This window comes from Salmo salar, chromosome 16 (assembly GCF_965601325.2).
Source record: "Salmo salar chromosome 16, fSalSal1, whole genome shotgun sequence".
In the NCBI taxonomy this organism is placed as follows: Eukaryota; Metazoa; Chordata; class Actinopteri; order Salmoniformes; family Salmonidae; genus Salmo; species Salmo salar.
Genome location: NC_138306.1, coordinates 1751522 through 1873417, shown reverse-complemented (window position 1 = coordinate 1873417; position 121896 = coordinate 1751522). Strand labels below are relative to the sequence as shown.

The 121896-nt window shown below is 42.3% G+C and overlaps 3 protein-coding genes across 7 annotated transcripts; all 3 read left to right on the top strand.

Annotated features, from left to right (window-relative positions):
- Window positions 1-19801: 19801 nt before the first annotated feature.
- On the top strand, window positions 19802-31190 carry LOC145861173 (uncharacterized). Its single transcript, XM_082963239.1, has 3 exons — window positions 19802-19877; window positions 30743-31033; window positions 31140-31190. Exons 1-3 carry the CDS (start codon window positions 19815-19817, stop codon window positions 31188-31190), a joined length of 405 nt encoding a protein of 134 aa, XP_082819365.1. The 5' UTR covers window positions 19802-19814.
- Window positions 31191-31915: 725 nt separating this feature from the next.
- Window positions 31916-35370, top strand: LOC145850467 (pleckstrin homology domain-containing family A member 6). The gene is made up of 5 exons (XM_082962452.1): window positions 31916-32071; window positions 32355-32488; window positions 33082-33218; window positions 33538-33689; window positions 33889-35370. Exons 1-4 carry the CDS (start codon window positions 31937-31939, stop codon window positions 33651-33653), a joined length of 522 nt encoding a protein of 173 aa, XP_082818578.1. The 5' UTR covers window positions 31916-31936; the 3' UTR covers window positions 33654-33689; window positions 33889-35370.
- A 2961-nt stretch (window positions 35371-38331) lies between these two features.
- On the top strand, window positions 38332-90268 carry LOC106573015 (zinc finger protein aebp2). Of its 5 annotated transcripts, XR_006759651.2 has the most exons (10): window positions 38332-39032; window positions 40614-40851; window positions 41130-41237; window positions 41430-41622; window positions 46861-47003; window positions 65695-65762; window positions 82611-82724; window positions 85116-85145; window positions 85247-85403; window positions 86592-90268. XR_006759651.2 is itself a non-coding variant. In XM_045696829.2 (9 exons), exons 1-9 carry the CDS (start codon window positions 38413-38415, stop codon window positions 85251-85253), a joined length of 1503 nt encoding a protein of 500 aa, XP_045552785.1. In that variant the 5' UTR covers window positions 38332-38412; the 3' UTR covers window positions 85254-86456. The 5 variants fall into 5 exon arrangements, 4 of the variants coding, with proteins under 4 accessions (XP_045552785.1, XP_045552783.1, XP_045552786.1 ...); XM_045696829.2 differs by lacking the exon at window positions 86592-90268 and having other exon boundaries at window positions 46879-47003; window positions 85247-86456; XM_045696827.2 differs by lacking the exon at window positions 86592-90268 and having other exon boundaries at window positions 85247-86456.
- Window positions 90269-121896: the final 31628 nt, after the last annotated feature.

Sequence of the window (121896 nt, the reverse complement as noted above, 5' to 3'; positions counted from 1 at the left end):
ATCTGACCGAACAAGAGCCATGGAACGATGATGTCCCATTAGACACCTGGCGCGCGAGTTCATGTTGGGTACCCTCGTTCCAATACGTTATAAAAGAGTATGCATTCGTCCACCTTGAATATTATTCATGTTCTGGTTAAAAAAGGCCCTAATGATTTATGCTATACAACGTTTGACATGTTTGAACGAACGTAAATATATTTTTTCCCCTCGTTCATGACGAGAAGTCCGGCTGGCTTAGATCATGTGCTAACAAGACGGAGATTTTTGGACATAAATGATGAGCTTTTTTGAACAAAACTACATTCGTTATGGACCTGTGATACCTGGAAGTGACATCTGATGAAGAGAATCAAAGGTAATGGATTATTTACATAGTATTTTCGATTTTAGATCTCCCCAACATGACGTCTAGTCTGTATCGCAACGCGTATTTTTCTGGGCGCAGTGCTCAGATTATTGCAAAGTGTGATTTCCCAGTAAGGTTATTTTTAAATCTGGCAAGTTGATTGCGTTCAAGAGATGTAAATCTATAATTCTTTAAATGACAATATAATATTTTACCAATGTTTTCTAATTTTAATTATTTAATTTGTGACGCTGACTTGACTGCCGGTTATTGGAGGGAAACGATTTCCTCAACATCAATGCCATAGTAAAACGCTGTTTTTGGATATAAATATGAACTTGATAGAACTAAAAATGCATGCATTGTCTAACATAATGTCCTAGGAGTGTCATCTGATGGAGATTGTAAAAGGTTAGTGCATCATTTTAGCTGGTTTTATGGTTTTGGTGACCCTGTCTTTGAATTGACAAAACATTACACACAACTCTTGTAAATGTACTGTCCTAACATACTCTAAATTTATGCTTTCGCCGTAAAACCTTTTTGAAATCGTAAAACGTGGTTAGATTAAGGAGATGTTTATCTTTCAAAGGGTGTAAAATAGTTGTATGTTTGAAAAATTTGAATTTTGACATTTATTTGGATTCAAATTTGCCGCTCTTGAAATGCACCTGCTGTTGATGGAGTGCACCACGGGTGGCACGCTAGCGTCCCACCTAGCCCATAGAGGTTAAGAAGTCGATGGACAGGTGCGACCATGGTCGTTGTGGAACGGGGAGGGGCTGTAACTTCCCTCTCGGTAGATGCCTAGGAGCCTTACTCTGGGCACACACCGAACAGGAAGAGACATAGGACCTCACGTCCTTAGCCAAGGTGGGCCACCAGTACTTCCCCGTTAGACCCCGCACTGTCCTCGCCTCACCAGGATGACCCGCAGTAGGTAGCGTGTGCGCCCACCGAATCAAACGATCACGAACACCGAGCGGCACATACATGCGCCCTACGGGCACCTGCGCAGGCGCAGGTTCCAACACCAATGCCCGCTCGATGTCCGCGTCCACCTCCCATACCACTGGTGCCACCAGCCTAGATGCTGGAATGATGGGAGTTGGATCGATGGGCCGGTCCTCCGTGTCATAGAGACGGGACAGCGCGTCGGCCTTAGTATTCAGGGAACCCGGTCTATAGGAGATGGTAAACCTAAACCGGGCGAAGAACATGGCCCACCTCGCCTGACGTGGATTCAGTCTCCTCGCTGCCCGGATGTACTCCAGGTTTCGGTGGTCGGTCCAGATGAGAAAGGGGTGTTTAGCCCCCTCAAGCCAGTGCCGCCACACCCTCAGAGCTTTAACCACCGCTAGCAACTCCCTGTCCCCCACATCATAGTTACGCTCCGCCGAACTGAGCTTCTTCGAAAAGAAAGCGCAGGGGCGGAGTTTCGATGGCGTACCCGAGCGCTGTGATAGCACGGCACCCACCCCAGCCTCGGATGCGTCCACCTCCACTACGAACGCTAAAGACGGGTCCGGGTGCGCCAACACGGGTGCGTCGGTGAACAGCGCCTTCAACCTCTTGAAGGCTCCGTCCGCCTCCGTCGACCATCACAAACGCACCCCCTTCAGCAGTGAGGTAATGGGAGCCGCTACCTGGCCAAAACCCCGGATAAACCTCGGGTAGTAATTGGCAAAGCCTAAGAACCGCTGCACCTCCTTCACCGTGGTTGGAGTCGGCCAATTACGCACGGCCTTAACGCGGTCACACTCCATCACCACCCCCGTGGTGGAAATGCGATAACCCAGAAAGGAGACGGCTCGTTTGGAAAACTCACACTTCTCATCCTTAACGTACAGGTCATGCTCCAGCAGTCTACCAAGCACCTTGCGCACCAGGGACACATGCGCAGAGCGGGTGGCGGAATATATCAGAATGTCATCGATATAGACAATCACGCCCTGCCCGTGCAGGTCCCTGAGAATTTTGTCAACAAAGGATTGAAAGACGGCTGGAGCATTTTTCAACCCATACGGCATGACGAGGTACTCATAATGGCCTGATGTGGTACTAAAAGCGGTTTTCCACTCGTCTCCCTTCTTGATCAGCACCAGATTATACGCGCTCCTGAGATCCAATTTTGTGAAGAACTGTGCTCCGTGAAATGATTCCACCGCCGTAGCGATGAGAGGTAGTGGGTAACTAAATCCCACCGTGATAGCGTTTAGACCTCGGTAATCAATGCACGGACGCAGACCTCCCTCCTTTTTCTTCACAAAAAAGAAACTCGAGGAAGCGGGTGAGATGGAGGGCCGAATGTACCCCTGTCCCAGGGATTCCGTGACATATGTCTCCATAGCCGCCGTCTCCTCCTGTGACAAGGGGTACACGTGACTCCTGGGAAGCGCAGCGTTTACCTGGAGATCTATCGCACAATCCCCCTGTCGATGAGGTGGTAATTTAGTCGCCCTCTTTTTACAAAAAGCGATCGCCAAATCGGCGTATTCAGGGGGAATGCGCACGGTGGACACCTGTTCTGGACTCTCCACCGACGTGGCACCGATGGAAACTCCTAGAAACCTCCCTGAACACTCCTCTGACCACCCCTGGAGAACCCCCTGTTTCCACATAATATGGGGATTGTGACCAGCCAGCCAGGGGACCCCCAGCACCACCGGAAACGCAGGTGAATCAATAAGGAAAAAACGAATGCGTTCCATATGATTCCCCTGCGTTACCATGTCCAGTGGCACCGTAGACTCCCTGACTAGCCCTGACCCTAATGGTCGGCTATCTAGGGAGTGCACGGGGAAAGGGGAATCTATCGGCACCCGCGGAATGCCCAGCTTAATGGCAAGTCCACGGTCCATAAAATTCCCAGCTGCGCCTGAATCGACTAGCGCCCTATGCTGGGAAGAGGGGAAAAATTTAGTAAAAAAAAATTGTAAAAACACGTGACCAACAGGGGGTTCTGGTTGAATCTGGTGCTGACTCACCTGAGGTGACCGAGAAGTGTTCTGCCTGCCATCTCGACTCCCAGACTGGCTCCTCCAGCACCGGTCGGCCGTGTGTCCTCTCCGACCACAGCTGGTGCAAGAGGAGCCACCTCCTCCGGTGCCCCTTGGCACGGCCCCTCCCACCTCGATAGGGGTAGGAGCGGGGGTGCACGGGGGTGGAACGGGCAGGACCCTCTCCGAACGCCCGCGGGCAGCCAGCAAATTGTCCAGACGTATGGACATATCAATCAGCTCGTCCAGGGACAGAGCTGTGTCCCGACAGGCCAGCTCCCTGCGGACGTCCGCTCGGACACTGCAGCGGTAGTGGTCTATGAGGGCCCTGTCGTTCCACCCCGCCCCAGCAGCCAAGGTCCTGAACTCCAGCGCGAAGTCCTGCGCACTCCTCGTCTCCTGCCTGAGGTGGAACAGCCGTTCACCCGCCGCTCTTCCTTCCGGAGGGTGGTCGAACACGGCCCGAAAGCGGCCGGGTAGTGGTCCCTCGCCGAGTCTGGACTGTTCCAGACCGCATTAGCCCACTCCAGAGCTCGGCCCGTCAGGCAGGAAACGAGGGCACTCACGCTCTCCTCCCCCGTGGGAGCAGGTCTGACGGTGGCCAGGTACAGCTCAAGCTGGAGCAAAAACCCCTGGCACCCAGCCGCCGCCCCATTGTACTCCCTCGGGAGCGCCAAACGAAGCGCGCCAGAGCCAGACGTCATGGGAGGCACAGATGGCTGTATCGGGGGAGGTGGAGGTGGAGAGAGGATACCACTTCTCTCCCATCGGTCCATCCTCTCCATCATCTGGTCCATGGCCGATCCGATGCGATGTAGGACTGTCGTGTGGTGGAGCACGCGTTCCTCCATCGAGGGCAGAGGAGTGCTCGCTGCTTCCGCTGATTCCATACCTTTATGGTGGTGCGGTTTTCTGTAACGGCGTTGGTAGTCGTGATTAGGAATGAGGCGCAGGAAGCAACGAGCACAGGGAGTGTTGTTCTTTTAATAACACTTTGAGAAAGAAAATCAAAGTTCCCAAACACAGGGGAATAAATAAAGTGTGACAATGCCAAGCCGAACATGAACAAGACAGTCAGAAACAACAATTAATCCCGCACGAAAAGGAGCGGGCCAGCTAACCTAAATAGCCCTTCTAATGGCTAATTTACCACAGGTGTGTAAAATAAAAAAAAGGGAAAAGCAAAGGGAATCGGTGGCAGCTAATAGACCGGTGACGACGACCGCCGAGCGCCACCCGAGCAGGAGGGGGCGCCACCGTCGGTGGGAATCGTGACAGCTGCGTGGTCCCATGGTGTTTATACTTGCGTACTATTGTTTGGACAGATGAACGTGGTACCTTCAGGCATTTGGAAATTGCTTCCAAAAGATGAACTAGACTTGTGGAGGTCTACAATTCTTTTTCTGAGGTCTTGGCTGATGTCTTTTGATTTTCCCATGATGTCAAGCAAAGAGGCACTGAGTTTGAAGGTAGGCATTGAAATACATCCACAGGTACACCTCCAATTGACTGAAATGATGTCAATTGGCCTATCAGAAGCTTCTAAAATTCTTGCAATCAATAGAATGATAAATATATATATATATATATATATATATATATAATTTTTTACTTTTTTTATATATATATATATATATATATATATATATATATATATATACACTGCTCAAAAAAATAAAGGGAACACTTAAACAACACAATGTAACTCCAAGTCAATCACACTTCTGTGAAATCAAACTGTCCACTTAGGAAGCAACACTGATTGACAATCAATTTCACATGCTGTTGTGCAAATGGAATAGACAACAGGTGGAAATTATAGGCAATTAGCAAGACACCCCCAATAAAGGAGTGGTTCTGCAGGTGGGGACCACAGACCACTTCTCAGTTCCTATGCTTCCTGGCTGATGTTTTGGTCACTTTTGAATGCTGGCGGTGCTTTCACTCTAGTGGTAGCATGAGACGGAATCTACAACCCACACAAGTGGTTCAGGTAGTGCAGCTCATCCAGGATGGCACATCAATGCGATCTGTGGAAAGAAGGTTTGCTGTGTCTGTCAGCGTACTGTCCAGAGCATGGAGGCGCTACCAGGAGACAGGCCAGTACATCAGGAGACGTGGAGGAGGCCGTAGGAGGGCAACAACCCAGCAGCAGGACCGCTACCTCCGCCTTTGTGCAAGGAGGAGCAGAAGGAGCACTGCCAGAGCCCTGCAAAATGACCTCCAGCAGGCCACAAATGTGCATGTGTCTCATCAAACGGTCAGAAACAGACTCCATGAGGGTGGTATGAGGGCCCGACGTCCACAAGTGGGGGTTGTGCTTACAGCCCAACACCGTGCAGGACGTTTGGCATTTGCCAGAGAACACCAAGATTGGCAAATTCGCCACTGGTGCCCTGTGCTCTTCACAGATGAAAGCAGGTTCACACTGAGCACGTGACCGACGTGACAGAGTCTGGAGACGCCGTGGAGAACATTCTGCTGCCTGCAACATCCTCCAGCATGACCGGTTTGGCGGTGGGTCAGTCATGGTGTGGGGTGGCATTTCTTTGGTAGGCCGCACAGCCCTCCATGTGCTCGCCAGAGGTAGCCTGACTGCCATTAGGTACCGAGATGAGATCCTCAGACCTCATGTGGCTGGAGTGTGTCAGCAGTTCCTGCAAGAGGAAGGCATTGATGCTATGGACTGGCCCACCCGTTCCCCAGACCTGAATCCAATTGAGCACATCTGGGACATCATGTCTCGCTCCAGTCTGTTGCACCACAGACTGTCCAGGAGTTGGCGGATGCTTTAGTCCAGGTCTGGGAGGATATCCCTCAGGAGACCATCCGCCACCTCATCAGGAGCATGCCCAGGCCTTGTAGGGAGGTCATACAGGCACGTGGAGGCCACACACACTACTGAGCCTCATTTTCACTTGTTTTAAGGACATTACATCAAAGTTGGATCAGCCTGTAGTGTGGTTTTCCACTTTAATTTTGAGTGTGACTCCAAATCCAGACCTCCATGGGTTGATAAATTGGATTTCTATTGATTATTTTTGTGTGATTTTGTTGTCAGCACATTCAACTATGTAAAGAAAAAAGTATTTAATAAGATTATTTCTTTCATTCAGATCTAGGATGTGTTGTTGAAGTGTTCCCTTTATTTTTTTGAGCAGTATATATATATATATATATATATATATATATATATATATAAAAATTAAAAATAATATATATATATATAAAAAAAGTAACAAAAAATAAATATATATATATTATTATTATATTATTATTATTTTTTATCATTCTATTGGTTTCAAGAATTTTGTATAGTTTAAATTTAAAAAATTGAAGTTTTGAATCCAGTGTCCTTTTGCGTATTTGTTCAAAAACCATGTGCCATGGAATCGGTACGTCGAAAAGCTCTTCCCAACTATTTTGCAATCTATATAGCAGCGCTGTAATTTCTTTGGTCCTTAAATTAAACTGTTGTACTTTTTTATTTATAACAATTTTCTTGAACCAATTTGTCACGTCCTGACCATAGAAAGCTGTTATTTTCTATGGTATAGTAGGTCAGGGCATGACAGGGTTTTTTTCTAGTTTAGATTTTCTATGTTGTTATGTTCTAGTTTTGTATTCGTTTTTTTGGGGGGGGATGATCTCCAATTAGAGGCAGCTGGTCATCGTTGTCTCTAATTGGAGATCATACTTAAGTAGTTGTTTTTCCCACTTGGGTTTGTGGGGGATTTTTTTTGAGTTAGTGTATGTTGCACCTCTTCGTCACGGTTTGTTGTTTTTGTTCTTTAGTTTATTTGTATATCTTGCATAGTTTCACAGTGAAAATAAAATGTGGAACGATACACACGCTGCACTTTGGTCCGCTCCTTCCTTCGACAAACGTGACAGAATCTCCCACCACCAAAGGACCAAGCAGCGTGGTCAAGACCAATGGACCTGGGAGGACATATTGAATGGCAAGGGATCCTCGACGTTGGAGGAGATCCATGCCGGATGGGATCGCCTCCCATGGGAACAGGTGGAAGCATTGAGGGAGGAACAGCAACGAGACCGGGAGTCACGGCAACGACGGAAGCCCGAGAGGCAGCCCCACCAAAAAATTGGGGGTGGGCACACGGGGAGATTGACGGAGTCAGGTTGTAGACCTGAGCCAACTCCCCGTGCTTACCGTAGGGAGCATGTGACCAGTCAGGCACCGAGTTATGCTGTGATGCGCACTATATCACCAGTGCGCATTCATAGCCCGGTGCGATCTGTGCCTGCGCCCCGCATTTGCCGTGCTAGAGTGGGCATTCAGCCAGAACGGATTGTGCTGGCTCAGCACTCCTGGTCTCCAGTATGCCTCCTCGGTCCAGGATATCCTGCGCCAGCTCTACGCACTGTGTCGCCAGTACGCCTTCACAGCCTAGTTCGTCCTGTGCCAGCGCCCCGCACTTGGCGGGCTAAACTGAGCATCCAGCCAGGACGGGTTGTGCCAGCCATACGCTCCAGACCTCCAGTGCGCCTCCACGGCCCAGGATATCCTGTCCCGGCTCCTCGCACTCGCCCTGAAGTGCGTGTCACCAGTCTGGGGCCACCTGTCCCGGTTCCACGCATCAGGCCTCCAGTGCGCATTCCCAGTCCAGAGCTTCCGGCGACAGTTCCCAGTCCGGAACCTCCTGAGACGGCCCGCAGTCCGGGGCCTCCTGAGACGGCCCGCAGTCCGGGGCCTCCTGAGACGGCCCGCATTCCGGGGCCTCCTGAGACGGCCCGCAGCCCGGGGCCTCCTGAGACGGCCCGCAGCCCGGGGCCTCCTGAGACGGCCCGCAGCCCGGGGCCTCCAGCGGCGGCCCGCAGCCCGGGGCCTCCTGAGACGGCCCGCAGCCCGGGGCCTCCTGAGACGGCCCGCAGTCCGGGGCCTCCAACGGCGGTCTGCAGTCCGGAACCTCCGGTGATGATCCGCGGTCCGGGTCCTTTGGTGACGATCCAGGGTCCGGTGACACAAAAGCGGAGGGATCAGCGGGCGGAGCGGGGGTTACGCCCAGAACCGGAGCCGCCTCTTCTGCTGGAGGATCCGCGGGATGAGAAAGTTCTTCGTCCTGCACCAGAGCCGCCACCGACATTAGTCACCCACCCTAACCCTCGCTTTTTTTTGTTTTTTTTGTTGTTTTAGGTTGCGTTCGGAGTCCGCACCTTTGGGGGGGGGGTACTGTCACGTCCTGACCATAGAAAGCTGTTATTTTTTATGGTAGAGTATGTCAGGGCGTGACAGGGGGGTTTTCTAGTTTAGATTTTCTATGTTGTTATGTTCTAGTTTTGTATTTCTATGTTTTGGGGGGGGATGATCTCCATTTAGAGGCAGCTGGTCATCGTTGTCTCGAATTGGAGATCATACTTAAGTAGTTGTTTTTCCCACCTGGGTTTGTTGGGGATTTTTTTTGAGTTAGTGTATGTTGCACCTCTTCGTCACGGTTTGTTGTTTTTGTTCTTTAGTTTATTTGTATATCTTGCATAGTTTCACAGTGAAAATAAAATGTGGAACGATACACACGCTGCACTTTGGTCCGCTCCTTCCTTCGACAAACGTGACAGAATCTCCCACCACCAAAGGACCAAGCAGCGTGGTCAAGACCAATGGACCTGGGAGGACATATTGAATGGCAAGGGATCCTCGACGTTGGAGGAGATCCATGCCGGATGGGATCGCCTCCCATGGGAACAGGTGGAAGCATTGAGGGAGGAACAGCAACGAGACCGGGAGTCACGGCAACGACGGAAGCCCGAGAGGCAGCCCCACCAAAAAATTGGGGGTGGGCACACGGGGAGATTGACGGAGTCAGGTTGTAGACCTGAGCCAACTCCCCGTGCTTACCGTAGGGAGCATGTGACCAGTCAGGCACCGAGTTATGCTGTGATGCGCACTATATCACCAGTGCGCATTCATAGCCCGGTGCGATCTGTGCCTGCGCCCCGCATTTGCCGTGCTAGAGTGGGCATTCAGCCAGAACGGATTGTGCTGGCTCAGCACTCCTGGTCTCCAGTATGCCTCCTCGGTCCAGGATATCCTGCGCCAGCTCTACGCACTGTGTCGCCAGTACGCCTTCACAGCCTAGTTCGTCCTGTGCCAGCGCCCCGCACTTGGCGGGCTAAACTGAGCATCCAGCCAGGACGGGTTGTGCCAGCCATACGCTCCAGACCTCCAGTGCGCCTCCACGGCCCAGGATATCCTGTCCCGGCTCCTCGCACTCGCCCTGAAGTGCGTGTCACCAGTCTGGGGCCACCTGTCCCGGTTCCACGCATCAGGCCTCCAGTGCGCATTCCCAGTCCAGAGCTTCCGGCGACAGTTCCCAGTCCGGAACCTCCTGAGACGGCCCGCAGTCCGGGGCCTCCTGAGACGGCCCGCAGTCCGGGGCCTCCTGAGACGGCCCGCATTCCGGGGCCTCCTGAGACGGCCCGCAGCCCGGGGCCTCCTGAGACGGCCCGCAGCCCGGGGCCTCCTGAGACGGCCCGCAGCCCGGGGCCTCCAGCGGCGGCCCGCAGCCCGGGGCCTCCTGAGACGGCCCGCAGCCCGGGGCCTCCTGAGACGGCCCGCAGTCCGGGGCCTCCAGCGGCGGTCTGCAGTCCGGAACCTCCGGTGATGATCCGCGGTCCGGGTCCTTTGGTGACGATCCAGGGTCCGGTGACACAAAAGCGGAGGGATCAGCGGGCGGAGCGGGGGTTACGCCCAGAACCGGAGCCGCCTCTTCTGCTGGAGGATCCGCGGGATGAGAAAGTTCTTCGTCCTGCACCAGAGCCGCCACCGACATTAGTCACCCACCCTAACCCTCGCTTTTTTTTGTTTTTTTTGTTGTTTTAGGTTGCGTTCGGAGTCCGCACCTTTGGGGGGGGGGTACTGTCACGTCCTGACCATAGAAAGCTGTTATTTTTTATGGTAGAGTATGTCAGGGCGTGACAGGGGGGTTTTCTAGTTTAGATTTTCTATGTTGTTATGTTCTAGTTTTGTATTTCTATGTTTTGGGGGGGGATGATCTCCATTTAGAGGCAGCTGGTCATCGTTGTCTCGAATTGGAGATCATACTTAAGTAGTTGTTTTTCCCACCTGGGTTTGTTGGGGATTGTTTTTGAGTTAGTGTATGTTGCACCTCTTCGTCACGGTTTGTTGTTTTTGTTCTTTCGTTTATTTGTTTATCTTGCATAGTTTCACAGTGAAAATAAAATGTGGAACGATACACACGCTGCACTTTGGTCCGCTCCTTCCTACGACAAACGTGACACAATAATGGTCTTTAACCTCTATGGGACCGGCGGGACGAATTCGTCCCACCTACATAACAGCCACTGCCAGCCTGTGGCGCGATTTTCAAAATCTTAAAAATCCTATTACTTCAATTTCTCAAACATATGACTATTTTACAGCCATTTAAAGATAAGACTCTCGTTAATCTAACCACACTGTCCGATTTCAAAAAGGCTTTACAACGAAAGCAAAACATTAGATTATGTCAGCAGAGTACCAAGCCAGAAATAATCAGACACCCATTTTTCAAGCCAGCATATAATGTCACCAAAACCCAGAAGACAGCTAAATGCAGCACTCACCTTTGATGATCTTCATCAGATGACAACCCTAGGACATTATGTTATACAATACATGCATGTTTTGTTCAATCAAGTTCATATTTATATCAAAAACCAGCTTTTTACATTAGCATGTGACGTTCAGAACTAGCATACCCCCCGCAAACTTCCGGGGAATTCGCTAACATTTTACTAAATTACTCACGATAAACGTTCACAAAAAGCATAACAATTATTTTAAGAATTATAGATACAGACCTCCTCTATGCACTCGATATGTCCGATTTTAAAATAGCTTTTTGGTGAAAGCACATTTTGCAATATTCTAAGTACATAGCCCAGGCATCACGGGCTCGCTATTTAGACACCCGGCAAGTTTAGCACTCACCATAATCATATTTACTATTATAAAAATGTCATTACCTTTTGTTGTCTTCGTCAGAATGCACACCCAGGACAGCTACTTCAATAACAAATGTTGGTTTGGTCCAAAATAATCCATCGTTATATCCGAATAGCGGCGTTTTGTTCGTGCGTTCCAGACACTATCCGAAATAGTAAAGAAGTGTTGCGCGCTTGGCGCAATTCCTGACAATAAAATTCAAAGTATTCCATTGCCGTACGTCGAAGCATGTCAACCGCTGTTTAAAATCAATTTTTACGTCATTTTTCTCGTAGAAAAGCGATAATATTCCGACAGGGAATCTCCTTTTCGGCAAACAGAGGAAAAAATCCCAAAGGCGGGGGCGGTCGGGGTCACGCGCATAAGCTAGTGTCTCTTGATGGGCCACTTGAGAAAGGCGATAATGTGTTTCAGCCTGGGGCTGGAATGACGACATTCTGTTTTTTCCCGGGCTCTGAGAGCCTATGGAAGACGTGGGAAGTGTCACGTTAGAGCAGAGATCCTTAGTAAATGATAGAGATGGCAAAGAAGTTCCAGAAATGGTCAGACAGGCCACTTCCTGTAAAGGAATCTCTCAGGTTTTGACCTGCCATTTGAGTTCTGTTATACTCACAGACACCATTCAAACAGTTTTAGAAAATTTAGGGTGTTTTCTATCCATATGTAATAAGTATATGCATATTCTAGTTACTGAGTAGGAGTGGTAACCAGATTAAATCGGGTATGTTTTTTATCCAGCCGTGTCAATGCTGCCCCCTAGCCCTAACAGGTTAACGCAGGGCCAACAGACAAGTTCCCTACTTTTCCCCCTTTCCACTTTCCTCTTCCGTTTTTGCAGTAATGCTGCAATTAGTTGCTTGTAATTTTGGGTAGAGCAGAAATGTCCATATATTTTTGTTTGCTGCATGTGTAACATAACTCCACCAGTCCTATTATGATATAATTTAGAAAGATTATATCTTAAAAAAAAGTTTTTATATCTATTAGTATTTGAATTTAACCATAATATTTGTTTTATTATTTGTTCTGTTTTTTTTCTCTCAGGTGGATTAAATTGGAATTGCAACCAACTTTCTATGGCTTGTTTAACCTGTTAGGGCTAGGGGGCAGTATTTACACGGCCGGATAAAAAACGTACCCGATTTAATCTGGTTATTACTACTGCCCAGAAACTAGAATATGCATATAATTATTGGCTTTGGATAGAAAACACCCTAAAGTTTCTAAAACTGTTTGAATGGTGTCTGTGAGTATAACAGAACTCATATGGCTGGCAAAAACCTGAGAAGATTCTGTACAGGAAGTGCCCTCTCTGACCATTCCTTGAGCTTCTTGGCTCTGTTTATTGAAAACTGAGGATCTTTGCTGTAACGTGACACTTCCTACGGCTCCCATAGGCTCTCAGAACCCGGGAAAAAGCTGAATCATGTAATTCCAGCCCCAGGCTGAAACACATTAGCGCCTTTGGTAAGTGCTCTATCAGAGAACCATCAGACTGAAGCTCGTGCACGAGGGGATCCCATGTTTTTATTTTCTCTCTCTTTGAACGTAAACACGCTTTCCCGGTCGGAATATTACCGCTTTTTTACGAGAAAAATGGCATAAAAATTTATTTTAAACAGCGGTTGACATGCTTCGAAGTACGGTAATGGAATATTTAGAATTTTTTTGTCACGAAACGCGTCGTGCGCGTCACCCTTCTTTACACTTCGGATAGTGTCTTGAACGCACGAACAAAACAGAGGATATTTGAACATAACTATGGATTATTTTGAACCAAACCAACATTTGTTATTGAAGTAGAAGTCCTGGGAGTGCATTCTGACGAAGAACAGCAAAGGTAATAACATTTTTCTTATAGTAAATCTGACTTTGGTGAGGGCTAAACTTGGTGGGTGTCTAAATAGCTAGCCCTGTGATGCCGGGCTATCTACTCAGAATATTGCAAAATGTGCTTTCACCGAAAAGCTATTTTAAAATCGGACATAGCGAGTGCATAGAGGAGTTCTGTATCTATAATTCTTAAAATAATTGTTATGTTTTTTGTTAACGTTTATCGTGAGTAATTTAGTAAATTCACCGGAAGTGTTCGGTGGGAATGCTAGTTCTGAACGTCACATGCTAATGTAAAAAGCTGGTTTTTGATATAAATATGAACTTGATTGAACAAAACATGCATGTATTGTATAACATAATGTCCTAAGATTGTCATCCGATGAAGATCATCAAAGGTTAGTGCTGCATTTAGCTGTGGTTTGGGTTTATGTGACATTATATGCTAGCTTGAAAAATGGGTGTCTGATTATTTCTGGCTTGGTACTCTGCTGACATAATCTAATGTTTTGCTTTCGTTGTAAAGCCTTTTTGAAATTGGACAGTGTGGTTAAATTAACGAGTGTCTTGTCTTTAACCTCTATGGGCTAGGTGGGACGCTAGCGTGCCACCCGTGGTGCACTCCATCAACAGCAGGTGCATTTCAAGAGCGGCAAATTTGAATCCAAATAAATGTCAAAATTCAAATTTTTCAAACATACAACTATTTTACACCCTTTGAAAGATAAACATCTCCTTAATCTAACCACGTTTTACGATTTCAAAAAGGTTTTACGGCGAAAGCATAAATTTAGAGTATGTTAGGACAGTACATTTACAAGAGTTGTGTGTAATGTTTTGTCAATTCAAAGACAGGGTCACCAAAACCATAAAACCAGCTAAAATGATGCACTAACCTTTTACAATCTCCATCAGATGACACTCCTAGGACATTATGTTAGACAATGCATGCATTTTTAGTTCTATCAAGTTCATATTTATATCCAAAAACAGCGTTTTACTATGGCATTGATGTTGAGGAAATCGTTTCCCTCCAATAACCGGCAGTCAAGTCAGCGTCACAAATTAAATAATTAAAATTAGAAAACATTGGTAAAATATTATATTGTCATTTAAAGAATTATAGATTTACATCTCTTGAACGCAATCAACTTGCCAGATTTAAAAATAACCTTACTGGGAAATCACACTTTGCAATAATCTGAGCACTGCGCCCAGAAAAATACGCGTTGCGATACAGACTAGACGTCATGTTGGGGAGATCTAAAATCGAAAATACTATGTAAATAATCCATTACCTTTGATTCTCTTCATCAGATGTCACTTCCAGGTATCACAGGTCCATAACGAATGTAGTTTTGTTCAAAAAAGCTCATCATTTATGTCCAAAAATCTCCGTCTTGTTAGCACATGATCTAAGCCAGCCGGACTTCTCGTCATGAACGAGGGGAAAAAATATATTTACGTTCGTTCAAACATGTCAAACGTTGTATAGCATAAATCATTAGGGCCTTTTTTAACCAGAACATGAATAATATTCAAGGTGGACGAATGCATACTCTTTTATAACGTATTGGAACGAGGGTACCCAACATGAACTCGCGCGCAAGGTGTCTAATGGGACATCATCGTTCCATGGCTCTTGTTCGGTCAGATCTCCCTCCAGAAGACTCAAAACACTTTGTAAAGGCTGGTGACATCTAGTGGAAGCAATAGGAAGTGCCAAAATATTCCTCAGCCCCTGTGTTTTTCAATGGGATAGGTTTAAAGGTAATACAACACATCAGGTATCCACTTCCTGTCAGAAAATGTCTCAGGGTTTTGCCTGCCAAATGAGTTCTGTTATACTCACAGACACCATTCAAACAGTTTTAGAAACTTTAGAGTGTTTTCTATCCATATATAATAAGTATATGCATATTCTAGTTACTGGGTATGATTAGTAACCAGATTAAATCGGGTACATTTTTTTTATCCAGACGCGCAAATGCTGCCCCCTAGCCCTAACAGGTTAAATTGGTGTAAAATAGTCATATGTTTGAGAACTTGAAGTAATAGCATTTCTAAGGTATTTGAATAACGCGCCACGGGATTCCACTGGCTGTTACGTAGGTGGGACGAAATCGTCCCACTGGCCCCGGAGAAGTTAAAATAGCGATATTTGTGAGATTATTTCCTTTTCAAATAACTGAAAGTGAGAGATTGTAATCTGAATAAAGTGAAAAGGCCATTCTTGAACATGGTGAAACATTCTTATTAGTTTGCTAGAGATCCAGTTCAGATTTAAGTATAACTTTTGTATGACTGAAGCCTTAGAGATCTAATGCTTTAATATTGAATCATTTCTGAACTCCGAATTCATATTCCTTATCCTCTCTAGGGTAAGTGGGAAATCGTCCCACCTACTCAACAGCCAGTGGAATCCCATGGCTATTTGAAGAATCTCAAACATAAAATATATTTAGTTTTTTTTAACACATTTTTTGGTTACTTCCGCTTCACGGAAGACTGGAACCATTTAAACTCTGTTTTGTTTATAGCTACATCTTGTTTGGCCAGCTTTGTGTCAAGTCACTCCGGTACATACTGACCGTGGCGTGTGCAGAAAGTAGCCCATCACTTTTTCCTACAGATCTGTCTATAGTGCCTGCTAAATACAGGTCATCAATGCTGTTGAGGAAAGTAAGAACTTTTATAGTTCGATGGCTAACGTTAAATCTTTCAAAAATGGTATGGTAGAAATGTAATGGGAGTCGGGAAGCAAGGTCAGGGTGTGAATCATTTAATCAATAAATGAAACATAATACAAAACAAGAAACACAAACAACACACAGACATGAAACTGAAACAATAACGCTTAGGGAAGGAACCAAATGGAGTGACATATATATAGGGAAGGTAATCAGGGAGGTGATGGAGTCCAGGTGAGTCTGAATATGCCCTGGTGCGCGTAATGATGGTGACAGGTATGCGCCATAACGAGCAGCCTGGTGACCTAGAGCACTGGCAGGGAGTATATGTGACAGTACCCCCTCCCCAACGTGCGGCTCCAGCCGTAGAATGCCGACCAAAGTGACGATCCCGTGGATCAGGAGTGGATTGGTCACCTCTGCTGAGGCACGTGAACCTGTTGAACTGGCTGAGGCGCGGGAGCCTGGTGACCTAGAGCGCCGGAGAGGGAGTATACGTGACAGTATCCCCTCCCTGGCGCAGGGCTCCAGCCGCAAGACGCCGAGCAAGGGGACGATCCCGAGGATCAGGAGCGGACCGGTTGCCTCTGAGGTGCAGAAACCAGACGAACCGGCTGAGGCGTGAGAGCCTGATGAGGCGGCCAAGGCGTAGGAGCCCAACGAGCCAGCTGATGTGCGAGAGTCTGACGAACCAGCTAAAGCTTGAGAGTCCGACGAGCTGGCTGAAGCGTGAGAGCCCGACGAGCTGAGGACTCCCCGGTAGCTCCGGTACTGACACCCGGACCCGACGTGCCTTCCACCACAACAAAAAAAAAACACTCCCTGATGCTTCCCTTAGGTGAGGCGTTATTCTGTAACGTGTGCGCTGGGAGTCAGGAAGCCAGTTCAGGGAGTGAATAATTTAATCAATAAACGAAATATAATACAGAACAAGAAACACAAACAACGCACTGACATGAAACAGAAACAATAACGCCTGGGGAAGGAACCTAAGAGAGTGACATATATAGGGGAGGTAATCAGGGAGGTGATGGAGTTCAGGTGAGTCTGATGCGCTCGTGCGCGTAACGATGGTGACAGGCATGTGCCATAACGAGCAGCCTGGTGACCTAGAGCGCCGGAGAGGTAGTTTACGTGACAAGAAAGGACTGTCAATACATACTGAACAGCTTACGTTATAGACAGAAGCATGCTACATGGCAGACCAATCCAAACTCCTCCCGGGATGTCCAGCCCATATATTATCTCAGCCAATCATGGCTAGTGGGAAGGTTCCTGGCTTTTTCCATGACTAAACCAACTTGGCTCGTAATTTAACAACTGTATTTCTATTTATGGATGGAATACAGGTTTGTTATTGAGGCACATGTTCCAGAAGGCATTTCTGCCCAAAAAAAGCATTTTGATAAACAAAATGTTTACGTTGCTGCTCCTGTGAAGTAGTGATGTGCGACATACACCTAGTTTCCTTAAACAAGTCACATGTCATTGTTGTTCTGTTTTGATAGCATGAACTATTAGGGCTGACATACATTTGTTATTTTAGACCTCCCTTGCTTGCTCCCTCGAGAGTGTAAAGTGGCCTATGTATTCATACTTTCTAAATTACTAAGCAGGTATGTATTTGCCTGAGAAGCAGTTTTTTTGTGACGATTGTATGACGCTACACACCACTTCTCTGCCACTTTTGTGAACACCTCGGAAAGTGTAAAACTACTGCTGTCTTCCTCTGTCCCCATATGTTGTCGGCATATCAGTAGAGCGGTTGCTGCATATCCACTATCCACACCTGACTGTCAGAGAAATGACCCCCCCCCTCCCAGGCTAAAACTCCCTGTGATTTCAGAGAGCCTGCATGCTGTGTGGAATGTCACCAACATACCACCTGGTCCAGATGCTTTCTTTGTGCTGTGGTGTGGTGCTGACAGAAATGTGTGTGTGTGTGTGTGTGTGTGTGTGTGTGTGTGTGTGTGTGTGTGTGTGTGTGTGTGTGTGTGTGTGTGTGGTGTGTGTGTGTGTGTGTGTGTGTGTGTGTGTGTGTGTGTGTAAGAAAGAGAGAAGGAGAAAGATTGCTGTTTGTCTGGACTGACTTATGTTAATGTATTCTGTAAGGAATGCCCTAGATTGATTTTGCTCAATTTATTGTCAGTACAATAGTTTTTCTTTTAAATTATTTCGAATTTGCTCAATCTATTGGGGTAAAAGCAATTATCAGTACAATGCATTATGGGTTATGAAGTAGGTGGGGGACTAGTGACACTAATTAGCAGAGGGACAACCCTCAAACCCTTTCCTCAGACCTCTTCCCTTGTTATAAGGCCAAACTTTGGCCCAATGAGACTCTTTGCTTCACTAGGAGCTAAAAGGAAAGGAAAAAGTCAAGTCAACTATTGGCCAAATGTTCAGTCACTGTCTCAAATAAACCAATCCTGTTTGGGGCATTTTATTTTTCTTAGCATTGTTAATATTATAGCTCTGTTTGGCTCTCTGTCTGTGGTCTGTGTGTAACACTAACACTAGCCAAGACCACAGAGACTAGACAAACAGATTCCTCTGAAGACTTTATCTGTGGTAAAGGCCCAATCTGGGATATGCCTGGGAGTAGGAGTGCGAGTATGTAGATTATGAAGAGTAGGGGTCCCAGCACAGAGCCTTGGTGCACATCCTGTTATTTTGAATGAAAGATACCGTTTGTCCTATTTATTCTAGAAGAATATCATAAATGCATATCACTTATCCATTTATGATATAATATCCCCTAGAGTCTATTAACGCACCAGTGTGTCAATCTTTAAAAAAAAAAAATTATTTAACCTTTATTTAACTAGGTAAGTGAGTTAAGAACAAATTCTTATTTACAATGACGGCCTATGAACAGTGGGTTAACTGCCTTGTTCAGGGGCAGAACAACTGATTATTACCTTGTCATCTCAGGGATTCAATCTAGCAACCTTTCGGTTACTGGCCCAATGCTCTAACCACTAGGCTACATGCTGCCCCTAATCTAAGTAACATAACTTAAAAAAAACATCAAAATCAGTCAATTTAAGCTAAAGATATCAGTTTTGCATGGGCTGCGTCTCAATCCCTCGCACCCGCCTATGTTAAATACTGTGTGTTAAAAAATATATATATTTCCAGAGCTTTCTTATATGTCCTAGATATAGCACAGACACTTCCAAACCTTTTTCCTTATTATTTATTTTTTGATTGTCTTTTTTTGTCATTTAGGAATGGTTTATTCAATTCATTTTTATGGGCTTTAGTAGTAATGGCCAAATTCAGTATTTTATCAAATAATTTGCTGTATATTTTTTTATACTTTAGGAGGTGTCCTAAAATTCAAAATCAAATAGCTAAATGATCCACGGTATGACCTTCTTAAAACAATTGCATTTGTCAGCTTAGAACCCCCTTCCCTCATAACGGCTTAGACTTTAAAGAAATAAGTGGTTACACTTAGCAAACCAAGTAGCAGGGCTGCCATTGTTTTTGGAATTGCAGACTGACCTTTTAAAGTATGATGGCAGTTGGACAACAACCACCAGACATAGTTGGTGCCCTGACAGTCTGACAATGTAGTTGAGTAAGCACATAGTTGTACCTGCCTTCTCATTGCGGTTCCCTCTATAACCACTGTACTCTGCTGAGGAAGACAAATCCCTCTGGATGTTGAATGCACCAGAAGCCTCAGAATAGACAGGCTGTTTAGACTAGACTGCCTGTTGTCCTGGTAGCTATCCATCTTATGTTTGGTGGTTTTGTAGATGTATCTGGTTCAATGAGAAATGACAAACCATTAGCACAATTGAATTCAATAAACTTTACTTATACCAGAGGTGCAATTATTTCTGGCAGGTATAGGATACAGATTGAAAGACAATAACATACACTTAGTTAATACAACAGGTCATAATATGACCTTATGAAGCTGCATTAGTTCTGATTCTACTGTAACAGCATGTCCTTCTCTACAGATGAGCCCAGAGGAATACAGGGAACACTCCTGCATGTGCAGGCCGGAGGAAGTCGACATTGATGTAAGTCCAACACACTCAAGTATGGCTACTGTGACAGATTTTCCTATGGGAAATACTGTGGACTGTCTTGGGTATGATAGTCTTAGGTATGGTGTAAGCAAGAAAAACATGGATCTCCTATAGTTAACTGGACTATATAATGTACACCATGTACAGCCTGTTCTGACCTTTCCCCTGTGTTGTGTTGACTCTGGAAATATCTGCAAAGATTTACACAATATATACAAAAGTATGTGGACATCCCTTCAAATAAGTGGATTTGGCTATTTCTGCCACACCCATTGCTGACAGGTGTATAACATCAACACATGCAATCTCCATAGCCAAACATTGGCAGTAGAATGGCCTTACTGAAGTGCTCAGTTACATTCAACGTGGCACTGTCATAGAATGCCACCTTTCCAACAAGTCAGTTCGTCAAATTTCTGCCCTGCTGTTATTTGAAGTGGAATTGTCTAGGAGCAACAATGGCTCAGCCGCGAAGTGGTAGGCCACACAAGCTCACAGAAGGGGAATGCCGAGTGCTGAAGCTTATAGCGCGTAAAAATCTGTCCTTGGTTGCAACACTCACTACCGATTTCCAAACTGCCTCTGGAAGAAACTTAGGCACAAGAACTGTTTGTCGGGAGCTTCATGAAATGGGTTTCATGAAATGGGTTTCCATGGCCGAGCAGTCGCACACAAGCCTAAGATGGGGTGGCAGGTAGCCTAGTGGTTAGAGTGTTGGACTAGTAACTGAGAGGTTGCAAGATCGAATCCCAGAGCTGACTCGGTAGAAATCTGTTGTTCGGCCCCTGAATAAGACAGTTAACCCACTGTTCCTGTCATGACTTCTAATGAAGTTGATGTCCCTCCTTGTTCGGGTGGTGTTCGGCGGTCGACGTCACCGGCCTTCTAGCCACCATTGATCAGTTTTTCATTTTCCATTGGTTTTGTCTGGTCTCTTTACACACCTGTTTCATATCCCAGTAATTATATGTTGTGTATTTAACCCTCTCATTCCCCTAATTTCTCTGTCGGTGATTGTTTGTTTGTTATGTACGTGTTGTTTCTATATCGGTGTGCGACGGGTTATTGTTTTACCCGGATTCTTTTCTACGTTGGTTTTGGAAATAAATATTCCATTTTTAAACCACTCTGTTTTCTCCTGCGCCTGACTTCCCTGCCACCTACATACACGGACTATGACAGAATCACCGACCAAATTTTTGAAGTCAGCAGGAGAAGAGATCCCGGACAGGGAGGTGGAGGAGCGCATCCAGAAGAATGCAGAAAGACTATTACATCTATGCGCTGCTCTGGATCGCGCTGTTCAGCTGATGGACCGCTTAGAGAGACGGGAGATTCAGCCAGCGCCTCCACCAGCCCAACCGGGGTCGATCCAAAACACCCCTTGTCAACCTGAACCGGGTGGTATCCGTCTAGCCATGCCTCGGGGTTACGACGGAAGTACTGCCAACTGCCGGGGTTTCCTGCTCCAATTAGAACTTTCTCTGGCCACGGTCCACCCAGTCCCATCAGACCGAGAGAATATTTTCGCCCTCGTCTCGTGCCTCACCGGGAGAGCCCTGGAATGGGCCAGCGCTATGGTTGAAGGAGGAGATATGGCATTGGACCGATATGAGGAGTTCATCCGCCGTTTCCGGGCAGTCTTCGACCATCCACCTGAGGGCAGAGCGGCGGGTGAGCGCCTCTACCATCTGAGGCAGGAGACGAGGAGCGCTCAGGATTTCGCATTGGAGTTCAGGACCCTGGCAGCCGGTGCAGGATGGAATCACGGGGCCCTGATAGATCATTATCGCTGCAGTCTGCGGGAGGACGTCCGTCGGGAGCTGGCCTGTAGAGACACCACCCTAACCTTCGACCAGCTGGTGGATCTGTCCATCCAGTTGGACAACGGGCTGGCTGCTCGTGGACGTCCAGATCAGGGTCTGGTGGTTTCATCCTCCTGCACCCCCTCTCCTATAACCATGGAGCCAGGAGAGAGGGTGCACAGGGAGACCGGAGGGAGTTCCCGCTCGCGTACCGTTAGTGACCGCAGAGGACACACTGCTGGTCGGTGCCGGGCAGGTTCGTCTGGGAATCGAGGTAACAGGCAGGGCGCTCTGGCACCACCCCAGGTGAGTAGGCACCATTCTCATCCAGAGCCCTCTGTTGCTCATATATTTGTGTCTGTCACTTTTCCTGATTTTTCACCTCATTCCCAGCATAAGGCACTAGTAGATTCAGGCGCGGCTGGGAACTTTATTGATCAAACGTTGGCTCATAGTTTAGGGATCCCTATTGTACCGGTGAAAGTTCCTTTTCCCATTCACACCTTAGATAGTCGACCATTAGGGTCAGGGTTGATTAGGGAGGCCACGGCTCCATTGACTATGGTTACGCAGGGGGGTCACAAGGAGAAAATTAGTATTTTCCTTATCGACACTCCTGCGTATCCGGTGGTGCTGGGTCTTCCCTGGTTAACTAGTCATAACCCCACTTTTTCTTGGCCACAGAGGGCTCTTACGGGGTGGTTGCGAGAGTGCTCAGGTAGGTGTGTAGGGGTTTCCGTTGGTGCTACTACGGTGGAAAGTCCAGACCAGGTCTCCACCATGCACATTCCCCCTGAATATGCCGATTTGGCTCTCGCCTTCTGTAAAAAGAAGGCGACTCAATTCCCACCTCATCGACAGGGGGATTGTGCGATAAATCTCATGGCAGACGCTGCACTTCCCAAGAGTCACGTGTATCCCCTGTCGCAAGCGGAGACGGTGGCTATGGAAACATATGTTTCCGAATCCCTGCGTCAGGGATACATTAGGTCCTCCATCTCACCCGTCTCCTCGAGTTTCTTTTTTGTGAAGAAGAAGGATGGGGGTCTGCGACCGTGCATTGATTATCGAGGTCTTAATAAAATTACAGTGGGGTACAGTTACCCGCTACCTCTGATCGCCCCGGTGATTGAATTAATGCATGGCGCCCGCTTCTTCACAAAACTGGATCTCAGGAGTGCGTATAACCTGGTGCGTATCCGAGATGGAGATGAGTGGAAGACAGCATTTAGTACCACCTGGGCATTGAGTACCTTGTCATGCCGTATGGGTTAAAAAATGCTCCATCAGTCTTCCAATCTTTTGTCGATGAGATTTTCAGGGACCTGCACGGGCAAGGTGTAGTGGTGTATATCGATGACATTCTGATTTACTCCGCTACACGCGCCGAGCATGTGTCCCTGCTGCGCAAAGTGCTTGGTTGATGGAGGAGCATGACCTGTATGTCAAGGCTGAGAAATGCTTGTTCTTTAAACAGTCCGTGTCACGAGCGGAATGAACAGTTTAAGGAGTGAGTCAAACGCAGGAGACTGAGGGCCGTTGGAACAATCTTAATTTAATAAATCCACAGGTAAGTTTCACATACGGCTGGGAGCATAACAGTCAAAAAAATGGACAAAAAGAAGCTCCGTTCAAAAGGCAGACGGGGCGCAGCCCGGCAACCCTAATGCCTAGATAATAAAAGTAACACCACACGTAACAACGAACAATCCCGCACAAAATCCTAGCTAAACACAGACAGACTAAATAACCCCCCCACTAATGACAAAACACAAAACAGGTGCAAACAAAAACCAGACATAACTAATAGACACTGAAACACAGATCGGTGGCAGCTAGTAGGCCGGCGACGATGACCGTCGAGCGCCGCTCGACCGAGGAGAGGCGCCCCCTTCTGTGGATGTTGTGACAGTCCGTCTCTTTCTTAAGATATCGCCTATCTACGTCAGGAGTGGAGATGGAGAGTGACCGTATTACAGCCGTGCGTAATTGGCCGACTCCCACCACGGTAAAGGAGGTGCAGTGATTTTTAGGGTTTGCCAATTACTACCGGAGATTTATCCGAGGTTTTGGTCAGATAGCTGCTCCTATTACCTCACTGCTGAAGGGGGGTCCGGTGTGCTTGCAGTGGTCAGCTGGGGCGGATAGGGCGTTGAGGAAACTGAAGGCTCTGTTTACCTCGGCTCCTGTGTTGGCTCATCCGGATCCCTCTCTGCAATTCATAGTGGAGGTGGACGCATCTGAGGCTGGGATAGGAGCTGTGCTCTCTCAGCATTCGGGTACGCCACCTAAGCTCCGCCCCTGTGCCTTCTTCTCGAAGAGGCTCAGCCCGGCGGAGCAAAACTATGATGTGGGGGACAGAGAGCTGTTGGCTGTCGTCAGGGCTCTGACGGTGTGGAGACACTGGCTTGAGGGGGCTAAACACCCTTTTCTCATCTGGACTGACCACTGCAATCTGGAGTACATCCGGGAGGCGAGGAGACTGAATCCTCGCCAGGCAAGGTGGGCCATGTTTTTCACCCGTGTTTACCCTCTCTTATAGACCAGGTTCCCAGAACGTCAAGGCAGACACACTGTCCCGGCTGTATGACACAGAGGAGCGGTCCATGGATCCCACTCCCATCATCCCAGCCTCTTGTTTGGTGGCACCAGTGGTCTGGGAGCTGGACGCAGACATTGAGCGGGCGTCACGTGCAGAGCCCGTTCCCCCTCAGTGTCCAGCTGGGCGTCTGTACGTTCCGTCCACTGTCCGCGACCGATTGATCTACTGGGCTCACACGTCACCCTCCTCTGGTCATCCTGGGATTGGTCGGACAATGTGCTGTCTTAGTGGGAAATACTGGTGGCCCACCTTAGCTAAGGACGTGAGGGTTTATGTTTCCTCCTGCTCGGTGTGCGCCCAGTGCAAGGCTCCTAGACACCTACCCAGGGGTAAGTTACAACCCTTACCCGTTCCACAGCGGCCGTGGTCGCACTTGTCGGTGGATTTTATAACCGATCTTCCACCATCACAAGGTAACACCATGATCCTGGTCGTTGTGGATCGCTCTTCTAAGTCCTGTCGTCTCCTCCCTTTGCCCGGTCTCCCTACGGCCCTACAGACGGCGGAGGCTCTGTTTACACACGTCTTTCGGCACTACGGGGTGCCTGAGGGTATAGTGTCTGATCGAGGGCCCCAGTTCACGTCAAGGGTTTGGAAGGCGTTCATGGAACGTCTGGGGGTCTCGGTTAGCCTTACCTCGGGTTTTCACCCCGAAAGTAACGGGCAGGTGGAGAGAGTTAATCAGGATGTGGGTAGGTTTCTGAGGTCTTATTGCCAGGATTGGCCGGGGGAGTGGGCGGAGTTTGTGCCCTCGGCAGAGATGGCTCAGAACTCGCTCCGCCACTCCTCCACTAACCTCACTCCGTTTCAGTGTGTGTTAGGTTATCAGCCGGTTCTGGCCCCTTGGCATCAGAGCCAGACCGAGGCTCCTGCGGTGGACCACTGGTTCCGGCGCGCGGAGGAGACCTGGGACGCAGCTCACATCCGCCATTCAGCGCGCCGGTCGACGTCAAAAAGCTGGTGCAGACCGTCGCCGCAGTGAGGCCCCGGTGTGTGCAACGGGGGACAGGGTCTGGCTCTCGACCCGAAACCTGCCCCTCCGCCTGCCCTGCCGGAAGCTGAGTCCGCGGTTTGTGGGGCCGTTTAAAAACCTCTTACATCTAGACGTTCCGCTAGCGGAACACCTGCTCCAATATCCAATGATAGGCGTGGCGCGAATGACAAATTCCTCAAAAATACAAAAACTTCAATTTTTCAAACATATGACTATTTCACAGCATTTTAAAGACAAGACTCTCCTTTATCTAACCACACTGTCCGATTTCAAAAAGGCTTTACAGCGAAAGCAAAACATTAGATTATGTCAGCAGAGTACCAAGCCAGAAATAATCAGACACCCATTTTTCAAGCTAGCATATAATGTCACAAAAACCCAGAAGACAGCTAAATGCAGCACTAACCTTTGATGATCTTCATCAGATGACACACCTAGGACATTATGTTATACAATACATGCATGTTTTGTTCAATCAAGTTCATATTTATATCAAAAAACAGCTTTTTACATTAGCATGTGACGTTCAGAACTAGCATACCCCCCGCAAACTTCCGGGGAATTTGCTAACAATTTACTAAATTACTCACGATAAATGTTCACAAAAAGCATAACAATTATTTTAAGAATTATAGATACAGAACTCCTCTATGCACTCGATATGTCCGATTTTAAAATAGCTTTTTGGTGAAAGCACATTTTGCAATATTCTAAGTACATAGCCCAGCCATCACGGGCTAGCTATTTAGACACCCGGCAAGTTTAGCCTTCACCAAAATCAGATTTACTATTATAAAAGGTTGATTACCTTTTGTTGTCTTCGTCAGAATGCACTCCCAGGACTGCTACTTCAATAACAAATGTTGGTTTGGTCCAAAATAATCCATCGTTATATCCGAATAGCGGCGTTTTGTTCGTGCGTCCCAGACACTATCCGAAATGGTAAATCAGGGTCGCGCGCATGGCGCAATTCGTGACAAAAAAATTCTAAATATTCCATTACCGTACTTCGAAGCATGTCAACCGCTGTTTAAAATCAATTTTTATGCAATTTATCTCGTAAAAAAGCGACCGGGAATCTCCTTTTCGGCAAACAGAGGAAAAATCACAAAGACGGGGGCGGCCAGGGCACGCGCCTAAGCCCACAGTCCCTTGATCGGCCACTTGACAAAGGCGATAATGTGTTTCAGCCTGGGGCTGGGATGACGACATTCAGGTTTTTCCCGGGCTCTGAGCGCCCATGGAAGACGTAGGAAGTGTCACGTTAGAGCAGAGATCCTTTGTAAAAGATAGAGATGGCAAAGAAGTTCAAGAAATGGTCAGACAGGCCACTTCCTGTAAAGGAATCTCTCAGGTTTTGACCTGCCAAATGAGTTCTGTTATACTCACAGACACGATTCAAACAGTTTTAGAAACTTTGGAGTGTTTTCTATCCAAAGCCAATAATTATATGCATATTCTAGTTACTGGGCAGGAGTAGTAACCAGATTAAATCGGGTACGTTTTTTATCCAGCCGTGAAAATACTGCCCCCTAGCCATAACAGTTTAAATGTAATTTTAACTTCCAAATGAGAGATTTGGGTTTTCATAAGGAAAGTGCCCTGCTTGATCAGTGGCCCACCCCTGTGAAGAGGAGCGGTTATAAATGATGAAACACATCCTTCCCCCCTCTCCACTATATAAGCCTGTGACGAAAAGATAACCACGTTGTTCCAGTACGGGAGGTCTGCAGCCTCTACGTTAGAAGGACACACATGTCAAGTACAGAACTAAGCCAACCTCGGCGTGAGCTTTGATGGCGAATGGTATGAACTTTGAGCTTATTCACTACAGAAGTGATACTTCCTAGCCGTTGAGTTAGCAGTAGCCGCTGTAGACGGGGGCTAGGAAAGGACGGACGACGGATCCAGTCTAACAGACGGACGAAGATAACACCACGTATCCAATTTACCACCAGAGACATTCTTCTGAGTTTACAGGAAGATCTGTTGGCCAACCCAGCCAGCATCTACGACCAATCTACCGAAGCGCAGCTCAAAGTAAATATTTATTGCATTTTCCTTTTCCAAATGGGCGGTAATTTAGAATGCATAAGATAATGTATTTACGATAGCATAGCTGCTGTTTCTTTGTTCCTAAATCTTCCCGCTCTTTCATTCAAGCCCAACCCCCTTTCCTTTGTGTAACCAGCCATCATGTATGTCATCATTTGTATTCGGTGTATTTGTAATTCTGTGTGATTAGTTTAGGTATTTAGTAAATAAATAATTAAACCCAATTTTGTATTGCTGATTCAACTTGTTAGCCAGGGTTCGTGAAGATAGCCAAGAATTTACAACTTTCATTATGAGACTGAAAATAAGATAAGGGTTAATATTGACTGCTATCGATGTAAAATATTACTAAGTATTTTAAGAGTTTATTCGGAAGATAACGGCTCTATAAACGTTCTTCCGTGGTGCCCCGACTTTCTAGTTAATTACATTTACATGATTAGCTTAATCAGGTAATATTAATTACAGAGAGAATTTTATAGGTTAGCATGTCATATCACTTAATCCGGCATAGCCAAAGACACGACACCAGCCACTACCCAAACGCGCTACTTTTTTTCAACCAGAGCCAGCAAAGCCATGATTCAGCTTTTTGCCGCCTTCTGAGAGCCCATGGGAGCCGTAGGAAGCGTCACGTAACAGCAGAGATCCTCTGTAATGGATAGAGATAATCAAGAAGGGCAAGAAATTGTCAGATAGGCCACTTCCTGCATGGAATCTTCTCAGGTTTTGGCCTGCCATATGAGTTCTGTTATACTCACAGACACCATTCAAACAGTTTTAGAAACTTTAGGGTGTTTTCTATACAAAGCCAATAATTATATGCATATTCTAGTTACTGGGCAGGAGGAGTAACCAGATTAAATCGGGTACGTTTTTTATCCAGCCGTGTCAATACTGCCCCCTAGCCCTAACAGGTTAAAACGGATTTATGTTTCCCTGCATTAAAGTACCTGGCCACTAGGAGCGCCGCTTCTGGATGAGCATTTTCTTGTTTGCTTATGGCGGAATACAACTCATTGAGTGCGGTCTTAGTGCCAGCATTGGTTTGTGGTGGTAAATAGACGTCTACGAATAACGTAGATGAGAACTCTCTTGGTAGATAGTTTGGTATACAACTTATCATAAGGTACTCTCTCAGGCGAGCAATACATCAATACTTCTTTAATATTAGACATTGTGCACCAGCTGTTATTGACAAATAGACACACACCCCTCCCCTCGTCTTACCAGACGTAGCTTGTCTGTCCTGCCGATGCATGAAAAATCCCACCAACTCTATATTATTCGTGTCGTTGTTCAGCCACGACTCGTGAAACATAATATATTACATTTTTTTATGTCCCTTTGGTAGGATAGTCATATATCATTCATTTTAGTTTCCAATGATTGCACGTTGGCCAATAGAACGGATGGTAGTGGAGGTTTACTCACTTGCCTATGAATTCTTAGAAGGCAGCCCGACCTCCGGACCCTTTTTCTCTGTCTTTTCTTCACGCAAATGAAGGTGGTTCGGGCCCGTTCCCGAGAAAGAAGTATATCCTTCATGTCGGACTAGTTAAAGAACAGAATCTTCGCCCAGTAATCGCTGTTCTGATGTCCAGAAGTTATTTTCTGTCATAAGAGACGGTAGCAGCAACATTATGCACAAAATAAGTAACAAACAACACGTAAAAACTAACAAAATAGCACAGTTGGTTTTGAGCCTATAAAACAACAGCTAGCCCCTCCTGCGCCATTCACACGGAAAACTGTTGAGCGTGAAAAACTCTGCAGTGTTGCAATTCTTTACATACTCAAACCGGTGCACCTGGCACCTCTAACATACCCTATTGAAAGGCACTTAAATATTTTGTCTTGCCCATTCATCCTCTGAATGGCACACATACGCAATCCATGTCTCAATTATCTCAAAGATTAAAAATCCTTCTTTAAGGGAATGGGGGCAGCATTGGGAAGTTTGGATGAAAAGCGTGCCCAGAGTAAATTGCCTGTTACTCAGGCCCAGAAGCTAGGATATGCATAGATGGATATGTAGATTTGGATAGAAAACACTCTAAAGTTTCCAAAACTGTTAAAATAATGTCTGTGAGTATAACATAACTCATATGGCAGGCAAAAACCTGAGAAAAATCCAACCAGGAAGTGGGAATTTTGAGGTTTGTTGTTTTTTAAGTGAATGCCTATCCAGTATCCAGTGTCTGTGGGGTCAGATTGCACTTCCTAAGGCTTCCAGTAGATGTCAACAGTCTTTAGAAGTTGTTTCATGATTCTATTGTGAAAGGGGAGAGAATAAGACCACTCAGAGTAAGTGGCTCAGCTGAAAGCCATGAGTTGTTTATCGCGTGTGGCCGTGAGCGCAACGTTCTTTCCTTTCTAATGAAAACAGTATTGTCCGGTTGAAATATTATTGAATATTTATGATAAAAAGATCCTAAGGATTGATTATAAACATTGTTAGACATGTTTCTACGAACTTTGATGGAACTTTTGACTTTTCGTCTGGATGTTGTGTGCCTTTGGATTACGGAACTAAGCGCGCGAACAAAACGGAGGTATTTGGACATAAAGAGGGAATTTATTGAACAAAACGAACATTTATTGTGTAACATGATGTCCTGGGAGTGCCACCAGATGAAGATCATCAAAGGTAAGTGATTAATTTAATCGCTATTTCTGACTTTTGTGAGTCTTCTCCTTGGCTGGAAAATGTCTGTATGTTTTTTTGTGGCTAGGCGCTGTCCTAACATAATCGCATGGTGTGCTTTCGCGTAAAGCCTTTTTGTAATCGGACACTGTGGTTGGATTAACTAGAAGTTTATCTTTAAAATGGTGTATAATACTTGTATGTTTGAGGAATTTTAATTATGAGATTTCTGTTTGAATTTGGCGCCCTGCAATTTCACTGGCTGATCCCAGAGAAGTTTTAACTGGTCTCCTCCCCTTCACCTACACTGATTGAATTGTATTTAACAGGTGACATTAATAAGAGATCATAGCTTTCACCTGGATTCACCTGGTCAGTCTGTCATGGAAAGAGCCGGTGTTCCTAATGCCATTTAGCAATGTTAGTCATGCATGCATGCATACACTAAACAGTGTTGAACTTAAATCCACTGTATCCATGAAGTATTGCATCTTGTCGTGCTCTTGGGGCATCGCTCATCGGTGGCATAGGGTTGGCAGGCATTAATGTCACGTTAGTGTATGTGTGTGTGCGCTCGTGCCTATGTGTGCCATGTGCTGTGCTGTGTCCTACTGTGAGTGCCTCTTTATTCACTGCCCAAAGCAGCGACCTTACTGTGTGGTAGAGCAGCTGTGTGTCGTATAATATGCATCCATGTGAGTTTCTTACATGTATGTTGTGTCCCTCTCCAACCAATTTTCTGTTCCCCTCTAGGAGCGTCCCCGCAGTGCAGTAGACCAGCTGTGTGGTGGGCCTGTGGAGAAGGAGAGTGGCAGGCCCAGGATGAGTGTAGAGGAGCAGCTGGAGAGAATCAGGAAACACCAACAGGGGGCATTAAGAGAGAAGAAGAAGGGGCTTCACATCATGGTGATCAACAGCCCTCAGCAGGGACAGCTAGGCCTGCAGGACAACAACACACACAGCCATCCACACAGTCACAGTAACACACCAACACCCTCACGAAGCACCTCGTTCACCAAAGAGAACCCCTTCCATAGCCTGCAGGTAGGTAGACGCACAAGGATGCACACCAGAGCACAATATAAGCATACATATCTGACCTGAGCCCAAGGTTGGTTCACACAACAAGTTTACGGATGAAAACTTTCAGAAACAGAGACTTCCTGAGACAAAGATGTATCTGAAACAGAGACATATCTGAACTTATCCAATAAGACATTTTCATCTTCCGTTTTAAAACAGTTTGCTATGTGTACCTTGAGGATTGGACCCTTTTTTTCAATTTTCGCCTAAAATGACATACCCAAATCTTACTGCCTGTAGCTCAGGCCCTGAAGCAAGGATATGCATATTATTGATACCATTTGAAAGGAAACAGTTTGAAGTTTGTGCAAATGTGAAATTAATGTAGGAGAATATAACACATTAGATCTGGTAAAAGATAATACATAGAAAAAAACGTTTTGGGTTATTTGTTTTTACCATCAATTTTGAAATGCAAGAGAAAGGCCATAATGTATTTTTCCAGCCCAGGCCCAATTTAGATTTTGGCCACAGCAGTGTATATGCAAAGTTTTCGACTGAACCAATGAACCATTGCATTTCTGTTCGAAATGTTGTTTCAAGACTGCCCAAATGTGCCTAATTGGTTTATTAATAAATGTTCAAGTTTGTAACTGTGCACTCTCCTCAAACAATAGCATGGTATTATTTCACTGTCATAGCTACTGTAAATTGGACCATGCAGTTAGATTATCAAGAATTTAAGCTTTCTGCCCATATCAGATATGTCTATGTTCTGGGAAATGTTTTTGTTACAACCTCATGCTAATCCTGTAGAGGTTTAATGAAAAGAACCCAGGGCTCATTTCATTTCCTGTAATAAGTAGAATTTACAATTAAGAGTCATATGTTGTGTTCCAGAACCGTCGTCAGCGTGACGAGGTGATGAGCAGTGACATCCTGGAGCTGGAGGCGTCACTCAGAGAACAGGAAGTGTTCAGAGAGCAGGAGACACCTGCCGAGGAAATAGCACGACTCAAAGAGGCCTCGCACACTGACCACTACAACATGGACAGAGGGGTAGGAAAGGGGGGGGGCATTAATGTCTGTCACCTGGTCCCAAATAATTCCCTTCCCAATGGCTCTAAGATCTGTAGATCTGAATGGTCTGGATTGGTATAAGCAGTGTAGTGGTGAAGCTTACACCATATCGCTTCAACCTTACAGATCTACCTCTATTGAAGGGTTACAGCCAAGGGGAAGGGGCAGAGAGGAAATTTGAACAGGGCGTAGTGTCTGTCAATATCATCTGCTGTATCAGATCTCTAACACCATCCCATTTTCTCTCTCTCCCTCTCTCTAGTTGTCAGTCCCTGAGAAGGTGTTGATTCCAGAGCATTATGTAGAGTCAGATCCAGAGGAGGCTCTCAGCCCAGAGCAGGAGGCTGACAAACAGAAGAAGGTGGACCGTATTAAAGCCCTCATCGCCAAAAACAGGTACTTTTCACTTTGTCCTTGACAGTTTGGTTGCAGGTACTATGGTGGATGTGCATTCAGACCAACACAGTACAGTTTGGCTCAGCTTGGCTCAGTAGTTTCAAAAGGGTATTACTGTGGTAAAGAAAAGTGACCTATGACTCAACCACATCTACTTATCTTTTCCAGGTATCTGAATCACCCTGTGTAAGGTCATTTATTACAGCTGGTCAGGGTTGATGTTTACCAGTGCACAGGACACAGCAAATACTATATACAGTGTAGAAAGAGAGTTCTGTGTAACGAGTGCTCTCTCCGGAATAGCTGGATATCAGGACAGGCAGGCTCAAATGAGTCCCCACCGCAGATCAGTGCATAGAAAAACCATGCTATTTCCATTAGCTACATTCTACATTCTAAATGTCAGACACAAGAAATGAACCAATTTGAAGTGTGTGTGCGTAACAAACAAGGTCCTGTTTGTCTCAGTTCTTGGTAAAATGGGGAAGGTTGTGACTGTGGGTTCAATCCCTGCCGAGATCAAACTCACATGTACTCACTATACTTTGTCGCTTTGGATAAAACAGTCTGCTAAATGCCATATGTCTGCCCAGTATGCAGAATGTGCTCTCACCTCTGAGTGGGGTGCTGAGCCCAGAGGAGGAGGCTACAGCTCAAGAGCAGGAGAAGATGATCAACATCTCCTATGAACTGGCTGCTGAGGCTTCCAAACGCAGCAAGCTGGTCGCAGGTACAGCACAGCACAGGACAGTATGGAGTATGGGAGGAGGTAGAGCAGGACCAACTAAACTAAGTGACAAAGATGGTGGAGATTAGACCTTTGAATCACAAATGATTGCAATCCTCTTTAATCTGTCCAGTTCTTTTCATAATAAGCGATCCATGATCATCCTGCTTATAACTGTATTCATTTTATTTAGATAAAATGTATTTTCTTTAGTTGTTTTGTCATTCATTAACTTCCCGCAACTTGTTTGTTTTTGCCATTGTGTGTGTGTGTGTGTGTGTGTGTGTGTGTGTGGTCCACGTGCGTCCTGTGTGGTTTGCAGTGTGCAGCTTGTCCTCCTCCTCACCTCTTCCTGAGCCCCAACCATCCTCATCTCCACCTCCTAGCACACAACCACCACCCCAGCTCACTGATGGGTCCCACTTCATGTGTGTGTAATAGGAGTAGCATCAGTAATTGTGTGTAGGATTTCCCGTAAGAGCCTCCATCTCTACACAGCCTCTCCTCTCTGTTCAGACTCTCTTTACACTTGCCGCCTCTCAGGCTTTCAATTGCTGTCAACATTTTTGACAGAAATCTTTCCAACATTCCTCTCTCTGTCTGACCTGTCTCTCTCTCCCTCTCTCACACACTTTTTATTTCGCTCTTTTTTTTTCTCTCCGTCTCGTTTTAGCCCAGGCCCTGGCTTCAGTGAAGACCTACAGGTGAGAGATGTGACACAGAGAGATGAGGAGGCTCCTGTTTTCTGTAAAGAAGACCTCTACACAAGGACATGATACACCCAGCACAAAGTTCAGACCAAGAGAACTGTACTCGACAGACAGATATTTGGACCACGCCATGCGCTGGGCCTTATTTGCTGTCTGCTCAATCTATGCCTCACTGTGACATCACATCCCTCTGTGCCATGGCGTCACTTCCTGTGATGTCATCACCCTTTGACGTCATCACCACCACATCCTCCCGTCTCCCTCCCTTCCCCCATGGGATCACAACTTTGCAACAAAAACACAATAATAAGACATCGATACTGTTGGTTGCTGTTAAGAGTAGTTAGTTTCATTGCCGTTATTTATATTGTTTGGAGTTTGTTTGAATATGGCTGATGTGTGTGTCAAGAATATATGGACTGAACCCTGCTGTGATGAGGATGGCACACCGTTATGCCATTGATTCTTTCATAGTTTAAGAGTTCCACTGTTCAGCACTGTTTTATAACTCTTATTGCATTTCAGTTCATATTTTAGTTCGTATTGAGTTTACATTTGAGTTCAATCCCAGAATACAAACCATTTGTTTTATATGTAAAAGTATAAATATATAAGAAGAAAGAAATATAGTTGATTTATTATTCAAAGAAGGTGCCACTTTATTCCTACTGCAGAATAAGGATTTTGTTTTTCTGGTTGGTTGTAATTATATTTGTCAGTTTTTCTGCCATTCCCTGGCTGTTCCAAATGGCACAATATTCCCTATGAAGTGCACTAATTTTGACCTTTGCCCTATGGGGTCTAGTCAAAAGTAATGCACTATATAGAGAATAGGGTGACATTTGGGACAAACACCCTGTCGCACAGTTGTTGCCAACTTGCATGAATGTTTTGGCTTTAAAAAGAGATGCTTTGTTTAGTTTTTCTATTTCTGAGAAGAAAAGAGAATATATATTTTGACCAGACCCATATGGGCACTGGTCAAAAGAAGTACCGTAATTTCCGGACTATTGAGCGCACCTGAATATAAGCCGCACCCACTGAATTAAAAAATATATATTTTGAACATAAATAAGCCGCAAATGTCTATAAGCCGCAGGTGCCTACCGGTACATTGAAACAAATTAACTTTACACAGGCTTTAACGAAACACGGCTTGTAACAAAAATAAATAGGCTTTAATGAAACACGGCTTGTAACAACAACAACAAAAAAATTTGCAGTAAGCTTTAGTTGTCTTTTTGCACTGAGTCAATTCCTCACGCTGCTGTTTCCAACGTCTCATCATCGACTCATTAAGACCAAGTTCCCGCGCAGCAGCTCTATTTCCTTTTCCAAAAGCCAGATCAATCGCCTTCAACTTGAAAGCTGCATCATATGCATTTCTCCGTGTCTTTGCCATGATGAGGGTGACAAAATGACCACTGTAATCAGAATGATGGGAAGTTTGAGAGTGCTCGATTTAATCTAAACAGTAAACAAAAAAGTTGTTTGACCTTAACCCGTTCGGCAATTTCATTGGTCTAATGAAAGCTTCATGCCGCCCAAAAACTGAGCACGTCACAGACTGTGTTTTTTTGGAGACAAAAAAAATGTAAAGTGGGAAAAATCCATATATTAGCCGCGTCATTGTTTAAGCCGCGAGGTTCAAAGCGTGGGAAAAAAGTTGCGGCTTATAGTCCGGAAATTACGGTACACTATAGAGGGAATAAGGTGCCATTTCAGACGCATACACTTTTTTTTTTTTTTTGGCTACAAAATGTAATTACCAACAAGTTATGTGTATATACTGTTCTATGGTACACGGTACAGAGGGATGAGATGAGAGGATGTAGGTTATGCAGTGCATTCGGAAAGTATTCAGAACCCTTGACTTTTTCTACTTTTTCCAAATTTTGTTACGTTACAGCCTTATTCTAAAATGGATTAAATAGTTTTACCCTCAATCTACACACAATACCCCATAATGACATAGCCAAAATAGGTTTTTAGAAATGTTTAGAAATGTTTTTTTTTTTAAATCGAAGGAAATTTAAATAAGTATTCAGACCCTTTACTCAGTACTTTGTTGAAGCACCTTTGGCAGCGATTACAGTCTCGAGTCTTCTTGGGTATGACGCTACAAGCTTGGCACACCTGTATTTGGGGAGTTTCTCCCATTCTTCTCTGCAGATCCTCTCAAGCTCTGTCATATTGGATGGGGAGCGTCGCTGCACAGCTATTTTCAGCTCTCTCCAGAGATGTTTGATCGGGTTCAAGTCTGACCTCTGGCTGGGCCACTCAAGGACATTCAGAGACTTGTCCCGAAGCCATTCCTGTGTTGTCTTGGCTGTGTGCTTAGGGTCGTTGTCCTGGTGGAAAGTGAACCTGGTCCTGAGTGCTCTGGAGCACGTTTTCATCAAGGATCTTGCTGTGCTTTGCTCTGTTCATCTTTCACACGAGCATGACTAGTATCCCAGTCCTTGCCGCTGAAAAACATCCCCACAGCATGATGCTGCCAACACCATGCTTCACTGTAGGGATGGTGTCAGGTTTCCTTCAGACGTGACGCTTTGCATTCAGGCCAAAGAGTTCAATCTAGGTTTCATCAGACTGGAGAATCTTATTTGTCATGTTCTGAGTCCTTTAGCTGCCTTTTGGCGAACTCCAAGCGGGCTGTCATGTGCCTTTTACTGAGGAGTGGCTTCCGTCTGGCCACTCTACCATAAAGGCTTGATTGGTGGAGCGCTGCAGAGATGGTTGTCCTTCTGGAAGGTTCTCCCATCTCCGAAGAGGAACTCTGGAGCTCTGTCAGAGTGACCATTGGTTCTTGGTCACCTCCATGACCAAGGCCCTTCTCCCCCGATTGCTCAGTTTGGCCATGCGGCCAGCTCTAGGAAGGGTCTTGGAGGTTCCAAACTTCTTCCATTTAAGAATGATGAAGGCCACTGTTCTTGGGGACCTTCAGTGCTGCAGAAATGTTTTGGTACCCTTTCCCAGATCTGTGCCTCGACACAATCCTGTCTCATAGCTCAACAGCCAAATACTTCGACCTCATGGCAAGGTTTTTGCTCTGACATGCACCTTTCCAAAGCATGCCCAATCAATTGAATTTACCACAGGTGGACTCCAATCAAGTTGTAGAAACATCTCAAGGATGATCAATGGAAACAGGATGCACCTGAACTCAATTCCGAGTCTCATATCAAAGGGTCTGAATACTTATGTAAATATGGTTTCTGTTTTTGTTTTTAATACATTTGCACAAAACAAATGGCATGGTCATTATAGGATATTGTGTGTAGATTGATTAAATTCATTTTTTCATAACACTGTGACGTAACAAAATGTGGAAAAATGGAGTCTGAATCCTTTCCGAATGCACATCCATAACAAGCTACAACGCTATTAGTAGAGTTGGGATGTGGACATTTGCATATGATCTGTTTTATATAATGTTAAATGTTTCTGTTATTACACAGTGGTCGTTTGGTGGTAGTTACTATTCTGTCATATAGAGTTGTATTGAAAATGATTAGTGTGGACACCTAACTATCCTAACTGAGGGCTGTTAGACAATACACAGTTGTAGTGAACAAAATATGCACATGGGATGTTGGAAACTTCCTTCTCAGCCTTAAGTGTCTCTTGCATGGCCTCGTTAGCTAGCTTTTGAGGTGGCGTGGCACCTAAAACGATTGTGTACAGCAGTCATGTGTTTGTGCAGAGGTCCCAAGTTCACGCCAGGTAAGGGTGAATCGGGAGGAAGTGGTCCTCGCTAAACAAGCAGTGTGATGTCCTTTACACACAGATAGTGTTTTTTTTTTTTTTACTTTCCAGTTGCTTGGAGAACAATAAGAAGCTCAGGCACAGGTGATCTTGGATGATCCATAAACAACTGAATGGATCTCAAAACCAACGCTGAAGTTGTGGCCTAAGATGTAAAACTGCTACAGGAGACATTTTTACATTTTACCATTTTAGTCATTTAGCAGACGCTCTTATCCAGAGCGACTTACAGTAGTGAATGCATTATGAAGGTCTTAAAAGTGATCACAATCTGCATGTGCTTCCATAAGACTTTAAATTAGATGTTGGTCGTTTCTGCACTAGGCATATAACAATGGAATGTCACTGGTATAGTAAGGTGAAATTCAAAGGAAACCCCTAGAACGGAAGGTTTAAAACTAGAGCAATGGCTCCCCCGTGTGGTCACAGATAAAAACAGCTCTCGATTGGCGGGCTGCTACACATTTTTAGATCCGTGATTATAACCATTTGCGATTGACCTATCCGTCCAATCTCAAATATCTGCAGGTCTTGCAAATCCGTTGTAATTTCTCACACACGTGATTTGTCAGGGATCGAAAATTTGACGTCACTATTTATCCCCGCCCCGCTACGCTTCTGTCCAATGTGTACACCAGGCCAGTCGTGTGACAAATGACGATGGGCAGTACAGCAGTAGCTGTGGAAATCGTGAACGTAGCCATTGGTGTTCTGCAAACATGGCTACCGATGCTTCTGAGTTGGAGACTCCCGTATTGATCGAGGAAAACAGCGAAATGCGTACAGAAAAGACCGAAAAGGAAAAGCAGCAAGATCCAGAAGCAGTGAAAGATGAGGCGGGTGATAGCTGTGCAGATGCACCGCTGAAAATTGCGGAAGCGGTTGCGGAATGCGTGCAAGACGGAGAAGTAGGGGATGGGAAACCTGCTGCAGATGAGGAGGCCGTGGCTGTCGGAGCGGTAGCTTCTGCGGAAGCGGTAGTGGTGGTGACAGTGGCAACAGTCGTAGCAGCAACAAGGGACGCGAATGATGACGTGGTGGTGGGATGCCAACTTGCCAAATCAGAGGAAGATAGCCCGGTCCCGGAGGACGATGTTGATACTAGTGATAATGTTTTTGACGATACGGTAAAGGAAATAGAAATAAAACCAGAAGAGCGCCAGTTGCCTGTTATAGTGCGTGAAAGGCATAGTTGCGTGAAAGGCAAAGACACCAGTGAGGATGCCCCGGAGTCTGCGGAAGAGAAAACAAACACAGGAGGCGGGGACAAGAGGAGAGCCAGTGTAGAAATGTCATCCTCGGACGGAGAGCCACTCAGCCGGATGGATTCAGAGGACAGGTTGGTTCATCTAAGATGTCTAGACAAACATCGGCATATGTTTTGATGTCACACTCAACTAGAGCCCTAATCATATTGAGTGAATGAGTGGCTACGAATACTATAAGAGAAATTTTACTGCGAAAACGCTGGCGCATTCATGATCCAGTACATTGCATCCAGTGCCCTCTCTCCCATGTCACATCTTGTGCTAAAGAAATGTACTTATAAATGATTTGTGAAGCAAAACAGGTCATGTAGGCTTCATTCAGGTGCAGACTTAGTGATTTTGAGGCCCAAGGCAGAGACCAGTTTTATAAGACATGTAATTTAACTATCAAAATGACCTTTTAATGTCAGTCTGAGCCCAGAGCTGTTTGGCGCTGGCTTGAAGGATATTGCAAATGCAGACTGAAAAGACTTGAAATTCCCATCACTAGTAAAGTTCTTTACATCACCACATAGAAGACAAGGAGGCAGGAAAATAGATAAGAGGAGAAAGAATATTACTCTTAAATTCATTGGATTTATTTGATATGATTAATAATATTAATACATTATATTTATTGGCTGGGCCCCTCTTAAGGGCGGGAGATTACCGTGGTTACGGGGCAGTCGTGTTTGTGTGTGTGTGTGTGTGAGTGAGATTTTGGCTCTAACGAGTAGTAGATGTAATTTGTTATCAGTTGAAGCATCAGACTCAAACTAACATTGAAAAACAACCGAGCTTGTGAACAAAACATTGTAAATAACCAAGAAACATGAGGACAAAGTCTCACTTTGAAGAATTTCAAGTAATTTAGACTAACTTTTAGGCCTGTGCATTGCACCTCTAAAAATGAATCTATCAGTATCAGCACTTTACTCAGTGCGCACTGCTCCCCAGTCAGGCATGATTCATATTTCTTTGTGTGATTAGCAGGTATGAAACAAAACAGCAGATATGCAGTACTTTTACATTTTTCTGCTATAAGTCACATATTGCACATGTGCTCATACTTGATCACAACTCATACTTTACTTTTTACTCTATTTTATTTTTATGATTGTAATGCTCGCACTGTAGAGCCCTAAAAATTGACCACCAGCCTATGTGGTTTGTGAAATGGACGTTCTTAACAGCCAATACCTAAATGTATCCGCATTTGGTGGGTGACTGGTGTTCATGTTATGCCCTGACCATAATGCATGTCTAGGACCCCCAGAAATGGCATGTGTATCAAATCAGCCGCTGCAGCAGGTGCATGTACAGCTTTGAGTACACACACACACACACACACACACACACACACACACACACACACACACACACACACACACACACACACACACACACAGGCAATCTGTTCCATTAGAAACAATGCTCCACCCTACAGTCGGAATCTTTACACACATGTTCTTTACTGTCATGTATAGAATACAGACATCTTTTGCACTCTTATTTCTTAGTAGTGGATCATAGTCTAAAGACAGAGATAATATAGAGATGGTGGCTACCGGAACTGCTGGACTAATTTGCTCTGGTCAGTTTGCTACAGTGATTAATTGTAACATCTCTTTAACCTCTCAATCACAATTTTTCTCATTCTCTTGCTCTCTCAGTATCAGCAGTACCCTAATGGACATGGAGAGCACGGTATCCAGCGGGCGTTCCACCCCAGCTATGATGAATGGACAGGGCAGTGCCGCCCAGTGCCACTCCACTACCAAGGGCCAGGCGGTTGGCTATACCTGTTGCTGGGACCAGTGTGGCCTCTGCTTCACCTGCAGCCCTGACCTGGCTGAACACATCAGGGGCGTGCATGTCGATGGACAAAGAGGAGGGGTGGGTAGAACCAGGGTAATACAGGCTGTTCTGTAGGCTACAAGTATTTAAGCTTTGTGTGTCTCTGTGGGATCACTCTCCCTCTCTCTATTCCTCTTTAGACCCACTTGTTAGCCCGCAAACGGCTGTCTGGAGAAGCGCCTTCTTCTAAAAAATGTTTTGCTTGTCTGATCTTTATCTCTCCACCATATCCAACTCTTTCTCCCTCTCTTTCTCTGTCTCTCTTCTCTCTCAACTCTCTTCCTCATGCCATCTCACTCTCTCTTTCTCACTTTCTCACACTTTTCCTCCAGGTGTTTGTGTGTCTGTGGAAGGGCTGTAAGGTGTACAACACCCCTTCCACCAGTCAGAGCTGGCTCCAGAGACACATGCTGACACACAGCGGAGACAAACCCTTCAAGGTAATGTAATAATATATTCCACTTGGCAGACACTTTTATCCAAAGTACAGTAAGTGCATATTTTTTTTTGTATATGCATGCGATCCCTACAGCAATTGTAGCATTGTTACCAGATGGTGGTCAGGTGGTTTACTGAATGGTGACCTGCTTGACCCTTGCTCTCTTTCTCTCTTCCTCTCTCTCCCACTGTAGTGTGTGGTCGGGGGCTGCAATGCCAGTTTCGCGTCCCAGGGGGGGCTTGCGCGTCATGTTCCCACCCACTTCAGCCAGCAGAGCTCCTCTAAGCTGTCCAGTCAGGGCAGACTGAAGGAGGAGTCACCCTCTAAGGCGGGGCTTAATAAGAGAAAGAAACGAATCCTGATGAACAAACGCAGGCGCTCCCTACGTATGTACCCACTACAATGTGTGTTTGTGTTCTGGAAAATGTTTTACTACAATATGCCTTCATGTACATTTTCTATAAACTAGTTATAGCCTACTTTATATTTTATCTATTTTATTGAAGTAGAATACATGGTAAACTTTATTAAGGAATAGCAGTGGACTTATTTATTTATTAGTGTGTGTGAGTAGTTGCTGTGTGTGTGTCACTCTAAAAGAGATATTTTAGTCCTCAGGGAAGAGAGGTTAGAAAACATTAGAGAGGTTAAAAAAACATAACAATTATTTTAAGAATTATAGATACAGAACTCCTCTATGCACTCGCTATGTCCGATTTTAAAATAGCTTTTCGGTGAAAGCACATTTTGCAATACTCTGAGTAGATAGCCCGGCATCACAGGGCTAGCTATTTAGACACCCACCAAGTTTAGCCCTGACCAAAGTCAGATTTACTATAAGAAAAATGTTATTACCTTTGCTGTTCTTCGTCAGAATGCACTCCCAGGACTTCTACTTCAATAACAAATGTTGGTTTGGTTCAAAATAATCCATAGTTATGTTCAAATATCCTCTGTTTTGTTCGTGCGTTCAAGACACTATCCGAATGGTAAAGAAGGGTGACGCGCACGACGCATTTCGTGACAAAAAAAATCGAAATATTCCATTACCGTACTTCGAAGCATGTCAACCGCTGTTTAAAATAAATTTTTATGCCATTTTTCTCGTAAAAAAGCGATAATATTCCGACTGGGAAAGCGTGTTTACGTTCAAAGAGAGAGAAAATAAAAACATGGGATCCCCTCGTGCACGAGCCTCAGTCTGATGGTACTCTGACCGGCCACTATCCAAACGCGCTAATGTTTTTCAGCCAGAGGCTGGAATTACATCATTCAGCTTTTTCCCCGGTTCTGATAGCCTATGGGAGCCGTAGGAAGTGTCACGTTACAGCAAAGATACTCAGTTTTCAATAAACAGAGCCAAGAAGAACAAGAACTTGTCAGACAGGCCACTTCCTGTAAGGAATCTTCTCAGGTTTTTGCCTGCCATATGAGTTCTGTTATACTCACAGACACCCTTCAAACAGTTTTAGAAATTTTAGGGCGTTTTCTATCCAAAGCCAATAATTATATGCATATTCTAGTTACTGGGCAGGAGTAGTAACCAGATTAAATCGGGTACGTTTTTTATCCGGCCGTGCAAATACTGCCCCCTATCCCCAACAGGGTAAAGGGAGTGCTCGTAATCTCAGTTTGTTACCTATATAAAAGACACCTGTCCACAGAAGCAATCAATCAATCAGATTCCAAACTCTCCACCATGGCCAAGACCAAAGAGCTCTCCAAGGATGTCAGGGACAAGATTGTAGACCTACACAAGGCTGGAATGGGCTACAAGACCATCGCCAGGCAGCTTGGTGAGAAGGTGACAACAGTTGGTGCGATTATTCGCAAATGGAAGAAACACAAAAGAACTGTCAATCTCCCTCGGCCTGCTCTCCATTCAAGATCTCACCTCGTGGAGTTGCAATGATCATGAGAATGGTGAGGAATCAGTCCAGAACTACACGGGAGGATCTTGTCAATGATCTCAAGGCAGCTGGGACCATAGTCACCAAGAAAACAATTGTTAACACACTACGCCGTGAAGGACTGAAATCCTGCAGCGCCCGCAAGGTCCCCTGCTCAAGAAAGCACATATACATGCCCGTCTGAAGTTTGCCAATGAACATCTGAATGATTCAGAGGACAACTGGTGAAAGTGTTGTGGTCAGATGAGACCAAAATGGAGCTCTTTGGCATCAACTCAACTCGCCGTGTTTGGAGGAGGAGGAATGCTGCGTATGACCCCAAGAACACCATCCCCACCGTCAAACATGGAGGTGGAAACATTATGCTTTTAGGGTGTTTTTCTGCTAAGGGGACAGGACAACTTCACCGCATCAAAGGGATGGTGGACGGGGCCATGTACTGTCAAATCTTGGGTGAGAACCTCCTTCCCTCAGCCAGGGCATTGAAAATGGGTCGTGGATGGGTATTCCAGCATGACAATGACCCAAAACACACGGCCAAGGCAACAAAGGAGTGGCTCAAGAAGAAACATTAAGGTCATGGAGTGGCCTAGCCAGTCTCCAGACCTTAATCCCATAGAAAATCTGTTGAGGGAGCTGAAGGTTCGAGTTGCCAAACGTCAGCCTCGAAACCTTAATGACTTGGAGAAGATCTGCAAAGAGGAGTGGGACAAAATCCCTCCTGAGATGTGTGCAAACCTGGTGGCCAACTACAAGAAACGTCTGACCTCTGTGATTGCCATCAAGGGTTTTGCCACCAAGTACTAAGTCATGTTTTGCAGAGGGGTCAAATACTTATTTCCCTCATTAAAATGCAAATCATTTTATAACATTTTTGACATGTGTTTTTCTGGATTTTTTTGTTGTTATTCTGTCTCTCACCGTTCAAATAAACCTACCATTAAAATTATAGACTGATCATTTCTTTGTCAGTGGGCAAACGTACAAAATCAGCAGGGGATCAAATACTTGTTTCCCTCACTGTACATGGAGTACCGGTACCGAGTCCATGTGTGGGGGTACAGGTTAGTAATGAGGCTATATACATGGAGTACAGGTACCGAGTCAATGTGTGGGTGTACAGGTTAGTAATGAGGCTAAATACATGTTGTCCCGATACAGAGTCAGTGTGTGGAGGTACAGGTTAGTAATGAGGCTATATACATGGGGTACCGGTACAGAGTCAATGTGTGGAGGTACAGGTTAGCCAAAGAAATGTATGTTTTTCTCACTCATCTACACACAATACTCCATAATGACAAAGTGAAAACATGTTTTTAGAATTTTTTGCAAAAGTATTGAAAATTAAATACAGAAATTACTATTCATACCCCTTTGCTCCGACCCTCCAAATTGAGCTCAAGTGCATCCAACTTCCTTTGATCATGCTTGAAATGTCACTACAACTTGGAGTCCACCTGTGGCCAATTCAATTGTTTAGACATGATTTAGAAAGAAACACACCTGTCTATATAAGGTCCCTATTAGGTATGAAGGTAAGACCCACATGCAGACCATGTCGAACCATGTTTCAACAGGGGCAGGCGATTGACAGATCAAGGGAGGCAGTGGTCAGTAAACCAGAGGTGGGGCAAGAGTACCAGACATCAAGCAGTGTCAGGGTTAGGCAGAGTGGTCAGGCTGGCGTGCTCAGATTCAGAACAGGCAAGGGTCAAAACCAGGAGGGTGAGAAAAGAGAGACTGGAAAGAGCAGTAGCTGAGACACAAAACGCTGGTTGACTTGAACAAACAAGATGAACTAGCAAAAGACAAACAGAGAACACAGGTATAAATACACAGGGGATAATGGGGAAGATGGGCTACACCTGGAGGGGGGTGGAGACAATCACAAAGACAGGTGAAACAGATCAGGGTGTGACAGTCCCACAGTTGACAGTGCATGTCAGCAGAAACTATACCATAAAGTCCAAGGAACTGTCCTTAGCTCTCTGAGATATAATTGTGATGAGTCATATATCTGGGGAAGGGTATAAAACAATTTCTAGAGTGTTGAAAGTTTCCACGAGCACAGTGGTCTCCATCATTGGGAAATGGAAAAAATATGGAACTACCCAGACTCTGTGTAGAGCTTGCCGTCTGACAGAACTGAGCAACCGGGCAAGAAGGACCTTGGTCAGGGAGGTGACCAAGAACCCAATGTCCCAATGACCACAGAACTACAGAGTTCCTTGACTAAGATGGGAGAACCTGCCAGAAGGAAAACAGTCTCTATAGCACTTCACCAATCTGGGCTTTATGGGAGAGTGGCCAGAGAGAAGCCACACCTAAGAAAAATGCTTGTTTGCAATAGGCACGTGAAAGACTCAGATCATATGGCAAAATATTCTGTGCTCTGATGAGACAAAAATGTAAGTCTTTGACCTGAGTGCAAAGCGCTACGTCTAGAGAACCAGGCACAGCTCATCACCCGTTTAACACCATCTCTACCGTGAAGCATGGGGGTGGCAGCATCATGCTATGGAGATGCTTTTCAGTGGCAGGGACTGGGAGATTGGTAAGGATTGAGGGAACAATGAATGTAGCCAAATACAGTTAAATCCTGGATGAGAACCTGCTTCACAGTGCAAACAACCTTAGACTGGGGTGAAGATTTACGTTCCAACAGGACAATGACCCAAAGCAACACTGGAATGGCTTCAGAAAAAGAATGTGAAAGTCCTTGAGTGGCCCAGCCAATGCTCAGACTTGAGGCCCATTGGGAATCTGTGAAAGACTTGAAGATTGCTGTTCTCCAATACTCCCCATCAAACTTATCAGTTTGAGGATATCTGCAAGGAAAAATGAAAGAAAATCCCCAAATCCAGATGTGAAAACTGATACAGACATAACAAAGATGACTCAAAGATGTAATCGCTGCCAATGGTGCTTCTACAAAAATATTGATTCAGGGGTGTGAATAATTATGTAAATTAAATATTTCTGTATAAATTAGCAAATCTTTCTAAAAACGTCATGTTGTCATTATGGGATATTGTGTGTAGATGGGTGAGAATTATTATTATTTTTAATCCTTTTTGAATTCGGGCTGAAACACAACAAAATTAAATGTGGAGTAAGTCAAGGGGTATGAATACTTTCTGAAGGCACTAGACAGACAGGCAGGCAGGCAGGCAGGTTTCCTAGGTACTGAGGGGTTGGAATGGTTTGTTACTTCAGGTACCTCCTTCAGCTTGAATGGGACATTCTCGGGCAAACAGGCTTTTTGAGCTCGACTAGACTTCTAAGAAAGATTGATAAAGGGCCATACAAAGTCAAGATGTGTCGAAATATTACTTCTCACTTGGAACAGCACTTGGGAGGAAGTTTGGATGGTGTCTGGCTCTTTGTCAGGAGAGAGCGAAATGTGAGAGAGGACAGACAACACTTTTCTAAATATCTTTTGACATGCAAATGCCCTTGATTAATTCTCAGCCAATCAACCAACACATTCTCTCTCAACTATATCCCTGCTCTCTAGAATAATATGTTCAGCTCATAGTAGTAATAAAGCAGCAAGGAACCATTCAACAAGTTGTCCTATTTCACACTGTTTCATAGTAATCATCTTCGTGAGGAGACGGTAGTGTTGGTGCTGGCCTGGTCTCACTGCTGTCTCACTTGTCTACATGGTGTCTCCTCACCTCTCATCCCAGACTCTCTCTGCTCTCATCCCAGTGTCTCCTCTCCCACCAGCGAGGCCCCATGACTTCTTCGATGCCCAGACCATGGACGCCATCAGACACCGGGCTATCTGCCTTAACCTGGCCACACACATGGAGAGCACAGGCAATGGACACAGTGTGGTGTTCCACAGCACGGTTAGTCCGAAAAGGGCATACAGACACACGCACGCACGCACACACACACACACAAACACAGAGAGCAACGGACACAGTGTGGTCTTCAACAGTACGTTTAGTCTATTAACCCTTGGGATCCTGCTACACCAGTCCTGGCCACAACGCCTGGCCACAAGGCCTAGTACATAACCCCAAATTAACCTCCTAGTCCTTACCCCCTAGGCACTGGTGTCGATCTGAGAGGATTGGATAGGAATCTGTAAAATTGCAACAATTCCACTTGGACTATCAAGGGCAAGATGGAGCTACCACCATATTACTTAGACATATCCAATCCTCGGAAATCTACACAAGTGTCTGGGCGTTAGGGTTTAATGGTTGATTTGGGATTCAGAGTTAGAGATTCTCTCATCCTGAAAGTGTTTTCACGTCCGTCTGTGCTGTTTTTGGATCAGTCTTTCTCACTTTAGCCCTAGGGGACGTCAGAGACCAACATTTTACAAAATTGTCTCTGTTCTCACTGAAGATGTTCTCAATGCACTTGCAGTGAACCTTGTGAATACCCCTAGGATTGATGCAATACTTTTTGAATTCCTAGCCGGGTACACAGGAGAGACAATTGGTCTGTTTTGTTATTTGATGCTTGTTGGTAAGTAATATATTATGAATGAGTTATAACTGCATTAGCACTTTACTGCTTCCGGGGGACAAGGGTTACATTCCAAATGGCACCCTATTCCCTACATAGTGCACTACTTTTGACCAGGGCCCATAGGGCTATGTTAAAAATAGTGTACTATATAGGGTAAAGTGTGCCATTTGGGATGCAGTTAACCTCTCTCAGTTCCCATGCTTGTCTCAGAGCAGCGTGAAACGGTGCTAAAATAGCTGTAGGCTTTTGCTTCAAATCCTATTGCTTCTATCTTCAATATGCACTTTAAATAAATGAGACCTCCACCACTTTTAACAGCACATTACTCAACACTAGTGAGACTCATGTCGGCTACTGTAGGCCTACAGTATATAGAAAAATATGACGTGAATCTCTTTCAATAATTACATATAGAGGGTTGGAGGATATTTCTGTAGTTCAGTGATATTTATTCCCATAGTAATTTGTTGTGGATCCATAACTAAATAAACATTGGCATTTTGAAAGAGTATTTTTATCATTATTTTATAAATGAAAGCATAAAGATGCCGTAGTTACATTATTTTTGTTTGAATGTGCAGACTGACACTAAGAACAGAACAACGGGAACATTTCCCTAGTCAGCGCCATTTATTAGTGCAATGCCCCTTAAAGTGTTGCCAGTGTGGCGGGGTGGGGTCCACCCCCTTCCTCCTCCTCCTCCCTTCCCCATGGACTAGGTCGGTTTTCTTTGCGCGGCTCTGCGGTCCATCCCGAGCCCCCTGCCCTCATGCCTTGAACCTTGCGCGCTTTCAGTGTATACAGCTGGAGAACTGCAAGGCAATCCCATTGTGCGCCTCTCGGGAGCCATGACCAATATATATTGTCCTCCTAATAACAGGGTTAATAATATATCTGTGAGAATATCCAACGGGATGTTATATAATTCTAAATTAATAATGATAGTAATCGCTTTGTTTAGAAATTACAATATTATGGAGATTTTGTTTTCAAATAACTTAAAAAGAGTAAGTAAAAAGCCATTCTTGAACATGGGGTGAGACATTGTTACTAATTTGTAAATAAAGCCAGTTTGTTATTTTGAATGATTTATTTCTGTTTTTAGAGGGAGAAAAACCTACAGTCATCTCATGGGTCTCCCAGTCGAGGCCGGCACTGGTATTGAACCAGCATAGACCGTTGCACCACTCAGGCACTGTACAATGTGCCCGGTCAGGAGTTGCCTACAGTACTACAGTAAAAGCAAAATAATCCTAACAAAATAAAAAAATAAAAACCTTAGTGTAACAACAGTTTTGGTAAGTAATACTGAAGTTGTGCACAATTATCAGTTTCTATTTAGGCTTATGTCGCCCATTCATTGTCATAGACACAGTAGCATCCAAAAGCACAATCAGTGCTCTAACTCACCCTTGCGCTGGTCTGGATTAATGAAGTGGTGATGCAGGGTACCGTACTAAACCACAAGTTACCTCTAAATCCCGCGGCGTAAACTCGCAACTTTTGAAGGAGGAACCACTGTATGTGTGATATTTGTGCATCTGTAACTTTCTCACTCATAATTATTCACGATTTATTCACGATTCAACGTAATCATGGTAGCATCCACATTAATGCAGAAGTGTTAAGAAACATTCTAAACAAACTGAAACAAACATTATTTACCATTCATTTCTATTGGGCACAAATTCAACTAAAACACAACCAAAATAAACAGCAAATGCAAATTTGTAGAGTCACAAGCTTGATGTACCCATTGCGTGCTATGAATGTGGGACCAAATACTTAACTTTTTACTACTTTAATACACATACAAGTGAATTTTACATAATACTTTTGGTCCCCTAAAATGGGGGGACTATGTACAAAAAGTGCTGCTATTTGTAAACGGTTTACCCGATATGGATGAAAATAACCTAAAATGAATGCTGATAGTCTGTACTTTAACTGCATAGTCATTGTTTGATTTCAAATCCAAACTTTTGGAGTATAGAACCAAAATAATAAAAATACTTCACTGTCCCAATAATTACGGCGGGCATTGTAATTCATATCATAGGCCTAATAGCACTGTAGCTTTTTTTACTTGCACACAAATAGCTGGATCGCCCCAGCCTGCCCTAGGGTCCACCGCCCTGCAGCGCCCCAACCCAACACACCCCACTCAGCTTTAGGATCTGAGTGTAACATTCATTATTGGTTTCAGGCGTGTTAGGCCAAGGCCAGAGTGACAACCACATTAGAGTGTCTAGTTTGAGAAACAGACGCCTCACAAGTCCTCAACTGGCCGCTTCATTACGTAGTACCCGCAAAACACCAGTCTCAACGTCAACAGTGAAGAGGCGACTCCGGGATGCTGGCCTTCAAGGCAGAGTTGCATAGAAAAAGCAATATTTCAGACTGGCCAATAAAAATAAATGATTAAGATGGGCAATATAACACAGACACTGGACAGAGGAACTCTGCCTAGAAAGGCAGCATCCCGGAGTCGCCTCTTCACTGTTGACGTTGAGACTGGTGTTTTGGGGGTACTATTTAATGAAGCTTCCAGTTGAGGACTTGTGAGGCGTCTGTTTCTCAAACTAGACACTCTAATGTACTTGTCCTCTTGCTCAGTTGTGCACCGGGGTCTCCCACTCCCCTTTCTTTTCTGGTTAGAAACAGTTTGTGCTGTTCTGTGAAGGGAGTAGTGCACACCGTTGTACAAGATCTTCAGTTTCTTGGCAATTTCTCGCATGGAATAGCCTTCATTTCTCAGAACAAGAATAGACTGACAAGTTTAAGAAGAAAGTACTTTGTTTCTGGCCATTTTGAGGCTGTAATCGAACCCACAAATGCTGATACTCCAGATACTCAAGTAGTCTAAAGAAAGCCAGTTATATTGCTTCTTTAATCAGAGCAACAGTTTTCAGCTGTGCTAACGTAATTGCAAAAGGGTTTTCTAATGATCAATTAGCTTTTTAAAATGATAAACAAGGATTAGCTAACACAACGTGCCATTGGAACACAGGAGTGATGGTTGCTGATCAAAATCAGCCGTTTCCAGCTACAATAGTCATTTACAACATTAACAATGTCTACACTGTATTTCTGATCATTTTGATGTTATTTTAATGGACAAACAATGTACTTTTCTTTCCAAAACAAGGACATTTCTAAGTGACCCCAAACTTTTGAACTGTGGTGTAAGTATTCAGACCCTTTACTCAGTACTTTGTTGAAGCACCTTTAGCAGCGATTACAGCATCAAGTCTTCTTGGTTATGACGCTACAAGCTTGGCACACCTGTATTTGGGGAGTTTCTCCCATTATTCTCTGCAGACCCTCTCAAACTCTGGCAGGTTGGATGGGGAGCGTCGCTGCACAGCTATTTTCAGGTCTCTCCATTGATGTTCGGTCGGGTTCATGTCCGGGTTCTGGCTGGGTCACTCAAGGACATTCAGAGACTTGTCCCGAAGCCACTCCTGCGTTGGTTTGCCTGTGTGCTTAGGGTCATTGTCCTGTTGGAAGGTGAACCTTTGCCCCATTCTGAGGTCCTGAGCTTTCTGGCATAGGTTTTCAAGAAGCTCTCTGTACTTTGCTTCATTCATCTTTCCCTTGATCCTGACTAGTACCCCAGTCCCTGCCTCTGAAAAACATGCCCACAGCATGATGCTACCACCACAATGCTTCATTGTAGGGATGGTGCTAGGTTTCTTCCAGTTGTGTCATTTGGCATTCAGTCCAAAGTGTTCAATCTTGGTTTCATCAGACCGGAGAATCTTGTTTCTCATGGTCTGAGAGTCTTTAGGTGCCTTTTGGCAAACTCAAGCGGACTGTCATGCGCCTTTTACAGAGGAGTGGCTTCCATCTGGCCACTCTACCATTTAGGTCTGATTGATAGAGTGCTGCAGAGATGGTTGTCCTTCTGGAAGGTTCCCTCATCTCCACAAAGGAACTCTAGAGCTCTGTCAGGGTGTCAGGGTGACCAAGGCCCTTCTGACCTGATTGCTCAGTTTGGCCAGGCGGCCAGCTCTAGGAAAAGTATTGGTGGTTCCAAACTTATTAAATTTAAGAATGATGGAGGCCACTGTTTTTAAGGACATTTTTCGGTACCCTTTCCCAGATCTTTGCCTTGACACCATCCTGTCTTGGAGCTCTACTGGCTTGGTTTTTACTCTGACATGCACTGTCAACTGTGGGACCTTATATAGACTGGTGTGTACCTTTCCAAATCATGTCCAATCAATTGAATTTACCACATGTGGACTCCAATCAAGTTGCAGAAACATCTCAAGGATGATCAATGGAAACAGAATACACCTGAGCTCAATTTCGAGTCTCATAGCAAAGGTTCTGAAATCTTAAATAAGGTATTTCTTAAAACCTGTTTTCACTTTGTTATTATGGGGAATTTTGTGTAGATTGCTGAGGATCTTGTTTTTATGTAATCCGTTTTAGAATGAGGCTGTAACGTAACAAAATGTTAATGCATCTGAATACTTTCCGAAGGCAAAAATGTATTTCTGAGATTATATGAACATGACTGGGCATTCAAACATTTCTATATCTATTAATCATCATTAATAGTGTCTCCCTGGTCTTCATCACATTTTTGTTTGACTTGTTTTGTGTCATCGGGAAAAGACTCCAACCCCTGATACAGTTTGGAAATCAACTTTTAGAGGTTTTTCAGACTCCCAAACAGCAAACACTGGACAGGCCAGAAGGTTCAAATATTTTACATCTTTGAAGCTTCTGGCTTGTCCAGTGTTTGCTGCACAGAGAGAATAAAGTGTTGCATCTGTAAAAGTTCACCTTAGCGCCACCACAGACTTGTCTTCCCTGGTTGCCTGACCCTGCTTAGACCCCATGCCACCATCTGATCCTGCTAAGATGAGGCATGACAAAGAATTACATTGGTTACATTTCTACATTATATTTTCCGGTAAATGGAGTCAATGGTTCATTAATTGAAATTACCATTATTCCCAGATCCCAGACTGTAGCTTTAAACTAATGTCATGTAGGCCTACCCATCAACTCAAAATTGAACTTTGTTATCATTCAGTGGTTGTTATAATATACCGCAAAATTCACCTGACTTCCGTAGACTGGTCTTCCCTGGCTGTCTGACCCTGCAGGGACACCTGTCACCATCTGATCCTACTAAGACATGATGAGCATAGTATTGTGTAGTGTGTACTGACTGTGCACCATGACAGTGAAGCTTGTAGAGCTGTTTATGCCGTGTCAGTGTGAAACGTAGGGAATTGGCTAGGGAAACTGACAGCTCAATAATGTTTACATTTACATTTAAGTCATTTAGCAGACGCTCTTATCCAGAGCGACTTACAAAATGGTGCATTCACCTTATGATATCCAGTGGAACAACCACTTTACAATAGTGCATCTAAATATTTTAAGGGGGGGGGGGGGTTAGAAGGATTACTTTATCCTATCCTAGGTATTCCTTAAAGAGGTGGGGTTTCAGGTGTCTCCGGAAGGTGGTGATTGACTCCGCTGTCCTGGCGTCGTGAGGGAGCTTGTTCCACCATTGGGGTGCCAGAGCAGCGAACAGTTTTGACTGGGCTGAGCGGGAACTGTGCTTCCTCAGAGGTAGGGGGGCCAGCAGGCCAGTGGTGGATGAACGCAGTGCCCTTGTTTGGGTGTAGGGCCTGATCAGAGCCTGAAGGTATGGAGGTGCCGTTCCCTTCACAGCTCCGTAGGCAATCACCATGGTCTTGTAGCGGATGCGAGCTTCAACTGGAAGCCAGTGGAGAGAGCGGAGGAGCGGGGTGACGTGAGAGAACTTGGGAAGGTTGAACACCAGACGGGCTGCGGCGTTCTGGATGAGTTGTAGGGGTTTAATGGCACAGGCAGGGAGCCCAGCCAACAGCGAGTTGCAGTAATCCAGACGGGAGATGACAAGTGCCTGGATTAGGACCTGCGCCGCTTCCTGTGTGAGGCAGGGTCGTACTCTGCGAATGTTGTAGAGCATGAACCTACAGGATCGGGTCACCGCCTTGATGTTAGTGGAGAACGACAGGGTGTTGTCCAGGATCATGCCAAGGTTCTTAGCACTCTGGGAGGAGGACACAAGGGAGTTGTCAACCGTGATGGCGAGATCATGGAACGGGCAGTCCTTCCCCGGGAGGAAGAGCAGCTCCGTCTTGCCGAGGTTCAGCTTGAGCTGGTGATCCGTCATCCACACTGATATGTCTGACAGACATGCAGAGATGCGATTCGCCGCCTGGTTATCAGAAGGGGGAAAGGAGAAGATTAATTGTGTGTCGTCTGCATAGCAATAATAGGAGAGACCATGTGAGGATATGACAGAGCCAAGTGACTTGGTGTATAGCGAGAATAGGAGAGGCCCTAGAACAGAGCCCTGGGGGACACCAGTGGTGAGAGCGCATGGTGCGGAGACAGATTCTCGCCACGCCACCTGGTAGGAGCGACCTGTCAGGTAGGACGCAATCCAAGCGTGGGCCGCGCCGGAGATGCCCAACTCGGAGAGGGTGGAGAGGAGGATCTGATGGTTCACAGTATCAAAGGCAGCAGATAGGTCTAGAAGTATGAGAGCAGAGGAGAGAGAGTTGGCTTTAGCAGTGCGGAGAGCCTCCGTGACACAGAGAAGAGCAGTCTCAGTTGAATGCCCAGTCTTGAAACCTGACTGACTAGGATCAAGAACGTCATTCTGAGAGAGATAGCAGGAGAGCTGGCCAAGGACGGCACGTTCAAGAGTTTTAGAGAGAAAAGAAAGAAGGGATACTGGTCTGTAGTTGTTGACATCGGAGGGATCGAGTGTAGGTTTTTTCAGAAGGGGTGCAACTCTCGCTCTCTTGAAGACGGAAGGGACGTAGCCAGCGGTCAAGGATGAGTTGATGAGCGAGGTGAGGAAGGGGAGAAGGTCTCCGGAAATGGTCTGGAGAAGAGAGGAGGGGATAGGGTGAAGTGGGCAGGTTGTTGGGCGGCCGGCCGTCACAAGACGCGAGATTTCATCTGGGGAGAGAGGGGAGAAAGAGGTCAAAGCACAGGGTAGGGCAGTGTGAGCAGGACCAGCGGTGTCGTTTGACTTAGCAAACGAGGATCGGATATCGTCAACCTTCTTTTCAAAATGGTTGACGAAGTCATCCGCAGAGAGGGAGGAGGGGGGGGGGGGGGGGGGAGGAGGATTCAGGAGGGAGGAGAAGGTAGCAAAGAGCTTCCTAGGGTTAGAGGCAGATGCTTGGAATTTAGAGTGGTAGAAAGTGGCTTTAGCAGCAGAGACAGAAGAGGAGAATGTAGAGAGGAGTGAGTGAAAGGATGCCAGGTCCGCAGGGAGGCGAGTTTTCCTCCATTTCCGCTCGGCTGCCCGGAGCCCTGTTCTGTGAGCTCGTAGTGAGTCGTCGAGCCACGGAGCAGGAGGGGAGGACCGAGCCGGCCTGGATGATAGGGGACAGAGAAAATCAAAGGATGCAGAAAGGGAGGAGAGGAGGGTTGAGGAGGCAGAATCAGGAGATAGGTTGGAGAAGGTTTGAGCAGAGGGAAGAGATGATAGGATGGAAGAGGAGAGAGTAGCGGGAGAGAGAGAGCGAAGGTTGGGACGGCGCAATACCATCCGAGTAGGGGCAGAGTGAGAAGTGTTGGATGAGAGCAAGAGGGAAAAGGATACAAGATAGTGGTCGGAGATTTGGAGGGGAGTTGCAATGAGATTAGTGGAAGAACAGCATCTAGTAAAGATGAGGTCAAGCGTATTGCCTGCCTTGTGAGTAGGGGGGGAAGGTGAGAGGGTGAGGTCAAAAGAGGAGAGGAGTGGAAAGAAGGAGGCAGAGAGGAATGAGTCAAAGGTAGACGTGGGGAGGTTAAAGTCACCCAGAACTGTGAGAGGTTGCATTGCTGTACTGACTCTAATAAAAAAACTCGCATTGTGCTGTCAGAGAACTTCAGAATATCGGTCCTCAATTGTTTGGCTGCTAGTTTCATTGTTTGATTCAGGTCTAGTGTGATTGATGCAAAAATAATAGCTAAAGTTTGAGCTAACTAGGTAGGTACATCAACTGGCGAAAACTAGCCAAGTTAATATACTTCTTTTAAAACGGGACAAAACAAAGACTACAAGACCTTTCCATACACGCAAGAGCTATTAGATACTGCTGCCTGAGATAGCTAGAGGCTAGAGCTAAACTGGCTGTGGTAGCTACTAGCTAGCTACTTTAGCTAGTTCATTCACTTCAGACAGAACTTCAGTTGAGAGGGGATGAAACATTAGCTAACGTTAAATGTCAGTTAGCTACACTACTGTCGTGGAAATGTTCAGTCAATAATATTTCTCAAATACCGGAGCCGGTGAGTTCAAATAGACTTTATTACAAAGTAATATAAGCCGAGCTGGTTCATGAAGCAACTTACTTTCCAGCCTTGGCACACACTTTTTATACAGGTTTCATCCTTACGTCACACACATAGAAACTCCTCTTCATGTTAATGATTAATCCCCTCTGGCATTTAGCCACCATTATCTTTTTGCCTTGCACTAATTTTAGCTTGGTTTCGCATTAGGGCATAAATTATATTGGTGGTGTAACCATAGCAACAGTAAACATTAGGCCATAGCAATGGTACAAAAATAAACAGACATGCCCACTCCTAAAACAGGTGCATGTCTAATGGTGCCTAATGCCCTAGACACACATATAAAGTGCACTTATTCTGTGCATGTCTAAGATGTATAATGTGCACGCATGTACTGGAAAATTCGCAATATATTCCTCCTCTGGGGCTTACTAATTTACAAACCTTAAAGTTTGTTCCAGTACAAGTGGGAAGGAAAGCACCTTATATGTTGCTAAGGAGACAATCTGTCTCCCTTTCACCTTATCAACCTTTGCTTCACTTTCTCATTCATACTGGGGAGTCAGGACCAAACATCTCCTTTCACATATAGCTAGAAGGAAGTAAAAGATCCCTCAAGACAATTGTTCTTTAACATACAGTGTAAAAGCATGTGCATACATTTTTAAGCCTTGCCCGAGGTTCTCAGTTATGTAAAATATAAGAATAACAAAAACATAATAAAAAGGAAACTAAACCTCATAAACCCTCACAGACACCTCTCTAACAACTGTTTGGTCATAAGTGAAAAAACCTGTTAAAGAATTAATGGCATGGTCCATGGACTCTTGTAACTGGAAAACCCTATGTCACATACATGTCTAGGCAAACAGATATTCAGAAGGTCTAACATCATTTATCATTCAGCAACTGTTCCATTGAGTACATGGTTATATTCTGTTATACTTTAAACACATTCCGTATCCCAACATAAGGGGCAGTCCCCCTTTTGGCACATGACACAGAAAATTGGGTCAGCAACCAACTTTCTTGTGGTTTTGCCATTGTCTTAGTTGGTGTACTAGTGCTAGTGGGAGGTGTTTTTACCATTTCTTCCTGGTTTGCCACTGTTGCTGTCAAGGCCATTCTACCGTTCTTCATCTGTCCTGGTTTCCACTGTCTGTTAGGAGGACCATGTGAGGGCAGAGAAGTCGATGGTAGAGAAGTCTCCTTCCCATTCTCCTCTCGTTGTTTCTCCGTCACCTTGGACAGCGCCTCCGTCAGGGATATCTGCCAGAGTAGGTATGTCATCAGGAGTAACAGGCATGTCACTCCTCTTTATCCCTGGACTCTGGATATTGAGGAGAGAGTGTTTGTTGGCTATTGGGAGATGCACCTTGGTCCTCTTCTCCTTCTGTTTCCTTCAGGCTCCTGCCTGGTGTAACAGCATCCTCTTCTTCCTCATGGCTTGATGGTCGCTCGCTGATCCCCTCCGGAACTCTGGTACAGGGGTTTAAATGGTACCATGTAGTGCTTCCTGTCACCTGGACGGCTGTTGGTGTTGCTAGGACCACTTTGTAGGGACCCTCTCACCTTGGCTCGTTCCACTTCCTCCGGAACACTCTGATGTAGACCTGGTCCCCTGGGATCACCGGACGGGGAACCTCTGGTCCTGGTTCAGATTTTCACCTTTTTTTCCGTGAGGTTTTCAAACTCAGAGACTTATGGCCTCTGTTCTATGATTACACCATACATAATCTTATTTCCATCTCTCATCACACAACAAAATGACATTCCAGCTGAAGCTGGTGACTTCCTTCACTTCAGCTGAGCTGCTTTTAGTTTCTCCACTTTCTCCTTCTGGTTCCTAAGAGATTGGCATAATAAGTCTTGGAAAGCAACGAAAAACACAACAGTATTAACAATGTGGTAAGATATGCATGAAAACCAAAGTCTGAGACCATGACAATTCCCACTCTCTCTTCACCTGACTCTATGGCTCCAGGATACTTTTCTGCTGGACCCCACAAAAATGAAGGCCCTAAAAAGCATCCTCATGCTTTCGACCAGTCTTCCCCTTTCCGGCCCCAGGTTCCGAGAGGTGTTCCCAAACTATGTCATTTTCACTTTGTTCCCCATCTCCTTCATTGCCACTTGATAGGCACGTCACCTGATAGGCAAGTGCGTATCCCTAATCAACACTACATTATCTTGAGGTAACTCAGCACTGTATATGCTTTCACATAAATGCCTTGTGTGTGGACCAGACCAACGCTGTCCCAACACCCCCCGCCTGGTGTACCTTGATGTACACTCAACTTCCAGAATTCAGCCCATGCCCTTGGTTATCTCTGGCTCCTTATGTGCTGCTTTCACCTGAGGTTATACACACTGCAACACATGGGTCATTTCCTGACAACATCAACTCTCCTCCTATGGCAAGATCACTAATTTGTGATATTTAAATAACAGCACCCCCTGTACTCCCATCGGTCTCCCAGTTACCAGTTACCAATCCATGTGGCACGAGTCTTCATAAACTGATATCCCAACAATGCTACTACTAACATGGCCCATGTCTATAGTCTCCTTCAATTACGGTCCCTACAGCAACTGCCGTAAGAATAACTCCTGCATGTAATCTGTCAAGTGTTCGCCGGCTGTTAGAAATTGGGAAAGAGATTAATGAGTTGGAAGAATATCCAACTTAACAAACGTCTGAGTCACAGGTTTCTTGAAAGTTTACCATAGTGTCTGAAATGCCACCACTATCTCTTTTACTCTCACCATGCTCTGGGTATGTGCAATTTTCAATTTAACTTCATTAACTCCCTATATTGTGCACAGTTAGCTGTCCTCCCTCTCCTATGAGCTATCTCCTGTAACAATATACAGTCTCTGGGAATGACACTTCTCTATCACCACGACCTTTATGAGCCCCCACATATCTTTACTGCAGTCACGTTCCATCCCATTTAACAGCCCTATGTAAACATTCTGTCTCAAACACCTCCTCCTGCTACTGATACATTTGCACATATATCATTCCATCTAACCCATAACACACTAGTCACTACTCCTAATGCACTTCTTCAGTTCTAAACATACTACAACATTCTCAAATCAATTAGTCAATATACATCAGTCCCTCCACCAGAACAATGATCACTCAAATGTTCCACGAAACCTAAAAACATATTGACTTGAAAAGGAAAGAGAAAAAAACTAAAATAAACACGTTTAATAACTTCGCACCACTTAGTGATGCGACTAAAACTAGGGGGGAAAACGTCCATACGATACGTTCTATGCCCATGTTATTCTGGTCTCTATGCCTTCTCCCTTGTCTTCATCCTTGGGTGTTATCGCAAAACACAGACTATGAGCCTTGTATGCAATTAATTGTACTGTATCAACCAGCCATATCTATGTATCGATGCGATTTAACATTAAAATGCTGATGGCATCGTAAAACAAAAGAAACCAAAAAACTTCATGTTTGACCCAAGCTGTCATCCAGTTCTCTAACAAACAACCTCCCTGTCGGAGGGCACTTAGAGATAAGGTTTCTGGAGCCTCCCTAGGTGTCATAAATGAATTGTACAATTTGAATAGAGACTGGTGTTTCTCATTCATTTAATAATAAAATTCCACCTGTATTCGATCATTTCTAGTGAGATTGATCAGGCCTCAGAAAGTCAGGATAGAGGGCATTCGACACCTATTAAAATATTTCCTCTCCCTTTTCTTTCCCTGTCCTTCCGAAACCATTTAAATACCTTTCAAAACATTTCCATCCTTCTGCATACCAAATTTAAAACTGAATTGAAAAGACCCCATCCGAAATAAATCCCACAGTATTAACACCAGTAACGCATATTCATAACGTGTGTGTGTGTGTGTGTGTGTGTGTGTGTGTGTGTGTGTGTGTGTGTGTGTGTGTGTGTGTGTGTGTGTGTGTGTGTGTGTGTGTGTGTGTGTGTGTGTGTGTGTGGTAAACCATATGGCAAAAACAAACAAAAATGGCCAGGCCTTATTTAATTTGGTAACTCCTCTTTACTACTGAATCCGGATTATTTTATACCTACAATGTGTTTTACTAACCCCTCTTCCAAGACCATAGCCTCAGGAAACATTCCAAAGAGAGATAATGAAACCCCCTCCTCTTCTGGAAAAGAAAGTGTACATTTCGTTAGCATTCACTATGCTACATCTTAATCAGCAAACCCAAAGTATTATTTTCAAACCAAACATGATAATGGTAAATCCACTGTCCTTACTGCTGTGGCGGAAGAATCAGAATTAGTTATGTTACATAAATAATTAAGATGTCTTATCTGCATAATATGCTTATGTGATATACTTGTTATTAGAATGTATCCCTTCAGACTCTGGTGTTGGCAGTTGCACTTCTTCCCTGAGCTGAGCTGTGGCTCAGTCACCTTGGGTCCAGAGAGGGGAGAGGTCAGGCTTGTCTTTCACATGTCCATGGTGCTATGCAGAATATCAGAAAGGGAAGAGGACAGGAGGGAACATTGTCTTCATATGTGAATGTGTCTTTACCTATTCTTAAACCATGTGAAGGGATGGCGTGGTTAATGGGGAACCAATTACTTGTCTCCACAATGTGGATAACTTGTGTATAAGGTAGTTGTTGTGAAATTGTTAGATTACTTGTTAGAGATTACTTCATGGTCGGAACTAGAAGCACAAGCATTTCGTACACTCACATTAAATCAAATAAAAATTGATTTGTCACATACACATGGTTAGCAGATGTTAATGCGAGCTTAATGACGAGTTTGGAGGGTACTATGGTGTTAAATGCTGAGCTGTAGTCGATGAACAGCATTCTTAGATAGGTATTCCTCTTGTCCAGATGGGTTAGGGCAGTGTGATTGCATTGTCTGTGGACCTATTGGGGCGGTAAGCAAATTGGAGTGGGTCTAGGGTGTCAGGTAGGGTGGCGGTGATATGATCCTTGACTAGTCTCTCAAAGCACTTCATGATGATGGAGGTGAGTGCTACGGGGCGATAGTCATTTAGCTCAGTTACCTTAGCTTTCTTGGGAACTGGAACAATGGTGGCCCTCTTGAAGCATGTGGGAACAGCAGACTGGGATAAGGATTGATTGAATATGTCCGTAAACACACCATCCAGCTGGTCTGCGCATGCTCTGAGGACGCGGCTAAGGATGCCATCTGGGCCGGCAGCCTTCCGAGGGTTAACACGTTTAAATGCTTTACTCACGTTGGCTGCGGTGAAGGAGAGCCCTCAGGTTTTGGTAGCGGACCGTGTCGTTGGCACTGTATTGTCCTCAAAGCAAGCAAAGAAGTTGTTTAGATTGTCTGGGAGCAGGACATCGTGGTCCGCGACGGGGCTGGTTTTCTTTTTGTAGTCCATGATTGACTGTAGACCCTGCCACATACCTCTCGTGTCTGAGCCGTTGAATTGCGACTCAACTTTGTCTCTATACTGACGCTTAGCTTGTTTGATTGCCTTTCGGAGGGAATAGCTATACTGTTTGTATTCGGTCATGTTTCCAGTCACCTTGCCCTGATTAAAAGCAATGGTTCGCGCTTTCAGCTTTGCACGAATACTGCCATCAATCCACGGTTTCTGGTTGGGGAAGGTTTTAAAAGTTGCTGTGGGTACAACATCACCGATGCACTTGCGAATAAACTCGCTCACCGAATCAGCTTATGAGGAACATATCCCAGTCCACGTGATCGCAGCAATCTTGAAGCGTGGAATCAGATTGGTCGGACCAGCATTGAACAGACCTGTGCACGGGCGTTTCCTGTTTTAGTTTCTGTCTATAGGCTGGGAGCATACTTTCCGAAAGGAGGGCGGGGCAGAACTTTGTATGTGTCGTGGAAGTTAGAGTAAGTAACAATGGTCCAGGATTTCTTCCGCCCGGGTAGCACATTCGATATGCTGATAGAATTTAGAGAGTCTTGTTTTCAGATTAGCCTTATTAACCTAGCATGTGACATTCAGAACTAGCAAACATACCGAAAACTTCCAGTGAATTTACTAAATTACTCACGATAAACGTTCACAAAAAAACACAACAATTATTTTAAGAATTATAGATACAGAACTCCTTTATGCAATCGCGGTGTCAGATTTTAAAATAGCTTTTCGGCAAAAGCACATTTTGCAATATTCTGAGTAGATAGCTCGCCATCACGGGCTAGCTAATTTGACACCCACCAAGTTTGGCGTTCAATAAACTCAGAATTACTATAAGAAAAATCGGATTACCTTTGCTGTTCTTCGTCAGAATGCACTCCCAGGACTTCTACTTCATCCACAAATGTTGTTTTGGTTCAAAATAATCCATAGTTATGTTCAAATATCCTCTGTTTTGTTCTTGCGTTCAAGACACTATCTGAACTGTGACACGCGGACGCGTATCGTGACAAAAAAATTCAAAATATTCCATTACCGTACTTCGAAGCATGTCAAATGCTGTTTATCCTCTTACATCTAGACGTTCCGCTAGCGGAACACCTGCTCCAATATCCAATGATAGGCGTGGCGCGAATTACAAATTCCTCAAAAATACAAAAACTTCCATTTTTCAAACATATTGACTATTTCACAGCATTTTAAAGACAATACTCTCCTTTATCTAACCACACTGTCCGATTTCAAAAAAGCTTTACAGCGAAAGCAAAACATTAGATTATGTCAGCAGAGTACCCAGCCAGAAATAATCAGACACCCATTTTTCAAGCTAGCATAAAATGTCACAAAAAACAAAACCACAGCTAAATGCAGCACTAACCTTTGATGATCTTCATCAGATGACAATCCTAGGACATTATGTTATACAATACATGCATGTTTTGTTCAATCAAGTTCATATTTATATCAAAAAACAGCTTTTTACATTAGCATGTGACGTTCAGAACTAGCATACCCGCCGCAAACTTCCGGTGAATTTACTAAATTACTCACGATAAGCGTTCACAAAAAACACAACAATTATTTTAAGAATTATAGATACAGAACTCCTTTGTGCAATCGAGGTGTCTGATTTTAAAATAGCTTTTCGGTGAAAGCACATTTTGCAATATTCTGAGTAGATAGCCCAGCCATCACGGCTAGCTATTTAGACACCCACCAAGTTTAGCCCTGACCAAACTCCGATTTACTATTACAAAAGTTTGATTACCTTTGGTGTTCTTCGTCAGAATACACTCCCAGAACTGCTACTTCAATAACAAATGTTGGTTTGGTCCAAAATAATCCATCATTATATCCAAATAGCGGTGTTTTGTTTGTGCGTTCAAGACACTATCCGAAGTGTAAATAAGGGTCACGAGCATGGCGCATTTTGTGACAAAAGATTTCTAAATATTCCATTACCGTACTTCGAAGCATGTCAACCGCTGTTTAAAATCAATTTTTATGCCATTTTTCTCGTAAAAAAGCGATAATATTCCGACCGGGAATCTGCGTTTAGGTAAACAGACGAAAGAAAACAAAGCATGGGCACGTGCCTGAGTCTCACAGTACTGTGACCAGCCACTACCCAAACGCGCTACTTTTTTTCAGCCAGAGCCTGCAAAGCCACGATTCAGCTTTTTGCCGCCTTCTGAGAGCCCATGGGAGCCGTAGGAAGTGTCACGTAACAGCAGAGATCCTCTGTAATGGATAGAGATAATCAAGAAGGGCAAGAAATTGTCAGACAGGGCACTTCCTGCATGGAATCTTCTCAGGTTTTGGCCTGCCAAATGAGTTCTGTTATACTCACAGACACCATTCAAACAGTTTTAGAAACTTTGGAGTGTTTTCTATCCAAAGCTAATAATTATATGCATATTCTAGTTTCTGGGCAGGAGTAATAATCAGATTAAATCGGGTACGTTTTTTATCCGGCCGTGAAAATACTGCCCCCTAGCCATAACAGGTTAAAATCAATTTTTATGCGGTTTTTCTCATGAAATAGCGATAATATTCCGACCGGGAGACGTCTTTTTCGTTCAAAGACTCAAAATGTAAAATGGCCTCTTCACGTGCACGCGCACACCCGTCTCATTGTTCTCAGATCGACCACTATCCAAATGCGCTACTGTTTTTCAGCCATGGACTGCAAAGTCATCATTCAACGTTCTGGCTCCTTCTGAGAGCCTATGGGAGCCTTAGAAAGTGTCACGTTACAGCAGAGATCCTCTGTTTTCGATAAAGAGAGTGTAGAAGGCCAAGAAATGGTCAGGGAGGGCACTTCCTGTACAGAATCTTCTCAGGTTTTGGCCTGTCATGAGTTCTGTTATACTCACAGACACCATTCAAACCGTTTTAGAAACTTTAGGGTGTTTTCTATCCAAATCAAACAATTATATGCATATTCTAGTTTCTGGGCAGTAGTAATAACCAGATTAAATCTACGGAGCCTGACCAGAAGACCGCTTCTTCTGCCCCTCCTGCGGCGCCGTTGTTTTGGGTCGCGGCTGGGATCCGATCCATTGTCCTAGGTGGTGGACCAGAGGATCCTCTTTGGGAAAGTCGTATTCCTGGTCATAATGTTGGTAAGTTGACGTTGCTCATATATCCAATAGTTCCTCCCGGCTGTATGTAATAAAACTTAAGATTTCCTGGGGTAACAATGTAAGAAATAATACATAGAAAAACAAAATACTGCATAATTTCCTGAGAACGCGAAGCGAGGCGGCCATCTCTGTCAGCACCGGACAACAACATCTGCTAACCATGTGTATGTGACAAATACATTTGATTTGATTTTGAATATGGCTGAAAAAAACTTGATAAATAGATGTTTTCGTAAATTAACTTCATGACAAAAAATATGCACTATCGTTTGTTTCTACATTAGCTAACATATTCCTCTCAATTGTACATTTTTGCTTGACTCGTTATGACATTATAACTACATTCACCAGGGACGGGTGGCCCGTGTCAAATTCGTCATTGGTCATATAAAAACCTTGGGACCCAATTGCATAATGAGTGCTATAACTCCCCCTTGTGGTGGTCTGGAGCAATGAAGCCGTGACGCTGGGTACCTCTAAGTCCGCAGTGTAAGCTCGCAACTTTTAAAGGAGGAACTACTGTATATTCACATCACCAAATAATTGATTATAACACACTGTTTTGCAATGAAGGTCTACAGTAGCTTCAGCAGCACTCTGTAGGGTAGCATCATGGTGTAGGCGGAGGACAGCTAGCTTCTGTCCGCCTCTGGGTACATTGACTTCATACAAGAACTAGGAGGCTCAAGGTTCTCACCCCCTTCCATAGACTTACACAGTAATAATGACAACTTCCAGAGGACGTCCTCAAGTTTTTTTATGAGGCTAACTGCTCACTGTCTCTGTAGATTCCTGCGTCTGTTTCTAGCACCGTGGAATGGAAGCTATGTGATAAGAATTCCTTTAGCATCAGCCCTGGAATGGATACCTGAGATATTCCAAGATCTCTGGCTTCTGTCTGTCTGGATTGTGGAATGCCATGTGCTTCTTAATGTACTGTACATCACAGAAAGGGGAATGTAGAAGAGATTCCATTCCAAAATAGAACCGTTATGTCTTCACTTCACTCATTCATCCCTTTCAAACTATTAAAGACTTTCAACTTCCGTCTGTCTTTGCTCATCTTCTCCACTATGCCCCAGCTCTGCTGAATGTTATTTATCTCAGTCAACATTCTGCTCCGCCAGTGTTGTGTTTTGGTATTACTTTAATCATCTAATGACTATTACAGCATTCCTGACTCATCTTCTCCATTCACCAGGTGATAGCCAGGAGGAAAGAGGGCTCTGGGAAGGTAAAGGTGCTGCTCCACTGGACTCCAGAGGACATGTAAGTAGTATGGACTATCTTGGACACCATAATTGGCTCTGAAGGGAGTATTATGGTCTATTCAATTTGTCGTTGTGTAACCAGGATAGTTCACTTAGCAACAGCCCTGGCCTTTTTCGAGGCATCCATAAAAACATCCCATTGAATAAAGCAGAAAAATTCAAAATAAAGCAACATAAGAAATTGGTTGATGGGCAGGTGATGGTGTTTGTGTGTGTTGCTGATGCTTTTATGCATGTCTTTTCCATCCTCCTCCATACTACAACAAGTTGGCCCCTCCTCACTGGGGCTTGCTCTAAATCTGTTACACTCTTGGCTGTGCTAATATATGTCGTGGATAACGGGCCCAGACCGAGTCCTGTGTGTTTAAGTAGACCCTGCAGAACCATACGCTGCTGCCCAGTTTCTCTTCGCCTTGCAGGGCTCTAGACTAACTTTTTCCACTGGTCAACCTTATCAGTTTATGGCACAAGCAAATATTTTGGTCGCGCCAATTTTTTAGCCACTGCGCGGTGATAATGACCTGACCTGTGCCCTGTAATGTACCTGCATTCCATACAGAACCAGACTTATAATGACTAGCCGTCTTTGAAATTAGCATGCCCTTGCGGGGCTTGACATTCAGGTAAGTAAAAGTGTACATTTTTGGAGGGTGTAGTTGCCCTTTAATTCAAATTAGTGCCTAGCAAGCGACCATGTGATGACAGAGTTTGCTAAACAAATACCCCGATATTTGATACAAATATCATGATATCATTCTGCCAGGTAGGCCTACTTTTTAGTCAACATTTAATTGGGAAGGTTTTTTGGGAAAGACTTTAGAAATGTTCATTCAGGCCTCCCGGGTGGCGCAGTGGTCTAAGGCAGTGCTAGCTGTGCCACCAGAGATTCTGGGTTCATGCCCAGGCTCTGTCGCAGCCGGCCACGACCGGGAGGCCCATGGGGCGGCGCACAATTGGCCCAGCGTCGTCCGGGTTAGGGAGGGTTTGGTCGACAGGGATATCCTTGTCTCATCGCGCACTAGCGACTCCTGTGTCGGGCCGGGCGCAGTGCACGCTGACCAGGTCGCCAGGTGTACGGTGTTTTCTCCGACACATTGATGTGGCTGGCTTCCATGGGCATTGTGTCAAGAAGCAGTGCGGCTAGGTTGGGTGGTGTTTCGGAGGACGCATGGCTCTCGACCTTTGCCTCTCCCGAGTCCGTGCGGGAGTTGCAGCGATGAGACAAGACTGTAACTATTACCAATTGGATACCATGAAATTGGGGATAAAAAAATGTATTCATAAATAAAAGAAATAAAAAAGAAATGTTCATTCAAACAGTGCATGATTACTGAATTGCACATCACAAAGATTCAACCAAACTTTTTGAATGTGCTACCTGGTCTGCATACCCATTGTTGCAGACTGGTTGCTGTTTGAATAGATCTTGATAATAATACTTTTAAAAAGCTAATTGTGAACCAAAAAACTAAATGTGACCAGCTACATTTTTTTTCACTGGCACTCTAGCGACCAATAAAAAAATTTGGTGTTGCACTGCCAAGTCAAAAGGTCTCAAATGCGAGTGTTTTGGTCACAGTTTTGGTCTCTCCACTGAAAGAGAAATGGAGTCCACAATCAGTCAATGCCATCACTCAGTGGTCTGCTTGAAAATCCAGCTAGTCCCAGAACCCCAGCCGGACACCTTTTAGAGGCAAAGTTGGAATAGTCCTAAACCTCGCTCTGTAAGTCTGCCTCCTTTCCCCATGCATCCGGTTGGCTCTTGTCAGTCCAGTACAACCAAAACAAATTTAGGTTTCTGTCTTTCTCACAATCTTTCTAATAGTGACTTGTAAGTGTGGCAACCCATCCCAGCCCTGGCCAACCAATTCTAGGCCAGTACTGCTAAACTAGATTGGTGGTGCTCTGTATTGGACTGTGCTGTATTGTTAATGAGATATGTCTACTTGAACAGTGACATGGTGAACCACAGCAGGACAGGCCTGTAGCCTTGGGGAGGTGAGCTCTGTCCTCTGACTCCATCTGTGCCTCTGAGTGACTGAACCTCCATTGAAGGGACTGCTCTGCCTTCACCTTGCCTCTCTGTGTAAGGGAGCGACGCAGGAGATGAGAAGCAGGTACAGGGAGTGAAGGTTTACTAGCTGACGGACATGAAACGGAACAGTGTCTAGACAGGAACACATAACAAACACAATATGGAATAATGCAGACACAGGGAACATAACCACAGAACAGACAGATATACAGGGGGTAATCAACAAAGTGAAGAAGTCCAGGTGAGTCCAATGAGCGCAGCTGCGCGTAATGTTGGTAACAGGCGTGTATGATGACGGGTAGCCTGGTGCCCTCGAGCGCCAGGGAGGGGGAGCGGGAGCAGGTGTGACACTGAAGATTTTCACAGAGAGAGAGATGGAGAGACAGAGGCAGGGAAGAAAGTGAGAGAGATGTAGTGAGGGAACAAGAGAGCCAGATGGAGCAAGACACATGAGAGGGGGAGCTAGCAAGTGAAGGACCAGATAGATTGAGGGGGAGAGGACTAAAGGAGAAAGAGAGATGGAGAGGAGACGGAGTGGGAGGCAGCCAGAGGAGGGATGATTTAATATGAACTATTGTAACTGACAGCTTCCAATACAGTATCTACCCTTCTCCCTCCGACTCTTTCGTCTGATTCATCTGGAAATAGATGGAGAGAGATCAAGAGAGAGAGATGGAATAGAGGGTGAGAGAGATGGAGAGAGAAATTACAGATGGATAGAGGTCAGGGACCTAGGAAAGGGACCTAGGTCCCAATTCACTCTGACTGTGCAGGAGAGTCAGTGACACTACATTGAGTCATACATTCTCTGAGCAGCAGAGCAGTACTGTAATAGTGCTGTGGCATTTGGCATTATTAATTATCACTGTCTATCAGTCTATCTGTAGAGGAGAGTTGAGGGGGAGGAGATATCACTTACTGAGACTTTTACTGATGGGGTAGAAGTGAGAGAGGGTGGCCATATTTATATCGGCATAATCTTCAGTCCATTCTGGGAGTGTGAGTGGATCTATTACTGAACTGTAGTAATGTACCCTCACTGGATCTGTAGGGGACGGTGTTAATGTGTTTGTGTTTGTGTCACTTTCAGGGAAAAGTTTGACTTCATGTTTGTTTCAAATCAAATTTTATTTTATTAGTCACTTGCGTCGAATTCACCTTACAGTGAAATGCTTACTTACGAGCCCCTAACCAACAATGCAGGAAAAAAAACAGATATGAATAAGAAATAAAAGTAACAAGTAATTAAAGAGGAGCTGTAAAATAACAATAGTGAGACTATATACAGGGGGGTACCGGTACAGAGTCAATGTGCGGGGGCACCGGTTAGTTGAGGTAATATGTACACGAAGGTAGAGTTATTAGTGACTATGCATAGATGATAACAGAGAGTAACAGCGGTGTAAAAGAGGGTGTGGGGGGGGGGGGGGGGGGCAAATAGTCTGGGTAGCCATTTGATCAGGAGTCTTATGGCTTGGGGTTAGAAGCTATTTAGAAGCCTCTTGGACCTAGACTTGGTGCTCCGGTACTGCATGCCGTGCGGCAGCAGAGAGAACAGTGACTAGGGTGGCTTGAGTCTTTGACAATTTTTAGGGCCTTCCTCTGACACCGCATGGTATAGAGGTCCTGGATGGCAGGAAGCTTGGCCCCAGTGATGTACTGGGTCGTTCGCACTGCGGTCGAAGGCCGAGAAGTTGCCATACAAGGAAGTGATGCAACCAGTCAGGATGCTCTTGATGGTGCAGCTGTAGAAGCTTTTGAGGATCTGAGGACCCATGACAAATCTTTTCAGTCTCCTGAGAATAGGTTTTGTAGTGCCCTCTTCACGACTGTCTTGGTGTGTTTGGACCATTCTTTGTTGGTGATGTGGACACAAAGGAACTTGAAGCTCTCAACCTGCTCCACTACAGCCCCGTCGATGAGAACGGGGGCGTGCTCGGTCCTCCTTTTCCTGTAGTCCACAATCATCTCCTTAGTCTTGGTTACGTTGAGGGATAGGTTGTTATTCTGGCACCACCCGGCCAGGTCTCTGACCTCCACCCTGAAGACTGTCTCGTCGTTGTCGGTGATCAGGCCTACCACTGTTGTGTCATCTGCAAACTTAATGATGGTGTTGGAGTCGTCCCTGGCCATGCAGTCATGGGTGAACAGGGACTACCCCTGGGGGGCTCCAGTGTTGAGGATCAGCGTGGAAGATGTGTTGCTACCTACCCTCACCACCTGGGGGCGGTCCGTCAGGAAGTCCAGGATCCAGTTGCAGATGGAGGTGTTTAGTCCCAGGATTCTTAGCTTAGTGATGAGCTTTGAGGGTACTATGGTGTTGAACGCTGAGCTGTAGTCAATGAATAGTATTCTCACATAGGTGTTCCTTTTGTCCAGGTGGGAAAGGGCAGTGTGGAGTGCAATAGAGATTGCATCATCTGTGGACCTGTTTGGACGGTATGCAAATTGGAGTGGGTCTAAGGTTTCTGGGATAATGGTGTTGATGTGAGCCATTACCAGCCTTTCAAAGCACTTCATGGCTACGGACGACTGTAGTCATTTAGGCAGGTTGCCTTCGTGTTCATGGGCACAGGGACTATGGTGGTCTGCTTGAAACATGTTGGTATTACAGACTCAATCAGGGACATGTTGAAAATGTCAGTGAAGACACTTGCCAGTTGGTCAACACATGCCCGGAGCACACGTCCTGGTAATCCGTCTGGCCCCGCAGCCTTGTGAATGTTGACCTGTTTAAAGGTCTTACTCACGTCGGCTTTGGAGAGCGTGATCACACAGTCGTCCGGAACAGCTGATGCTCTCATGCATGCCTCAGTGTTGCTTGCCTCGAAGCGAGCATAAAAGTGATTTAGCTTGTCTTGTAGGCTCGTGTCACTGGGCAGCTCGCGGCTGTGCTTTCCTTTTGTAGTCTGTAATAGTTTGCAAGCCCTGCCACACAAGACGAGCGTCGGAGCCGGTGTAGTACGATTCTATCTTAGCCCTGTATTGACGCTTTGCCTGTTTGATAGTTCGTCCGAGGACATAGCAGGATTTTTTTAAGCTTCCGGGTTAGAGTCCCGCACCTTGAAAGCGGTAGCTCTACTCTTTAGCTCAGTGCGAATATTGCCTGTAATCCATGGCTTCTGGTTGGGGTATGTACATACAGTCACTGTGGGGACGACGTCCTCGATACACTTATTGATAAAGCCAGTGACTGGTGTGTTGCCATCGGAAAAATCCCGGAACATGTTCCAGTCTTTATCCTCTATGGCCTACTCAACAGCCAGTGTAATCCCGTGGCGCGATATTCAAATACCTTAGAAATGCTATTACTTCAATTTCTCAAACATATGACTATTTTACACCATTTTAAAGACAAGACTCTCGTTAATCTAACCACATTGTCCGATTTCAAAAAGGCTTTACAACGAAAGCAAAACATTAGATTATGTCAGCAGAGTACCCAGCCAGAAGTAATCAGACACCCATTTTTCAAGCTAGCATATAATGTCACATAAACCCAAACCACAGCTAAATGCAGCACTAATTACAAATATGCACAAACCGCCCCCCCTCGTTTTACCGGAGTGTGCTGTTCTATCTTGCCGGTGCAGCGTATATCCCGCTAGCTGAATATCCATGTCATCATTCAGCCACGATTCCGTGAAACATAAGATATAACAGTTTTTTATGTCCCGTTGGCAGGATATTCGTGATCATACCTTGTCATTTATTGTCCAATGATTGCACTTTGGCGAGTAATATTGACTTTAACGGCAGCTTTCCCACTCGCCTTCTGCGGATCCTTACGAGGCATCCCACTCTGTGTCCTCTGTACCTGCGTCTCTTCCTCTTGCAAATAACTGGGATGTTGGCCTTGTCGGGTGTTCGGAGAATGTCCTGTGCGTCCTGCTTGTTGAAGAAAAAATCTTTGTCTAATCCAAGGTGAGTGATCGCTGTCCTGATATCCAGAAGCTCTTTTTTTGCCGTAAGATAAGATAAGGTTGCAGAAACATTGTGTACAAAATAAGTTACAAATAATGAGAGAAAAAAAACACATAATAGCACAATTGGTTGTGCGCCCGTAAAACTGCTGCCATTTCTTCCAGCGCCATCTTACATTTTACCACACGTGGACTCCAATCAAGTTGTAGAAACATCTCAAGGATGATCAATGGAAACTTAATTTTGGTATTGGTGGTTTTTTATTTGTAAAACATTTGTAAAAATGTCTAAAAACCTGTTTTTCACTTCATTATTATGGGGTATTGTGTGTAGATTGATGAGGAAAGAAATCTATTGAATCAATTTTAGAATAAGGCTGTAACGTAACAAAATGTTGAAAAAGTCAAGGGCTCTGAATGCACTGTTCTTTGTATCCCTCATTTACTCAAGTGTTTCCTTTATTTTAGGAGTTACCTGTAAAATTTGTGGAGAGGTATCGCTTTAGTCACAACAAAATGGAATATGATGTTGAGGATAAAGGTAGCAATGACACAATTTTATGTGTACAACATCTAAAGACCTTTACCGTTATTTAAAGGGCGTATTTGGGTGTTTTTGAAGCCTTTGTTCATGTTTTTTCAGGCCCCCATATTACACAATAAGGATGAATAATTGATTTGCTTTGGGTATGTTCTCGGAAACAAGTGAAATAACAAAAAAGGTGTGTGGACCTTTCTATGACATTCCATTCACATCAAACATAGAGATTTGGTTGTAAAAAATAAATTATCCTTTAAAATCCTGGATGGGCATCACCCAGGAGAGCTGGGGGGGGGCAACATTTCAGGGAGGCTAGCATGTCACAGAAATGGGTCCTCTGTCTCCAAGATCTCACGTCGAGCTATGTACGATTGATTCACTTAGTATGAAGCTAGTTGTGTATTATTTGTCTTCAGGAACTGTCCAACTGGCAACAGCTCTGGTGGACATTCCCCACCTTTGTTTTTACACTGCTGCTACTCACTGTTTATTATCTATGCATAGTCACTTTACCCCTACTTACATGTACAAATGACCTCAACTGACCTGTACCCCCGTACATTGACTCAGTGCCAGTAACCCCTGTATACAGTGAGGGAAAAAAGTATTTGATCCCCTGCTGATTTTGTACGTTTTCCCACTGACAAAGAAATTATCAGTCTATCATTTTAATGGTAGGTTTATTTGAACAGTGAGAGACAGAATAACAACAACAAAATCCAGAAAAACGCATGTCAAAAATGTTAGAAATTTGTTTGCATTTTAATGAGGGAAACAAGTATTTGACCCCCTCTCAATCAGAAAGATTTCTGGCTCCCAGGTGTCTTTTATACAGGTAACGAGCTGAGATTAGGAGCACACTCTTAAAGGGAGTGCTCCTAATCTTAGTTTGTTACCTGTATAAAAGACACCTGTCCACAGAAGCAATCAATCAATCAGATTCCAAACTCTCCACCATGGCCAAGACCAAAGAGCTCTCCAAGGATGTCAGGGACAAGATTGTAGACCTACACAAGGCTGGAATGGGCTACAAGACCATCGCCAAGCAGCTTGGGTGAGAAGGTGACAACAGTTGGTGCGAATATTCGCAAATGGAAGAAACACAAAATAACTGTCAATCTCCCTTGGCCTGGGGCTCCATGCAAGATCTCACCTCATGGAGTTGCAATGATCATGAGAACAGTGAGGAATCAGCCCAGAACTACACGGGAGGATCTTGTCAATGATCTCAAGGCAGCTGGGACCATTGTCACCAAGAAAACAATTGTTAACACACTACGCCGTGAAGGACTGAAATCCTGCAGCGCCCACAAGGTCCCCCTGCTCAAGAAAGCACATATACATGCCTGTCTGAAGTTGTCCTCTGAATCAGTCAGATGTTCATTGGCAAACTGGGCGAAAGTGTTGTGGTCAGATGAGACCAAAATGGCGCTCTTTGGCATCAACTCAACTCGCCGTGTTTGGAGGAGGAGGAATGCTGCCTATGACACCAAGAATACCATCCTAACTGTCAAACATGGAGGTGGAAACATTATGCTTTGGGGGTGTTTTTCTGCTAAGGGGACAGGACAACTTCACCGCATCAAAGGGACGATGGACGGGGCCTAGTACCGTCAAATCTTGGGTTAGAAACCTCGTTCCCTCAGCCAGGGCATTGAAAATGGGTCGTGGATGGGTATTCCAGCATGACAATGACCCAAAAAATACGGCCAAGGCAACAAAGGAGTGGCTCAAGAAGAAGCACATTAACCTCTCTAGGGTAGGTGGCACCAAATCGTCCCACCTACGTAACAGCCAGTGCAATCCTGAGTGCAGTGCAAGCGTTATTCAAAAACCTCAAAAATGCTAAAACTTCAATTTTTCAAACATATGACTATTTTACCCCATTTTAAAGACAAGACTTTCGTTAATCTAACCACACTGTCCGATTTCAAAAAGGCTTTACAACGAAAGCAAAACATTAGATTATGTCAGCAGAGTACCCAGCCAGAAATAATCAGACACCCATTTTTCAAGCTAGCATATAATGTCACATAAACCCAAACCACAGCTAAATGCAGCACTAACCTTTGATGATCTTCATCAGATGACAACCCTAGGACATTATGTTATACAATACATGCATGTTTTGTTCAATCAAGTTCATATTTATATCAAAAAACAGCTTTTTACATTAGCATGTGACTAGCATTCCCACCGAACACTGCCGGTGAATTTACTAAATTACTCACGATAAACGTTCACAAAAAGCATAACAATTATTTTAAGAATTATAGATACAGAACTCCTCTATGCACTCGATATGTCCGATTTTAAAATAGCTTTTCGGTGAAAGCACATGTTGCAATATTCTCAGTAGATAGCCCGGCATCACAGGGCTAGCTATTTAGACACCCAGCAAATGTAGCACTCACCAAAGTCAGATTTACTATAAGAAAAATGTTATTACCTTTGCTGTTCTTCGTCAGAATGCACTCCCAGGACTTCTACTTCAATAACAAATGTTGGTTTGGTTCAAAATAATCCATAGTTATATCCAAACAGCGGCGTTTTGTTCGTGCGTTCTAGACACGATCCGAAAGGGTAAATAAGGGTGACGAGCATGGTGCAATTCGTGACAAAAAAATTCTAAATATTCCATTACCGTACTTCGAAGCATGTCAACCGCTGTTTAAAATCAATTTTTATGCCATTTTCCTCATAAAAAAGCGATAATATTCCGACCGGGAATCTGCGTTTAGGTAAACAGACGAAAGAAAATAAAGCATTTGGTCGACTCGGGCACGCGCCTAAGCCCATAGTACTCTGATCGGCCACTTGCCAAAAGCGATAATGTGTTTCAGCCATAGGCTGCCTCGATATCGTTCAGCTTTTTCCCGGGCTCTGAGAGCCTATGGGAGCCGTAGGAAGTGTCACGTTAGAGCAAAGATCCTCAGTCTTCAATAAAAAGAGCCAAGATGAAACACAACTTCTCAGACAGGCCACTTCCTGCGTGGAATCTTCTCAGGTTTTGGCCTGCCATTTGAGTTCTGTTATACTCACAGACACCATTCAAACAGTTTTAGAAACTTTAGGGTGTTTTCTATCCAAAGCCAATAATTATATGCATATTCTAGTTACTGGGCAGGAGTAGTAACCAGATTAAATCGGGTACGTTTTTTTATCCGGCTGTGTCAATACTGCCCCCTAGCCCTAACAGGTTAAGGTCCTGGAGTGGCCTAGCCAGTCTCCAGACCTTAATCCCATAGAGAATCTGTGGCGGGAGCTGAAGGTTCGAGTTGCCAAACGTCAGCCTCGAAACCTTAATGACTTGGAGAAGATCTGCAAAGAGGAGTGGGACAAAATCCCTCCTGAGATGTGTGCAAACCTGGTGGCCAACTACAAGAAACGTCTGACCTCTGATTGCCAACAAGGGTTTTGTCACCAAGTCATGTTTTGCAGAGGGGTCAAGTACTTATTTCCCTCATTAAAATGCAAATAATTTTATAACATTTTTGACATGCGTTTTTCTGGATTTTTTTGTTGTTATTCTGTCTCTCACTATTCAAATAAACCTACCATTAAAATTATAGACTGATCATTTCTTTGTCAGTTTGCAAATGTACAAAATCAGCAGGGGATCAAATACTTTTTTCCCTCACTGTAGATCCTCGTTATTGTAAGGGAAGACCCCCATGAAATGGACAAAAAAGAATGCGAACATATTGGCACCGCACGAATCATACACCCTAATGCCAATACCACCTAATGCCAAACTTATCACCCCCTTAAAAAAGTGCTTTCTGGACCGTTTTTCGTGGAAAAAAATATTTTTTTTATCAATTACACATGTATAAGAGCTGTATGAACATACTTTTGACATATTTTATTGACGTAATTTTTTGGGTTGTTTTTGCTTGTGCATAAGGCATATGTTTTGTGCATTTGGAATATGATTTCATAGGAAGTCAAAAGTGACATAAGTTTTTCTTTTTTTTGCCAAATGCCATTAGAAATGTCCAAATGAAATGTCCAATAATTTTTTTGTCAATTGTACATGTATGAAAGTATTGAATGTGCCAAATCAGATGTCCATTTGCCATGTACGATCATAGGAAGTCTGTTTCCAAACCCAAAAGTCAGTGAACCATGTCCAAATGTCATTTATACTGCCCAAATGATATATAGCCTTATGTTAAGCCATGAATCAACCTAGATGGTCTATTTGTCATGTATGTTGAGGGAGAAGTGGGACTCTGTTGTTTTTTAACGATTTTTTGAAAAACGTCCAAAATGACCATTATCATCACGAATTTGACATGCTCAAAAATACTGCAGAAATGCAAAATTGACTGGCCCGATCAACTCAGGATGGCCGGGCAGTGACTGTGGTTCCTCTCCATCGCTCGTTGTGGTGTTTTCATCATGTCCATTTGGTGATGTTTTTCACTATTGAATCATATTGCAAATGTACAATATGTTGCAATTTGTTGCAATATTTTTCAATGGGCATTTACCATCACAAATTTGACATGCTCAAAAATACTGCTGAAATGCGTAATTGACTGGCACGATGAACTCGGGATGGCCGGGCAGTGACTCTGGGACCTTCTAGAGCCACATAACTCACCGTGCACTATCGACTTGAGCTCTAGAACAGGTTTCTAACGTTTCAGAGCTCTAGGTCTGATGCTTCTTTGATCGTTCGAACGAAGGTAACTATTGCAGGCACTGTATGTCTCTAAGCCCCACACTGTGTCACTATGTCCTAGCTGTGTGTGTGTGTGTGTTAGTTTTTTTTGCAAATCTGTTGGGATAAATGACTGATTTACAGTTCATGAGGGTTACCTAGTCTCACACATGAAGTTTTGGAAAGATGTGACTTTTTTAACCCTTCAAAACAGCTACTGTGACCTATATTTAAGGCACTTCCGGTTGGCACAGGAAGCTTAGAATCGACACTCATTGGGGTAGGCTTTCACAGAATCCTGAGTTTTACGTCTTTACGTTAAGAATTGTCTGATTTACACAGGGTTGAATTGAGTGATTTTCACAATCTGCAGGTTGGTTATATCAAAACACCTTTAGGGTGTTTTTAACAACTTCCGGTTGCTCCAGGAAGCTTAGAATCGACACAGATAGACCTCACAGTAGCCTGATGGATTGTTATCGAAGACCGGTTCATAAGGCATTCATAACCCACATAGGCTTCAGGTTGAATTAAGGGGAATAGGCAATGTATTCCTATGGGGAGAGAAGTCATTGCAAACTGTTTGATGTAAACACCTTCTTTTAACCTGTTATGGCTAGGGGGCAGTATTTTCACGGCCGGATAAAAAACGTACCCGATTTAATCTGATTATTACTCCTGCCCAGAAACTAGAATATGCATATAATTATTAGCTTTGGATAGAAAACACTCCAAAGTTTCTAAAACTGTTTGAATGGTGTCTGTGAGTATAACAGAACTCATTTGGCAGGCCAAAACCTGAGAAGATTCCAAACAGGAAGTGCACTCTCTGACCATTTCTTGGCCTTCTTGATCATCTCTATCCAAAACAGGGGATCTCTGCTGTAACGTGACATTTTCTAACGCTCCCATAGTCTCTCAGAAGGCGCCAGAACGTTGAATGATGACTTTGCAGGCCATTGCTGAAACAGTAGCGCATTTGGATAGTGGTCGATCTGAGAACAATGAGACTGGAGCGCGCGTGCACGAGACGACTCCATGTTTTTATTTTCAGTCTTTGAACGAAAACAGGGTTTCCCGGTCGGAATATTATCGCTTTTTTACGAAAAAATCGCATAAAAATTGATTTTAAACAGCGTTTGACATGCTTCGAAGTACGGTAATGGAATATTTTTTTTAAATTTGTCACGAAACGCGCCGGGCGCGTCACCCTTCTTTACCCTTCGGATAGTGTCTTGAACGCACAACAAAACGCCGCTATTTGGATATAACTATGGATTATTTGGAACCAAAACAACATTGGGTGTTGAAGTAGAAGTCCTGGGAGTGCATTCTGATGAAGAACAGCAAAGGTAATCCAATTTTTCTTATAGTAAATCTGAGTTTGGTGAGTGCCAAACTTGGTGGGTGTCAAAATAGCTAGCCATGATGGCCGGGCATTCTACTCAGAATATTGCAAAATGTGCTTTCACCAAAAATCTATTTTAAAATCGGACACCACGATTGCATAAAGGAGTTCTGTATCTATAATTCTTAAAATAATTGTTATGTTTTTTGTCAACGTTTATCGTGAGTTATTTAGTAAATTCACCGGAAGTTTTTGGTGGGTATGCTAGTTCTGAACAAAACATGCTAATGTGAAAAGCTGGTTTTTGATATAAATATGAACTTGATTGAACAAAACATGCATGTATTGTATAACATAATGTCCTAGGAGTGTCATCTGATGAATCAAATCAAATCAAATGTATTTATATAGCCCTTCGTACATCACCTGATATCTCAAAGTGCTGTACAGAAACCCAGCCTAAAACCCCAAACAGCAAGCAATGCATGTGAAAGAAGCACGGTGGCTAGGAAAAACTCCCTATGAAAAACTCCCTAGAAAGGCCAAAAACCTAGGAAGAAACCTAGAGAGAAACCAGGCTATGAGGGGTGGCCAGTCCTCTTCTGGCTGTGCCGGGTGGATATTATAACAGAACATGGTCAAGATGTTAAAATGTTCATAAATGACCAGCATGGTCAAATAATAATAATCATAGTAGTTGTCGAGGGTGCAACAAGCACGTCCGGTGAACAGGTCAGGTTTCCATAGCCGCAGGCAGAACAGTTGAAACTGGAGCAGCAGCACGGCCAGGTGGACTGGGGACAGCAAGGAGTCATCATGCCAGGTAGTCCTGAGGCATGGTCCTAGGGCTCAGGTCCTCCGAGAGAAAGAGGGAATTAGAGAGAAGATCATCAATGGTTAGTGCTGCATTTAGCTGTGGTTTTGGTTTTTGTGACATATATGCTAGCTTGAAAAATGGGTGTGTGATTATTTCTGGCTGGGTACTCTCCTAACATGATCTAATGTTTTGCTTTTGTTGTAAAGCCTTTTTGAAATCGGACAATGTGGTTAGATAAAGGAGAGTCTTGTCTTTAAAATGGTGTAAAATAGTCATATGTTTGAAAAATTGAAGTTTTTGCATTTTTGAGGTATTTGTAATTCGTGCCACGCTATACCATTGGATATTGGTGAGGCGTTCCGCTAACGGAACATCTGTCCCTAACAGGTTAAATAAGCATGCCCCATTAAAAATAAATCTGAACTAAGAACAGATATAGCCCTTGGTTCACTCCAGACGTGACTGCCCTTGACCAGCACAAAAACATCCTGTGGTATACTGCATTAGCATTGAATAGCCCCTGTGATATGCAACTTTTCAGGGAAGTTAGGAACCAATATACACAGGCAGTTATGAAAGAAAAAGCTAGCTTCTTCAAGCAGAAATTTGCCTCTTGTAACACAAACTCCAAAAAGTTCTGCGACACTGTAAAGTCCATGGAGAATAAGAGCACCTCCTGCCAGGCTAGGAAACACTGTCACCACCGATAAATCTACGATAATCGAGAATTTCATTTCAATAAGCATTTTTCTACGGTTGGCCATGCTTTCCACCTGGCTTCCCCTACTCCGGTCAACAGCTCTGCACCCCCCACAGCAACTTGCCCAAGCCTCCCCCATTTCTCCTTCACCCAAATCCAGATAGCTGATGTTCTGAAAGAGCTACAAAATCTGGACAACTACAAATCAGCTCGGCAAGACAACCTGGACCCTCTCTTTCTAAAATTATCCGCTGAAATTGTTGCAACCTCTATTACTAGCCTGTTCAACCTCTTTCGTATCGTCTGAGATCCCTAAAGATTGGAATGCTGCCACGGTCATCCCCCTCTTCAAAGCGGGAGACACTCTAGACCTAAACCGTTACAGATCTATATCCGTCCTGCCCTGCCTTTCTAAAGTCTTTGAAAGCCAAGTTAACAAACAGATCACCGACAACTTTGAATCCCACCGTACCTTCTCCGCTTTAGGGTTAGGGTTACAATCTGTTTTCCGAGCTGGTCATGCCACGCTCAAGGTACTAAACGATATCATAACCGCCATCAATAAAAGACAATACTGTGCAGCCGTCTTCAGCGACCTGGCCAACACTTTTGACTCTGTCAATCACCGCATTCTTATCGGCAGACTCAACAGCCTTGGTTTCTCAAATCACTGCCTCGCCTGGTTCACTAACTACTTCTCAGATAGAGTTCAGTTTGTCAAATCGGAGGGTCTGTTGTCCGGACCTCTGGCAGTCTCTATGGGGGTGCCACAGGGTTCAATTCTCGGGCCGACACATTTCTCTGTATACATCAATGATGTTGCTCTTACTGTTGGTGATTCTCTGATCCACCTCTATGCAGACGACACCGTTTTGTATAATTCTGGCCCTCCTTTGGACACTGTGTTAACAAATCTCCAGACGAGCTTCAATGCCATAAAACACTCCTTCCGTGGTCTCCAACTGCTCATAAATGCAAGTAAAACTAAATGCATGCTCTTCAACCGATCGCTGCCCGCACCCATCCGCCTGTCTAGCATCACTACTCTGGACGGTTCTGACTTAGAATATGTGGACAACTACTAATACCTAGGTGTCTGGTTAGACTGTAAACTATCCTTCCAGACTCAGATTAAGCTTCTCCAATCCAAAATATAATCTAGAATCAGCTTCCTATTTCGCAACAAAGCGTCCTTCACTCATGCTGCCAAACATACCCACGTAAAACTGACTATCCTACCGATACTTGACTTTGGCAATGTCATTTACAAAATAGCCTCCAACACTCTACTCAGCAAATTGGATGCAGTCCATCACAGTGCAATCAGTTTTGTCACCAAAGCCCCATATACTACCCTCCACTGCGACCTGTATGCTCTCGCTGGCTGGCCCTCGCTTCATATTCGTCGCCAAACCCACTGGTTCCAGGTCGTCTATAAGTCTTTGCTAGGTAAAGCCCCGGCTTATCTCAGAACACTGGTTACCACAGCAGCACCCACCCGTAGCACACGCTCCAGCAGGTATATTTCACTGACCATCCCCAAAGCCAACTCCTCCTTTTGCCGCCTTTGCTTCCAATTCTCTGCTGCCAATGACTGGAACGAATTGCAAAAATCACTGAAGCTGGAGTCTTATATCTCCCTCACTAACTATAAGCATCAGCTGTCAGAGCAGCTTACTGATCATTGCCCCTGTACACAGCCCATCTGTAAATAGCCCACCCAACTACCTCATCCCCATGTTGTTATTTATTTGTTCTCCTTTGCACCCCAGTATCTCTACTTGCACATTAATCTTCTGCACATCTATCACTCCAGTGTTTAATTGCTAAATTGTAATTATAGCCTAAATCCCTTATCTTACTACATTTGCACACACTGTATATAGATTTTTCTATTGTGTTATTGACTGTACGTTTGTTTATCCCATGTGTAACTCTGTGTTGTTTGTGTCACACTGCTTTGCTTTATCTTGGCCAGGTCGCAGTTGTAAATGATAACTTTTTCTCAATTGGCCTGCCTGGTTAAATAAAGGTAAAATAAAAATATATAAACTCCAGTCATACTTTATCAAAAGCCTTTTCAAAGTCGGCTATGAATACCAGGCATGATTTCCCAGATGTTTCATAGTGTTCTAATGTTTCCAGTACTTGTCTTATATTATCTCCAATCTATCGTCCATGTAAAAAAAAAAAAAAAAAATGTCTCATTAGGATGAATAATATCCGTTAATACCTTTTAAATTCTATGCATTTTGCTAGATTTTTTTAATCACAACACTGAAATGTAAGATGCCTCTAATTTTTTAAAAGGACTGGATCTTTATATTTCCCACTTGTATCCTGTTTCAGTAATAATTAAATCCGATCTTGTTGAGTGTCAGATAATCTACCATTGATATAGGAGTGGTTAAAACATGTAATAACGGTCCTCTGAATATATCATAAAAGGTTTGGTATACCTCCACTGGTATGCCATCCAGTCCTGGAGTTTTCCCAGACTTAAAGGCTTTAATTGCATCAAGAAGTTCCTCCTCTGTAATTTAGCCTTCACAAGTCTTTCTGTACAGCTATTAATTTGACATTATTTATAGAAAGAAAATCCATACAATTATCTTCGGTTAGTGGAGATCCCCCATCGTCTCTTGCCAACTCTCCCTTCCCCTCTGCTCTGCCGTCTTTTTCCTCCTCCTCTTCCCTGCTTACCATCTATCACCCCTTCTCTCCTTCTCCCCTCTCTCTTTTTTTCTCCGACCACATGTTCTAACCACATGTTCTGTGTCTCTCTCCCTCTGTGTTTGTGTGTCGTCCTGCAGCCTGCCTGATGTGTGGGTGAACGAGACGGAGCGTTCTCAGCTGAAGACTAAAGTGGTTCACTTATCCCAGCTACCACAGGACACCGCTATGCTACTAGACCCCAACATCTACAGGTGTGTGTGTGTGTGTGTGTGTGTGTGTGTGTGTGTGTGTGTGTGTGTGTGTGTGTGTGTGTGTGTGTGTGTGTGTGTGTGTGTGTGTGTGTGTGTGTGTGTGTGTGTGTGTGTGTGTTGATCAATAAGTTGTGATCAGAATCAAATCTGGATGCCCCCAAAATAAAGTACACTACATGGCCAAAAGCATGTGGACTCCCCTCCAATTGAGTGGATTCGGCTAATTTAGCCACACCCGTTGCTGACAGGTGTATAAAATCGAACACACAGCCTTTCAATCGCCATAGACAAACATTGGCAGTAGAATGGCCCATACGTAAGAGCTCAGTGACTTTCAACGGGGCACCGTCATAGGATGCCACTTTCCAACAAGTCAGTTCGTCAAATCTCTGCCCTGCTAGAGCTGCTCCGGTCAACTGTAAGGGCTGTTACTGTGAAGTGGAAACATCTAAGAGCAACAATGGCTCAGCCGCAAAGTGGTAGGCCACACCATCTCACAGAACGGGACCGAGAGGGCTGAAGCGCATAGCACCTAAAAATCGTCTGTCCTCAGTTGCAACACTCACTACAGAGTTCCAAACTGCCTCTGGAAGCAACGTCAGCACAAGAACTGTTCGTCGGGAGCATCATGGAAATGGTTAAAAGCCTAAGATCACCATGTGCAATGCCAAGCGTCAGCTGGAGTGGTGTAAAGCTCGGCGCCATTGGACTCTGGAGCAGTGGAAACGCATTTTCTGGATTCATGAACTACGCTTCACTATCTGGGGAAGGCCTTTTCCTGTTTCAGCCCGTGAAGGCTGCTGAGGGGAGGATGGCTCATAATGGCTGGAATGGAGTGGTATCAACCACATGGAAACCACATCTTTGATTTGTTTGATACCATTCCATTTACTCCATTCAGGTCATTATTATGAGCCGTCCTCCGCTCAGTAGCCTCCACTGGTTTCAGTATGACAATGCCCCCGTGCACATAGGTCCATACAGAAATGTTTTTTTCGAGATCGGTGTGGAAGAACTTGACTGGCCTCCCCAGAGCCCTGACCTCAACCCCATAGAACACATTTGGGATGAATTGGAACGCCGACTGCCAGCCAGGCCTAATCTCCCAACATCAGTGCCCGACCTCACTAATACTTGTGTGGCTGAATGGAAGCAAGTCCCTGCAGCAATATTCCATCATCTAGTGGAAAGCCTTACCAGAAAAGTGGAGGCTGTTATAGCAGCAGTGGGGGGGATCAACTCCATATTAATGCACAGGATTCTGGAATGAGATGTTCAACGAGCATACTACTTTTGGCCATGTAGTGTCTTAATACCATAAGCTCTGAGTGGCAATAGAAAGGCCCCTGTCCTGTGCCATCTCTCTGCACATTACTGCTACCCACCAGGTGGCGCCAACCCTTGACTTCCCCTCTAGAAAACCAGGTCGCGAAGAAACACTGAGCCTCTTCAAATTCACACCACTCACCAACAACAAAATTATGTCAAGCCCAAAAAAGAGAAGTGGTTATGCTGCCATTTCCGTGCTGCCACTGCCATTTCCCATGTGAGATGTGTGTTCTCTGTGTATGTGAAGAGGCAGGTATCCTATGCTCATAAATGCTGTCCCAGCTTTCTCCAATGCTATTGGCTGCAGTTAAAGCTGGAGAGGAATATGAGGTGAGGTATAAGCACACTGCCATTAGGACTAAGGGCAAGGTTCACCATGATAATGCATGGTCAAGTGGCTTTGGCTAAGACCTGAATGCACTATAGCCCACTCAGAGTGACCAGGCTAGCAGCTTGAATCCCCCTCATAGTATCCATTATATTAAGATCTCTGCAGCACTGTGCAGGGCAGGGCTATCCTTCACTGCGCCGTACTTCCATAGCCACGGCAAGGTAATGGAAAATAAGGTTAGGTTTATGACCTGCCATAAAAGACTGAAAATGATTACTGAAACAATGTGCCTAAAATAACAAAACGGTCATAAACAGGAGATATATGGCACGCAACGGAGGCACGACTCCAGTCCTGTCCCAGCGATTTTAGGGAGAGAGGGGGCAGGTACTGATGATTTTTAACTTTGCATGATGTCGCGACAGAAAAAAAAGACTTCCGGCCAATGGATGTAAAGGATTTTATAATCCAGTTTAACCCCCACCCCCCGTCGTCTGACTCTGTCTTTATCAGGCACATTCATACTATCTGACACACTCTCTCTCTCCCTCCCCTGAATGGCTCACTTGGTAGAGCATGGCACTTGCAAAACCGGTGTTGTTGGTTCGATTCCCACAGAGGACCAGTATGAAAATGTATGCACTCTCTACTGTAAGTCGCTCTGGATATGAGCATCTGCTAAATGACTAAAATGTAAATGTCTTCACATACGCTCTGTTATGTCTCCTCAGAGCGTTACCACAGAATCAGCTGAAGCGAAGGTAAGCATTACATGTCAAGAGCTGAGCTTTTCATTGTCCCTACAGTCTGAACTACTAGTGAGGTCATATTTACAATCTCACATCTTTTTCCTTATTTGCAGTCTGTAAGGAGTCTTCTGTGGACAGAGGACTACAGAAGGGAAGAACTCCTGTTCTTAGGATGTGGGCCTATATGGGAGCCTCTAAGTCTTGAAAGGAGGAGAGGAGACTAGCAGAAGGGACCCTGGACAGAGGAGAGATGTTACATCCTTTTTCTGGGTAGAGTAGAGAATGTTTCCTCTTTCCTCTGTATTTTTAAACCCACCACTGCATCAGTCTGCAGTGAAAGTGGGTTAACCATTTAAAATGGTTCAGTAATGAATATTTTATATTAAGTGCTAAACTTAAAAAGAAAAACATGTATAAAGGATTTTAAGTGTACTACTAAAACTATGGTTTGGTTGTTATACACAACTGCGTAAAGAAATAGTTTAATTGTGTAGAAAGTAACATACAGCATTTTTTGTAGACATTGTTCATCTTGTAAATATTTTTTGCAGATTTGTAAGTTATTTTTATACCATGAAATACTGTAGTTTATTGTGAATTCTTTATTTTTAAGCATAATGTGTAATTATTGTTTCAATGTGAAAGCTCTTTTTGTAACGTATTATTGTTGAAATTATGTCAAATTAAACCATCAGTACATCAGTCCATATAATGTTCATATTGTCTCCGATGATTATGATAAAATGGGGATAATGGTAATGACTTGTATAGGCTACCCATTATTGCATGACAGCGCTTATTCTTGGGCGCTCTTGCTGTTGTCAACAATTTGATAGATACTATCGTCACTAGTGACCACAGCCACAAAGTCATAAACCCCGGCCATTTCTACAATTTATCTCCTTACAATTTGATTTTAAACCTAACCTTAACCATAACCACACTGCTAACCTTATACCCAACCCTAACCTTAAATTAAGACCAAAAAGCCCATTTTTGTTTTCATTAAGATTTACAATATAGCCAATGTTGACTTTGTGGCTGTGGTAACTAGTTGAAACCGATTGCTACAGACGTGTACATTGAAGCATGACCTCTAACCTTCTAGCACCTGTGACCACTAACTACATTAGTGTTAACTAGAACTCCCTAACCCCAAGGCATAGCTAATTCATGAGTATGGTAATACATTATTTGTTATTATTATAGACTATTTACCATGTGTATGTATACAGTTCAACATTCATATGAGGACTTAAATTTCACTCTGTATGTTGAAAGTGGAATATATCACCAATAAAACAAAGAAAGAAGGTAAAAGGATCTTGTTGAACAGCACTAACTATTGCAGTGTGTGTGTGTGTGTGTGTGTGTGTGTGTGTGTGTGTGTGTGTGTGTGTGTGTGTGTGTGTGTGTGTGTGTGTGTGTGTGTGTGTGTGTGTGTGTGTCTTTTTCCAGAGGCGGGATAGGCAGGGCTGTTGCGTCAGTCAGTCTTCCCATTCCCATCAACCAAGCTGACAGTCACAGACTCATGGTCTGTTCGCTCACTCCACTAATCTACTCATTATCTACAGGCCAGAGGACTAAGAAAAGGCAAAAGTGAGGAGAGGCAAGAGAGGAGAGTCAGGAGAGGCATCTCAGTCATATTCCACCATAGCACAGCAGCAGTACAACTCTGTACTGTACATACTATTCATCACCCCCCTTTAACACCTGGCCTGTCTTTTGGGAGGCAGGTTGACAGGCTGTCATATTGCCTTACTTATGTGTGCCTTACACATATGTCGTGTGTGTGCGCATCTGTCATGTATCACTGACTAGGTCAGGTTATTGAACAAACAAATCAGTGATGGGAAATAAGCTTGGGAATTGTTCAGCTGTGGCAGAGCAAATTTGTACACCTCTGAACATTAACTATGAATGTCAGTGTTAAAGAATGCCTGTATTTGTCATGTGGCTAGGTGTGGTCCGGTGTTCAGAGGGCAGAGTGAGACCAGATATCTCTATGTTCTGATCACAGCCCTGTAATCTGACCCTCAAACACCAGTCAGTTAATGTCCTCAGTTCTGAGCAGTCACCAGGAAGTCAACAAGAACTCAAACAGTAATCCCCTAAATTAGATACAAAAGGGGAGTTCCCCATTTGTAATGAGAAAAAACATCCCCCTTTCTTGTATACATTTTTATTTAAAGCTAGAAGAAGCCCGGATTCTATCAGCAATGTCTGGTCGGAAGAGAATGATCATATAGTGAAATATGGTTTAGAATTAGTCTTTAGGATTAAAAATGATAAAAATAATTTCTGTGTCTTCTTGGGAACATCATGGTTTGATCTTTTAAGAACACCGCTGTCATGGCTGGCTGTTCTGTTCTAGGGAAAGCCTTGTTGGGTAGACACACAGTGGACTGGAACACAAGCTAATTGGCGGGTTAGCCATTACCTGTCTGTAAACTAGTGGAGGCTGGTAGGGGGAGCTATAGGAGGACGGGCCCATTGTAATGGCTGGAACGGAATAAATGAGCCCATCCTCCTATAGCTCCTCCCACCAGGATCCACTGCTGTAAAACCTACTAAAAGTCTTTGTTACATCCTTGGAAAGCTCTGCAGTACACTTGGCAACAGAGCTCTTCCCTCATTGTGCTTGGGCCAGACTCCTTATTGGCTTAAGAGCAATAGAGATGCGAATCCAATGTTTGATTGTCTGTGATGCATACCCACACATACCAACAAACTCTGTCATACACAGTCACACAAACAAACTTTCACACGAATACACCCAGTCTACACAGTCCCAAGTTATTTCCATATCTGGCAATGGGGTAAGGGGGACATTTCATCCAGTGATGAGCGAGGGAGAGAGACCACACAGGATGCGGAAGGAGAATAATTGTTACAAACCACTAAAGCCTTGAACAAAAAAAGGAAACCACAAGGGGAGAGGCAGCGAGCCAATCAGATTCTGACGACAACTGCATTAATCAAAGAAGGGTTCTGCTTGGTCTTGGAGATGGGAATAAAGAAACAAACCCAGCTGAACAGCCATGCCTCTGTTACTGTGTTGACAGTCAGTTGATGGGTAGTCCCTTCTAGTAAATCTATTTCTATAGCGGTAGGGATGATGTGGGAAAGCTGTGGCAGTCCTCATGAGAGCCAGTTTCATCATATGGTTTTTGCGACTGCACTTGAAGAAATGTTCAAAGTTCTTCACATTTTCCGTATTGACGGACCTTCATGTCTTACAGTAATGATGGATTGTCAATTCTCTTTGCTTATTTGAGCTGTTCTTGCCATAATATGGACTTGGTCTTTTAACAAATAGGGCTATCTTCTGTATAGCACCCCTACCTTGTCACAGCACAACTGATTGGCTCAAACGCATTAAGAAGAAAGAATGGAAATTCCACAAAATGTACTTTCAACAAGGTTGTACATGATTTGTAACGGCACACACCTGTCTATATAATGTAACAGCAAAAACCAAGCCATGAGGTCAAAGGAATTGTCCGTAGAGCTCCGAGACAAAACATTTCTGAAGCATTGAAGGTCCCGAAGTACAGTGGCCTCCATCATTTTTAAATGGAAGAAGTTTGGAACCACCAATACTCTTCCTAGAGCTGGCCACCTGGTCAAACTGAGCCATCGGGGGAGAGAAGGACCTTGGTCAGGGAGGTGACCAAGAATCTGATGGTCACTCTGACTGAGCTCCAAAGTTCCTCTGTGGAGAATGGAGAATTTTCCAGAAGGACAACCATCTCTGTAGCACTCCACCAATCAGGTTTTTATGGTAGACTGGCCAGACTGAAGCCACTCCTCTGTAAAAGGCACATGACAGCCCGCTTGGAGTTTGCCAAAAGGCACCTAAAGGATTCAGACCATGAGAAACAAGATTCCCTGGTCTGATGAAACCAAGATTGAACTCTTTGAATGCCAAGCATCACGTCTGGAGGAAACATGGCACCATCTCTACGGTGAAGCACGGTGGTGGCAGCATCATGCTGTGGGCATGTTTTTTAGCGGCAGGGACTGGGGGCCTAGTCAGAATCAAGGGAAAGATGAACGGAGCAAAGTAGAGAGATCATTGATAAAAACCTGCTCCAGAGCACTCAGGACATCAGACTGGTTCTCCTTCCAACAGGACAACGACCCTAAGCACACAGTCAGGAGTGGCTTCGGGACAAGTCTCTGAATGGCCTTGAGTAGCCCAGCCAGAGCTCGGACTTGAATCCGATCAAACATCCCTGGAGAGACCTGAAAATAGCTGTGCATCGGCAGTCCCCATCAAACCTGATTGAGCTTGAGAGGATCTGCAGAGAAGAATGGGAGAAACTCTCCAAATACAGTTGTGCCAAGGTTGTAGTGTCATACCCAAGAAGACTATAATCGCTGCCAAAGGTGCTTCAACAAATGCTGAGTAAAGGGTCTGAATTCTATGTAATTGTGATATTTCAATTACATTTTTTATACATTTGCAAACATCTGATTTCACATTTTCAACTATAACAGAATAAGGAAGTTATTCTCTATTTTTATTTGAAAGTTGAATGGCAGTTGAATTTTTGTATAAGATACACATTTTCAGGTGTTTTTTCTTGACTGGTGAAAATTTGATTGATGGGGTGCTATTGTATGTCATATCATTCGAAAGAGCTCTTTCTCCACTTTCAAAACATGTATGATGTTTTCATATATAATTTGGCACCAGCAAATTATACTCAGTAATGCTCACAGCGGTCATGATCCAGCCCAAAAAATGACATTCTGCTTGGGCGGAAATGAAGGGTTCTACATAGAGCCATATATCAGATTTCCCAGCATGCTTTATTGCAAGGTGATTTTCAGAATTGTTTTAATATCTGTAATTTTGCTATCACATTGATTGTGTCATGACTGCCCCCACTCCCCCTCTGGTGATCGAGGGCGCCAGGCGGCTCATCATTACGCACACCTGTCACCATCCTTATGCACATCCTTACGCCCATCCTTACGCTTCATTGGACTCACCTGGACCTCTATATATATCTGTTCCTCAGTTTGATCCTCGTGTCTGCATTAATGTTATTTTGTTCCCCCTGTCCAGATGCTGTATTCTTGTTTTGTTATATGTCCGTTTATTCATTAAATGTTCACTCCCTGTACTTGCTTCTCGTCTCCCAGCGTCTCTCTTCACAAATGTATTAATTTTATGCTACACCAAGATAAATAACATACATTTTTCTAAACTAATCCAATCTGTTAGTAGTTGGACTTATTGCACTCATCACTGGGATGGTTGTTCCAGTTTAGACGATTGCCAGGGAAGGGAAGATTGAATACTGAATACTCAGTCAATCTAAATGCAGGTTGCCAGTGATAAAAAAATTGATATCTTAACTCTGTCTGGATTTCAATAGGAATTACACATCACTTTGCAAGCCAGCATAATGAGGCGTTTCCTAACACCCCTGTGTTAGGGTATAACTAGGCCCTCAAAGAAAGGCCTTACAATATGTAATAAATTGTCATAAATAATACAATTTTAAAGGCTAATGAGGCTGGTGGAACAGTTCAGACGGTTCTAGAAAGAACCCCTCCAAAGATAAAATTGTTATTGCTAGAGCTCTTCATAGAGAGGGTTCTAGGCAGAACCGTTCATAGAGGGTTCAAGGTAGAACAATATACAGGGGATTCTATGAAGAACCCAAATAGAGGGTTTTAGGCAAAACCCTAGCACCAAAAGGGCACCTTATTTCTAAGAGTGTGCCAGTCAATGTTAACCTGCCTGTCGTGTGTGTGTGTGTGTGTATGTCCTGAACCCTGTTTTGTGCTCACGTGGGCTGTGAGGATGTGTCCTATTTGTTCTGGTTGTCCCTCAGCCCTGTCTGCAGCCTCAGCAGCATATTCTCCAGTCTCTTCAGTCCCTGCATGTCCATGTCACCATAGGGACAGCATCTATTGACTACCTGGTGCAAAAGTGACATGTCTACAGTGTCCTCCTCACGAAGGTTAAGGACACTGTGCTACAGCGAGAGAGTGAGCGAGAGGAGAGTATTTAAAAAACATAGGCTTAATATATACACAATTACACATACACATGTATATATAGGCCTAATAGTACATAACAATACATCACTAATAGTTACCTTCAAGGTACTGTAATATGACCTGCAGCTCATCAGCTGTCAGCGGTTACCTCCTCTTTAATCAAGCTCATGTACACACACCTGTGACTCAAATCATTAGTACTGTAACCTTTATGTCAACCCAATAATCTCTATGTGTGTGTGTTTTTCTAAGCTCAATACAGATGTGTGTGTCGTGGTATCTCCTGTAGAATATGGCCCTCATGTTGAACACGTATTTTCCATCCTTCTTTAACCAACTCGTTCTTAGGGTGTCATCCTCACATCAGATCACAGCATACAAACCTGTTGCTACACAACACAGATACAGACAATACAATTATTATTGATTTCGATGGAAAGATGGAAATCAAGGTTTGTACTGAATAACATCAGATGTGATCAGTCGATGCAGGCACAACCACCATTCTGTAAGGTGGTAATGTCTGTTAATGTAATAACAATGTCCCAGTGATGTGTATACCTGTCTGTCTAGGCTGGCTGAGTCCAGAGGACAGTGGGCTGCCACCCTCACTAGGAGTGAAGGAGAGGGAGGTTATCATTTGTTACGTGTGTATGTAATATATGATGCAGAGACATGTTGTAAGCTTTTCTGTGTAAACTTGTGTGTGACCTGACAAAAGCTAAAGATGGGTTCCCTGGAAGTCTGATAGGAATATGTCCTATCCAGCTGGTCTGGAATCAGCTCAGGTATCTGCCACTATAAATATATAACCCAGAGACAGACACACAACTGATAGCTTTAGCTATAGCTCATAAATGTGTGTCGCCATGCATAAATTACAGTATTGTGATAATCAGATACCATGTGAGGGTAAGTTATTCACCAGATTCATTCTCTCTCCCTCTCATACTAGATACTCCTCTCTCTCGTGCTCTTTCACGCTCTCTCTCTCTCGTGCTCTTTCACGCTCTCTCACACACACACACATGTTATTTGAATCATGAGTACTGTAATTGTGTCATTGTCTTTCTTTCCTAAATACAAATGTATGTGTCTGGGTATCTTCTGTAGAAAATGGCCCTCATGTTGAACTCTAGGTGTCCATCCTTCTTGAACACACCTGTTCTTAGCGTGTAGTCCTCACATCAGATCACAGCATACGAACCTGGTGCTACATATGATTAATGATTTACAGTGCTACTAAACTTAATATTCTCTCGGTTCATCACAATTACTTAATAATAGTGTCTCTAGAGGTGTCTCCTAACCAGCCTTGGGCCCCCAGTTGGCTCGAAGGTTATCTTAAGAGCGGGTGAGGTGGCGATGACGGGACAGGGGGTTGGCATCCTCTCTCACATCAAAACATACCTGCAGATGAGAGACAGCGGGAGAGAGTTTAAAAAAAACAAGGCTTAATCGTGCTAACACTGTCAGTCATCAATCATCAGGAGGCGAAATGCAAAACTGACCTTGGATCATTAACTCTGGGACTACTACACCTCTATCTGTATTTCAATGTAAAGCATAATAATACTTCCTGTTGACCTGACCAAGTGACCTCTGATCGTGCTGTGCCGTCTATGTAGCCAGTTCAGATGCGGGAGGGGTTCACCGACACAGCTGATATAACCTAGAGGATTTAAGGAGAAGGGGGAGAGGGATGAAGTGAAGGAGAGAGACTGTTATTGAGAAAATAAGGTAGTTAAAGAGACAGTGTTCAACAGGAACCTGTGTGTGGCCTCACCTGGTGTCCACACTAAGTGGCTGCAGAGTACTTTATACTGAAAAACATGCACAGACACACAAGGACAAACAATATAGCGTAGTCATATAAATATAAATAATGACGTGTCTTACTATTCTCTATTGTTGGTCCTCTTTCCTATTCGTTGAAAGTGGAAGGAGCGACAGTTATTCACCTGAGCCTGCTTACTGCACCACACAATGCATAAATCAGATTGATATACGAGTGTGTAGGTGTGGGTTATAGGGTGTCCAATTGTTAAATTTTTTTAATATGGGTGACTCTTAAAAGAGCCGGGGTTTTTTTCACCCTTACCTAAACAGCACCTTCACCTGAGAGGTAGTAATCAAAGGGTGAGAAACAATTGATTAACTGCAGTTGACATAGCTAAGTAAATGGAAGAATACTATTTTTGCAATGTGGATGGCTCTTATAAGAGCCTTTGGTTGTGCATAGTGTAGTATAGGGTGTTGCCAGGGAACAGCACCCTCTTTGAAGAAGTAGGAGGGGAAGATCTCCCGCACACAGATTGCCTCCCATGCTGCGTTGTTGGTCCCCACCCTAGAAATATCCTGCAGAGCAGAAGACCTCTCCTCTGGCACACGCCTGGTCCTCGTGTTCATTCTCATGGAGTAATGCAGGACACAGGTAGCCTTCACATGCCTCAATTCTCCCAGGAGGCAGTCCCACCACTACAAACACCACCTCCTCCAAGCCATTCATCCACTACCACCACGATGAACACCCTGTCTGTCACCAGAAAAGCGGCCTCCTCTGGACCAACTGCCTCCTCCATCTCCCCTGGTCACATCACCACAGCACCCTCACCTGGTGTCCCTGTACCCTACAAATTGAATAAAGCTTCCTCCACCGGAAAATGCATGTTAAAAGTACAAAATTACTATTTGTTATGTGTTTCATAAAACGGCAATGTTTAAAAAAAATGGTATCTCTACATATTCTCAGTCCATAGCACTAGCCTTCAAGGCATGTCCACCTCTTTCAAAACTTCTGCAGCTTCCTCCAGAGGTATTGATGTAAAAAAGCTCCCCGCAGGAGTGTGATTCTGAGGTGCCATGGGTGTGCTGTGATTTCTGCCAGCACTGGTTCCACTGCAGTGGTGGCGGTGGAGCTGGATTTCTTTTGTGATTTCTGTGACAATAGGGATGGCGGTCGAGATTTTGTTAATTTTGTAAGTTTTCATATGCAATTATTTATTTGTAAAAAAATGACATGTCTAAAATATAATATATATTTATTCAACTCATCTTGTGTATTTCTTCCTTTACTTTCCAAGTGCATCTCTGCGACACAAACTTGTTTATGTCAATGCACATCACGGAAATTAAAGTTTTATTATTCATACTCATTTATATTTTAGTATTAAACTGTTATCTACTTTCTCAAAACATAAGATGAATCTGTAAATCAAATTATGAGACATTATTTGGTTACAACACTGAAAAAGAACCAGTTCACAGGAGGGCACACCGGGCTATGCAATGAAAAGCTGACGGGCAAGTACATTGGTGTCTCTATTTTGAACAAAATTAAACAGATATATCTTGTAATTCAACAAAATAGTAAGGTGGCCAATAACTGGGGACCGTATACAGATAATACGTGATGTATTTTTTAGCTAAACCGCTTATCAAAAAGTTGATAATAGTAGTATTTCCACTGAAATTTCAAACATGTTAATTGCTAACCCGTTAGCTAACATTTTTACGACACCAATAATCACAAAACATTGATGGCTTGATCCCAGGATAGCCCTGTTGAAGGTACTGTATTTCTTAAACGCTGTTGAATATGCCAATAATAGAGGGTTCCACACTAGCTAGCTAGCCAAGTTAACTCAACTCAACAAAAAAAATAAAAAATAAACTCAACTCCATGATTTACAATAGACTTGAGTTTAGCTTGGCTAGCTAGCTAACGTTAGTGAGAGAGAGCTATATAGCTACTGTAGCCACAATGGCGCCAAATTGAGTGTAATCTATCTAGCTAACTAGTTAGTTTAACAAGCTGCTCTTAGCATATGGGTACACTACAGTTAGCTCGTAAGCTAGCAATACCAACAAGTTACAATGCTCAACCAACCAACCAAAACAATTAAGCAATTTTAGCATTACGCGATCACATCAGACCTCATACCTTCTATTCCTTCCCTTAGAGTACACTAGCTAGTCACTCCACATGACATAAGCTTCCACTCAACATTGCATTTTGAACTGAAGTTTAAAATGAAGAAATTTCCACTTACAATTGTCCACTCTCCTCCCCTGAGCAGTCGTCACTTCCGGTTCTCGTTGCATGAGCATTTTGAGTCTTCCAATAATCACACTATTGCAGCATTGACTTATCAATTGTATGTTTAATATTACATTTTACAATAGAGGTATATAAGCGTATAACGCCTCATGTTCACCAGAATATGTTACATCTTCATTCCATAATATTTAAGGCAGTGCAATGTTACAGCTATCTTCGGACATACTGTATAGCCAGTAGCCACCCAAAGTTGGACTCTATGAAATATGAAAATGATCAATGAAATCGGCAGGTAGCCTAATGTTATTGTTCTGTCAAAGACGCGTCCGTAGCAGATTTCCTAAACTGTATATATGGATTACATTTATATGGATAATATCAATGTAGGCCTAGGCTACTCTGTTTTTGCAAGGCAAAACCGGAGAAAATTGAACAAGTGTTTCTGGAGACTAATCTGGATATGCGCAGTAATGCTGATGACTGGTCATTTAAGCAATAAGGCCAGAGGGGGTGTTGTATATGGCCAATGTACCATGGCTAAGGGCTGCTCTTAGGCGTGATGCAATGCAGAGTTCATGGATACAGCCCTTAGCCGTAGTATATTGGCCATGTATCACAAACCCCCGAGGTGCCTTATTGCTATTATAACCTGGTTACCAATGTAAGTAGAACAGTAAAAATAAATGTTTTGTCATTCCCGTGGTATATGGTCTGATATACCATGGCTGACAGCCACTCAGCATTCATGGCTCGAACCACCCAGACTATAATGGTCTACAATCAAGACAGGCAACTTTTTGGTTCTGAAGCACAGATTAGGTGTTTTTTAAACAATAATTTGGTGCAACACCGTAAGCCTTTGTTCGAAACCAGATCAACTAGGCAAAGGTATAAATATAAAATACAAGTGGTATGCATATGTAGCCACTTAAAATATGTATGAAAAATGTGTATTTTTTCCCATTCAGCCCGCAGGGAGTGTTTTATGGAGGAGAGTAAGGTAGATGCAGTCAGGTCATGGCCAGTCCCAATCACCATAAAGGGACGACAAAGGTTTTTGGGGTTTGACAACTTCTACCGCCGCTTCATTAGGAACTTCACCTCCATCGCCACTCCTCTCACCTCTCTCCTCAAACGTGGTCCCCATAAGTTGGTGTGGAATCCTGCAGCCGATGAGGCCTTCCGCCTACTGAAGGGGCGATTCTGGACAGGCCTAAAAAAACATTTTAAAACCATTTTCACAAAAAATTGCAGATTTCTATTTTTCATTGTCGTGACAAAAAAAAAGTGACTCTGGTCATGCCGAACTAGCGACATTCTGGACAGGCCTAAAAACAAACATTTTAAAACCATTTTCACAAAAAATTGCAGATTTCTATTTTTGTCACCAAAAACGATGACTCCGATCATGCCGAACTAGCAACATTCTGGACAGGCCTAAAAAAACAAACATTTTAAAACTATTTTCACAAAAAGTTGCATTTTCTATTTTTGTCACCAAAAACGATGACTCCGATCATGCCGAACTAGCGACATTCTGGACAGGCCTAAAAAAACATTTTAAAACCATTTTCACAAAAAATTATAGATTTCTATTTTTGTCACCAAAAACGATGACTCCGATCATGCCGAACTAGCGACATTCTGGACAGGCCTAAAAAAAAACATTTTAAAACCATTTTCACAAAAAATTGCAGATTTTTTTTTTTCATTTTCGTGACACAAAAAAAGTGACTCCGGTCATGCCGAACTAGCGACATTCTGGACAGGCCTAAAAACAAACATTTTAAAACCATTTTCACAAAAAATTGCAGATTTCTATTTTTGTCACCAAAAACGATGACTCCGATCATGCCGAACTAGCAACATTCTGGACAGGCCTAAAAAAACAAACATTTTAAAACTATTTTCACAAAAAGTTGCATTTTCTATTTTTGTCACCAAAAACGATGACTCCGATCATGCCGAACTAGCGACATTCTGGACAGGCCTAAAAAAACATTTTAAAACCATTTTCACAAAAAATTATAGATTTCTATTTTTGTCACCAAAAACGATGACTCCGATCATGCCGAACTAGCGACATTCTGGACAGGCCTAAAAAAAAACATTTTAAAACCATTTTCACAAAAAATTGCAGATTTTTTTTTTTCATTTTCGTGACACAAAAAAAGTGACTCCGGTCATGCCGAACTAGCGACATTCTGGACAGGTCTAAAAAAAACCATTTTAAAACCATTTTCACAAAAAATTGCAGATTTCTATTTTTGTCACCAAAAACGATGACTCCGATAATGCCGAACTAGCGACGTTCTGGACAGGCCTTAAAAAAAAAAAATGTAAAACCATTTTCACAAAAAATTGCAGATTTCTATTTTTGTCCCTAAAAACGATGACTCCGATCATGCCGAACTAGCGACATTCTGGACAGGCCTAAAAAAAAACATTTTAAAACCATTTTCACAAAAAATTGCAGATTTCTATTTTTGGTCATGCCGAACTAGCGACATTCTGGACAGGCCTAAAAAAAAAAAACATTTTAAAACCATTTTCACCAAAAATTGCAGATTTCTATTTTTGTCACCAAAAACGATGACTCCGATCATGCCGAACTAGTGACATTCTGGACAGGCCTAAAAAACATTTTTAAACCATTTTCACAAAAAATTGCAGATTTTCTTTTTCATTTTCGTGACACAAAAACAGTGACCTCGGTCATGCTGAACTAGCGACATTCTGGACAGGCCTAAAAAAAACATTTTAAAACCATTTTCACAAAAAATTGCAGATTTCTATTTTTCATTGTCGTGACACAAAAACAGTGACTCTGGTCATGCCGAACTAGCAACATTCTGGACAGGCCTAAAAAAAAAAACGTTTTAATACCATTTTCACCAAAAATTGCAGATTTCTATTTTTGTCACCAAAAACGATGACTCCGGTCATGCTGAACTAGCAACATTCTGGACAGGCCTAAAAAAAACATTTTAAAACTATTTTCACAAAAAATTGCAGATTTCTATTTTTGTCACCACAAACGATGACTACGATCATGCCGAAATAGTGACATTCTGGACAGGCCTAAAAAAAACATTTTAAAACCTTTTTCACCAAAAATTGCTGATTTATTTATTTTTTTCATTTTCGTGACACAAAAAGTGACTCCGGTCATGACGAACTAGCGACATTCTGGACAGGCCTAAAAACAAACATTTTAAAAGCATTTTCACAAAAAATTGCAGATTTCTATTTTTGTCACCAAAAACGATGACTCCGATCATGCCAAACTAGCGACATTCTGGACAGGCCTAAAAAAAAAAACTTTTTAATACCATTTTCACAACAAATTGCAGATTTCTATTTTTGTCACCAAAAATGATGAATCCGATCATGCCGAACTAGCGACATTCTGGACAGGCCTAAAGAAAAACACATTTTAGAACCATTTTCAAGAAAAAAGCGCAGATGTAATTTTTTTCATTTTCGTGACACAAAAACAGTGACTACGGTCATGCCGAACTAGCGACATTCTGGACAGGCCTAAAAAAACATTTATAAAACATTTTCACAAAAAATTGCAGATTTCTATTTTTGTCCCTAAAAACGATGACTCCGATCATGCCGAACTAGCGACATTCTGGACAGGCCTAAAAAACATTTTTAAAACATTTTCACCAAAAATTGCAGATTTTTTTTTTCATTTTCGTGACACAAAAAAGTGACTCCGCTCATGCCGAACTAGCGACGTTCTGGACAGGCCTTCAAAAAAAACATTTTCACAAAAAATATCAGATTTCTATTTTTGTCCCTAAAAACGATGACTCCGATCATGCCGAACTAGCGACATTCTGGACAGGCCTAAAAAACACATTTTAAAACCATTTTCACAAAAAATTATAGATTTCTATTTTTGTCACCAAAAACGATGACTCCGATCATGCCGAACTAGCGACATTCTGGACAGGCCTAAATAACATTTCTAACCCATTTTCACAAAAAACTGCAGATTTTTTTTTTTCATTTTCGTGACACAAAAAAGTGACTCCGCTCATGCCGAACTAGCGACATTCTGGACAGGTCTAAAAAAAAAACATTTTAAAACCATTTTCACAAAAAATTGCAGATTTCTATTTTTCATTGTCGTGACACAAAAACAGTGACCCTGGTCATGCCGAACTAGCGACATTCTGGACAGGCCTAAAAAAAAAACATTTTAGAACCATTTTCACAAAAAAGCGCAGATTTTATTTTTTTCATTTTCGTGACACAAAAACAGTGACTCCGGTCCTGCCGAACTAGCGACATTCTGGAAAGGCCTAAAAAAACAACATTTTAATACCATTTTCGCAAAAAATTGCAGATTTCAATTATTATAACCAAAAACGATGACTCCGATCATGCCGAACAAGCAACATTCTGGACAGGCCTAAAAAAACTTTTTAAAACCATTTTCACAAAAAATTGCAGATTTCTATTTTTGTCATCAAAATTGATGACTCCGATCATGCCGAACTAGCAACATTCTGGACAGGCCTAAAAAAAAACATTTTAAAACCATTTTTACCAAAATTTGCTGTTTTTTTTTTTTTTTTCGTGACACAAAAACAGTGTCTCCGGTCATGCCGAACTAGCAACATTCTGGACAGGCCTAAAAAAACATTTTAAAACCATTTTCACAAAAAATTGCAGATTTATATTTTTCATTGTCGTGACACAAAAAAAGTGACTCCGATCATGACGAACTAGCGACATTCTGGACAGGCCTAAAAACAAACATTTTAAAACCATTTTCACAAAAAATTGCTGATTTTTTTTTTTTCATTTTCGTGACGCAAAAAGTGACTCCGGTCATGCCGAACTAGCGACATTCTGGACAGGCCTAAAAACAAACATTTTAAAACCATTTTCACAAAAAATTGCAGATTTCTATTTTTGTCACCGAAAACGATGACTCCGATCATGCCGAACTAGCGACATTCTGGACAGGCCTAAAAAAAACACATTTTAGAACCATTTTCACAAAAAAGCGCAGATGTAATTTTTTTCATTTTCGTGACACAAAAACAGTGACTACGGTCATGCCGAACTACCGACATTCTGGACAGGCCTAAAAAAACATTTATAAAACATTTTCACAAAAAATTGCAGATTTCTATTTTTGTCCCTAAAAACGATGACTCCGATCATGCCGAACTAGCGACATTCTGGACAGGCCTAAAAAACATTTTTAAAACATTTTCACCAAAAATTGCAGATTTTTTTTTTCATTTTCGTGACACAAAAAAGTGACTCCGCTCATGCCGAACTAGCGACGTTCTGGACAGGCCTTCAAAAAAACATTTTCACAAAAAATATCAGATTTCTATTTTTGTCCCTAAAAACGATGACTCCGATCATGCCGAACTAGCGACATTCTGGACAGGCCTAAAAAACACATTTTAAAACCATTTTCACAAAAAATTATAGATTTCTATTTTTGTCACCAAAAACGATGACTCCGATCATGCCGAACTAGCGACATTCTGGACAGGCCTAAATAACATTTCTAACCCATTTTCACAAAAAACTGCAGATTTTTTTTTTTCATTTTCGTGACACAAAAAAGTGACTCCGCTCATGCCGAACTAGCGACATTCTGGACAGGTCTAAAAAAAAACATTTTAAAACCATTTTCACAAAAAATTGCAGATTTCTATTTTTCATTGTCGTGACACAAAAACAGTGACTCTGGTCATGCCGAACTAGCGACATTCTGGACAGGCCTAAAAAAAAAACGTTTTAATACCATTTTCACCAAAAATTGCAGATTTCTATTTTTGTCACCACAAACGATGACTATGATCATGCCGAAATAGTGACATTCTGGACAGGCCTAAAAAAAACATTTTAAAACCTTTTTCACCAAAAATTGCTGATTTTTTTTTTTTTTCATTTTCGTGACACAAAAAAGTGACTCCGCTCATGTCGAACTAGCGACATTCTGGACAGGTCTAAAAAAAAACATTTTAAAACCATTTTCACAAAAAATTGCAGATTTCTATTTTTCATTGTCGTGACACAAAAACAGTGACTCTGGTCATGCCGAACTAGCGACATTCTGGACAGGCCTAAAAAAAAAACGTTTTAATACCATTTTCACCAAAAATTGCAGATTTCTATTTTTGTCACCACAAACGATGACTATGATCATGCCGAAATAGTGACATTCTGGACAGGCCTAAAAAAAACATTTTAAAACCTTTTTCACCAACAATTGCTGATTCTTTTTTTTTTTCATTTTCGTGACGCAAAAAGTGACTCCGGTCATGCCGAACTAGCGACATTCTGGACAGGCCTAAAAACAAACATTTTAAAACCATTTTCACAAAAAATTGCAGATTTCTATTTTTGTCACCACAAACGATGACTATGATCATGCAGAAATAGTGACATTCTGGACAGGCCTAAAAAAAACATTTGAAAACCTTTTTCACCAAAAATTGCTGATTTTTTTTATTTTTCATTTTCTTGACGCAAAAAGTGACTCTGGTCATGCCGAACTAGCGACATTCTGGACAGGCCTAAAAACAAAAACGTTTTAATACCATTTTCACAAAAAATTGCAGATTTCAATTTTTATAACCAAAAACGATGACTCCGATCATGCCGAACGAGCAACATTCTGGACAGGCCTAAAAAACGTTTTAAAACCATTTTCACAAAAAATTGCAGATTTATATTTTTCATTGTCGTGACACAAAAACAGTTACTCTGGTCATGCCGAACTAGCGACATTCTGGACAGGCCTAAAAACAAACATTTTAAAACCATTTTCACAAAAAATTGCAGATTTCTATTTTTGTCACCAAAAACGATGACTCCGATCATGCCGAACTAGCGACATTCTGGACAGGCATAAAAAAACATTTTAAAACCATTTTCACAAAAAATTGCTGATTTTTTTTTTTCATTTTCGTGACGCAAAAAGTGACTCCGGTCATGCCGAACTAGCGACATTCTGGACAGGCCTAAAAACAAACATTTTAAAACCATTTTCACAAAAAATTGCAGATTTCTATTTTTGTCACCGAAAACGATGACTCCGATCATGCCGAACTAGCGACATTCTGGACAGGCCTAAAAAAAACACATTTTAGAACCATTTTCACAAAAAAGCGCAGATGTAAATTTTTTCATTTTCGTGACACAAAAACAGTGACTACGGTCATGCCGAACTACCGACATTCTGGACAGGCCTAAAAAAACATTTATAAAACATTTTCACAAAAAATTGCAGATTTCTATTTTTGTCCCTAAAAACGATGACTCCGATCATGCCGAACTAGCGACATTCTGGACAGGCCTAAAAAACATTTTTAAAACATTTTCACCAAAAATTGCAGATTTTTTTTTTCATTTTCGTGACACAAAAAAGTGACTCCGCTCATGCCGAACTAGCGACGTTCTGGACAGGCCTTCAAAAAAACATTTTCACAAAAAATATCAGATTTCTATTTTTGTCCCTAAAAACGATGACTCCGATCATGCCGAACTAGCGACATTCTGGACAGGCCTAAAAAACACATTTTAAAACCATTTTCACAAAAAATTATAGATTTCTATTTTTGTCACCAAAAACGATGACTCCGATCATGCCGAACTAGCGACATTCTGGACAGGCCTAAATAACATTTCTAACCCATTTTCACAAAAAACTGCAGATTTTTTTTTTTCATTTTCGTGACACAAAAAAGTGACTCCGCTCATGCCGAAATAGCGACATTCTGGACAGGTCTAAAAAAAAACATTTTAAAACCATTTTCACAAAAAATTGCAGATTTCTATTTTTCATTGTCGTGACACAAAAACAGTGACTCTGGTCATGCCGAACTAGCGACATTCTGGACAGGCCTAAAAAAAAAAACGTTTTAATACCATTTTCACCAAAAATTGCAGATTTCTATTTTTGTCACCACAAACGATGACTATGATCATGCCGAAATAGTGACATTCTGGACAGGCCTAAAAAAAACATTTTAAAACCTTTTTCACCAAAAATTGCTGATTTTTTTTTTTTTCATTTTCGTGACGCAAAAAGTGACTCCGGTCATGCCGAACTAGCGACATTCTGGACAGGCCTAAAAACAAACATTTTAAAACCATTTTCACAAAAAATTGCAGATTTCTATTTTTGTCACCACAAACGATGACTATGATCATGCAGAAATAGTGACATTCTGGACAGGCCTAAAAAAAACATTTTAAAACCTTTTTCACCAAAAATTGCTGATTTTTTTTATTTTTCATTTTCGTGGCGCAAAAAGTGACTCTGGTCATGCCGAACTAGCGACATTCTGGACAGGCCTAAAAACAAAAACGTTTTAATACCATTTTCACAAAAAATTGCAGATTTCAATTTTTATAACCAAAAACGATGACTCCGATCATGCCGAACTAGCAACATTCTGGACAGGCCTAAAAAACTTTTTAAAACCATTTTCACAAAAAATTGCAGATTTATATTTTTCATTGTCGTGACACAAAAACAGTGACTCTGGTCATGCCGAACTAGCGACATTCTGGACAGGCCTAAAAACAAACATTTTAAAACCATTTTCACAAAAAATTGCAGATTTCTATTTTTGTCACCAAAAACGATGACTCCGATCATGCCGAACTAGCGACATTCTGGACAGGCCTAAAAAAACATTTTAAAACCATTTTCACAAAAAAATGCAGATTTCTATTTTTCATTGTCGTGACACAAAAACAGTGACTCTAGCGACATTCTGGACAGGCCTAAAAACAAACATTTTAAAACCATTTTCACCAAAAATTGCAGATTTCTATTTTTGTCACCAAAAACGATGACTCCGGTCATGCCGAACTAGCAACATTCTGGACAGGCCTAAAAAAAAAACATTTTAAAACCATTTTCACAAAAAATTGCAGATTTTTTTTTTCATTTTCGTGACACAAAAAAAGTGACTCCGGTCATGCCGAACTAGCGACATTCTGGACAGGCCTAAAAAAAACAACATTTTAGAACCATTTTCACAAAAAAGCGCAGATTTTATTTTTTTCATTTTCGTGACACAAAAACAGTGACTCCGGTCCTGCCGAACTAGCGACATTCTGGAAAGGCCTAAAAACAAACATTTTAAAACATTTTCACAAAAAATTGCAGATTTCTATTTTTGTCACCAAAAACGATGACTCCGATCATGCCGAACTCGCAACATTCTGGACAGGCCTAAAAAAACAACATTTTAATACCATTTTCACCAAAAATTGCAGATTTCTATTTTTGTCACCACAAACGATGACTATGATCATGCCGAAATAGTGACATTCTGGACAGGCCTAAAAAAAACATTTTAAAACCTTTTTCACCAAAAATTGCTGATTTTTTTTTTTTTCATTTTCGTGACGCAAAAAGTGACTCCGGTCATGCCGAACTAGCGACATTCTGGACAGGCCTAAAAACAAACATTTTAAAACCATTTTCACAAAAAATTGCAGATTTCTATTTTTGTCACCACAAACGATGACTATGATCATGCAGAAATAGTGACATTCTGGACAGGCCTAAAAAAAACATTTTAAAACCTTTTTCACCAAAAATTGCTGATTTTTTTTATTTTTCATTTTCGTGGCGCAAAAAGTGACTCTGGTCATGCCGAACTAGCGACATTCTGGACAGGCCTAAAAACAAAAACGTTTTAATACCATTTTCACAAAAAATTGCAGATTTCAATTTTTATAACCAAAAACGATGACTCCGATCATGCCGAACTAGCAACATTCTGGACAGGCCTAAAAAACTTTTTAAAACCATTTTCACAAAAAATTGCAGATTTATATTTTTCATTGTCGTGACACAAAAACAGTGACTCTGGTCATGCCGAACTAGCGACATTCTGGACAGGCCTAAAAAAAAAACGTTTTAATACCATTTTCACCAAAAATTGCAGATTTCTATTTTTGTCACCACAAACGATGACTATGATCATGCCGAAATAGTGACATTCTGGACAGGCCTAAAAAAAACATTTTAAAACCTTTTTCACCAAAAATTGCTGATTTTTTTTTTTTTCATTTTCGTGACGCAAAAAGTGACTCCGGTCATGCCGAACTAGCGACATTCTGGACAGGCCTAAAAACAAACATTTTAAAACCATTTTCACAAAAAATTGCAGATTTCTATTTTTGTCACCACAAACGATGACTATGATCATGCAGAAATAGTGACATTCTGGACAGGCCTAAAAAAAACATTTTAAAACCTTTTTCACCAAAAATTGCTGATTTTTTTTATTTTTCATTTTCGTGACGCAAAAAGTGACTCTGGTCATGCCGAACTAGCGACATTCTGGACAGGCCTAAAAACAAAAACGTTTTAATGCCATTTTCACAAAAAATTGCAGATTTCAATTTTTATAACCAAAAACGATGACTCCGATCATGCCGAACTAGCAACATTCTGGACAGGCCTAAAAAACTTTTTAAAACCATTTTCACAAAAAATTGCAGATTTATATTTTTCATTGTCGTGACACAAAAACAGTGACTCTGGTCATGCCGAACTAGCGACATTCTGGACAGGCCTAAAAACAAACATTTTAAAACCATTTTCACAAAAAATTGCAGATTTCTATTTTTGTCCCTAAAAACGATGACTCCGATCATGCCGAACTAGCGACATTCTGGACAGGCCTAAAAAACATTTTTAAAACATTTTCACCAAAAATTGCAGATTTTTTTTTTCATTTTCGTGACACAAAAAAGTGACTCCGCTCATGCCGAACTAGCGACGTTCTGGACAGGCCTTCAAAAAAACATTTTCACAAAAAATATCAGATTTCTATTTTTGTCCCTAAAAACGATGACTCCGATCATGCCGAACTAGCGACATTCTGGACAGGCCTAAAAAACACATTTTAAAACCATTTTCACCAAAAATTATAGATTTCTATTTTTGTCACCAAAAACGATGACTCCGATCATGCCGAACTAGCGACATTCTGGACAGGCCTAAATAACATTTCTAACCCATTTTCACAAAAAACTGCTGATTTTTTTTTTTCATTTTCGTGACACAAAAAAGTGACTCCGCTCATGCCGAACTAGCGACATTCTGGACAGGTCTAAAAAAAAACATTTTAAAACCATTTTCACAAAAAATTGCAGATTTCTATTTTTCATTGTCGTGACACAAAAACAGTGACTCTGGTCATGCCGAACTAGCGACATTCTGGACAGGCCTAAAAAAAAAACGTTTTAATACCATTTTCACCAAAAATTGCAGATTTCTATTTTTGTCACCACAAACGATGACTATGATCATGCCGAAATAGTGACATTCTGGACAGGCCTAAAAAAAACATTTTAAAACCTTTTTCACCAAAAATTGCAGATTTTTTTTTTTTTCATTTTCGTGACGCAAAAAGTGACTCCGGTCATGCCGAACTAGCGACATTCTGGACAGGCCTAAAAAAAACAACATTTTAGAACCATTTTCACAAAAAAGTGCAGATTTTATTTTTTTCATTTTCGTGACACAAAAACAGTGACTCCGGTCCTGCCGAACTAGCGACATTCTGGAAAGGCCTAAAAACAAACATTTTAAAACATTTTCACAAAAAATTGCAGATTTCTATTTTTGTCACCAAAAACGATGACTCCGATCATGCCGAACTCGCAACATTCTGGACAGGCCTAAAAAAACAACATTTTAATACCATTTTCACCAAAAATTGCAGATTTCTATTTTTGTCACCACAAACGATGACTATGATCATGCCGAAATAGTGACATTCTGGACAGGCCTAAAAAAAACATTTTAAAACCTTTTTCACCAAAAATTGCTGATTTTTTTTTTTTTCATTTTCGTGACGCAAAAAGTGACTCCGGTCATGCCGAACTAGCGACATTCTGGACAGGCCTAAAAACAAACATTTTAAAACCATTTTCACAAAAAATTGCAGATTTCTATTTTTGTCACCACAAACGATGACTATGATCATGCAGAAATAGTGACATTCTGGACAGGCCTAAAAAAAACATTTTAAAACCTTTTTCACCAAAAATTGCTGATTTTTTTTATTTTTCATTTTCGTGGCGCAAAAAGTGACTCTGGTCATGCCGAACTAGCGACATTCTGGACAGGCCTAAAAACAAAAACGTTTTAATACCATTTTCACAAAAAATTGCAGATTTCAATTTTTATAACCAAAAACGATGACTCCGATCATGCCGAACTAGCAACATTCTGGACAGGCCTAAAAAACTTTTTAAAACCATTTTCACAAAAAATTGCAGATTTATATTTTTCATTGTCGTGACACAAAAACAGTGACTCTGGTCATGCCGAACTAGCGACATTCTGGACAGGCCTAAAAACAAACATTTTAAAACCATTTTCACAAAAAATTGCAGATTTCTATTTTTGTCACCAAAAACGATGACTCCGATCATGCCGAACTAGCGACATTCTGGACAGGCCTAAAAAAACATTTTAAAACCATTTTCACAAAAAAATGCAGATTTCTATTTTTCATTGTCGTGACACAAAAACAGTGACTCTAGCGACATTCTGGACAGGCCTAAAAACAAACATTTTAAAACCATTTTCACCAAAAATTGCAGATTTCTATTTTTGTCACCAAAAACGATGACTCCGGTCATGCCGAACTAGCAACATTCTGGACAGGCCTAAAAAAAAAACATTTTAAAACCATTTTCACAAAAAATTGCAGATTTTTTTTTTCATTTTCGTGACACAAAAAAAGTGACTCCGGTCATGCCGAACTAGCGACATTCTGGACAGGCCTAAAAAAAAAAAACATTTTAGAACCATTTTCACAAAAAAGCGCAGATTTTATTTTTTTCATTTTCGTGACACAAAAACAGTGACTCCGGTCCTGCCGAACTAGCGACATTCTGGAAAGGCCTAAAAACAAACATTTTAAAACATTTTCACAAAAAATTGCAGATTTCTATTTTTGTCACCAAAAACGATGACTCCGATCATGCCGAACTCGCAACATTCTGGACAGGCCTAAAAAAACAACATTTTAATACCATTTTCGCAAAAAATTGCAGATTTCAATTATTATAACCAAAAACGATGACTCCGATCATGCCGAACAAGCAACATTCTGGACAGGCCTAAAAAAACTTTTTAAAACCATTTTCACAAAAAATTGCAGATTTCTATTTTTGTCATCAAAATTGATGACTCCGATCATGCCGAACTAGCAACATTCTGGACAGGCCTAAAAAAAACATTTTAAAACCATTTTTACCAAAATTTGCTGTTTTTTTTTTCATTTTCGTGACACAAAAACAGTGTCTCCGGTCATGCCGAACTAGCAACATTCTGGACAGGCCTAAAAAAACATTTTAAAACCATTTTCACAAAAAATTGCAGATTTATATTTTTCATTGTCATGACACAAAAAAAGTGACTCCGATCATGACGAACTAGCGACATTCTGGACAGGCCTAAAAACAAACATTTTAAAACCATTTTCACAAAAAATTGCTGATTTTTTTTTTTCATTTTCGTGACACAAAAACAGTGACTCTGGTCATGCCGAACTAGCGACATTCTGGACAGGCCTAAAAAAAAAAAACGTTTTAATACCATTTTCACCAAAAATTGCAGATTTCTATTTTTGTCACCACAAACGATGACTATGATCATGCCGAAATAGTGACATTCTGGACAGGCCTAAAAAAAAACATTTTAAAACCATTTTCACAAAAAATTGCAGATTTCTATTTTTCATTTTCGTGACGCAAAAAGTGACTCCGGTCATGCCGAACTAGCGACATTCTGGACAGGCCTAAAAACAAACATTTTAAAACCATTTTCACCAAAAATTGCAGATTTCTATTTTTGTCACCGAAAACGATGACTCCGATCATGCCGAACTAGCGACATTCTGGACAGGCCTAAAAAAAACACATTTTAGAACCATTTTCACAAAAAAGCGCAGATGTAATTTTTTTCATTTTCGTGACACAAAAACAGTGACTACGGTCATGCCGAACTACCGACATTCTGGACAGGCCTAAAAAAACATTTATAAAACATTTTCACAAAAAATTGCAGATTTCTATTTTTGTCCCTAAAAACAATGACTCCGATCATGCCGAACTAGCGACATTCTGGACAGGCCTAAAAAACATTTTTAAAACATTTTCACCAAAAATTGCAGATTTTTTTTGTTCATTTTCGTGACACAAAAAAGTGACTCCGCTCATGCCGAACTAGCGACGTTCTGGACAGGCCTTCAAAAAAACATTTTCACAAAAAATATCAGATTTCTATTTTTGTCCCTAAAAACGATGACTCCGATCATGCCGAACTAGCGACATTCTGGACAGGCCTAAAAAACACATTTTAAAACCATTTTCACAAAAAATTATAGATTTCTATTTTTGTCACCAAAAACGATGACTCCGATCATGCCGAACTAGCGACATTCTGGACAGGTCTAAAAAAAAACATTTTAAAACCATTTTCACAAAAAATTGCAGATTTCTATTTTTCATTGTCGTGACACAAAAACAGTGACTCTGGTCATGCCGAACTAGCGACATTCTGGACAGGCCTAAAAAAAACATTTTAAAACCTTTTTCACCAAAAATTGCTGATTTTTTTTTTTTTCATTTTCGTGACGCAAAAAGTGACTCCGGTCATGCCGAACTAGCGACATTCTGGACAGGCCTAAAAACAAACATTTTAAAACCATTTTCACAAAAAATTGCAGATTTCTATTTTTGTCACCACAAACGATGACTATGATCATGCAGAAATAGTGACATTCTGGACAGGCCTAAAAAAAACATTTTAAAACCTTTTTCACCAAAAATTGCTGATTTTTTTTATTTTTCATTTTCGTGGCGCAAAAAGTGACTCTGGTCATGCCGAACTAGCGACATTCTGGACAGGCCTAAAAACAAAAACGTTTTAATACCATTTTCACAAAAAATTGCAGATTTCAATTTTTATAACCAAAAACGATGACTCCGATCATGCCGAACTAGCAACATTCTGGACAGGCCTAAAAAACTTTTTAAAACCATTTTCACAAAAAATTGCAGATTTATATTTTTCATTGTCGTGACACAAAAACAGTGACTCTGGTCATGCCGAACTAGCGACATTCTGGACAGGCCTAAAAACAAACATTTTAAAACCATTTTCACAAAAAATTGCAGATTTCTATTTTTGTCACCAAAAACGATGACTCCGATCATGCCGAACTAGCGACATTCTGGACAGGCCTAAAAAAACATTTTAAAACCATTTTCACAAAAAAATGCAGATTTCTATTTTTCATTGTCGTGACACAAAAACAGTGACTCTAGCGACATTCTGGACAGGCCTAAAAACAAACATTTTAAAACCATTTTCACCAAAAATTGCAGATTTCTATTTTTGTCACCAAAAACGATGACTCCGGTCATGCCGAACTAGCAACATTCTGGACAGGCCTAAAAAAAAAACATTTTAAAACCATTTTCACAAAAAATTGCAGATTTTTTTTTTCATTTTCGTGACACAAAAAAAGTGACTCCGGTCATGCCGAACTAGCGACATTCTGGACAGGCCTAAAAAAAACAACATTTTAGAACCATTTTCACAAAAAAGCGCAGATTTTATTTTTTTCATTTTCGTGACACAAAAACAGTGACTCCGGTCCTGCCGAACTAGCGACATTCTGGAAAGGCCTAAAAACAAACATTTTAAAACATTTTCACAAAAAATTGCAGATTTCTATTTTTGTCACCAAAAACGATGACTCCGATCATGCCGAACTCGCAACATTCTGGACAGGCCTAAAAAAACAACATTTTAATACCATTTTCACCAAAAATTGCAGATTTCTATTTTTGTCACCACAAACGATGACTATGATCATGCCGAAATAGTGACATTCTGGACAGGCCTAAAAAAAACATTTTAAAACCTTTTTCACCAAAAATTGCTGATTTTTTTTTTTTTCATTTTCGTGACGCAAAAAGTGACTCCGGTCATGCCGAACTAGCGACATTCTGGACAGGCCTAAAAACAAACATTTTAAAACCATTTTCACAAAAAATTGCAGATTTCTATTTTTGTCACCACAAACGATGACTATGATCATGCAGAAATAGTGACATTCTGGACAGGCCTAAAAAAAACATTTTAAAACCTTTTTCACCAAAAATTGCTGATTTTTTTTATTTTTCATTTTCGTGGCGCAAAAAGTGACTCTGGTCATGCCGAACTAGCGACATTCTGGACAGGCCTAAAAACAAAAACGTTTTAATACCATTTTCACAAAAAATTGCAGATTTCAATTTTTATAACCAAAAACGATGACTCCGATCATGCCGAACTAGCAACATTCTGGACAGGCCTAAAAAACTTTTTAAAACCATTTTCACAAAAAATTGCAGATTTATATTTTTCATTGTCGTGACACAAAAACAGTGACTCTGGTCATGCCGAACTAGCGACATTCTGGACAGGCCTAAAAAAAAAACGTTTTAATACCATTTTCACCAAAAATTGCAGATTTCTATTTTTGTCACCACAAACGATGACTATGATCATGCCGAAATAGTGACATTCTGGACAGGCCTAAAAAAAACATTTTAAAACCTTTTTCACCAAAAATTGCTGATTTTTTTTTTTTTCATTTTCGTGACGCAAAAAGTGACTCCGGTCATGCCGAACTAGCGACATTCTGGACAGGCCTAAAAACAAACATTTTAAAACCATTTTCACAAAAAATTGCAGATTTCTATTTTTGTCACCACAAACGATGACTATGATCATGCAGAAATAGTGACATTCTGGACAGGCCTAAAAAAAACATTTTAAAACCTTTTTCACCAAAAATTGCTGATTTTTTTTATTTTTCATTTTCGTGACGCAAAAAGTGACTCTGGTCATGCCGAACTAGCGACATTCTGGACAGGCCTAAAAACAAAAACGTTTTAATGCCATTTTCACAAAAAATTGCAGATTTCAATTTTTATAACCAAAAACGATGACTCCGATCATGCCGAACTAGCAACATTCTGGACAGGCCTAAAAAACTTTTTAAAACCATTTTCACAAAAAATTGCAGATTTATATTTTTCATTGTCGTGACACAAAAACAGTGACTCTGGTCATGCCGAACTAGCGACATTCTGGACAGGCCTAAAAACAAACATTTTAAAACCATTTTCACAAAAAATTGCAGATTTCTATTTTTGTCCCTAAAAACGATGACTCCGATCATGCCGAACTAGCGACATTCTGGACAGGCCTAAAAAACATTTTTAAAACATTTTCACCAAAAATTGCAGATTTTTTTTTTCATTTTCGTGACACAAAAAAGTGACTCCGCTCATGCCGAACTAGCGACGTTCTGGACAGGCCTTCAAAAAAACATTTTCACAAAAAATATCAGATTTCTATTTTTGTCCCTAAAAACGATGACTCCGATCATGCCGAACTAGCGACATTCTGGACAGGCCTAAAAAACACATTTTAAAACCATTTTCACCAAAAATTATAGATTTCTATTTTTGTCACCAAAAACGATGACTCCGATCATGCCGAACTAGCGACATTCTGGACAGGCCTAAATAACATTTCTAACCCATTTTCACAAAAAACTGCTGATTTTTTTTTTTCATTTTCGTGACACAAAAAAGTGACTCCGCTCATGCCGAACTAGCGACATTCTGGACAGGTCTAAAAAAAAACATTTTAAAACCATTTTCACAAAAAATTGCAGATTTCTATTTTTCATTGTCGTGACACAAAAACAGTGACTCTGGTCATGCCGAACTAGCGACATTCTGGACAGGCCTAAAAAAAAAACGTTTTAATACCATTTTCACCAAAAATTGCAGATTTCTATTTTTGTCACCACAAACGATGACTATGATCATGCCGAAATAGTGACATTCTGGACAGGCCTAAAAAAAACATTTTAAAACCTTTTTCACCAAAAATTGCTGATTTTTTTTTTTTTCATTTTCGTGACGCAAAAAGTGACTCCGGTCATGCCGAACTAGCGACATTCTGGACAGGCCTAAAAAAAACAACATTTTAGAACCATTTTCACAAAAAAGTGCAGATTTTATTTTTTTCATTTTCGTGACACAAAAACAGTGACTCCGGTCCTGCCGAACTAGCGACATTCTGGAAAGGCCTAAAAACAAACATTTTAAAACATTTTCACAAAAAATTGCAGATTTCTATTTTTGTCACCAAAAACGATGACTCCGATCATGCCGAACTCGCAACATTCTGGACAGGCCTAAAAAAACAACATTTTAATACCATTTTCACCAAAAATTGCAGATTTCTATTTTTGTCACCACAAACGATGACTATGATCATGCCGAAATAGTGACATTCTGGACAGGCCTAAAAAAAACATTTTAAAACCTTTTTCACCAAAAATTGCTGATTTTTTTTTTTTTCATTTTCGTGACGCAAAAAGTGACTCCGGTCATGCCGAACTAGCGACATTCTGGACAGGCCTAAAAACAAACATTTTAAAACCATTTTCACAAAAAATTGCAGATTTCTATTTTTGTCACCACAAACGATGACTATGATCATGCAGAAATAGTGACATTCTGGACAGGCCTAAAAAAAACATTTTAAAACCTTTTTCACCAAAAATTGCTGATTTTTTTTATTTTTCATTTTCGTGGCGCAAAAAGTGACTCTGGTCATGCCGAACTAGCGACATTCTGGACAGGCCTAAAAACAAAAACGTTTTAATACCATTTTCACAAAAAATTGCAGATTTCAATTTTTATAACCAAAAACGATGACTCCGATCATGCCGAACTAGCAACATTCTGGACAGGCCTAAAAAACTTTTTAAAACCATTTTCACAAAAAATTGCAGATTTATATTTTTCATTGTCGTGACACAAAAACAGTGACTCTGGTCATGCCGAACTAGCGACATTCTGGACAGGCCTAAAAACAAACATTTTAAAACCATTTTCACAAAAAATTGCAGATTTCTATTTTTGTCACCAAAAACGATGACTCCGATCATGCCGAACTAGCGACATTCTGGACAGGCCTAAAAAAACATTTTAAAACCATTTTCACAAAAAAATGCAGATTTCTATTTTTCATTGTCGTGACACAAAAACAGTGACTCTAGCGACATTCTGGACAGGCCTAAAAACAAACATTTTAAAACCATTTTCACCAAAAATTGCAGATTTCTATTTTTGTCACCAAAAACGATGACTCCGGTCATGCCGAACTAGCAACATTCTGGACAGGCCTAAAAAAAAAACATTTTAAAACCATTTTCACAAAAAATTGCAGATTTTTTTTTTCATTTTCGTGACACAAAAAAAGTGACTCCGGTCATGCCGAACTAGCGACATTCTGGACAGGCCTAAAAAAAAAAAACATTTTAGAACCATTTTCACAAAAAAGCGCAGATTTTATTTTTTTCATTTTCGTGACACAAAAACAGTGACTCCGGTCCTGCCGAACTAGCGACATTCTGGAAAGGCCTAAAAACAAACATTTTAAAACATTTTCACAAAAAATTGCAGATTTCTATTTTTGTCACCAAAAACGATGACTCCGATCATGCCGAACTCGCAACATTCTGGACAGGCCTAAAAAAACAACATTTTAATACCATTTTCGCAAAAAATTGCAGATTTCAATTATTATAACCAAAAACGATGACTCCGATCATGCCGAACAAGCAACATTCTGGACAGGCCTAAAAAAACTTTTTAAAACCATTTTCACAAAAAATTGCAGATTTCTATTTTTGTCATCAAAATTGATGACTCCGATCATGCCGAACTAGCAACATTCTGGACAGGCCTAAAAAAAACATTTTAAAACCATTTTTACCAAAATTTGCTGTTTTTTTTTTCATTTTCGTGACACAAAAACAGTGTCTCCGGTCATGCCGAACTAGCAACATTCTGGACAGGCCTAAAAAAACATTTTAAAACCATTTTCACAAAAAATTGCAGATTTATATTTTTCATTGTCATGACACAAAAAAAGTGACTCCGATCATGACGAACTAGCGACATTCTGGACAGGCCTAAAAACAAACATTTTAAAACCATTTTCACAAAAAATTGCTGATTTTTTTTTTTCATTTTCGTGACACAAAAACAGTGACTCTGGTCATGCCGAACTAGCGACATTCTGGACAGGCCTAAAAAAAAAAAACGTTTTAATACCATTTTCACCAAAAATTGCAGATTTCTATTTTTGTCACCACAAACGATGACTATGATCATGCCGAAATAGTGACATTCTGGACAGGCCTAAAAAAAAACATTTTAAAACCATTTTCACAAAAAATTGCAGATTTCTATTTTTCATTTTCGTGACGCAAAAAGTGACTCCGGTCATGCCGAACTAGCGACATTCTGGACAGGCCTAAAAACAAACATTTTAAAACCATTTTCACCAAAAATTGCAGATTTCTATTTTTGTCACCGAAAACGATGACTCCGATCATGCCGAACTAGCGACATTCTGGACAGGCCTAAAAAAAACACATTTTAGAACCATTTTCACAAAAAAGCGCAGATGTAATTTTTTTCATTTTCGTGACACAAAAACAGTGACTACGGTCATGCCGAACTACCGACATTCTGGACAGGCCTAAAAAAACATTTATAAAACATTTTCACAAAAAATTGCAGATTTCTATTTTTGTCCCTAAAAACAATGACTCCGATCATGCCGAACTAGCGACATTCTGGACAGGCCTAAAAAACATTTTTAAAACATTTTCACCAAAAATTGCAGATTTTTTTTGTTCATTTTCGTGACACAAAAAAGTGACTCCGCTCATGCCGAACTAGCGACGTTCTGGACAGGCCTTCAAAAAAACATTTTCACAAAAAATATCAGATTTCTATTTTTGTCCCTAAAAACGATGACTCCGATCATGCCGAACTAGCGACATTCTGGACAGGCCTAAAAAACACATTTTAAAACCATTTTCACAAAAAATTATAGATTTCTATTTTTGTCACCAAAAACGATGACTCCGATCATGCCGAACTAGCGACATTCTGGACAGGTCTAAAAAAAAACATTTTAAAACCATTTTCACAAAAAATTGCAGATTTCTATTTTTCATTGTCGTGACACAAAAACAGTGACTCTGGTCATGCCGAACTAGCGACATTCTGGACAGGCCTAAAAAAAAAACGTTTTAATACCATTTTCACCAAAAATTGCAGATTTCTATTTTTGTCACCACAAACGATGACTCTGGTCATGCCGAACTAGCGACATTCTGGACAGGCCTAAAAAAAAAACATTTTAAAACCATTTTCACAAAAAATTGCAGATTTCTATTTTTGTCACCACAAACGATGACTATGATCATGCAGAAATAGTGACATTCTGGACAGGCCTAAAAAAAACATTTTAAAACCTTTTTCACCAAAAATTGCTGATTTTTTTTATTTTTCATTTTCGTGGCGCAAAAAGTGACTCTGGTCATGCCGAACTAGCGACATTCTGGACAGGCCTAAAAACAAAAACGTTTTAATACCATTTTCACAAAAAATTGCAGATTTCAATTTTTATAACCAAAAACGATGACTCCGATCATGCCGAACTAGCAACATTCTGGACAGGCCTAAAAAACTTTTTAAAACCATTTTCACAAAAAATTGCAGATTTATATTTTTCATTGTCGTGACACAAAAACAGTGACTCTGGTCATGCCGAACTAGCGACATTCTGGACAGGCCTAAAAACAAACATTTTAAAACCATTTTCACAAAAAATTGCAGATTTCTATTTTTGTCACCAAAAACGATGACTCCGATCATGCCGAACTAGCGACATTCTGGACAGGCCTAAAAAAACATTTTAAAACCATTTTCACAAAAAAATGCAGATTTCTATTTTTCATTGTCGTGACACAAAAACAGTGACTCTAGCGACATTCTGGACAGGCCTAAAAACAAACATTTTAAAACCATTTTCACCAAAAATTGCAGATTTCTATTTTTGTCACCAAAAACGATGACTCCGGTCATGCCGAACTAGCAACATTCTGGACAGGCCTAAAAAAAAAACATTTTAAAACCATTTTCACAAAAAATTGCAGATTTTTTTTTTCATTTTCGTGACACAAAAAAAGTGACTCCGGTCATGCCGAACTAGCGACATTCTGGACAGGCCTAAAAAAAACAACATTTTAGAACCATTTTCACAAAAAAGCGCAGATTTTATTTTTTTCATTTTCGTGACACAAAAAAAGTGACTCCGGTCATGCCGAACTAGCGACATTCTGGACAGGCCTAAAAAAAACAACATTTTAGAACCATTTTCACAAAAAAGCGCAGATTTTATTTTTTTCATTTTCGTGACACAAAAACAGTGACTCCGGTCCTGCCGAACTAGCGACATTCTGGAAAGGCCTAAAAACAAACATTTTAAAACATTTTCACAAAAAATTGCAGATTTCTATTTTTGTCACCAAAAACGATGACTCCGATCATGCCGAACTCGCAACATTCTGGACAGGCCTAAAAAAACAACATTTTAATACCATTTTCACCAAAAATTGCAGATTTCTATTTTTGTCACCACAAACGATGACTATGATCATGCCGAAATAGTGACATTCTGGACAGGCCTAAAAAAAACATTTTAAAACCTTTTTCACCAAAAATTGCTGATTTTTTTTTTTTTCATTTTCGTGACGCAAAAAGTGACTCCGGTCATGCCGAACTAGCGACATTCTGGACAGGCCTAAAAACAAACATTTTAAAACCATTTTCACAAAAAATTGCAGATTTCTATTTTTGTCACCACAAACGATGACGATGATCATGCCGAAATAGTGACATTCTGGACAGGCCTAAAAAAAACATTTTAAAACCTTTTTCACCAAAAATTGCTGATTTTTTTTATTTTTCATTTTCGTGGCGCAAAAAGTGACTCTGGTCATGCCGAACTAGCGACATTCTGGACAGGCCTAAAAACAAAAACGTTTTAATACCATTTTCACAAAAAATTGCAGATTTCAATTTTTATAACCAAAAACGATGACTCCGATCATGCCGAACTAGCAACATTCTGGACAGGCCTAAAAAACTTTTTAAAACCATTTTCACAAAAAATTGCAGATTTATATTTTTCATTGTCGTGACACAAAAACAGTGACTCTGGTCATGCCGAACTAGCGACATTCTGGACAGGCCTAAAAACAAACATTTTAAAACCATTTTCACAAAAAATTGCAGATTTCTATTTTTGTCACCAAAAACGATGACTCCGATCATGCCGAACTAGCGACATTCTGGACAGGCCTAAAAAAACATTTTAAAACCATTTTCACAAAAAAATGCAGATTTCTATTTTTCATTGTCGTGACACAAAAACAGTGACTCTAGCGACATTCTGGACAGGCCTAAAAACAAACATTTTAAAACCATTTTCACCAAAAATTGCAGATTTCTATTTTTGTCACCAAAAACGATGACTCCGGTCATGCCGAACTAGCAACATTCTGGACAGGCCTAAAAAAAAAACATTTTAAAACCATTTTCACAAAAAATTGCAGATTTTTTTTTTCATTTTCGTGACACAAAAAAAGTGACTCCGGTCATGCCGAACTAGCGACATTCTGGACAGGCCTAAAAAAAACAACATTTTAGAACCATTTTCACAAAAAAGCGCAGATTTTATTTTTTTCATTTTCGTGACACAAAAACAGTGACTCCGGTCCTGCCGAACTAGCGACATTCTGGAAAGGCCTAAAAACAAACATTTTAAAACATTTTCACAAAAAATTGCAGATTTCTATTTTTGTCACCAAAAACGATGACTCCGATCATGCCGAACTCGCAACATTCTGGACAGGCCTAAAAAAACAACATTTTAATACCATTTTCACCAAAAATTGCAGATTTCTATTTTTGTCACCACAAACGATGACTATGATCATGCCGAAATAGTGACATTCTGGACAGGCCTAAAAAAAACATTTTAAAACCTTTTTCACCAAAAATTGCAGATTTTTTTTTTTTTCATTTTCGTGACGCAAAAAGTGACTCCGGTCATGCCGAACTAGCGACATTCTGGACAGGCCTAAAAACAAACATTTTAAAACCATTTTCACAAAAAATTGCAGATTTCTATTTTTGTCACCACAAACGATGACTATGATCATGCAGAAATAGTGACATTCTGGACAGGCCTAAAAAAAAACATTTTAAAACCTTTTTCACCAAAAATTGCTGATTTTTTTTATTTTTCATTTTCGTGACGCAAAAAGTGACTCTGGTCATGCCGAACTAGCGACATTCTGGACAGGCCTAAAAACAAAAACGTTTTAATACCATTTTCACAAAAAATTGCAGATTTCTATTTTTGTCACCACAAACGATGACTATGATCATGCCGAAATAGTGACATTCTGGACAGGCCTAAAAAAAACATTTTAAAACCTTTTTCACCAAAAATTGCTGATTTTTTTTTTTTTCATTTTCGTGACGCAAAAAGTGACTCCGGTCATGCCGAACTAGCGACATTCTGGACAGGCCTAAAAACAAACATTTTAAAACCATTTTCACAAAAAATTGCAGATTTCTATTTTTGTCACCACAAACGATGACTATGATCATGCAGAAATAGTGACATTCTGGACAGGCCTAAAAAAAAACATTTTAAAACCTTTTTCACCAAAAATTGCTGATTTTTTTTATTTTTCATTTTCGTGACGCAAAAAGTGACTCTGGTCATGCCGAACTAGCGACATTCTGGACAGGCCTAAAAACAAAAACGTTTTAATACCATTTTCACAAAAAATTGCAGATTTCAATTTTTATAACCAAAAACGATGACTCCGATCATGCCGAACTAGCGACATTCTGGACAGGCCTAAATAACATTTCTAACCCATTTTCACAAAAAACTGCAGATTTTTTTTTTTCATTTTCGTGACACAAAAAAGTGACTCCGCTCATGCCGAACTAGCGACATTCTGGACAGGCCTAAAAAAAAAACATTTTAAAACCATTTTCACAAAAAATTGCAGATTTCTATTTTTCATTGTCGTGACACAAAAACAGTGACTCTGGTCATGCCGAACTAGCGACATTCTGGACAGGCCTAAAAAAAAAAACGTTTTAATACCATTTTCACCAAAAATTGCAGATTTCTATTTTTGTCACCAAAAACGATGACTCCGATCATGCCGAACTCGCAACATTCTGGACAGGCCTAAAAAAACAACATTTTAATACCATTTTCACCAAAAATTGCAGATTTCTATTTTTGTCACCACAAACGATGACTATGATCATGCCGAAATAGTGACATTCTGGACAGGCCTAAAAAAAACATTTTAAAACCTTTTTCACCAAAAATTGCTGATTTTTTTTTTTTCATTTTCGTGACGCAAAAAGTGACTCTGGTCATGCCGAACTAGCGACATTCTGGACAGGCCTAAAAACAAACATTTTAATACCATTTTCACCAAAAATTGCAGATTTCTATTTTTGTCACCACAAACGATGACTATGATCATGCCGAAATAGTGACATTCTGGACAGGCCTAAAAAAAACATTTTAAAACCTTTTTCACCAAAAATTGCAGATTTTTTTTTTTTTCATTTTCGTGACGCAAAAAGTGACTCCGGTCATGCCGAACTAGCGACATTCTGGACAGGCCTAAAAACAAACATTTTAAAACCATTTTCACAAAAAATTGCAGATTTCTATTTTTGTCACCACAAACGATGACTATGATCATGCAGAAATAGTGACATTCTGGACAGGCCTAAAAAAAAACATTTTAAAACCTTTTTCACCAAAAATTGCTGATTTTTTTTATTTTTCATTTTCGTGACGCAAAAAGTGACTCTGGTCATGCCGAACTAGCGACATTCTGGACAGGCCTAAAAACAAAAACGTTTTAATACCATTTTCACAAAAAATTGCAGATTTCTATTTTTGTCACCACAAACGATGACTATGATCATGCCGAAATAGTGACATTCTGGACAGGCCTAAAAAAAACATTTTAAAACCTTTTTCACCAAAAATTGCTGATTTTTTTTTTTTTCATTTTCGTGACGCAAAAAGTGACTCCGGTCATGCCGAACTAGCGACATTCTGGACAGGCCTAAAAACAAACATTTTAAAACCATTTTCACAAAAAATTGCAGATTTCTATTTTTGTCACCACAAACGATGACTATGATCATGCAGAAATAGTGACATTCTGGACAGGCCTAAAAAAAAACATTTTAAAACCTTTTTCACCAAAAATTGCTGATTTTTTTTATTTTTCATTTTCGTGACGCAAAAAGTGACTCTGGTCATGCCGAACTAGCGACATTCTGGACAGGCCTAAAAACAAAAACGTTTTAATACCATTTTCACAAAAAATTGCAGATTTCAATTTTTATAACCAAAAACGATGACTCCGATCATGCCGAACTAGCGACATTCTGGACAGGCCTAAATAACATTTCTAACCCATTTTCACAAAAAACTGCAGATTTTTTTTTTTCATTTTCGTGACACAAAAAAGTGACTCCGCTCATGCCGAACTAGCGACATTCTGGACAGGCCTAAAAAAAAAACATTTTAAAACCATTTTCACAAAAAATTGCAGATTTCTATTTTTCATTGTCGTGACACAAAAACAGTGA

Excerpts from the sequence above, each read along its gene's own strand:
- LOC145861173 (XM_082963239.1), top strand. The coding sequence starts at position 19,815 with ATGAGCCCAGAGGAATACAGGGAACACTCCTGCATGTGCAGGCCGGAG. Across the intron at positions 19,878-30,742 it reads CGGAGGAAGTCGACATTGAT|GAGCGTCCCCGCAGTGCAGT; the intron begins GTAAGTCCAACA and ends GTTCCCCTCTAG. Across the intron at positions 31,034-31,139 it reads ACCCCTTCCATAGCCTGCAG|AAACAGAGACTTCCTGAGAC; the intron begins GTAGGTAGACGC and ends GAAAACTTTCAG.
- LOC145850467 (XM_082962452.1), top strand. The coding sequence starts at position 31,937 with ATGAGCAGTGACATCCTGGAGCTGGAGGCGTCACTCAGAGAACAGGAA. Across the intron at positions 32,072-32,354 it reads ACTACAACATGGACAGAGGG|TTGTCAGTCCCTGAGAAGGT; the intron begins GTAGGAAAGGGG and ends CCCTCTCTCTAG. Across the intron at positions 33,219-33,537 it reads ACGCAGCAAGCTGGTCGCAG|TGTGCAGCTTGTCCTCCTCC; the intron begins GTACAGCACAGC and ends TGTGGTTTGCAG.
- LOC106573015 (XM_045696827.2), top strand. The coding sequence starts at position 38,413 with ATGGCTACCGATGCTTCTGAGTTGGAGACTCCCGTATTGATCGAGGAA. Across the intron at positions 41,238-41,429 it reads GCGGAGACAAACCCTTCAAG|TGTGTGGTCGGGGGCTGCAA; the intron begins GTAATGTAATAA and ends CTCCCACTGTAG. Across the intron at positions 82,725-85,115 it reads CTAGACCCCAACATCTACAG|AGCGTTACCACAGAATCAGC; the intron begins GTGTGTGTGTGT and ends ATGTCTCCTCAG.